Raw genomic sequence first — 144,179 nt, forward strand, 5'->3', positions numbered from 1 at the left:
ACAGATGGTTAAATCTGTTTACCTAACTTTTTTTTTTACATCAGAAAATAAAAAACATTGTTTAAAATACCTTTTTGTTAATATAAAAAATAAAAATTGCAGCAGCAATCAAATGGTCTTAAATGAAAGCTCTATATGTGACAGTGAAAGTGTGTTAATCTGATTGCTCATATTATATGGTATATCTGCACAATAAAAGGGATGTAACACTGCAGATGTCAAGTGGTTAGTAAATGCTCTCCTCCCTTGCATTTAGGCTTCAGCTCCAGGCAGCATTTGCTCCATAAGAGGCACAGGCATTTCCCCCCCATCTTTTGGGAGGTGGGAGTGCCTCCTATGGTACAAAAAAAAACAACAAACAAACAGTATATATTATTGTTTTCTGATCCCTCTGAAAATAAGTTGTAGGCATCATGAGATGTTATCGCCAATTAATTCTACATATGCCTACTGAAAATAGCAAGAATCCAGGAAAGAAAATTAGGTTGATTCCCTAGAGGAGCAAAACACCCTAGACTGTGTTACCTAAATAAGTAATGTTTCACAGAGAGGCACTGTGGACTGAGTGTACTGAGCCCTTTCACCAGAGACAAGCACAGAGATAAAGGGAAATATCCCAGTGTGAAGTGTTCTACCTTTGCTCAGGGTAAAGATAATTAAGGTGATGACTGAAATCATTTTGTTGAATTACTCTGTTTCTCCTATGTCGATGGTCTAAATACTATTATTAAACTTCTTTTGGGTGCCTCTCCCATCTTTCTGTTTGATCTTTGATTCATTATTTATCAGACTAAATAACTCATAGGGGTACAGGAATATTTTCCCTTGCCCTTGTGATTTAGATCCAATCTTACTATTCCTATTCAGTTAAATGTGGTGAAGGGATCAGAATGCACAAAGTCAGCTTTGGGGATCCATCTCTCAGTGTGAGGATGGGCGAGTCTCAGAAAAGAATGTGATACACTTAGTGGTACACTAAGTGATCTATTAACTTCGATTACTTAATATCTCTTAAATAAGTGTTAGATATATGTATACATACTAGTAGTTTAGAGTACATATACTATATATGTGTATATGCATATGATAATATTATCCAGTGTGCCCACTCTCTACAAAAGGTTATTTTATTATTTATAGGCAAAATTTAAATTGCTTTTATGTTTTTAATTGTTTTAAAGGATCCACATCTTGGATTGTCATTGAGATCGTATAAAAATAATTGAAACAATAAAACTAAAATAAGGAGCCAGGGGCATCCTTACAGGTACAGCATGCAGTGTGTATGTATACCTTGCAGTGTGAGGCCATGCATTTACATTTCAAAATCACCTCCACATTATCCAGTATGATCACTGGCATAGTGTTGGAATTCGCAGGCCACAAGTGTGTCAGCCATAATCCACCCCAACTGCACCAAAATCGAGTATGCAAAACTCAAGTATTACAAGAATAACAACAACAAAAAAATGACTAAAGGGGCAAACTAGCAAAGCTTTAAAATTAAAAGTATATTAAAACATCATGTCATATCAAAAATGTCAAATGTCAGGGCTGGAGAGATGGCACAGAGGTAGGGCATTTGCCTTGCATCCAGAGGGACGGTGGTTTGAATCTCGGCATCCCATATGGTCCCCCGAGCCTGCCAGGAGCGATTTCTGAGCTTGGAGCCAGGAGTAACCCCTGAGCGCTGCCAGGTGTGACCCAAAACCAAAAAAAAAAAAAGTCAAATGTTTACCATATTTTACAAAGGGCTCAAACCCACCTCTGCTAAATTTCATAAAACTTTCTGTTGTTGACTACTTCCAGAGAAGGATTCTCATATTAGAAGGTTCAGAAGGAAATAATCATGTGCAAGTTTCAATACATTAAAAAATTTAAATGGCTAGAAAAAATTAAGTATTCGATCTCTGCTGGGCATTATAATGCTTTAGATGTATTATTTGATTCCATCCTAACAAAAATTGTTTACACTATTATTATTCTTCACATTTTACAGAAGGGATTAGGCAGCTAGTAAATTACACATTTTTAATACACCAGAGGCTATATTACTAACCAATGTCCTGCATTCAGAATCATAATCACTCTTAAATAGCTCAGGATACTATTTCCTTCCTTCACTCACAACCACTAGATATAGAGAAAATTTGAGCCCTTTTTAATAACAAAAGATGGAAATTGTCCAATCCTAAAACCAGACAATTCTATTGCTTTCACTGCAGGAAACTCACTAGAGAACAATGATCAGAGAGTCAGAATTCTTGAGTTATATAGCACTATCTCAGAACAGCCCCAAATACTACAAGTTCAATGAAAAGGTCACATGTTTGATAGAGAGGTTATCCTTTCCTTCAGAAGGTGATTGTACTTGAATAAAATAATCCTTTTCTAATCATAGTTCTGCCTTTGCCAACAACATGTCAATTGGAGTTTTAGAAGTGCCTGGCCAGATGGCATGTGGTGTGCTCCCACACACTGTGCTCTGAGAGGCCTGTCACAAGAACAATCTGGGTACGCAGCATCCATGAGCTATACATCTTGCCTTACTTGTCTTCAACTATATCCACAGCTAATTACCTAGCAGATTCCCTAAATTATTTATTCTTGACATACATTTAATTCACAGACAAGTTGATGATTGCAGAATGTTTCTGTCTCTTAGCTGGACTTGGTTGTAAGATTTGAATATTGCCTACCACTGTGCCCATCAGTATACTCCTCAGCTCACTGTCCAGCTTGGAATTTCTGGGGCTTTGATTCTCAGAAGCTAGCCCCAATAGAAAGACTAAAGAGGAACACTGCTTCTAGACCAATCCAGTCTCAGGACAAAAGGGTAAGTCTCATCATTAGAGATCATCGCCCTCCTCCTTCACTTCCATCTCATAAGCGATGAAATAGTTTCAACATTTTGAGTTTTCCCAATAACACTTTAAAACTCAACCATGCAGATATTTTTAACGCTTTCCATTTCTTTTGTGGAGGTGATATAATAGTTCTCATTGTTCAAAGATTGCTAACAGCAGTACTTGGGGAACCATGCAGAGCTGGAGATCAAACTCAGGGATCCTATAACTTCTGCATGTAAAACATGGTCCTCATCCCTTTGAACTATCTCCCTGGTAGCACTCTTCTTTGGCCTATATATTTTTCCTACTTTTTTGAGGGAGTGAAACATGTTCTGAAATTTTCATTTTGCATTGTAAGCTTAAAATCCCTGTTAGAAAAACAAATATGAAAGAGTGGGGGCCAGGGCCAAGAGGTATCAGGTACATTGGTAGTGTTAAAAAAGAACAGAACTAGGGGCCAGAGAGATAGCACAGCGGCGTTTGCCTTGCAAGCAGCTGATCCAGGACCAAAGGTGGTTGGTTCGAATTCCGGTGTCCCATATGGTCTCCCGTGCCTGCCAGGAGCTATTTCTGAGCACACAGCCAGGAGTAACCCCTGAGCACTGCCGGGTGTGGCCCAAAAACCAAAAAGAAAAAAAAAAAAAGAACAGAACTAAATATCCAAGCCAAAGACAACAACAGTAGAATCAAGAGATCCAAACTAACAATGTAAACTTAAGATGGGTCTCTTATACTGGCAGACTGGGGTAGGGGGTGTGATATAGAATACACTTTAGGAGTATTGGTGGAGAAGAGTAGACACTGGTGGTAGGATTGGCCTTGATTGAATGTATGTCTGAAACTCAACATCACAATGGTTTCAATAAGATTGAAATAATAAAAAGAAACCCAATTTAAACTCTTTAAGTTTCCTTAGCCATTCTCTAGTACAACTATTTTCACTTTATTTGTCGAATCCCTTAGGGAAAAAATGTTTTAGCTGGAATCTTTCAGGTTGCTTGGAACCTGAGAATTTAGATTCTCTTAAGTTATAGGTGTTACCTGTAACAGTGAGATAAACATATTCATTTCAAGAATACACAAGAATGTCATGAGCCAGGAAGTATTTTCTCCACCTTGACAACAGTTATTCAAAACTGAAGAACAGAGTCATCCCAGAGACCAATACTGTTCTCTTTCACATTAAGCTCACATTCACTTTCTCTTGCATGTGTTCCTCATAAGACATTGAAATGACCCAGTTTGATACCATTCCAAATGAATCATTCCCAACTATACCTATTCGTCTTCAGCTCAAGAAGTTCTTTGTTCCATCATTTATAATCACAATAATGGAGAAATGCATAGCACTTAAGTACCATTTATGGAAAAGTGCTGAAGGCATGCAGATACTTGAACCTTTGTTGTATATCTCCTTTATATTTAATAAGTTCATTTAATTAACTCAAGGCTTTCTTAATACTGGAAATACTATGGCCACTGATAAATTATGGAGGTTAAATAACTAGCAAGTGCTATTGTCCTTGAATGTGTAGAAAAGAATTAGCAGAGAATACTTGAGATTGCTATCCTTAAGAGAGCTGAATCGCAGGATTGGTCCATGACTGGTATCAGAAAGCTGGAATTTCAGGAAGGTTTCTACCATTCCCAGTTGGGGAATTTAGGATCCCTCAACTTGCACAAACAGCATGGGATACACTAAATACTTGCTTCCCTTCTGAGAATCTGGAATTCAGCAAATTGCTAGGCAAAGAGTTCCTAACTAGATTGTTCCCATTGAAATCCTGGATACTGATTTTATTTTCTATATAAAAGCATAGGTAAAAGATCTAGTCTGAGTTTGATCCCTGACACCACAAGTTCCTTTAAGCAATGTTAGGAGTGGGCCCACAATGAAACAAAACAAAGTAAAATTCTGGTCAAATAATACCTATTGAACTTTTCTGGGAGATAATTTTTTATGTGTTTCTGGAGGATAAAGGGGTCCCGTATAACTCCACAGAGATGACTCTTGGATTATTCCATCTGGTTTCCTATCATCGCTGTTCTATGCCATTCCCTCTTTGGCTTTTGCTTGTATTTTTGCACTGTACTATATATTAGCTATTAACACAATTGTGTTCCCAGTCCTATGAGCCTTCCTTATGAATCTTTAAACCCCAGGGGTCTTTAAACCCCAGCCAACAAGACCCATAAAATTTTATTCATATTAGAGCAGTATGATATCCTGGCATTGAAAAATTCAAACTATGAATGCCTTTCTTAAAGTGAAATTACATTCATTTCTTCTATCTATTTTTGTTATTTAAGCCAGTAACTTGAAAGTGTCAACTCTCTTTAGAAATAGCTGTGAGCAATTAAAATTTTAAGGAGGACAAAAAAGAAAGACCAAAGGGCAAATTTCAATGGAAGGGATCTGCAAGTAGATCCCTTGACTCATTCTTATAATTGCTCTGCAGACTAATGGCAGCATTTCTATTTACTCTGAAAATAAATGAGTGAAAACAAGCATTTTTCTGCCACATTCACCCATTCTTAATGAGCCAAATCTTTTAGCTGCATGATCTTCCTGTGAAGGTCACTCCCTTTTATCAGCTGCATTTATTCACTGCCAATGTTTAGATTATGCTGGTATATTAAAAAGAATACATAAAGGTTTGAAAGAAACCCTATCTGTACGCAGAGGTGCTTGATTAACTCCCAGTGAGCAGCCCAAGTCCTGAGAGAATCTGGGTCAGGGAATCTCATGGCAAACATCAGTGATTTTGCTGATCATAGAGTGTTCTACCAAAACTAGAGGAAAAAACTAGGGGGAAAAATATAAATTGCATTCTAAAAAGTCCATGCCCGATTTATTAGTATCTTGCTTCCCTACTCAAAGGTGAGTGGTGGAAGAGAAGAGAGCAAAGAGCAGGGAAGAAGAATGTCTGAAGGAGGAAGACCATACATAATTGGCTCCAAGGTAGTGAACAGAAGTTCAGGCTCTCTTTAGCCTGGAACCTTTGGCCATGCAAAATATTGTCCTTGAGGTCTTTCCAAACTGTGCCAACCTATCTATAACCTGATGTTACCAATGAACTTCATGATGCTACTGCTCCCTCTCTCTCACTCAGCTCAAGCCCATCCCATAACCCTAGGCAGAGCAGTACCTGACCAACAGACAAAATTAAAACAAAATCCTTCTGCGTTGGAGAAAGATGCTGCAAAAATACACTCTCTTCTTGCTCCAAAGATAAGAGGAAGCAACTTTGGATATATCAAATCATGCTTGTCATATGCAGAAATTTAAATTAATGAATATATGTCTCAGTATTTGTGTGTATATCAGACATACAGACAAAGATGGAGAAAGAATATTTTCCTTCTGAGCTGCCACACAAAATTTTCACACAGCTAGGGGTCAGGGTTGGGGGGAGGCAAAAAAAAATTTTTTTTTCACACAGCTCTGGTGGCTTATGACAGCATACACTTATTCTGTCCCAGCTGTGGAGGAGTCAAATCCAGTTGTCAACAGAGCATTCCTCCCCTTGAAAGCTCCTGGAGAAGGAAACAGTCTTTTGTCTCTTTCAGCTTCCGGAGGCAGGCTGCCAGCATCCCTTCATTTTTCTTGCCTTGTAACTACATCACTTTAATCTCTGCCTCCATCCTCTATCACCTTCTTAGAAGGCTCTCTTGTCTTCTAATACCCCTCTGTCTTTTTTCTTTAAGGATTCATGTGAATGCATCCAAGCCATCTGCATAATCTAGAATAGTTTCTCTCAAGAACTTTAATGTAATTACATTTGTGCTATATAAAGTTATAATCATTTCTTTGTATAAAAAAGTAACATTTGCACAGATTAGGAAGTGACTATTATCTTGGCAGAGATGGAGGCTTTTGGTTTCTTTTTTTTTTTTTCAGTCAAGAGTAAGTCCCATTCAAGACCTTTATTCCTGCAACTCTTCCTTCTAAACCTTGTATCCTCACTGACCATTAAGTTCCCTCTTGACTTAGGCTAGCATAAACTGAGTTCAGTAATTTGAACCAAAGTTTTCTTAAATAATACACAGTCTTATGTGTGCAATATATTGGGAATTGGAGGAAGCAGATTGGTGCAATGGACAGAACATCTGTTTTACTGCTAATGTTTGCGAGAATTATTTCCTGTGCCCAGCTGTGACATTTCATAAGCTTTACAAATGTAAAGGATGCTTGCATCTGCTTATGTTACCTATGCTATTGTCTTAAATACTCTTCAATTGTACTTATAACATAAAAATAATTTTGATTTGTTGAGTTTTTTTTAATTGTGACCCAAAAACCCCAAGCTATGAGGCAAAGAGGGAAGTAAAACGAATGACTCTAGATCTGGATCAAGTACAGTTCAGTCTGAGGCTCAGATGAAATTATTTGGCTTCATCTCTTGGCTCTGTCTGAGGCAGAAGGTGAACACCATCAGCTTCAGGCTCATACCTAGACCAGAAAATAATTTGGCTTCCCTCACAAATACAATAAAAATCTTGGCATTGGATCTCATTGGCCCTATGTCTTGACTACGACTCTTGCGCCAATCACTGTAGCAAGAAAAATGAAACTGGTTGGCTTTTCCAAGATTGGTTGGTTGGTTGGTTTTTGCCAAACCTAAGAGTGTTTAGGACTTACTCCTGGCTCTATATTCAGGGATAATTCCTTGGTAAATGTTCAAAGGTCTACACTGCAGTGATAGTGATTAAACAAGGCAAATCATGTGTAAGGCAAGCACATGTCTATACTATCTCTTCAGTCCCAAGATCATTGCTTTACCAGGAGCCAAATTGAACACAATCACAATGACAAAGAATGGAGGGGGGAGTTATTTTTCCAAGATGCCAACTATATTTTCCTAGGTCCTCTCAATGGTTAAACAAAATATAAAAATTAAAGTGATTAATAATAATAAATATTATGGTCAACTATAAAAGTAGTATTTTGGTCTAAGGTAGGGATTAGCTATGATCTCTAAATCCTTTTGGGCTAGAAAAATAATAGAGAGGTTAATGTGCCCAGTTTTGATCCTTCATATTGCATGTGGTTACTATAGTAATCCCTGAGCACTGAGCCAGGAGTAAGCACTGAGTATAGTCAGTATGGCCCTAAAATAACAGAACAAACACAAAATTTTAAAGTTAGATGCTTCTACCAATAATAATTGGTTAGTATATTGGCCATAAAACATAAAAAAAACATAAATGAAAATGAGTTTATTGAAGTGCTCTCTAATAGCAAAGATCTGGAAGCAACTGAGATGAAGAAATTATAGTATAAATATACAATGGAAACAATTAGGAGAAAAAGATAATATCTCATATTTTTCTACATAAACTTTAGATAGTCATGTTAAGTAAAGTAAAGAAGGACAAATACCAGATTATCTCACTGATATTTTATAGGTAAGGAACTAAAACTAAAAATATAAGTGTTTGACAAGTGAAAAAAGAAACCTTTACATTCTGGTAAAGGAACTGAGGTTTACCAAAAGTGGTGCTCGTGGGGTGAAGGAGTGAGGTTTATAGAGAGAGAGAATTAGAACAAACCTGGAGACAGTGATGGAGGAATATTTTCACTTTGGTGGCAGTTGTGATGCAGTAACATTGCCAGCTAAAGTGTAAATGTCAACACTGATATTACCATGTGTCACAGTAAATGATAGTGAAGTTTGAATTAAAAATTTAAATCTTCCTTATGCGTTTTGTTTTGTTTCTCAAATACAGTGGTTCTCAAATAGTGGGGTATGACCCCGGGGGGCGGGGGGGGGGGGCGCGAGGCTCCATAAAGGGAGACATGTTTGACCTCGGCAAACACTGTCCTAACAAGCTAAGCCCCGTGTTTACGTCTCTGCATGTCTCTGGAGCAGAGAGTTGCTGTGCCCTGCTTCAAACCCCGCTTCGAAAAGCTATGCATTGCAAAACGTGCTCATTGTAGCCACTAATCCAGACATCACCTCTGATTTAAAAATCAGCTCAAATTACTTGATATATTTTTGTTTTGCAGGTCAAAGCTTTTTTTTTTTTTTAAATAAAGATACTATTTACTGACGTGCGGGCAAAAATGTTTTCTTCTTCCTAGGGGGGGGGGGCATGGCAGAAAATAAATGAGAAGCACTGCTCAAATAGCGTTCATAAGGCTCAGGAATTATTCTCATTTGTACTCTGCCAGGCACTTTAGTGCAAAGGCCCATGCAGTGTTGCTGAGCTAGCCTACAAAAGCCACCTGGGTCACCTACTGGGACAGGGGACAAGGATCTGTGGTAAAGAAGATAAAAACAGGGTCAATCACATGCATCTTATGAGCTCTCTTCCTGACCCCCATTTTATATATTAATGGTCAAAAAACGTTTGATCTTCCTGGAAAAACAACAATAATAAGTTTAACTGGTGGCTTTTTATTTTCTTTTAAAAAAATCTTTTTTTTGGGGGGGGGGGGCCACACCCGGCGGTGCTCAGGGGTTACTCCTGGCTGACTACTCAGAAATAGCTCCTGGCAGGCACGGGGGACCATATGGGACAACAGGATTGGAAACAACCACCGTAGGTCCTGAATCGGCTGCTTGCAAGGCAAATGCTGCTGTGCTATTTCTCCAGGCCCAAATAGTTTTTGGGTCATACCCGGCAGTGCTCAGGGGAAACTTCTGGCTCCATGCTCAGAAATTACTCCTGGGAGGCATAGGGGACCATATGGGAAGCTAGATTCGAACTGATGACCTTCTGCATGAAAGGCAAACGCCTTACCTCCATGCTGTCTCTCCGGCCCCTAAAAAAAAAAAAATCTTGACATGACATTTGCAACAGAATTAAAGGTCTAATTCAATTCATTCTGATATTTGGCTCTATGATGATTAGAGATGAAAAGGATAATTCATTCACTGTTATAGACTAAATTATTGTCCCAATTTTTTTTTTAGGAAGTCACATACAATGGTACCCAGGGGTAACTTCTAGCTCTACAGTCAGGAATTACTCTTGGAGAGGCTCAGGAGACATATAGGATGCTGGGGATAAAACCCAGGTCCTCCATGTTCAAAGCAAGCACCCTACCACTGAACTATCTCTCCAGCCCCCTAAATTTTAAAAGCAAACTCAAAGTCTCAATGAGCATTTGGAGATTAGAACCTTAAGGTTAAGTAACTTAAGTGAAGTCAGTAGGACAGAGCTTTTTAAAACCTATAGAACTATGTTCTGTTCAGAATGCAAGCCCACATGAGGAAGCCCACACTGGGGAAGGTAGCCCCCATCATCAAAGCAAAACCTCTCAGCAGAAACCAACCATGCCTGGTTCATTGCTTTTGGACTTCCAATTTCTAGAGCTAGCAGAACCTAAATTGTTATTGTATGAATAGGATGCTGTTATTGCAGCCCTCACTAATACTAATCACTGCAAATATGCATAAATCTACATAGAAGATATGCTCCATTGGTTCACTCACCAAATCAAAACACTTATTCTTCAGAACTATAAACCTGTCATGAAAAAAATGCTATCTATTTTTGATTGGTTCATTTTCATCTGCCCTGGAAATCATTTGATGTTTAATAAGTTGGAAGGTGTATTTAAAAAGTGATGTTTGCAAATGACTAAATAAATCACTGCAACTCTTTGTTGAAGAATATTAAGTACATCAGAAACTTTTGTTTAAGTATTTTAAATGTGCATATATGAATTTTTATGAGTATCACACTTTTATTGTTTTGTACAGCAATTGCCTTATGCTGAAACATTTCCAAAGCCCAACTAAAAAATATTATCTCCAGGGCCAGAGTGGTGGCGCAGGCAGTATGGTATTTGCCTTGTATGCACTAATCTAGTACCGACCGCGGTTCAACCCACCGGTATCCTATATGGTCCCCCAAGCCAGGGGTGATTTCTGAGTGCTTAACCAGGAGTAACCCCTACACATCACCGGGTGTGGCCCAAAAAACAAAACAAAACAAAAAACACAACAGCAACAAAAATGTTCTCCAGAGGCCAGAGAGGTGGCACAGTAGTAGGGCGCTTGCCTTGCACGCAGCTGACCTCGGATGGACCAGGGTTCGATCCCCTGGTGCTCCATATGGTCCCCATGCCAGGAGCAATTTCTGAGCACAGAGCCAGGAGTAACCCTAAATGTCACCAGGTGTGGCCCCCCCCCAGAATACTGTCTCCAAAGCACAATTTTTTTTCTCATTCAGTATCACATTTTACCTTGGAGTAGTATAGATTGTGTCTGGAATAGGTTTTCTGTAAATGGGATCTATAGCATTATACTTGCTATCATTTGGAAGTTGTTTTTAATTGTCAAAACCGTATGCTTTCGAATTCAGCACTTAAGAGTTCTAGGCCAAAATCATCCTCAGGCTTCAGTGTGTTATACAATATTTTTATGGTAAAGAAGCTTCATAGGAGAATATTAAATGTCCAAAATCAATACAAACAAAGAACAGTACACTGGTCTTTAGAAGAAAGCTTGCCATGAGGGAGGTGACAAGAAGGATAAACTAGGGAAGGGAACACTAGTATAATTATGGAGGGGAAATGTGCCTGCCAAAGAAGTAAGCTGGAGGGCTAAGAGGAAAACTGGGGACATTGGTTGAAGTTAGTTCCAAATGGTATTGGAACATTGTATGCCAGAAACTCAATCATAATTATCTTTGTAAATTTGTAATTAAGAGTGATACAGTGCAGTTCTGGTCTCAGTATCTGAGTAGTAGTTTATCTGTGAACTGTGTAGTGGCCAATTTCTTATGAGGAATTGGGTAAAATAGCTGTGGAGCTTTACCCTGAATCCTTTTTTCACTAAACTCAACACAGTTACCCTTCTATGATCTTACTCCACAGTTCTTCTAGAAAATAAATTATTTCATTATAGAAGTAATTTATTATTAAGAACTTTCAGTGAGGGCCAGAGAGATAGTGCAGCAGTAGGGCGTTTGCCTTACAAGCAGCTCATCCAGAATGAACAGTGATTCGAATCCTAACATCTCATATGGTCCCCTGTGCCTGACAGGAGAGATTTCTGAGAGCATAGCCAGGAGTAACCTGAGTGCCTCCAACCCCCCCCCCCCAAAAAAAACTTCCAGTAAAGTTTTCCATGACTGCTCACAAAAAAAAAAAAACAGCTATTTGTTTATTATTGAAACAAAACCTAATCCAAATAACAGATCAAGAAACGTGGAATATCTAAATTTTTATTCACTGTTGTCAAATATCCCATACCGTATTATTTGGTCTGATATTTTTTCACTAGTCTATATATAGTATGTTATGTATTTTATATATATATATATATATATATATATATATATATATATACATCTAGTTCTAGCGGTGTATGATGACTAGGAAATAAATTTGATCATGTTATTGTCTTGTTTCTTGTGTATTATTTCTACTATTCCTAGAAAGAGCAGGAAGACATTTGTTTGCCCCCAAATGTTTGTCTTCTCAGTGACTTGAACCATGAGGTAATGGGGACTGACTTTCTCCCAAGCAATTTACTTTAACTAGCATTTTGAACTATCTTCCTGACCCTAAAGTATGTTTTCTGCCTTTAAGAAACCTAAAATAAAGACACTAATCATTAACATTAAATTGAATGAAATATCTAAAATACTATATTAAAAAGTTTATATCTTTAAATATCTAAAAAAAGAAAGTCTTCATATATTGACCTTTATGTTCCAGAAACTTGGTGTCTAAAGATCTTGCTAATCCAAAATTGTTGTTTCTATTGATAATGTTGCTTTGGTTTTAGGGCCACATCTAGCAGTACAGGTTTATAGTCAGGTTCTATGCTCAAGGATCACTCTTGGTTGTGCTGAGAACAGAAGTGGAGTAGGATGCGTGCAAGACAAGCACTTTAAGTATTGTGCTAACTTTCCAACCTAAGTATATTTGTCTGATATCAAAACATACTTGGAATGAGGTTATTTCCTGTAATGATGAATATTTATCCATATTAAAAATAGCCATATTGTTACTTCAATTTTTTTAACTGATTATTTTCAGATCTGATGAAGTCATTGTTTCCACTTTTTTAATATAAGAGACAGGAGATTCTTTTCAGGAATAGAAAATAATCCAATCTGCCTTTTTCTTATTAAGAAGAACAAATTTTATCTTCAATATATGGTTTCATCGCTGAAATGTTTTTATATAGTTTAGTTAAAATGAAATAATATAACATGCAAATCCATTTAAGCAGACACACAGCAATATATCACAGCACTTAAAAGGAAGTGGGGTGCTTCAGTGACTTTCTGGAAGTAAATGCCCACTCCTTTCCTGCTGGTGCTTGGCACTGGGGGTGTATGTAACTCACAATTGATGAAGGAATCAAATATGGGCATCAAGGAAAAATGACAACATTGCAAAGCCATTTTAATTTTAAGGTGAAAAATAAGTGGAAAAATGCTTGGTATTTTTCCAAGCTCTTTGGCAATATTGTATTCACTTTGGAGAGCACTGAATGTGTGATGTAGATTAATGGTGGATTCTTGCTGCAATGGACATTGTGTGATAGGTCCTGGCACTCATCTCCTGCTTTTATCACCCACATGACCTGTATTCTTTTGAGTGGTGGGTCTTAATTTTTGTCCTAGCAGTGGTAGGATGGAGATATACACTTAATTTAGAATTAAAAATAATATTAAAAACCCTAAGACTTATTTTTGAAGAAGCTTTATAACAAGAATTTCTCCTTCAGTCAGGATAGGACTGGCTTTACATCTAGTTCCCACTAGAGAACATTGACTGAAATTGGCAGAAGGAAGGAAGGAAGGAAGGAAGGAAGGAAGGAAGGAAGGAAGGAAGGAAGGAAGGAAGGAAGGAAGGAAGGAAGGAAGGAAGGAAGGGGAGGGAGGGGGAGGGAGGGAGGGAGGGAGGGAGGGAGGGAGGGAGGGAGGGAGGGAGGGAGGGAGGGAAAAATGAGATAACAAAATAGACTTGATATCTTAGGGTAGTTAGTAATATCAGTGGCTTTGGCTTTGAGCATCTTGTATGACATTTAGTATTCTGGGTTTTTGTTGTTAGTAATTGCTTGTTCATAATAGTTATCTACTTTTCTACCGGGTTTCTTGTCTTCTAATAGATATACAAAGATCACATATGTATTGTAATTCTGAGTTTTATCTTGGCTTTAGAGTCTACCTATCTCCCTTAGGTCTATCATTTCGCTAATGGTGTCTTAGCTTGACAGAGATATTTAATTTAGATATAAGCATATATATATATAGTATCCCAAATGCAGAGTTCATAAAAATAAAAAGCATTTTCATGATCTAAAAGCTTCAAATATAGCTAAAGAATCAAGAACTACTAAATGAACAAGTATCAAACATTACATAACAATATACAATACTAAGCTTGAAAAAGTATTTAGATATGATACCTAATTAAATACTTCTGTCACACTAGGACACCATTAGCAAAATGATACACCTAAAAGAGATAGGTAGTATCTAAAGCTGAGATGGAAGCCAGAATTACAATACATATGTGACCTTTGGTATCTATTAGAAGAGAAGAAACTCAGTAGAAAAGTAGATAAAGCTTATGAGCTTCAATTCCCTTATTTGGAAAGTGGAAACAATAAAAATCTTTTCATTTATTGTGATAATTAAGTTAAACATATTAAACAGTTCAATAGTACATGGAACATACACTATCAATGGCATTCAAATAAAAAGCAAATAAATGAAATAATAATGGCTGCCATTGGTAAAATTCTTTTACTTTTTTTTTTGGGGGGGGGTCACACCCGGCAGGGCTCAGGGGTTACTCCTGGCTCTATGCTCAGAAATCACTCCTGGCAGGCTCAGGGAATCATATGGGATGCCGGGATTTGAACCACCAACCTTCTTCATGCAAGGCAAACACCTTACCTCCATGCTATCTCTCGAGCCCAAATTCTTTTACTTTCTATAAGAAGCCATATTGAAAGTTCACAACTTCCTGCAAGACATTATCACTGCTATTTTTCAGATGCAGAGGCCTAAATTAAAAGACAAAGGTCACACTGCTAGTTAATGATAGTGACAAGCTTGAAAGCCATGTTCATTTGACATCAGCCATATGTGCTTTCCACTATGCCAAGTTATTGTCAGAAAGCATGTCAGAGGAACAATGAAATTTCTTTAGATTTTTAAGGGAAAAAGAATTTGAATAGATAGAAGAGAGAAAAAGAGATGAAGTCAGAGTCTCAGAAGATTTAAGGCATGACAAGTATTCTGAGTTATCATAGGACAGAATCTTGTCCCTCATAGTTCATCTTAGCTCTAGCACAATCTGGGACTAGCTGGCAGGTAGACCCAATCCTTCTCTCTTTGTCCTTAGTACAAGGAAGCAGGTTTGGCTTAGCTCATTGGTGAGCTTGAGAAAGGAACTAAGTGTTTGTTTCTTTGACTCCTCAAGTGTCCTCAAAAAGCAATGCATTTTCTGCTTTTTCAGAAACTGTAAAACTACAATTTTACTCAAGCCAGCTTTCCAGCTCTCTTTATGCTTGAGGGATATGTTTAATTCTGGGGTGAAAAAGAAGCAGGTCCACAGTCTGTAGATCTAAAGCTATGGCTATGACTACTTGTTTCACTTTTCCAGAGAATGATGCTAACGTTTTGCTCCCTGTCAGTCAGGTTCTGCCGCTATCTCAATGACTTCTAAAGTTGCATGGTTAAGGTAAGTGTTTTTTGAAGCCCCCTAAAAACCACAACAGGAGGCACTCATAAAAAATAAATAGGTGCCGGAGAGATGGCATGGAAGTTGGGCATTTGCCTTGCATGCAGAAGGACGGTGGTTCGAATCCCAGCATCCTATATGGTGCCCCGAACCTGCCAAGAGTGATTTCTGAGCATAGAGCCAAAAGTAACCCCAGAGCGCTGCCGGGTGTGACCCAAAAACCAAAAAGAAAAAAAAAGATAAATAAAACAACTATGGTAGAAGAGTAAATATGTTAAGTTCAGAGGATAAAGAGAGTAGAGGGCTTATTTGTGCAAGATGGGTAGACTGAATGACTAAAGTCTAGAGGATTTAGCTTTTATTGTTGGTTCCAACAATGGAAGACTGATGGAGAGGCAGTGTGTTTAAAGTTAATATTGAAAGAAGATACCTGGAAGTTTCTTAACTGGGGAAGAGAAAGGACAGACAGTTTAGTCTGAAGATGTCAGGAGATTACAGGAAGACCAGGGATGAGTCTGTTCTGAAGAATGACTGGAGGTGATTTCTAGAATTCCAGAGTGAGGCCAGAAGCCAGATGAAGACGTGGCCTAGGGGAAAGGACATGCGAGTAAGAATGGCACATGCCAGGGTGCAGGATGGGGAGTGGAGTGGAAACTGTCAGGATACTATGGTGAGAGTTGTCTAGTCAGAAGATGCAAAATTTCAAAGCTCTTAAAAAGCAAGATGAGGAGGCCTGAGAAGTAGAGCCCGGCCCTTTTCATCTTGTTAAAAATGGGGTGTTAAGTGTATTTGTTTTGGGGAACTAATTTGTCCACAATTGGGAGCAGTTTTGGAATCCCACACCATCAGAAGGGATGCACATTTGTCGTTGGGGATGGGAAGCAAGAACTTGAGAGAACCTGAGATGACAAGAATGGGCACAGGGACACAGGAATGAGACTGAGTGGGGACACATCTCCAGGGCCTGAGGACACGTCAAGATGCAGCAGGCGACCGCTGGAGACAGAACTGCAAGCAGAGCAGCAGCAGCCTTCCCACAAGAAATCCATAGTTGAATTCAGAGCACTCCCCCCCAGCCAACCTCCCACTCCATCCCAGGCCTTGAACCCACTTCTTAGAACTCAAGCCACAGCGACACCCTGGACCCTGGGCCTTAGCAAATTCCCTACACTTCCACACCTCTCCAACAGCTTGATCGTGGCAGGGAAACTTCCTTCCCCAGTGACCGCTCCAAAGGGGACTGACTGCAGCACCCCCCCCCCCCCAACCTGGCCACTGCCGCAGCCCGCCAGAACTGCCGCAACCCGGCCGCCCCATCCTGGGGGTGGAGTTTCCAGCCCCCCTTCCAATCGTCAGCCTGGGCGGCCACCCTGGAGGAACACCCCACGTCCTCCCGGGAGCCTCCTCCCCGTCCAGGGGGTCGAGCGGGGAGAGGGGCGCGGGCGGCGCCAGGACGCACCCGGGAGCCGGGACCGCGCACGGGGCGGGGAGCCGCGGTGGCTGCGGCAGCGGGAGTGGGAGGAGACGGGGGAGGAGCTGGGGGGGCCGGCGGCCGGGAAGGAGGGGTCTGCAGGGGCGTCGAGTCCAGGTCGGATTTCCTCCGAGGCCGGCGAGCCACTCGCTTCCCACCTTCCCTCCTTCCCAGCTCGCTGCGTTGCGTGCGCCCTGCCTGCCCCGCGCGCCCTCGGACCCCGGGAAGGGACCATGGTGAGAAGTGGGTGCGCAGCGCGCAACCGAGTTTTGTCCTAGCGGGTGGAGGGGGGACCAGCCTGCGGGACCCCAAGAAGTTTGGGGAGGGGTCTGCGCAAGGCCTGGTACCTTCTTCATCTCTCTTTCTGTCTCCTTTCTCCTTTCTCCTCTCTTCTCTCTCTCTCTCTCTCTCTCTCTCTCTCTCTCTCTCTCTCTCTCTCTCTCTCTCTCTCTCTCTTCATCTTTCTCTTTCATATCTCTCTCCATCTCGCTTCTTTTTCTTTCATTTTTCTCTACATCTTTCTTCATCTCTTTCTCTTTCATCTCTCTTCCTCTCCTCTCTCTCCTCTCCTCTCCTCTCTCCTCTTTCCTCTCTTCTCTCTCTTCATCTCTTTCATCTCTTTCTCTTTCATATCTCTTTCTCTCCATCTCGCTTCTTTTTCTTTCGTTTTTCTCTACATCTTTCTTCATCTCTTTCTCTTTCATCTCTCTCTTTCATCTCTCTTCCTCTCCTCTCTCCACTCCTCTCCTCTCTCCTCTCTTCTTCTCTCCCCTCTCTCTGTCTCTCTGTCTCTGTCTCTGTCTCTGTCTCTCTCTCTCTCTCTCTATCGCAGATGTGGACACGTTGGCTCACTCTCGCGCTGGTGGCGGTCGCCTGGGTCCACGCCGAGGTATGTGAACGGTTGGGGGGCGTCCCAACTCGGGCCCCCGGCCCCTGGGGGTCCGCAGAGCGCGCGGGCCAGGGCGCGCGTCCTGGGTTGGGATGGGGATTGCTTTCCCGGGCTGGCACCCGGAGTTTGCAGCCAGCCAGGGGGAGTCGGGCACCGGTCACTGCAACACGCCTCCAGAAACTTGCCACGCTCAATTCGGGAAAAGGAGGTTTTGGGAGCCCCGGCGCTGCTAATATGGAGGGAGAGTGGGCAGAGGGGGAGAGGCGACCACGAGAGCTGCTGCCCGAGTTTGAAAAAGGCATCTTGAATTCTCTCCTTCACTTAGGTGGAAATTAGGACACTGGAGGTAGGTTTGGGAGTCTGTCTCTTTTGGAGGTTTGGAGGTGGGTGGTCGGGGAGACTTCCATAAATTATTCTTTAGATTTAGGAATTTAATGTTTTGTTTTTGCAAAGAAAAATTATGTTCTGGTTTGGTTTGGTTTGTGAACTTTGTTTGTTTTCCTTTTTCTGCAATTACCCTCGGATTTTGTGCTATTCCCCAAATGCTGGAAAAGCCTCTGAAAATCTCATTTCCCTCCCTACACTAGGATTAAGCAAGTGTGAGGGCTGCAGTGCTCTGCTCTTTGGGACTCCTCGTTTCCAGGCAAAGTAGTTTGGTGCTTTGGAGGCAATGTTTTCTTTTCCACTCTGGTGACCTTCCCTGAGACACTCCAAACCGATCCCAACAAGCCATTCCTTCTGAAGCCCCTGCCATCAACTCAGATGGTTGGGGGGCAGAAAATAAACATTTTAAATTCCCTGGGCTCTAGTCTCTAGAAAAGTGATGTCAGAAACCAAACATTTGATAATTATGGCAGGAAATGTGGAAGGAATTAAAAAGCATGAGGGAGAAGAAATGGAATGTGCGTTACAAAAGAAATAGCTCCCTGGTGCACGGTTATTCTCCCTCTTTAAATTTTTTTCTTTATATTGCAGTCAGGCCCCACCCTGAGCATAACAGCCTGACTTAGCCCAGAAAAAAAAAGTCATGAAAGCATGCAAAAAAGCTTTCCAGTGGAAAAAGAATTGTGTTATACTGAATTTTTCTTTTCTTTTCTTTTCTTTCTTTCTTTCTTTCTTTCTTTCTTTTTCTTTTTCTTTTTCTGCTGCGTTGTTGTGGGAGAATAATGACTTCTTTTTATTCAGGATGAAATGAAACATATTGTGTTTTGTGATGATCAATTTGGTATTAAAACTTCAATTTAATACTGGCAAAACTGAATCCAGGATGAAAGAGTTTCCATTATTTAGTCAGTGGCATAGATGATTAAGTGCTAAGGAATGTGGGGACAAAAAATAGCATAGCAGGTAGGGCAAACATGCAGCCAACCCCAGTTCAGTTCCCTGTACCATATACGTTCCCCTGAGCATTGCCAGGAGTAAGCCCTTAGCCCCACAGTGCTCAAACAAAGCAAAAAGCAAAAAAAAAAAAAAAAAAAAAAAGGTTAGGTATATGATTTGAACCTAATTAAACCCCAACTTCTTAAACACTACATGTAGGGAGGTAACAAATCAAGTACATTTGTGTAACAGATAGGAGATGGAGCACATCACTTACATTATAAAATCAAAGCTTCCCTATTAAAGTAGGCTTGTGGCTACCCTCAATTCTCTGAGAAGAAACTAGGAGATGGGGACTTTGCCCAAGGTCACACAGCCTCTTTGTTCTGAGGAAGGATCTGAATCCTGCCTGTTCATCCTTTTGGAGTCTTCTTACACTCCAGCTCTGCTTCTTTGTATTTTGTTTTCCAGAGGTTGAATGGGAGGGAGGCTTGTTCTCCACTTACTGATGTCATCTGGTAAAGGAGGTCATCCCTTCAGTGGCCCTGAAAAGGCAGCAGCAGCCCAGTGATGGATGAAGTGAATTCTTGGTTGGTTTCATAGCAGGCTTAAGAATTACCAGTTAGGGTGTGAAGACACTCTGGTAACTGAAGTGCAGATGACGGAGTGAGGAACCCTGTAAGTTCCTTCACCAATAAGCTCTGTGAGGCCCAGGTCTCCGATCTAGTTAGGCTGTGGGCACTACACTGCTCCAAAGGCCTTGTAAGGAAAGGCATAGCTCTCATTTCCTGCTGGAGCTGGAAGAGCAAATGAGTCTTCTCACAGAATTTTCAGGCAAAATCCATGGGGAAGGAGGCAAAGTCAAGAAGTGCTGAGGCGTGAAAACTGAAGGAGTTGGTGCAGAAAGGAGGCTGAGCAGTAGATTGCATTTCAGGAGTCCAAGTTACTTGGGATTAGCTTTAAATCTATCTAATTTGTGGTGTCTGACCCTACTAATATTTGATATGTTTTTAGCCCAGTTTTATACCTTTAATTATTGATGAAAAGGTAAATGAAGACTAGCAATTTGTATAGTTTCTTTGTTTTTAAAATATGTATAGTTCCTTAAGCATTTTATCATGTAGTTGATGATGTTCACGGGGCTTTTTTTCTTTGTTAGCTATAACAAAATCAGATAATGATGTCTGTCTGCAGTCTTTAGGGTATGAATCCCCTGCAGTGGTCTTATGGCTAAATTTACATAAATATTTGTTGAAGTTTCAAAAAGTTAATTTTTTTTTCAGTACTTATTGGCTTGTTTTAAGCATAAGGATTCTATTCCGTGTGTTTTTAAAAATAAGTTTGCCTGACAGATCATGTCAATATTTGAAGAAATCAAGCATTTGGTTCTTATTTTGTTCTTTAGTTTCTGGGAAATATCTGGTTGTGCTCAAAGCTTCTGGCTCTGTACTTAGGTCACTCCTGACAGGGCCAGGGAGCCATACAGATTGGTTTTCAGGGTTCAAACCCAGGTTGATTACGTGCAAAGCAAATACCCTTTTACCATCTCTTCATTCCTCTCCCTTGAGGCATATTGATAGAGGGTTGGAAGAAAGGAGGTGGAGAGCCGTGGCATTGGGTTGTGTTCCCCTGAATCTCAATAGGTGGGGCTAAATCTGGGCTAACAGGTGGACGTCAGGGGACTCCATGGTCTACCTGCTTAAAGACAGATCAGCTATTGCTGAAGTGCAGCCCCACTCGTCCTTGATAGTTGTCTCTGCTGGTACTCTGATTCTAAGCATTCCAGATGTATACATTCGTCATTATAAATCACATTCCAGGGAACTGGTTCACAAATCAGAACACTCATTCCAGTGAAGGAATATTTGAGTTACCAGTCATGAGTGCATCACTTAGATAATGGTAACAACAATATAAGAATAACACATATCGGCAAGAAGATTTTAGGGCATTGTCTTTCTAAAGTCTTTCTAAATTCCAGTTTGTTTTAGAAGGGAGCCACATCCAGAGGTTCTCAGGGCTTACTGCTGGCTTTCCTAGCAGTGCTCAGGAGATCATATGTGGTGATAGGGATCAAACCCAGGTTAGCTGCTCTGGTCAGGTTGCAAGTACCTTACACTCCCTTATAGCTCCAGTCCCTAATTTCAGATTCCTTAAGTTAATTTTCTCATGATTTAATCTACTACAGGGGTTTATATTGGCTAGAGGATCTTCTGTATATTGCTTAGAATTATTCTAATGGTCTATTCAGACTGACCCAGAGCCTGAAATACATCCTCTGGCTACTTCTTGGAGCTGCCCAAACTATGATTTTAGTATTCAACTTGTACTTAGTTCACTAAAATAATTTATTATTTGTTTATTCTTTGGAATCACTCTTTCTGTGATTCTATTATTATTTTTTTTTGATTTTGTGGTCATACCTGGCAGTGCTCAGGGGTCACTCCTGGCTCTGCGCTCAGAAATTGCTCCTGTCAGGCTGGGGGACCTTATGAGATAACAGGAATTGAACCAGAGGCCTTTCTGGGTTGTCCGTGTGCAAGGCAAATGCCCTACTGCTGTGCTATCACTCCGGCCACTTTTTCTGTGACTCTAAATTAGACATCACTCTTAAAACTAAAACAGCAAGATGCAAAGAGCCAGGACAGATAGGCAAGCACTCTTCAAAATGAAATCCTGGTCACTGAAAGTTTTTAGGAAGGAGATAGGTCTTCAGAAAGGGAACTTAGGTGGATTTCTCTAGAAGCCTCTCAATTGCATGATAGAAAGCAAATAGGATCTGAGAAACGGAGTGGAGAAGAGTTGTGAACTATGAGGCAGGGATCCTGCTACAGTGAACAGGATGGAAAGTCCCAAGGGAAAAAATAAAGTCTTCAAACTCAGTGAGGGAGAACAAACATTACCACAAGGAGGAAGGAAATAAAGGATGAACTGTAAATATCAGTGGTTACACTTGGAAAACTGAAAATGTCAGTGTTTTGTTTCCTACTTCTTTTCAAATAACTGAACATCTAGTCAGAAAATTCCTAGCAGACATGCAACTATCATTAGCTTCATGATACTTGCTATTATCAGATTGAAAAAAAAAATGTAATCATGGGTGGATTCGTTTTGTAAATGATGTGATTAATGTCCTCCAAATCTTAAAACATCTGTGGCGTATACTTGCTCAGGAAGTAATTCGCAGTGCTCCTCAGACATGATTCCCATCAGCAGGCTGAATATAGGGCAACCTTATGAATGAGTACAGGATACATTTTTACCCTCACATTGATTATTAGCAATGTGGGACAAATGCTTAAAACCAGTAGCTACCATATATACTTTGTAACTAAGTCATAATTATTATAACTAAATAAGTATCTTTTTGCAGCATTATTACTGCTTTATTGAAATCAGGTTTCCTGGATTACTATCCAGGCTATCGCTCCAGCTCCAATGCACAAGTTTTTTATGTACAACTTGGAGATATATATATATATATATATATATAAAACATATATATATATAAAACATATATATGTTTTTGGGACATATATATATATATGGATATATATATATAAAACATATATATATATAAAACATATATATATGTTTTTGGGACATACCCGGCAGCACTCAGGGGTTACTTCTGGCTCTACGCTCAGAAATTGCTCCTGGCAGGCTCGGGGGACCATATGGGATGCCGGGATTCAAACCACCATCCTTCTGCATGCAAGGCAAATGTCTTATCTCCATGCTATCTCTCCAGCCTCGAGATATCTTTTTTTAAACTTGTGGATACACCCATGTAACTATAACCCAATGGAAATTGAAAGTGTTTGTAGCTGGGGCCGGAGTGGTAGCACAGTGGGTGTTTGACCCAGGACAGCCATGAATTCGATCCCCAGCATCCCATATGGCCCCCCAAGTCAGGAGCGATTTCTGAGCACAGAGCCAAGAGTAACCCCTGATAGCTGCCAAGTGTGGTCCCCCAAATTAAAATAAAACCAACAACAACACAAAAAAAGAGAGTATTTGTAGAAAAGAGGCTATAGATTTTATGTACGAAAACTGTTAGAAAGAGAAAGTGATGAACAGAGTTAATTAAAGTTACATTTTATTACTCCTTACCTAAGGATTATTTAATCAGGTCAGCCTCTGCTGTCTGGCACTTGTTGTGGCAAACTTTTACTTCTTATTTAAGTAATAACAAATTTTAGACAATTAAGAAGAAATAAATTATCCATCTCTGAATGATACTTGTATGGGGTATTATTTTAAGTATTTAATGTGTAGTTAATGATGCCTACAGTAGAAAGTTGTTTTCCTTAACAACAATGATATGGAGCAAACATAATTAAATAGTTTATGTTGACCTGAATCCACTCTAGTACATTTTAGATAAACTTTAGAAGTTCTTACTTCACTCTTAATGCAGGTAGATAATCCACAGAGAGAATTTACACCCAGGAGTTAAACACACACCATCCTTTTTAACCACACTGCCTGGTCATTATTAATTTTAAGGGATCATACTGAAGGTGCTATTTATGACATCTACAGAAGATTGCTATTTATAATTTAAAAAGTAAAGCCTATAATGCCATAGCAATAGCATAGCAGGTAGGGCATTTGTTTTGCACGCAGCTGACCCAGGTTCAATCTGGCATCTTATTAGAGTCCCCTGAGCCTGCCGGGAATGATTTCTGAGCATAGAGCCAGGAGTAACCCCTGAATGCCACTGGGTGTGGCTCAAAAACCAGAAACAATGAAAAGAGTAAAACCTATAATTATCAATAAAAGTTAACAACAGTTAGTGTGTACCACTAATACTGAGGTTTACAGGGGCAAGAGTGATAGCACAGCGGCAAGCCATTTGCCTTGCATGGGTTAGACCCAGGACAGATGGTTCCCACAAGCCACGAGCGATTTCTGAGCATTTAGTCAGGAGTAACCCCTGAGCACCACCAGGTATGCTCCAAAAGCCAAAATAAAATAAAACATGATATAAAATGTGCTCATAAATAGCTTTAGAGATGGTATAAGAAACTAGAGCAAAGAATAAAATTGCATAATCCCACTACTTAAAAATAACCCTACCTTGCCTTCCCCCTTTTGGAGAAATTATCAAAATTAATCATATGCATATCAATATCAACATATCTACTGGGCTCTAGCATTAAAAATAAGTATCTCCCAATATTTGAGATAGTGGCTGATAGAGATGGCACTAAATAATGATCTGTTTCTCAGCACTGTCTATCTTTTTTGATGCTGATGTTTTGGGATTTTTGGGGGGAACATCTGATGATGCTTCAAGGCTTATTTCTGGCTCTGCACTCAGGAATTACTCCTGGCAGGGCTCAGAATATATGATGCTGGGAATCTAATCCGAGTCAGCCATGTGCCAGGCAAGTTTCCTACCCACTGTGCAGCCCACTATCTATCCATCTTCTTACCCTGACTGATATTACTAATCAGTAATAGAATTCTTTCCTACTGAGCTTGAAGGAGTTTTGAAAATCTTTATCAGCAATGTTCTAGGTAGCCACTTGCAATTTTTCATCTCCATGCAGAGTAAAAGCCTGTCCAATTTGGCAAACATTGGAATATCTTTGGCCAAAATTCAGGTGATTTGAAGGCAACTTGGGACTGGGTGAGACAAAGAATATATGAGCTGGTAGGTGGCACAGCTAGAATAGCAATGGTGAAAATGACCAGGAGACACACTGTGTTCTTGGCCCAAGCTTTTAAGTTCTTTAGTGGAATACATAACATATTATGCCAAATCCTCTAATATTGACCATCAACAAATTTCCTTGGCTGTTCTGCTGGAGTAAACAGTTCTTCTTACTAAGGTTTTAGGAGCTGCTGCTGTCACAGATAACAGCTTCTGCATTAGCAGGCTGGCTGGTAATAACTCTCTAATAGAAAGCTTTTTGGGTAGTTGAAGCATGGAACATGTCCTATAAATCTGTATTTTCTGCTGTGGTTGGAATATTTCCAAGTAATTTCTACTTAGACACTTTATATTCTCATTTGAAAGCCATCACCAATAAACTTATTCCTAGAATTAAGCCTGAATTCATGGCCTTTAAAATGCTATTGCAACCAACTAATTTGTTGCCACAGAAAATCATCAATACATAGCAAAAAGCATCGTATCTTGTTAGTCCATATGTATATGTGTATGCATGCATGCGTGTGCATGCATGATTGTACTTGTGCATGTGTGGGATGGATAACAGCTTGATTTAGTGTAGTGTCTTGGTCTTTATTTTTCACTGTGTATCTGAATCACAATTTGGTTGTCCTCAACATCTTAACTAGTTTCCTTCAATTACAGTAAGTGGATTTAGTTTTCTTCTAGAAATACCTGGCAGTTATAAGTCACAGCGTGTATGCTGCTCTTTAGAACAGTGTGAAACTAAAAGGCAGGACCTTCGAGACTTTGCTGTCACCACCTCAATGGACCTGGCCATTAGGATCCAACTCTCTGACTTCTTCACAAATGACCACCTCATCTCTTGCCACTGGTTCAGAAAACCCTGAAACTGTGACAATGAGCTTGAGGCCTTCTTGGAATTTGAGAGGTTTCATTTGCACTTCCTGGGTCATTTTCAGTCTGTCCATCACATCCACTTAATCAATCTGCCCTGTAGGTGGCTGTTTTTTTTTGTGTGTGAAATCCATGTAACATTGTGTCTGGTTTTGAACTGTTTGAGGTTTTTTTTTTTCTCCTATTTCCCCATTTTGTGTTATTCAAGCCTTTCATTGAGCTCCTTTCCCCTTTCTTCTCTTGCTCCAATATCTGGATGTAATGCTGTGATGTGTGATAAGAAATATTTATTTGGACTGCATCCATAGTTTCATAGTTTCCCCACCCCTTGGAATTTCCTGAGTAAGAGCAATTAGGACCATCTTTGCCATAATATTTGGTCTCTTATCCTCAGTTCCCAAAACCACTTTAGAACCATAAAAGCAAAATGAGTGTCTTGCTATTCTTTATAAGATTTTTTCACAGCTGGGTTTATGTTTAGGGCCTGTTTGCTAGGGGAACCAGCCTTGATGAGAGCATTAAAAGTTTAAATACCATCCCTTACTCACAAGGAAGAGACATTTACTTAATCACCCCTGGAAAATGGTCTACCAATCATGCCTTTGTAATGGAACCCCTAAAAAATATAAACCCAAAACACCAAAAGGAAACAGCTCTGAGAATTCTGGAGTGGGTAAACTTGGAAATGTGGAAGGAGCAGCAGGTCAGGGCTAGAAGTTCCTCTCTTTCCTATAGCTTGTCCTTTTCATCTCTTTCTCAGACTCTTCCTAAGTTAGATTCTTTTACAATAAATTTGTCCAACTAGTAAATAAAATGTTTCTTTGCATTCTGTAAATTTTTGTAGCAAATTGATCAAGCTGGAGAAGGCAGGGGAAACGTGTGTGTGTGTGTGTGTGTGTGTGTGTGTGTGTGTGTGTGTCCGTGTCCGTGTCCCAACCCACTAGTATAGAGGAATTGCATGGTAGTGTATGGAAGTCCTCAGGCCCCAACAATAGAGTTGGCTTCAGAGTTCCTTTAGTGGGCATGTTCAAGTCTGTTGGTTGTTTTTATCTCTTGTGGGGGCAACTCACAGTGGTCCTGGGACCCACACAGACTCTCAAGCACAGTCTGCTATGCCCCCCCAAAAAACCAAACAACAACAACAAATAATTAAATAAAATGGACTTCATATTTATTATTTATCCCTGATTGTGGGGATTAAGTTAGTTTTTATATGTAAAGCAATTATAAGTATGTTTTGACATCTAGAGTGCAGTATTAGTTTTTATTATCTTTGTAGCTTCTCTTTATTGAAAGAGCTCCAAAAATTTTGTGTGTGTGTGTGTGTGTGTGTGTGTGTGTGTGTGTGTGTGTTGAGCTCCCTGTGCCTCTTTTAAACTCTGTAATATGAAGGGCTACTTATTTTGTATAAGAGACTGCAGTGTTTATTTCAATAGATGCTGCGACACCCAGAATTCATGCTTTGCTTCTGCTGAGCCAATCTTGCTTTCACGCTTCTCAAGATCATTTTTCCATGAAAGTACAGTGCTTTCACCTACAGGAAGAGTGTACACAGAGCAACTCTTGTGGTTAGTTAATCAGGGGCTGTGCAAACTAGCACATATCCTCCCAAGAGATAGTCAATAAAAGGAAAGAATTAGAAAGGAAAGTGAAAAAAAAATTAAAAGACTAAGGTAATTATATTCTTGGAATTTTTATACATTTGTTTTCTTTCTTCTGTGTCCCTTCTTCCTACATTTATGGTAGATACTATATACCTTGGGTGTTTATCTTCTTATATATATATTTTTTAATGAGTCTCCCAATGCTCAAGATCCAGGGCCTCTCCCTGCAGCACTTGGCCTAACTGTGCAGGCTAGTTAGTTCACTGTTTCAGCCCTGCAGTGTTCCACAATCAGGCCTGTGCCTATCGGTGACCAGTGGATTGTGCCATACTCAGGATGAACCCAGGGGCCTCTGCATGCATTCACTCAACCCCTTGAGCTATTTGCCCAGCCCATCCTTATATGTTCTTACTGTGGTTCCCCAAGCACCAGCTAGCACTAGGTTATTATTCTAAATTGGCTTTGGAAAATAAGATCTGATAATAAATAGAATCCCATGCTTTTGTTGTTTGAAATATATACCTAATCTCAAAGGCGGGTAGGAGTGCTCCTTTGGCAGGCTGAGGACCTTTCAGGTGTTTTGTTTGTTTGTTTTTGTTTTGTTTTGGGGTCACACCCGGGAGCGCTCAAGGGTCACTCCTGGCTCTTCGCTCAGAAATCACCTCTGGCAGGCTCGGGGACTATATGGGATGCCTGGATTCGAACCACTGTCCTGCATCAAGGCAAACGCCCTACCTCCATGCTATCTCTCCAGCCCCCCTTTCAGGTGTTTTTATGAAAAATACTTAAGTCTCTCTGAGACTCCACAGTGTCTGGCAGCCAGTCCTAACTCTTGTGGCCCATTTCTAGATCAGAACCATATTCCATAGCTCCCTGGGCTATTCCATAGCTCCCTTTATTATAATCATCAGCATCTTCATCTCCTCCTCCTCCTCCTCCTCAGCTGCTGTGTTCTCCCTTTATTAGAATCATCATCATCATCTCTTTTTTCTCCTCCTCCTTTCTTCTCCTTCTCTTATTTCTCCTCTTCCTCCTCCTTCTCCTCCTCCTCCTCCTCTGCTGCTCTGTGTTCCCCTCTCTTTATTATAATCATCATCATCATCATCTTTTCTTCTTCCTCTCCTCTTCCTTTTTCTTCTACTATTTCTTCTCCTCATTTTCCTCCTCCTCCTCCTTCTCGACTACTCTGTGTTCTCCCTTTATTAAAATCATCATCTTTTCTTCTCCTCCTCCTTCATTTTCTTTTTCGCATTCTTTCTCCTCTTCATCTTCATCACTTGTCTCCTTTTTCTCTTCCTCCTTTCTCCTCCTCTTTCACCTCTTCTTTCTTCTCCTCCTTCATCTTCCTCTTTCTCTTCTTTTATTTTTTAAGTTTTGCTTCCCACCTAGTGATGCTCAAGGCTTTCTCCTGGCTTAGGGCTTTCTCCTGGCTCTGCATTCAGTAATTATACCTGGTGATACTCTAGGAACTTTATGCGATGCTGAGGATCAAACCTGTTTGGCCTTGTGCAAGGCCAGCACCCTACCTAATGATCTGTCTCTCCAGACCCTTTCTGTTTCGTTTAGCCTTTTTTCTTGTCTTTTTCCTCTAATGTTGCAAAACAGGCATCCTGGAGAATCTGGTCTGCTTACATTTTAGGGTTGTTCAACATATTCACACATTAATTTTACTTTGTCGCCTGCAGCAAAGTAAAATTTTTCAAAGTAAAAGAAAGGTAAAATTGACCTGAAACGTGAATGAGCACTTTGTCTTACATGTATGATTCTCCAGGTTCAATCTCTGGCATGGATTCTCTTGTGCACTGGCAAGAATGAACCATAACTGAGGGTAGGTCTTGAATACGGACAGGTGTGGCTCAACTGAAACCAAATTAAAAGAAAAGAAATTGAAATGAAGATCTGGTGGAAATGGATTAGTGGAAATAGCCCCACCCTTATAATTATGAAGCTGCAGATTTGATCCTCTGTTTGAATCCTGTCAACTCTAATTTTCAGGACCCCTCAGTGCCACTATGTTGTATCTGATCTCTGGATACTGTGGCCAGTGTGTTCAGATTGGTGCATGTGGACCACCTGCCCTCACCCTATTCTTTTCATGAGCTCCACAACCAGAATGTGTGCAGCACAGCTAACAGGCATAAGAGTGTGGCCTCTGGCAGCTCCACAAACAAATGTGAGTGCAATTGTATCTTCACAACACTAGCAGAGTCAGAAGCCTATTCTCTCTATCATACTCTTGGTACTGCTAATTAAGACACAGACCCCATCCCTAAGGATCATGCAAACTTGTAAATGAGGAGACAGATAGGGATACACTCACTGATCATGTGGGAAGTGCTAAGAACCTAAGATAGCACGAGGGGCTTGAGAAAAGGCTGCTAGAGCAGTCCTCCCATAGCTGGGTCCTGAAAAACCTATAGGAATGAGCCTGACAACAGGTGGGAAGAAAGATAGTACAGGTGGGGTCTGAAAGATAGTAGAGTAATTTATGCAGTAATTTATAATTTATAATTATATAAATAAAATATATAAATTTATAATTTATACAGAAATTTAGTACAGTAAGATATGTCCCCTCCCAGCACAGCCAGAAGTGATTTCAGAGCACAGAGCTATGAGTAACGCCTAAACAGTGCTAGGTGTGACCCCAAAAGACTAATTTATATAATTTACTTTTTACACAATATTCACACAGTTACTATTATTTTTACATCATGAAGAAACCTTGGCCTAGGGAATTCAATTTAGTTATCCAAGACCAAATAAATAGTAAGATCAAACGCCAACCCAGCAAGCAATTCTGCTCCCAGGTGGACTTTGTGTAGTCAGGTGTGCTCAAGGCCCACTGAATCTGTGTTCTAAAAACGACTTTGTAAATAGCCAGGACTGAAGAGATAGTACAGTGTAAAGGTGCTTGTCTTGCATGTAGCAAACACCAATTTGAATTCTGTCCCCACATACGGTCCCTAGAGCACGTCAAGAATAAGCCTTGAGGGGCTAGAGTGGTGGCGCAAGTGTAGGGTTTTTGCCTTGTGTGCACTAACCTAGGACAGATCAGTTTGATCCCCCAACTTTCCAAGCTGGGAGTGATTTCTGAGCGCATAGGGGATGTTGACACTTTGTTTTTTCTTTGTATGCACAGCTGCTTGACACTGAGTAATACCACATGCAGAGGTAGCAGCCAGCTTGCACTGCCCTAGTGACTGCTGAGGTGGACAAATTACTCCAACCTGCACACTGACCCCTAGTCCCAGTGTCCTGGCAGGCCTCCTGCAGTTCTGGCAGGCTGTAATCTCAGCCTCCAAACCATAGTAAGAGACTTTTTTACCCAAGCTGTTCAGAGTTTTTTCCTCAGAGATGTATGATGCTCACCAAATGCTAGTAGCCATTTTTCCATCTGTGCATTTTATACACCAAGAATTGTTCAGTCTTACTTTCTTTCCAACAGGCCACTAACAAAAGCCAGTTCTGTGTCTTTTGTGACTCTTCTTCCAGAATTAGCTAAGATACTCATGGAAATTTTGAAAATCTATCCTTTTGCACTCACAGAGGTGTTATCTTTGGCTGTGGCCCAAATCAATGTAGTTTGAAAATTATGATTTCCCCCAAAATGAAGAAAAGTCCTCTTAACTCTACTTATTCCTGATGCTGGATTAGAGCAACTTCCTTTCCCCAATAGCTGAATTCCAGCCCCCAAGCAAGAAATGTCTTAGATGGCGCCAACTTCCAGCCTGGGGCCTTTCAGAGATTGTGTCATGTGTTTGCATTAGCTGAACAAAAAACAGGCAAGCTTTCAGGCCTTGCTCTACCTCCCTCTGCTCCCCTCCTGCCCCCCAGCCCCCACAGCTCCCTCTAGAGAGGCCTGTTAAAGTCTAGACACTGTCTGCTTGGCAACAGGCCTTTTCAGCACAATCTGCACCCTTCTGCAGCTCTTACGTTGCCAAAACTCATATCCCCAGTTTTCTTAGTCAGTCTGAAACTGTCTCCAGGGAACTGGCATAAGCCACACACACTCAAGAAGCAGGTAAATGAATTGATGAAACTGAAAGTCAGCAGATTTGAGAGGTTCAGCATTGACAAATGGTTATTAATGCAGGTGGAAGATGTTGCTGACTGAAGGGATCCCTGCTGTTGGTTGACTTCTAAAATTTCCTTTATTGTCCCAAAAAATTGATAGTGGTGGTGCCTAAGAGTCTCAAGTTTTCCATGGGCGGTGAACTCGGCTAAGAGGACTGCTCTTCTGCAAAACTTGGGGTTTAGAATGTGTGAGTTCTAAAACCCAGCTCTGGATTATGTTCATATAAAAAGAGGCAGGCATACTAGGTGGATTTTCAAAATATGCTACAACATGAAAATAGAATAGTTGATAAGCTGTTTGTTTTTTGGGGGTGGGGGTTTGTTTGTTGCAGTTTTTTTTTTTTTAATTTTGGGACCATACCTGTTAAGGGTCACTCCTGACTGTACATCAGAATTACTCCTAGTGTGCTTAGGGGACCATATGAGGTGCCAGGAATTAAACCCAGGTTGGCCACATGTAAGGCAAACACTCTATCTGTTCTATTGCTGTTCAATTGCTCTGGCCCCTGATGAGGATCAATTTGAGAGAAGCTGACCTGGGAACAGAGAAAAAATAAAGGAATTAACACAGGAGCTTATTTATACTCTTTCCTTCCTCCTGTGCATATGTATAGAGCCCAGTAGAAATATTTCAGCATGGGTACAGTGGCTACTCATTTGCCTTACATGCATCTCACCCTTATTTAATTACTGGTTTCCACAGAGTTTCCCAAATCCTGTCTACAGTGATCCCTGAAGCACAGCAAGGTGTGAACCAAAAACAAGCAAAAATTAATTAAAAATTGAGCATGGAAATAAAATTGAGCATGGAGTACTAAACATTTTCATGCCTAGGAAATCCAAAGACTGTTTACAGAAATAAATAACTTGTAATTTTTTTTTCTATTTCAAAAACTGGGTTCTAGAGCTGAGGAATAATTCAGGTAAAGCCCTCACCTTGCAATGAGGTCTCATTGTTCTATCCCAACACTGCATATACTCACCCAGAAACAAGGCCAAGAATAGCCCCTGTGCTCTTTTGAGTATGACCCAAAACCCTCTCCATTCTCCATAAAGTCGCTGTTCAATAGTACAGGTAAAGAATAAAGTACTCTGTACTCCATAGTACAGAATTTTTTTTTAATAGCAGATAACTTCAAATCCAAAGTATACAACTTGAGCTTTTACTGACTTTGACAGGATGATGGTCCAGGAATTAAACTGGGACCAGCCACATGCAAGGCAACTGATTAACCAATCCCTGTGCAATCTTGTCAACTCAGCTGTATTGAAAATTATTTTTAATTTTTATTTAGTTAGCCACAATTTACAAAGTTATTGATGACTGAGTTTTAGGCATATCATATTCCAACATCAATCCCATCACCAGTATTCTCATACTCCCATCATTTCCCAACACCCACCCTTATCTCTTGCCCAGCAGCTTAACTGGCACATTACAAAGCTTGGTGGTTGCAGCTTAAATCTCATGTTTTAGTGTTGTTGGGTTTGCTTCAGACATATAGCCATATCACTCTCCCAAACCACAAATATAATGGAAGCCCCAACTCTTATTCCCTCATTATTTCCCTTTCCCACCTTCTTCCTTCCCACTTTGATTTCTTTCCCTCTCTTCTTTCCTCTCTAAGCTCTGAGGTCAAGGATAAACCTAGATATCCCTTCTTTACTACATTACATTTCCTTATCCAGTTATTCTATATACCATAGGTAGTTGGTTCCTGTATTTGTCTTTCTTTATCTGGCTTACTTCACTCAACATGGTATCATTCCAGTTTTAACCAGGTTGCAACAAATTGCATGATTGCATTATTCCTTGCAGCTGCATAGCATTCCATTCTATATATGTGCCACATCTTCATAATCCATTCTTCTATTGCTGCACATCTAGCTATTATACTAAGTACATCAATGAATAATGACGCATATGTCCTTTTGAACCAAAGTTTTTAAGTCCCGAGGGTAACAACCCAAAAACGGAATTGCGGGGTCATATGGCAGTTAAATTCTACATTTACTGAGAACTCTCCTTACCATTTTCCACAGAGGTTGAACTAGACAACATTCCCACCAGCTGTGGAAGAGAGTTCCTTTTTCACCACATTCCCCACCCCACCCCCAGCACAGATTGTTTCTACTATTTTTTATGTGTTTTATCTTGATTTGGATTCCCTGACAATTAATGATGTTAAACACTTTTTCTTTTCTTTTCTTTACTTTCTTTTTTTAGTTTTTGGGCCACCCTCAGCGGTGCTCAGGGGGTTACTCCTGGCTCTGCACTCAGAAATCTCTCCTGGCAGGCTAGGAGGACCATATGGGATGCCAGGAATTGAACCCGGGTCCGTTTGGGGTTGGCCATATGCAAGGCAAATGCCCTACCACTATTGATGTTAAGCACTTTTTTGCATTTGCCTACTGGAAATCCACTTGTCTTCCTCTGAGAATTATCTATTTATTTCTTTCCCCATTTTTTAATAGGGTTTTTGAATTGTTGTTGTTGATCTTTGGATATCCAGCCTTTATCTGAGGTGTTGAATGCAAATATTTTTCCCATTCAGTTAGCTGTCTTTTAGTTTTAGCCGTATTTCTTTTGCAATGCAGAAAACACTTAAAGCAAGAGTTTCTTCTAAGCTTTGTAAATACTGTTTGTTGTGTTGTTACTGTTTTTAGAATACACCTAGTGGTGCTCAGAGGAATGGTCCTGGCCTTTTAGGACCATGAGGTGCTTAAAGATATTATGCTTTGTTGCAGATCTAACCTGAACCTCCTGCATACCAAAGAGATGCTCCAGCCCTCTGCACCATCTCCATCTTTTCTAGACAGCTACAAAAATATTTATCTACAAATGTTGCAGAGATCCTAATACTATTTTCTAGAAACCTTTTTTGTCTCTCACTATATTGTCTGGTCAATAATCAAGATCCTGAATTTCCTGACAAAGTATTATTGCAGAAGTTTCTGCCCTGGTTCTAATGGTCATCTCTATAAAATTTAATACTTTTATTACTACCCCAGGGTCATTGGTCTTTGTCTTAAATCATTCGAGTTAAGTGATTTGTAAAGGGGTAAGAAAAATGGCCAGTCATATGTTTTAATCTGCTTAAATACTTGGCACATTAATTGTCCTCCTTTCCCAAACCCCACTAGGTAATACTAGATGCTGAATTGTACTACAGAGTGGCCCTAAATGAAAGACTTGCTCATTGTTGCATGTACATTTTCTAATAAGATTGTCAGATTTTTTTATTTTTTTAATTTATATTTATTTATTTATTTATTTTGGTTTTGGGGTTACACCCGGCAGCACTCAGGGGTTACTTTTGGTTCTACACTCAGAAATTGCTCCTGGCAGGCTTGGGGGACCATATGGGATGACCGAGATTTGAACCACTGTCCTTCTGCATGCAAGGCAAATGCCTTACCTCATGCTATCTCTCCAGCCCCAAGACTGTCAGATTTTAAATAAAATTGTTCGCCATATTATAGTCCCTGCACACCTCACCTCCAGACTTGAACTTCACTTTTAGAAGAACAGAACTGTATCAATAGCTTAATATACTTACAAAAATAATTCTTATTACAGTTAATAAAAGAAAACATGTTATTGGTTTCCCATTAGCTGATATTTTTGTTTTATTTTTGTTTAGTATTATTTTGTTTTCTTTACCTTTTTATTTATTTTTGGCTACATTTGGCAGTGCTCAGAGTCTACTCCTGGTTCTGCACTTGGGAATCACTCCTGGCAGGGTTCAGGGTTCTAATTAGATGCCAGGGATTGAGCCCAGGTCAGCCACATTCAAGGCAAGTGTCCTACCCCCCTGTGCTATTGCTCTGGCTCCTGAATGAATGTTTTTGTATCCTGTGGATAAATATTAAGAAGTGAAATAGTTGAGTTATGATAGGTCTAGAATTTTTACTTCTCTGAGAAACCTTGTACTGTTTCCTACAGAGTTTAAACCAGGCAAAATTCCCACCAGCAGTGGATGAAAGTTCCACCATATCCCCACCAACAAATGTTTTGTGAGGGTTGTTTTTGTTTTGTTTTGTTTTGTTTTTTGATGTGTGCACATTTATTTGTTGTGTCACATGATATTTCATTGTCATCTTGATTTGGATTTCCATGACAATAAATGATGATGAGAATTTTTTTCATGTGTCTGTTGACATTCAACTTATTCATAGAAATGTCTATTCATTTCCTCAATGTTTGTGGATTTTTGTTGCTGTTGTTTTGAGCTTTGTGGATACTATATATATCTTGGATATTAATTTTTACCCAGTGTGTTGAATGCAGGTTTTTTTTTCATTGAGTGAGTGTCTTGTATGTAGTTTTGCCCCAGTTAGCTATACAGAAACATTTCAGTTTGATGAAGTTCCATTTATTTATTTTTGTTTCTGTTGTCTTTGTTAAGTGAGCTCTGTCATTTAAAAAACATCTTTAAGGTTTAAATCTTGGATTCTTCTTTTTTTTTGGGGGGGGGGGGGCAGGGGACACACCAGGCAGTGCTCCTGGCTCCATGCTCAGAAATCGCTCCTGGCAGGCTTGGGGGACCATATGGGATGCCAGGATTCGAACCACTGACCTTTTGCATGAAAAGCAAACGCCTTACCTCCATGCTATCTCTCTGGCACCTAAATCTTGGATTCTTCTGCATGATTTTTCCTTAGTATATTTTATGGATTCTAAGATATGGGTATATAGATATAAGATATATAAGATATGGATATGTGATGTGAGATATGGATCCAACTCCGTTTTTTACTTGTGTGTCTCCAGTTTTCCCAGTACCATTTGTTGAAGAGATGAGGCTAACGTTACTTCATGTACTTGAACTCCTTTGGATGAGTGTTATTTCTATGTTTGTGAGGTTTGCTTGTTAATGTACATTGACTTAAGAAATATCTACTATTCATACATTTTTTTATTTTCTACCTCATTCAAAAACAATGGGTATGTTTTCCCTCTTAAATTCCTGGTTAATGCCCTACTAGCTTCTGTCTTGGATTCAGAGCCAAGGTTTGTGGCTTGACATTTGCAACAAAGAAAAAAAGGATGAAGAATTCAAAGACAGACCAGTAATATTGGTTTATCTAAAATTTTTGTCAGAGCAATTAAAAGCTATGAAGAGTTATAGATGTCCACACTGAATGCAAACTCAGAAATATCTGAATCTTCTTCACTGTCAAGATCCCTATGAAGAGGGCCCCTCATACTGGGTGACCCTGCCCAGTTAAAAGCTTTAGGATAAAAGTAGAACCCACAAATGTATGGGTGCTCATTTTCCTTTCTTCAAGGGCATTCACATTGCTGGGGCTTCCCTATGGGATGGACTTGTTACACTGAATGAATAGCAGAATGAGTCACCTGAGAAGCAGGAAATGACCCTGGCTTCTCTCAGTTTAGGAATTTCTCAGAAATTGTTCTCTGGTACTTTGACTCCCCCACCCCCAGTCTTTCATTCTTGGCATATTTTATTTTCTTTGCTTTCTGATCCTGTGTGGTCTTGGCTTTGCCAACAGCCACATGAGGAGAAGCAGATTTCCGGTTATAGCTTTTAAAGGATAAAGGATTTTACTGTCTGCATTAGCTGGAGTTTGCAGAAGACAAATTTTTTGCATCATGCTAAGGACTGGCTAATACTAAAAGAACATCTCAGCACAAGAACACATTTCTGGTGGGAATTCATTTAAATGATTCTTGATTTTTCTTTTGGAGGGATTGGAAGGAATGAGATAGGATTGAGAAAGGTTTTGAGAAGATACAACATTGAAGATTTTGCCAGCTGTTGGGTATAATGAATTCAGTCCTCACTGCAGAATTATCACAGAATAAGTTTTCCTAAGCTATTTGTGTGTGATATTGTTTAAAGGATAGTTACAGAACATTATCTCTGAGAAATTAGTGATAAGAGTTTTTGTATTTTTCTTTACTTTCTGCAAAAGAATCTGTATGTCAATCTGAATATGAATAAGAAACTATGTAAGTTGAATTGTTCTGTGTTTGTTATATGTTGTATAGAGGTAGCCTTTTTAGACAAAATTAAAGAAAAAATGCAAGTGATATGAAACCCTGTAAGAACAACCAGTGCCTGAAGATTATCAACTCCACTGTGTTAGTTTTCATTTTACAGTTCAGATAATTGCGTTTCCTGTCTAAATTCCCTTTATTTTCTTTACACATTTGATTAAATAGAAGACACTTCATTTTCTGTTTAAGTTGCTTCATTAAATTGCTATGAGGATTAGAAAGAATAAACTGAGTTCCTCCCCAGATGCTGTATTTCAATTGATGATTGTATTATTTTTTTAAGTAATGTTGTCTTTATTTTACCCTGTGGTAATTGGCATTGTCATTTAGTGACTATAATTATTCAAGTAACAGTGGCTTGGAATAAAACGATCTCATTCCCCCAGATATCACTTATTTGTTGCTCAACTCCAGACAATAGTCTCCTCACTGCATATGTTGGTGGAGCGTGTTTCTGGGAAAACAAAATTTAGAGATTAGAAGTCCATAAGTGATTAAAGTATGTGAACTGTTCCCAAATGGTTCTCCAAATGGGTAGAGTGAATAGTAATAAGGAAAATAGTGATTAGAAGTACTGCAGGAAATAAAGGCAAGCAGAGAATAGGAAACACTCACTGTTAATTGTAGAAGGGAAGTAAATGAAGTGATAATAAATTTAAATTATTCTGGTCTTCAGGAGAAGAAATATTTTGAGCGAATGTTGCTATTAAACATAAGAGAAATAAGACTTTTTGCTAAATGAAAGAATGGTCTTTAGACAAAAACTTACATGAACAAAAATAATATAAAAGCTGAATTAAAACAGCATCTGTCTGTAGTATACACCTGTCTGCTATATACAGCAAAAGGGGATGAGTTGCACGAAGTTAATAAAAAAAAACTTAATAAATAATAGCTGCTTGCTTTTTGTACTTTTTGCTTGAATTTCAGGAACTATTGAATTGTATGGAGAGGCATACAAATCTAGATGTTTATCTCAAACTTTTTATTAAGGTTAAATAGTTTTCTACTTGCAGGAATTTTCAGGGCCTTCCCATATGTGCATTATTTGTTTTCCTTTCTAGGAGGAAAGTATTATGAATCATGGTTCCTAGACATTTTCCCATAGAATATCATTTTAAAAATTACTACAAATAGTTTGAGTGGTATTCCATGGTACAGTTTGTAAATATTACTCATTTTTTTTCTGCTAGTTGTACGCTAGCAGAGGCTTTTTATCATTTTCCCAACAATGTATACTTGCTGAACTTACTTCCTAAATTAATTCAGGTTCATCAGGAAGACAAGGTCAGAAGGAAGGAAGATATTTCTGGAAAGGACTCCAGATGGACCATGTCTTTACTTTCTAGAACTGACTTTATTTTTATTTTATTTTATATTATTTTATTTTACTTTATTTTGTGTTTGGTTATCAACTAGAAGTACCCAGAAGTCTTTTCAAGTTTCTACTCTTTTTGTCCAAATCCAATCCACCAGCAAGTTCTGTCTGTCAGATCCTGCTGTCAGAATATATCCCTTTTCTTGATTGGTTTTCTCACTACTACTATAGTCCAGGTCACCATCATTCTGTCTATGTCTGGACCATATGCAGTAGTATCCTAACTGCTTCTCCTTTTTTCCTTATTGCCTCTCCATTTTTACACATCTTGGAGGATCTTTGTGAAGCACATATCTGATCCCCATCATCCTTCTATACAAAACTTTCCAGAATCTCCTACTTAGAATGGAAAATTCTTTATTTTTTTTGCAGGGAAGGGATACCTTGTCTACCCCTGGCAGGCACAGGGGACCATATGGAATGCCAGGGATTGAACCCTAGTAGGTCACATGCAAGACTATTGTGCTATCACTCAGGCCTCCAAATGCTAAATTCTTAACAAGTCTGCAAGGTTCTAGATATATCCCCAATCATTACCTGCTTTTCCCAGTTTATCTCAGTGAAACCATACATTAGAGCCCCACTAGCTTTTTTTCTGTACTGGGAACATATCTAATCCCCACTGCTGCAACTTTCTCTCTGTCTGAACTGTTCCTTTCATCCTTCATTTCTGTTAGAAGAACATTTCCTAACCCAATCTAAAGGGTGCCCTTGTCTTCCAGATTTCCTTGTCAGATATACTCTGTTTTTCTACATGCTCATCACAATCTGAAATGACCTTGCTGTTTGTGTTTATTCATTGTTCTCTTTCTACATTATGGACTCATTTAGGACTGAGACATTCTCTATTTCATTCACCAATGAATCTCTGTCACCTAAAACTGAGTTTACTGGATAGTCAGTGCTCTATAAGTATTTATTGAGTTAGTTCATTGGCCAAGTAGATTAATTAGTAAATCCAAATTGTTTGTTTGTAATGTGAAAAGATGCTTAGTTTCCTGACTATAATCTTCTAATGCTAACATTCTCTGTGTCAGAGTAGACACCTGGAAGGAATGTTAGTAACATTCACTGGACACTTTATTGACATTGGACTTGGGTAGAATATTCAATCTTAATTTGTCACTTGGATTCTGATTGTCTCAGCACCAAATGAAGCTGGCATGTAAACAGAGTATCTCATTAACAGGCATTTATGCTCATTCTTTCCATGATGAGCAATTTTGAGTTACCTGAGTATCACTCTTTGAGTATACTTATATCCCAAGGATTATAAAATGAGCATTCAATTTCATAATTTTATTAAGCATTATTCTTGATGATTCTTTGCCCTTATCTTCTGGCATCATTTGTTTTCTGACCACTTTGCCTTCTGATATAATCTTTTGCTGACACCTTTTCTGTCAAAGGATCTTTAGCTGCTCTTGGTCTCCTGTTTCATCAGAATGGTAACTGTAGAACCCCCATATAAGTGAAATAGAGTCGATGGGTTTACATCTAGCTCTCCTATGGAAAAATTCCTTAGTGGCATAGTGAGTGTGTGGATACCTAAGAAACAAGTTATCCACACTTCCCTGTACTTTTTCTTTTGTGTGTGTGGATGGGGAGGGATGTTTCTTGGGCACACCAGCAGTACCCAAGTGCTACTCCTGACTCTGCTGAGTGGTCTCTCTACCATCAGTGCTTCGGGTACCACATATAGTGCCATAGGTTAAACTGGATGGAGTAGGCTACATGCAAGGCAATCACCTTAGCCCCTGTATTATCTTTCTGGCTTGTTCCTGCAGTTTTACAATATACCCTGATTTTGATTACTTGTTTTCACTTTTTTAGTGGCAAGGGTAAGGGTATATCAGTAATACTAGGGGGGCATGTTGTTCTAGGGATCAAATCTGGGGCTCAAAGAATGCACTCATGGGGCCAGAGCAGTGGTGCAAGTGGTAAGGCGTCTGCCTTGCCCACACTAGCCTAGGACAGATCACGGTTTGATCCCTCAGTGTCCCATATGGTCCCTCAAGCCAGGAGCAATTTCTGAGTGCATAGCCAGGAGTAACCCCTGAGCATCAACGGGTGTGGACCAAAAACCAAAAAATAAATTAATAAATAAAGAATGCACTCAGACCTTCAAGCCATCTCCCCAGCACTAGAATTCTTTTTATTATAAAATGTTGTCCCTTTTTTCTATGGAGTTAGGGTAACCAAAAGCAGTTCATCAATATATCTTTATCATTTTTCCAGTTTCTGTTTAGTTAAAAAATGAAGAACAGAACTTTCAGAACTATGCCACTCTTTTTCCCATAAATTAATCTGTCCATACCAACTGAACTAGTGGTATTTTGTATCATTTCTAATAGTTCTTGGGAGGAAATAAATTGAGCAGAAAGGAAGTCTGTGCATTATTGGTGCAGTTTGTAGGTTTTGAAGGATTTTAATATCTGCAAAAGTAGAAAGTTTTGCTACAGTGGAACCAAACATCTGGCAGCCTCTCATTGGTGGACCTCTCAATTGGTTCTTTGTTGGCTCAGAACCATTTGGCAGTAAAAGTAGGTTATACAGCTCTTCCTTGTCTTCTCCTCACCCCTCAGCTGTGACTTCCAAGTGCACCAAGGAAAGAATGCAAGGCAGGAATGTCTCAAGAATAGACTGTGCATATTTTCATTGGCTTTAATCTCAGAGCACTAAAACACAAATGCATCTGTGTGTGATATTACTGAAAGTTGACAGCAACAGAGGGCAGAAGTAAAACAAAAAATGTAAATGTTTTAGAAATAACCATTTTATTGCCAAATTTATCTATGGATTTTAAAAACCAAAAGTGTATTTAAAGAGTTAGCAAAAGACACAAATTTGGAGATTTTAATTAGCCTATTATTATTATTATTATTATTATTATTATTATTATTATTATTATTATTATTATTATTATATACAGGGTCCTAAAGACAGAAGTGGCAAACATTTTATTTTTACTATGAAAGAGACCAAGTGACATGTCCATTATTGAAAGCTGTTAGTGTTGGGTTTTAAGAGACCTTGACTTTTTTTTTTGGGGGGGGCCCACACCCGGTAACACTCAGGGGTTACTCCTGGCTATGTGCTCAGAAGTTGCTCCTGGCTTGGGGGACCATATGGGACACCGGAGGATCGAACCTCGATCCGTCCAAGGCTAGCGCAGGCAAGGCAGGCACCTTACCTTTAGCGCCACCGCCCGGCCCCGAGACCTTGACTTTTGCTCATTTTTTTCTTTTTCTTTTTTGGGGAGTGAGTTCAAACCTGGAGATGCTCAGGGTTTATTCCAGGCTCCATGCTTAGTAGTCACTTCAGCAGTGATTGAGAGATCCTGAGTTGCCATAGTTTTGACCCCAGATTCCCATATATAATCCATGTACTCAACCCATTGAGCTATCTCTACAACCCCACACCTGCCCATTTTCAAATTACAGGCCATCTAATACTTCAGTATCCTGGTCTCTGATGCAGCTCAGCATGCTACCTTTACCCATTTGCACAGTTATTTCTGGTGATTTCAACTGTGTAAACTATTTCCAAGGTGAAGTTTCAATCTTTCTACCTATACTTTCATCTTGATTTTGTCCCTCAGTCATATGTTATAACTCAGACTTGTAGTTCAGTAAGAAAACATTTTTTTTGTATTAAAAAAAAAAAAGAAGGCATGGGAAAGATCCCAATAATTTTGTTACTTGCTTAAATAGTTGGGTTTTTTTTATATTTTGGCTGAAATAAATCATTGTTATCTGTTTCTTTTTATTTTAAAATATGACTTAAAATTTTTAAGTCATCTGTTCACACTGCTGCTATATTGAATAACATTTGCTTTAGAAACACGCTTCTGAAATATCCATATATTTAGCCATGTAATGTGTTATTTATTCGCTTATGTTGTTCTGTTGTTTAAAATTCTGTTATTAATACACGTTTTTTTTGTTTGTTTCTGGGCCACACCCAACTGTGCTCAGGGCTTACTGCTTATGTCTCTGCTCAGAGATCACTCCTGGCAGTGCTAAGTGGACTGTATGTAGTGCCAGGAATAAAACCCTGGTCAGCTGAGTACAAGGCAAGCACTGTAACCTCTGTACTATCTCTCTGGCCCTAACCTATCTTCTTATCTAAACTGTTAGGTTAGGGACATAGACTATGCTTTATTTTTCTGCATGTCCCCTGGATCCAGCAGATTCTTTGGTATTTTATTGCTTTTTGTTATTCTGCGCACTTTTTACTTGCTTGGAAGTGAATGTATCTAATTTCTCTCTGGACATTGATAAGGAAATGCAGATTAATCTGTGCTTGAAGTATTTTTTTCTTGTTTTTTTTTTTTGTTTGTTTTTGTTTTTTTGGGCCACACCTGGCGGTGCTCAGGGGTGACTCCTGGCTATCTGCTCAGAAATAGCTCCTGGCAGGCACGGGGGACCATATGGGACACCCGGATTCGAACCAACCACCTTTGGTCCTGGATCGGCTGCTTGCAAGGCAAACGCTGCTGTGCTATCTCTCCGGGCCCCCGTATTTTTTTTCTTTCAAAGGGTATTGATTTTTGTTGTTATTGTTGTTGTTGTTGTTTGGCTCTTAACTTGTTCCAGAAAATTTAATATTTATGTTATGTCCAAATAGAACACTAAACAATCAAACCAAATTGAAAAAAAAAAATCTAGGGTCCTGCAGAGTATACTGGAATTCCTAATATGAAGACCCAGGAGAGAGCATTACTGTTCAATGCTAATGCTAGCTGCTCATTGTCACCCCCTAAGTCTTAAGTGAAAATCCATACAAGTTCAGAGTTTGTGTTGCACTTTGCCAAGGCTTTCTAACTTTAGGTGTAGGTGAGTAAACCATGATCTAGTAGCTCTTGACCTGGGACCACAATTCATATAAGAATGTAGCCACAGCTCTGAGTTGCCAAGTAACTGCCAGCAATTCCCATCACATGTGCTCCCCAGACTTCCCAAGAAAATAACAATGGATGTACCATATGTGGGCCTTACCCTTGAAATATCCTACAGTTTTCTAAGAGCTTGTGGTTCAACCACATGCTCATATTTCTAGGCTGGTTACATTATACTTAAAATACAGTCATTTCTGCTATTTCTGTGGGAGAAGCTGACCTTTTCCCAGACTTCGTGACCAGAAATTTGGGTTTGGTTGTTAATAACATGTAAGAATGCATCCCTGGTAACCTCCCTTTAGGAGATTGATCAGGTCCCATAGCTGTAAAATTATCTTATTCTGCAGACCACATTATTGCCCACAGTTCATGAAGAACTATCTCCTTTGGCAACAACATAGGAAATGAGATATGAAATGAGTAATTTGCTCTTTAGTAAAGTAGGTGTAAAAATGTGTAATGACCTAGATTTTTTTTGGGGGGGGGCCACACCCAGTGACACTCAGGGGTTACTCCTAGCTACGTGCTCAGAAATCACTACTGGCTTGGGGAACCATATGGGACGCCAGGGATTGAACCCAGGTCCATCCTGGTTAGCCACATGTAAGGCAAATACCCTACCAATGTCTATTGCTCCAGCCCCTCATTCTTAAGTTTTGATGATGCAATAATATATGGTTGTTCAAGTAAGATCTAATAGTCCTCCTCTCAAGCTCACATATTTTTAATCATTCCCCTCACAGAAAAACTAGGTCCCATGGTGATTATAAATGGAGCTGACAGCTTGCCCTTACTGGTCCAGAAAGCCCCTGGGACCAAGGACCAGTAACACCACAAACTCTCCCAACAATTCATTTTCTTTGGCATGCTCTCTGAAGGTGCCCTTCATTTCACTTTGCTAGCACCTGGTGTGTGTTGGATGGTGACAATCATAGAACAGAAAGAAGGAAGAGGGGGCAGGGGTCACTCATGGATCTTGAAGTGGGAAAGCTGAAGAATGAAGTCTTCTTTAGTGCAGTGAACATCATGCCTGGGCCATGTCCTTGGGAAGCTGGATTCCTCAGACCCCATATTTCCCCCCACTTTTCTCCAGGCCAGCAGTTACCATGGCAACAGTGTTTGAGAACTTCTAATTGCATTGGTCTGCTTCTCCTCAAACCAGACCTGACCGAGCCATGCATATGGAGACTTCATTTATCCCCCTGTTCCTTGCTGGGCTTTAACCCCTTCTGCCTCCCCTTGAATGCAGAGTAAATTGCCCAGCTGCTAGGAATCTGACAGCTGTTTTATATGCTGGATAACCCCCAACTAGTACCCTGGCTTTATATTTTTAAGTGGAGACTCATGCTGTTTTGCATTGCTTTGCTGGCCATGCTTCAATATCTCTGCTACATTTTGTTCTGCATTTTGACCTCCCTGCTGTACTCTTCTGCTTCACTCCCTCCTTTTGTCAGATGGTTCCCCGCTCTTGGTTGTACACTGTTTTTTTGTTGTTGTTGTTGTTGTTTTTTTGTTTTTTTTTAGGATGCCACTGTGATCGCAGAAATAAACTACTTGGGCAGAGCAGCTTTGTCCTTCCCTCACAAGGTCTGCTTTAGTGAATTAGTCAGTGGAAAGGGATTGGAAACCCCTCAGAGCATTCAGGGAGTGAGGTGACTCGAGGTAGATGGCAGAAAAAAACACTGATTTTCAGGTCAGCTCTCTGACCATCCTGCCTCCATTCTACCTCCCAGGATAAATATTAAGGCTGCAGTTTTCTTGAGACAGTTCAAACAAAATCATGACCTTGGATAATAAGCCTCATTTTCACAATTCATCTTGACTTCAACTTGCTTCTCTTCTTCCTTGAAGAGGCACCAAGGCATCAGGAAGTTTTCTGAAATCTTGCCCAGTCTGGTCTTCTGAGGGACTGCTTACTCACTCTTACATTTTTATATTACTCTCTATCTCTCTGTCGAACTCTCACTCCCTCAGCATTGCAGCTCGACTGGGCAATCATTGTAAATAAAGGTAATGGCGCGTGCTTTTTCAGTCCTCCATTAGTCTGTTCTCTGCATCACTCACACTCACCCACCCCACCTACCCCACACACATACTCATATGTTTTATTAGTCCAAGACATTCTCTGGTGAAACTCTAGGATAAATATTAATGACCTGATGGAGAAGAGGATCATTACACTATTACACCTCTCCCCCCACCAAAATACAAAGATCTGACCCTAGAAGGAAGCAGCTCCAGGAAAGGAGGAAACCCAGGCTAACTTTCTGCCCTGACTCAGGTCCTCAGGGCTGTGTGATATCTGCCTTTCACAAATGATGACTGGCACAAGGTACTATGCTTGGATCTATAAAGGAACATAACAATGTCATCCTTATCCCTTTGAAACTTTCAGCTCAACTAGGAAGAGGCAAATCTACACAGTGAAATTTTATTCCTGAGGATCCCTGAGGAGTAGTGTAACTTGAGATATGCCTTGAAGAACAGGAAGATTTTGTGCAAGCCAGACAATAAATCAGACTTTCCAGATGGTGACATTATTTTTTTTAGCTACTCTTGTGGGACATTCTCTGCCCACCTGAAGGTTAAAGAAGCATCTAGCGATACCTTGTAGTGTTGACATTTTCAAAGGGTAATGAGTTCTCATCTCAAATATAGAACCTCAGGAGCTTTATACCCATTTCTTTATTTTCATCTGCTTATAACTTAGATCAGCTGTGATTACTTCTGTACACAGACAGCTCCTGAAACTCTCTATAGCCAGAATAGTGAAGAAGTGAGAATTTCTAGAAGTGAGAAGATGAAGGGTCCTGAGTTCAAATAAACAATGAAGTCATTCAAGAGAGAGGATGAAATTGGAGTTGGATACCAAAGGGCTTATTAAATGTGGCCAAGCAAATGACAGCATTGGGCATCTGAAGAGTGCCAGGTCACTTGTACCACCTTGGAGAATAGCTTCATCTTCATTTTTAGGGAAAACCTTGTGCCACATGGGTTAAGGGAAAAGCACAGAGATACAGGGAGGACAGATGTTAGGTTCCAGCTTTCTGTGCCATCTGCCTTCTGCCAGGACAGAGGAGTCAATCCAACATTCCAAAGCATGTGAATCTGATTTGGTTCCCCACTTGGGGAAGTAGAGACTTGGTTGGCTGAGGATGGAGTTTAGGGTGTAGACCCAGATGTGGCAGACACTGCAATGAATGTTTTTTAAAATGACTTAGCAAAACTTTCCATACACCTCCCTCCTGTTAGTTGAGAAGATTGGGACTTAGGTGTGTGTGTAGGTTTTTTTGGTTGCTTTTTTTTTTTCTTTTTAAATTTTCAACAGCCATTTTCCTTGAACTACATGTGGAAATAATTAGAGCATGAATGCTGAGTAAATGGGAACCCTGGCAATCTCAGACATAGTTTAGTGACAGGTTCTTGGCAGCCCAAAAGAATTGTGAATCTCATGTGAATTTTCTTTAGCCATTCTCGCCCTTCTTTTCTTCCCTTTTTTCTTGCAAGGCAAACATAACTAGAATAGAAGTGTTATTAATGGCATTCTAGGAGAGTAGATGGTTTTGATCAGTTAACTAAGAGTGAAGTTAGGCACTCACTTGTGGGTCACATTATTGCTCCCCTGATTTTCTCTGCCATGCTCCAGGAGCAACAACATTCCTCAGGAAAATACTTTGACAGTAAAATCCAACCCAGATTTCTCCACCAAGCAAAAACACTGAAGTAAACTCAAATATCTAGTCTCTAAGTTAGGCATTTAGATTAGCTTCTTTGGTTTGATATTAGGGAACATCTGTAATAGTAAACTCCTAGGTTTTCCAATTAAGGAATTTAAACCATTTAAAGAGTCTTAAATGGTAATACATCTTACCCTTTTATAGAGGAAGAAACTGAAGCCAAGAGCTTATTAACTCAACCTAAGTCATCCAGCATGTTAGAAGTGGAGCATCACTAAGGGCCATACATCAGTCCTTCCATAGGTTTATACTGACTCTGTGTGCTCTGCCCACTAGCTTACAGATTTCTTCAGAGTTTTAAAAATAAGGTGTTGTGTTTTTTCTGTTTCATCCCCCCATGATTTCTCATCTAGTGGCTTTCATTATTAATTTCTTGGAGCTCTCTAGAACTTCTTGGTTTGCTTCCAGTTTTCTGAATGTGCCTACTCTGCTTATCTTCTTTGCCTTCAGAGCTCTCATGTGATTGTGCAAACTGTTCACTGCATGGGGAATAGGTGTGGGTGGAGGATAGCAGGGAAGCTTGAATTACAGTAGCTGGTCTGGTGTGGCATATAGCCTAGGGGAAAAGGAAAGGCACCTTTGTGTCACCTCCAAAGCCCCATATGGCCTGGTGGAAACCTGTTTCCCTTTTTGCCCTCCTCTCTCAGATCAACCCTTCTTTACTCCCCTTGGCTACCCTTAGTGCTCCTTCCCACCTTGGCCTTTTGAGTTTGTTACCTGAGCCCCATTTCTACTACATGGCTATGTCCAGATGTACATCTCTGGTTATTTTCAACTCTCAGATGTTTTACTTCCTTTTAGATTTCATGTCCATAACTGAATCTTCAATGTCTACCCCACCCTCTCCTGGCTCTCCAAACAACATCCCAGGCCTTAAAAGCCAAGAGTTGTGTTGCTTCATATTCTTTTCTCCCTTTCCTCTCTCTCTGATATATAGTCAAATTTTTCTGTTCTCAAGAATTTGCCTTTTCCATCTTTTCTCTGTATCCAGTTCATCACCCCATTTGATCTTTACACTTGACTCTTAGCTGTTTCTTTCTGTGCCCAATTTCTCCTAACACATTTTCTATTTCTTTCCACAAGGCATTCTTTTTATTTTGTTTTGTTCTGTTTTGTTTTGTTGGGCCACACCCATAGTGCTCAGGGCTTCTTTCCAACTTTGTGCTCAGTGACCACTCCTGGCAAACCCAGCTCAGTTTCATGTAAGGCAAACACCCTTTCCACTGAACTATCTCTCTGGTCTGAAATCATTCTTCTTAACACTCTCTTATATACTTATATACTCTCATATACCTCAAGGTTTTCTAACTCAATCCTGCCATTCTTTTGCATTCAGGACTATAAGACATAGATGCCTAAAGTCAGCCTCATCTTCTTCTAAACTGCATTGGTTTATGGGCATTCATTCTACAACACTGGTGAGTTAGAAACACCTGTAAAGACATGATGTATAGATACCATGGAGTTTGTACCATACTCTCACAACTTTCCCTGGCTTTTCTGTGTAGTTATAGGCATCATAAAATAGCTTTCTGATGAGTTTATAATCCATGTTCTAGCCTTGCCTAGAGGACCACTTTCTTGTCCTGGACATTGTCATTTAAAGTGGACCATTTGAAATGGATGAATAAAGTCAACTGGAAGATTATTCATCAACTAGAAGATGAATATCATTTTCATGCCTAAAAGACTGATTCAAGGCAGAAAGTGATCTGGCTTAACATTTCTTTTTCACTAAGGGAGCTGGGTACAGTGTTCAGGTCTGGAGTTGAAGGACAAGACTACACAATTGAAATAAAGCAAAGCTTTATTCCATCTACCAACAAGCTACAAACTGACCAATCAGGCCCACTTCCCCACCGGAAGTGATTCTGCCAGGGGTCACAAACCAGGTTATATAGGGCTAGAAGTAGGAAGTCTTGCCCTTTAAGTAGATTGGCTGTTGTCTAGGGTGTTTCATCATGTCCTTTTATGGCTAGATATCTGGGATGGCTATAATGTGGTCTATAGGGTCTTGCATCATTATTGTTGGAATTGAAACTTAACCTTTAAATGAAAACTCAGCCTTGTTAGCCTTAAATGGAAACAACATTAGATTGACAAAATGGAGTCCCTTCTGTTCCTGGCTTCTTATGCCCAAAAGACTGACTCAGGGCAGAAAGTAGTCTTGCTTAAAAATTTTTCACTTGGTGGGGCCGGAGAGATAGCATGAAGGTAGAGTGTTTGCCTTGCATGCAGAAGGACGGTGGTTCGAATCCCAGCATCCCATATGGTCCCCGCCCCCTCCCGTGCCTGCCCGGGGCGATTTCTGAGCACAGAGTCAGGAGTAACCCCTGAGCGTTGCTGGGTGTGACCCAAAAACCAAAAAAAAAAAATTCTTTTTCACTTGAGAGAAAAAATTTTTTTCACTAAGGGAGCTCACAGTGCAATACAGAGTTTAAGAATTTTGCTTGGCACACAGCCACCCCTGATTCTAATCCCTGGCACCATTATGGTCCCCAAGCACCTCCAGGAGTCACTCCAGAGACAGAGCCAGGAATAGGCCCTGAGCACTCTCATGTGATGCCCTCACACAAAACAAAACAGAATAAAACAGCAAATTTCTAGTATGTGCTAAAAGGAAACTGAAGGATAAAATTCTGACACTAAGAGCTTCACTAAAAGCACTCTAATGCATGGTCGACAGCATCTCTGGGCTCTTTTAAGAAACACTATGAGAGGGGTCAGAGTGATGGGACCGACCGCGGTTCGATCCCCCAGCATCCCATATGGTCCCCCCAAGCCAGGAGCCATTTCTGAGCGCATAGCCAGGAGTAACCCCTGAGCGTCAAACGGGTGTGGCCCAAAAACCAAAACCAAAACCAAAACAAACAAACAAAAAAAACCACTGAGAATTCTAAGAAGTGGGAAACCTGGTGGACCCTTACAGGCAGAATGGAGTCATGTTACTGGGTGTGCCTGAGAGATGGGTGGTGCAGTCCGTTGGAGGCTCCCGGCCTGTGGCTGTGGCCCATAGCTTGCAGGGATAAGAACAGAAATGCCTTCTTTGGGACTCTCACCATTAACCATTTTATAGAAACCAAGCATCTGATTTTGTCCCATTATATCTGGGCCCTCAAGAAAAACTCAAGTCCGTGAAGCTGGGAGGCCTTCCAAAGATAATGAGGCAGCTTCAGAAATGCAAATGGTCTTTTCTCTGAAGCAAGTAGTTCAGATACTTCCATTGAGGCAAACACTAAAGGGACAGAATCTGGAAAATAATGACAGTGGGTAAGGCAATCAACCTTGTTCCATATGGCATTCAAAAGTAGTATGTTCACAAGGCAAACACAGTTACACATTTTGAATAGAAAATTTCAGGAATATGTTAACCCATATGCTATGATAGAAACTGAACATGAACATTAAATCAATGGGAACTTAGATTATTTTTAAATGGTAGGTCCCTCAGAAATTTCTTGGGGTTTTTTTTAACCTAAAACTAATCCTCTTACAGAGATGTATCATTTCTTCCCTAATATTTAAAGTACCATAATGGACTCCTGACAACCTACCTGAATGAAGCCAAATACGAAAAAAACAATCATTGAACATTTTCTCAGGCAGGACATGGGTGGGCCTGAGGGAAGCCAGAACATGCAGGTGCTTAATGTGTCTCTGAGATAAGCTGTTATGTGCATAAAATATTAAGTGGGACTCTGATTAATAGACCAGAAGCATTTCTTGTTTATGAAGAAAATAATAGGATTGGTGGAGAGTCAGATTTACTGTGAGCCTCATTAGGTTTTCATTTCAGACCCTTTTTTTTTCAAGGCTTCTTTCTAGACTCTTGATCTAATTTTGCACTCACCATTGTGTATTATTTTTTTTTAAAGAGTACTCAGATTGTTTTGAATTTAAGCCCCATTAAACCTGGATCTGACCCTGGAGGTGAGGGATTGGTGGTGGGCATATTAAGAACAACAGTGTCTCCACAAATGCCATGACCCCTGCTGGACACTTGAGAGGTACATACAGTGAGAAATTCCACTTTCTTCCTCCTCTCTCCTAGTATGTGGAGGCCACACCCATATATTGCAGTTTAGAGAAAAGGACTTAGAGAGACTTGAACAGGGTCACATCATGTTCCAAATAGATGCCTAGAGCCTGAAATGGTTTGCTCTCTCAGTTTTTTTCTCAGGCCCAGGCTGCTGGGTTCTATTCCAGAACTACTGCCTAGGAGCAGCCAGCATCCTGCTTAGCTAAGCTCCTCCCTCCCCTGCTCGCCTCTCACTCTCCCCAGTTTTGTGTTTTTCTTTGTCCCACCAGGCTCCATGGTGCTCTGCATAGCTGAGGGGCCCTGGTGTTCCTGTGAAGTTTCCATGACTAATTCTGGCAAAGCTAGGGGAGCCGTTCTCACATCAACAAAGCCGCTCTGTCATTGAAGTGGGGAACAGAGCCAAAATTCCACCTTGGCATACACAGGGTTGTTTCTTCAAAAAGAAAGTTGGGAAGAAGGAAATGGATGGAAGGACAGAGTTTCCCCAGTTCATTTTAGTGAAATGATAGTGTATTAAATTGACGGTTTTATGGCTTTTCTCATAAGCTTCCTCTGCCAAAGCACATGGTTCTTTCACAAATTATTTTACTTAGGGCTTTCTTATTAAACATTTTAAGCTTCTTTTGCTTTCAGATTTAATGCTGATCAGCCACAAATCCAGGCATACTATCGCTTCAACGAGTGGTTTCGCAAATATCTTGTTTTCCCTTTGTTAAAGGAACTTTTCCAACTAGAAAACTGTTTTATTATACCTAAAGTCTGATCTTATTTTGTGTTTGTTCATTTGGGATTTATGGGGGAGGGGATGTTTTGGTGGTTGTTGTTGCTGTTAATTTTTATTATAACATAGTGATTTGCCAAGTTTATGTATTTCCCATAATACATGTGTTTTAGGCATTAAATGTTCAAACACCAATCCCGTCACTAGTGTGAACCCTGCACCAGTGTCCCCAGTTTCCTAACCACCACCTAGTCCGCATCCTAGCAGACACAACTAATTTACTTCATATTATTAGCTACAAAAAAAGGCAAATTAATTGTCGAAAGTTAGATCAATAAGGATCAATTTAAGTCTTCTTTGTTACTGTTTATGCTCACTGAGCTTGATCGTCCTCTATTTAACTTTTTCAGCATACTGTGATCTTCTGGACTGACACTACTGTGAAATTTTGAGGAGTCCATAGATAGAGCTGGAACAAATTTGGTGACTTGGCATTTTGATAAGGTTAAACTGTGTACCTTTTCTACTAAAGGTTGTTAAGTGTGGCTGTGGGCTGCTGTGCCTTCAGGCAGAAAGGGGAAACTGCCCACCCCTAGTCTAAGATAGCTCCAGATCCTGACCAGCCTTACCAGACTATCTGGGAAGAATTGACAACCATCATTTTCTTTGGGACCTTAGTATGTGCAGTCATTCACTTGTAACTTTGAGCCTCAGTTTTTTGTCTGAAAAAAAAAAAAGTCAGGTAACCCCGCTCTACCTCTCTGAAAAGCTTTTGCAAATACAAAATCAAAGTAATTTTTTTGTGTGTGTGTGTGGTTTTTGGGTCACACCTGGCAGTGCTCAGGGGTTATTTCTGGCTCCAGGCTCAGAAATTGCTCCTGGCAGGCACAGGGGACCATATGGGGCGCCGGGATTTGAACCGATGACCTCCTGCATAAAAGGCAAACGCCTTACCTCCATGCTATCTCTCCGGCCCCTAAAGTAATTTTTTTTATTTATTCAGATTACTGTACAATATAGAGTATTGTTAGTTTCTCACACTGACATGCTTTGAGAGGCAGTAGCAACCCTCTTAGGTCATTTACCAAAAGTAGTTTGCATTGTGTCATTTATCATGAGGCCAGACCACTAGTGCTTATACCCCACAGGGAAAACAACACAGAAGTACGACTAAGAGATAATGCTGAAGGTTAACACTAGAAAGCTGGAATTTCTCTATGTGTCAGAGTATATGCCTTCCTCTCCTTCAGTCACACTCAAACAGCTACATTCTTGCTTCCATGTTATATTTCTATGGTCTCACACTCCTGAGGAGAACAATTTTGGCCAAATCTCTCATGCACAGCCATGAAATTGTAATCTGGCCTTGGAACTTTATTCCATATTTCATTGGTGGAAACCACCTTGTTCCCTGTAGCAATCTTTGTTGCTGTACCCTCTATTGGCAGCTCATTCCCCTCAGTGGTCCCCAAAAGGAAGTGTTGGGCTAAGGCTGACCTGCATTCCAATCCTGACTCAGCACTAAATAAATCTGAGGCCTGTGAGCATCACACAAAAAAAATTTTTTTGGTTTTTCAGGCCACACCTGTTTGATGCTCAGGGGTTACTCCTGGCTAAGCACTCAGAAATCGCCCCTGGCTTGGGGGGACCATATGGAAGGCCAGGGGATCGAACCTCGGTCCTTTCTTGGCTAGCGCTTGCAAGGCAGATACCTTACCTCTAGCGTCACCTCACCGACCCCAAAAAAATTTTTTTTGTGTGATGCATATGATTGGAAACCTGCATAGACTGGTAAGGACAGAGATCTGAAGAGGCCTGCTCAGCCCTTGTAGATCCTCTTAATTATTGTTTGTTTTGTTGCTGGACCCTTATCATCTCTAGCTAAATAACTACATACAGGTTTCCTTGCTTCCTTCCAGAGAGATGGAGATCCAGGCTGCTTGTACTTGAGTCAGAATCTCCCAGTTGGAAGATGGGCTGGAGAGAAACACAGATGTTAAGGCATTTGGCCTTGCAGTGTAACAGCCCTGGTTCACTGCACTTATATATAGATCTGTAGGCACTACCAAGAGCCACTGCTAAGCACAGAGTCAAGGATCGTCTCTATGCACTGTTGATTGTGGCCCCAACCCCTAGTGACTCTCTCCCCAAATAATCATCACTTGGAGATTATTTCCGAACTGAAAGGAATGAGTCACAAGTGAATACTACAGAAGCGCTTTCTTTATCATATCTGCTTGATCTAAGCTTCCCAAGGTCTTCACAGGTCCATGGAAAACCTTCGTGGATCAGATGAGAAGCCAGTTTTATTTCTCTTTCTGCCTTGGCACCACTCCCTGCATCAGGTAGCCCTCTCCCTGCACACTTAACACTCCTGTTATGTATGTCTCCTCCGAAGATGTTCTCAGCTCACAGTTTCAGCACTCAACCAAAACCACCTCACATTCTTAAGGTGTTGCTTTCTAAACTGTAGATTCTGACCCCCAATGGAGTCGTGTAGCATTTTAAAAACTTTGTTTTAAAATAAAATTCGTGATTCATAATGAGTTAATGTTTTGTTTGTATACCTATTTAAAAAATACATATATACCCAGGATGCCAAAATACTCAGTGACACTAAGAGGCTCCCTCCACCCACAACATTCCACCCTCTTTGCTCTCTTGGGGAAATTTTTCTTCTTTGTTGGTTTAGGCTTGAAAGCTTGCCTATGCACAGGAAGACAGTGGAGGTTTCAGGGAAGGTATTCTTTTTCAAGTGCAAGTCCCAGTATTTGGGTACTTTCTGCCTGCACCCAAGGATCACCCACCTTGTTCTCCCACTCCTGTAGCATCTTTTCCTCAGGGTGGAGAGCTGTAAGCATTGCCGCTCTGGGCTCCCAGAGACAAAGAGGGAGGTTGCCACCTATTGACTAATATGCCACCTGCAAAGAGAGATGCTTGCAGAACTAGCAGCTTCCCACGTCTCTGTGATCTTGAACAAAAGGGTAATCAGATGCTATTTTCTAGCCATTTAGTTCAATCCTCTTGCTCTCAGCATGGCCATTCCAAGAAAAGAAGGACTGGACACATGACTACCAAAGTGCTGGCAGCATCCATGGGAAAATGATCTGAAAATCATTCGCCCACTGTACTGATGAACATTTTCTATTGTGCTGCAGGCACTTGGTTTTGCACAGTAACAGTTAACCCCCTCACAACTTCCACTGGGATTAGAGTTCCCATTTTATACAGGTATAAACTGAGGTTTGAGAGTACTTGCCTGTGACTATGGCCACAGGCCATATGACCTTTGTCTGACATTTGCTGATTGTCTAATTACACATGTTACTGCCCCGTGTTACAGTTCTTTCATCTTCAATCCACTTGATATAAAAATAAATAAGAGATAATGCTTTTCCCTTGGTTATGTAGGGTCTGAGCTCTCCCACTTTCTAATTATTTAACCTGAGATTCAATTCCCTCATCTGTAAAAAGTGTATAATTTTGGTGTCTAATTTAAGATTGTTGTAGAGGTTGAGTGACAATTAATAAATATTTATATATATATTTATATGTATAATGAATATCTCTTAGTAGATACAAGGTATTTATAAATGAGAACTTTCATCTCTAGACTAAAGATCTGAGTTGGAATCTTCTCTCTCATTTTTAGTTTTGGGACCTTTAGTTTTGTTTAGTACCTTCCACAGACTGTTGCAGGAATCCCTATGCCATTCACGTTGATAATATTTTTTACAGGTCGCTTGCATTATAGCTAGTGATGCACTTCATAATATATTTTTTACCCTCATAGGACAGAACAAGTATTTATCCCTATTTTAGAGATTTGAAAACAGACTGAGTATTAAAGAGACTCACTACAGACACATTGATTACTATAAGTGATAAGATATTACACTGTCTGTTTGAAAAGCTGTGTGCTTTTTTTTAATATGGGCATATGCTTTCTGCGTGTCCCCCCTCTAGTTTTTGTTGAATACTGGTCAACAAATACCTTTTCTTCCTGACTTGCTTTTCATTTTTCCAGGGTGTTTTCAAAAGGGCGGTGCCTGGAGAATAGACTTGACTTGTTCTCCACTCATGATTTAGGAAACAACAGCTTTCCCATTCCCCCTTGTCTCGCGGGAATAACTTTCCTTTTCTTCCTTGCCTCCCAGCGTTATTTGAATTCGCCTTAGCAACATCCAGAAATAATGGGTTTAGCAACAGCAAGCAAACCAATGAAATGTGAGCATGGGAAGGGTTTCTAGACCAATGGAAGCCACCCTGCATTGCTGGCAAGATGGCTCTGGAGAGAAAATAATTAGCATGGAGATTGCAGAGCAGCCTGCAGATGGCAGCAGACCTGCTGTGTTGGGTACAGCCTGTATTCAACTCATCTTTTGGTTTTATTTGTTTGCTTTCTCTGACCTATTCCACGGAAAACGTTTGCCAACCATAAGAATTGTAAAGTTAAAAGCTTTAGGGGAGGGATTTCTCCACAGGATATAGTAGGCATGTTCTGAAGTGTTCCATCTTGGTTTCATCTCCATTTTTACTATATCAGTTCCCTGACTTTCCAAGACATTCTTCCATCTTTATTCAGAATAGTTACAAAACCTCAGTGGACAATGACTAGAAATCTGTGGTAACTGCCTGCCCAGCTGGGGAGGTCTCTAGAGGATGGAATCATAGTCTCCTTTTTCAGTTACCATCACTTCTGGTCTGAAGTAATGTGAGGTGGGGCTGACTTTTTTTGCCACAGTTAATATAAGGGAAGAAATGTGTCACCAACAGATTAGTCCCGAGGTGCATCCATATTTGCAGTGACATTCATGGGGACTTGTCTCAGTGTTGTCATTTTCACTGCATTAGGTCTAAGCAGAAATGTCTAATCCCCAGAAACCATCATGTCCGATGGTTTGACCATTTTTATCTTGATGCCTTGAGTAAGATCCTAGTAAACAGATACATATACATAGTAAGCAGATACATATTTCTTATACTTTGACTATCCTATTTAGGGGGCGGTGGGTCCACACCCAGCAGTTCCCAGGGTTTACTTCTTCCTGGCTTTTGCTTAGGAATCACGTCTGGAGTGTTCAGAGGCTCATATGCAGTCCTGGGTTTAAAAATGCCTAAACCCTTGTACTGTCTCTCCAATCCTCTCTCCAATTGATAGTGCAATGTTGGTATAATAATATATGACTTATACAGTGGTACTCAATACATATTTTTAAAGAAAGCAAGTATGCGGGGGAGGAAATTCCTGCTCTTACAGGAACAATCTTATTAAAGACTCAGGAGTAGCTGAACCTGGGGGGCAAGACCACTGGCCAGGCTGCTTCTATCCTTGAAATCACTTGTGGAAGTTTGGGCCTTGGGGCCTTGATCCCAAGATGTTGCCACCCTAGCATCTCCTTGGTATGATGCCAACCATGCCAGCGAAGTGACTTGGTTTCCTTTATGGTTTCAGGAAGAACTAAGAAGCAAATCCAAGATCTGTGCCAATGTATTTTGTGGAGCTGGCCGGGAGTGTACAGTCACAGAAAAAGGGGAACCGACCTGCCTATGCATCGAGGTAAGTCCTGAGGTCAGGAGGTGGAGGACAGTTGTGAGGGCCAGCATGATTATCTCACTGGCACTGCAAATTGGCAGAGTGAAGCCAGTTATTTCACCATTATTATAAAGGCCTGCTGTGTCTATCTGAAAGATGTAATGTTTTCAGCCTAGGAGTTAGAAATTAGGCATGAGGTCAAGATTTTTTTTTCAGAACAAAATTTAGTTTTGTATGATATTTTGTTTGTAATTTGGGGCTATACCCAGCTATGCTTAGGGTTTACTCCTGAATCTGTACTCAAAAATCACTCCTGGGGCCGGAGGGATAGCATGGAGGTAAGGCGTTTGCCTTTCATGCAGAAGGTCATCGGTTCGAATCCCGGCGTCCCATATGGTCCCTCGTGCCTGCCAGGAGCAATTTCTGAGCATGGAGCCAGGAGTAACCCCTGAGCACTGCCGGGTGTGACCCAAAAACCACAAAAAAAAAAAAAATCACTCCTGGCAGTGCTCAGGGATACAAGGGATCAAACCTGGGTTGGCCAAGTGCAAGGCAAATATCCTACCTGCTGTTCCATCTCTCTACCTCCCCTGTATGATTTTATTTTATTGTTTGTTTTTGGTTCACACCCAGCAGTCCTCAAGGCTTATTCCTGGCATAATTTGTATGTGGCCCTGGAAATATTCAAGCATCACTCCTAACAGTGCTTAAAGGACCATATATGGTATTGGGGATCAAGTTGGAATTGTCTAAATACCCGTATATCTCTCTGGTCTCATATGAAAATTAAAAATTAACAATTGGTTTAAAGAAATAGCCCAATGGACTAAACATATGCCTTGCATAACAAAAGGAAGATTCAATCTCAGGCACCACATCTTCCCTCCCCAATACTGCCAAGAGCAGCCCCTAAGCATCAAACCAGGCATATTTCAAAAGACAAAACAAAATAAATAAAAATAAAAACAATTACCTTATAAGCCAAATAATTCAAATATTTATACAAATTAAAAATTAATTATCTTTCTCTTAATCCTCAAAAAATATCATTAGTCTGAAATAACTAGTGTTTATAATTCAGAACATAGTATAGCATCTTTTTTCTGTGCTATTGTAAATTTAAATTAGATTTTTCCCCTAATTTACACATAGTGGAATGTTAATAGAAGCAAACTGCCTTTTGTACTCATTAGTGTATCACAAATTTCCAAGCCAATAATACATAGAATTCTAGCTCAATTTTATTTATTTATTTTTTTTTTTTTTTGTGGTTTTTGGGTCACACCCGGCAGTGCTCAGGGCTTATTTCTGGCTCCAGGCTTAGAAATTGCTCCTGGCAGGCACGGGGGACCATATGGGACGCCAGGATTCGAACCGATGACCTCCTGCATGAAAGGCAAACACCTTACCTCCATGCTATCTCTCCAGCCCCTCAATTTTATTTTTTTAATAATAATATCTATATTTAAGCATCATGATTACAAACATGTTTGTAGTTGGATTTCAGTTATAGCAAAGAACAACCCCCTTCACCAGTGCAACATTCCCACCACCAATGACCCCATTTCCCTCCTCCCCCAACCCCTGCCTGTATTCAAGACAGGCATTCTATTTCTCTCACTCATGACCATTGACATGACAGTTGTTAGTGTAGTTATTTCTCTAACTGCACTCAGCTCTCTTTGTGGTAAGCTCCATATTGTGGGCTGGTCCTTGCAGCTATTGTCTCTATTGTCTCTGGGTCTTATTACAATAATGTCTTTTATTTTTCTTAAATCCAGCTCAAGTTTAAATAACTATGTAATATTTAGTTTATACAGTCTTAAACTAAATGTGATTTTAAAAAATATTAATTTATTTTATCTTTTCCCAATAAAAGTACCTGTAGGTGGTTTCTACAGTTGTTTACCATAACAAACAATACCCTCCTCGTGCCAACTTCCTTACACACCACTGCCTGTTTTTCTGTAATTGATTCTATCAGGCCTTGCTTAGGTCAGAAGACAGAGCAGTGTTTTTCAGGATGACAGAGTGCAGGCTATTCTTTGCTTTTAGTGATATTTAATTAATTTAAATTAATACTTGTTTTTAGGGTATTAGTACATTTTTCTCTTCAGGAGAACATAAATACTTTAGGTATGTGCTCATCTGACTAGACACCCACATCCATCTTCCTTTCAATAAATACATTCCTAGAAGAGGGATCCTGATCTGTGGCCTTGGAAAAGATGTCTTTTAGCTCAGAAATATGAATTCAGGGAGGAGAAATAGTGTGGGTAGGGTGCTAGCCTTTGTACTGAGCTGATCCGGATTCAATCCTGACTTTCAATATAGTTGAACACCTCCAGTAATGAAACCTGAGTGCAAAGCCAGAAGTAAACCTTGAGCACTGCTAATTGTGACCCAAAACCAAAAGTAAAACATTAAAGTATAAAAGAAATCTGAACCCCAGATCTGCTGGGAACCTGGAAGTGCCTCAGTAGAGGTACTTTGCCTCTAGATGGAGACATGAGCCTGGGCTTAGAATCTGTAAAGTTGGCATTAGAGTTTTGAGAAAATTCATTTCCACTGGATACTATGCAGAGATATAGTGGACTTCCCTTTTGTCTAGCACATAGTAAAAGTCCAGTTATGAGTAGTGGTTAAGTCAAATTGAACTCTGGACTTAGTGTTTGTTCTCATCTATGAACTGAAGAAGTTGGGCTGCCATCCAGTTCTAGTGTTCTGTTTCTTTCCAATTCATTTGGTCCTCCTTGCATCAATGCCTTTAATGTCTGAACTGAATTTGTTTCCCCCTTCTCCTTTGAAAAACTACAGAAGTCTAGAGAAACAAAGCTTGTCTGTACCTATGGCACACTTTTTTTTTAGTTTCTTTTTTTTTTAATAAATAATCCCTTTATTTAAACACCATGGTTACAAAATACTTGTAATTTTAAAAACCAAAGTAGAACCAAACTGCCAAGTGAACTTTAGTCCATTTCTTTATCCAAAATGATTCTCTAACCAGGTTCTCCTGTCCCACTAGTCATACAACAGGCACTTCCATTATGACAAGGAAAAGAAATGGTTCAAAAATACAAAACAATGTATATGGGATGGCAGTAATGTGTGTGTTTGTGTGTGTGCGTATGTGTGGGTGTTTGTGCATACATGCATATACATGTCTGTGTGCCTTTCAGTAGCCACACTTAGCTCAACTCTCACTCTGGAAATTTGTGTTATAAAATTTTGGAACTTTATAGATTCTGAAATCATCTACAGACTTCCTACAATGTAACAAAGTAGCAGAGAAACCATAGTCCTCATTTCTTTTTTTTAAATCTTTATTTAAACACCTTGATTACAAACATGATTGTAGTTATATGATTTCAGTCATGTAAAGAACACCCCCCCTTCACCAGTGCAACATTCCCACCACCAATGTCCCAAATCTCCCTCCTCCCCACCCCACCCAAATCTTTACTCAAGACAGGCTTTCTACTTCCCTCATTCATTCACATTGTTAGGATAGTTCTCAGTGTAGTTATTTCTCTAACAGCACTCATCACTCTGTGGTGAGCTCTATGTCGTGAGCTGCATTTTCCAGCCCTCCTCTCTTTTGTCTCTGAAAATTATTGCAATAATGTCTTTCATTTTTCTTAAAACCCATAGATGAGTGAGACCATTCTGTGTCTTTCTCTCTTTCTCTGACTTATTTCACTCAGCTAATAGACTCCATGTACATTCATGTATAGGAAAATTTTATGACTTCATCTCTCCTGATGGCTGCATTATACTCCATTGTGTATATGTACCACAGTTTCTTTAGCCATTCATCTGTTGAAGGGCATCTTGGTTGTTTCCAGAGTCTTGCTATGGTAAAAAGTGCTGCAATGAATATAGGTGTAAGGAAGGGATTTTTGTATTGTATTTTTGTGTTCCTAGGGTATATTCCTAGGAGTGGTATAGCTCATAGTCCTCACTTCTAATTAAATGTCTTACTTAATAGCAACTCTTCCATAATGAATGGAAGAGTTGACCTTGTGCTCAGATCAACCCAAGGACAATGTGCCCCAAGAGGTATTCTGATCCATCCAAGTTCGAAATGGTTTTATTGATGACAGAACTAGGGACTACTATGTTCTGATATCCTGATGGATTGAGGCCCTTCTTCCTCAGCAGGCGTCACTTCATATTAGGACCCTTTCCAGAGCAGATTTTCAAGGGGGTGCACCTTGACCGTACCAACATCATCTATGGATCTCTTTTCAGCAATGCAAGCCTCACAAGAGACCTGTATGTGGCAGCAATGGCAAGACCTACCTCAACCACTGTGAGCTGCATCGAGATGCCTGCCTCACTGGATCCAAAATCCAGGTGGACTATGATGGACACTGCAAAGGTAAGTATGTTATCCCCATACATAACTCCAGCCACAGGATGCCAGGTAACAGCTATGTGGCTGAGCTACCAGCAGTCCCTTTTGCCCTGACCTTGGGGATTAAATCCACGGAGACCTCCCACAGTTGCTTGGAGACACATTCTCTTAGTGCTTCTGAGCCTGTTAAGTATACCTTGGGTAGCTAAAGCCTCTGCCCAAGGTTTCCTACACACACCTACACATGCCTCCCAGCCCCCCACCCCTGTCCAGACAAGCTTCTAGCACTGTCTGCAACTCCGTTGAGGATAAAAGAAACACATCAGTAATAATAAAGAAGAGTTCCAATGAATTTTGTAGGCCAGAGGAATAATAAAGGAGGCAAGGCACTTGCCTTGCACATAACTGCGATGGTTACAATCTTGCACTACATAGTTTTCATAAGCACAGCTAGGGGTTGCTCCTGAGCAGAGTCAGGACTATACACTGAGTACCACCAGATGTGAACCAAAAACAGACCAAAAAGATTACCTTTTTTTTTACAAAACTGGTCATTTTCACCTTTTCCAAGCTGTCTACATTTCAATGGACACTGTCAGCCCTGACAGTATTATATTTTTTCTTTTGGCTCCTGACTACTGCCATTAGAAGGAGGGCTTTCCAGTCTCATTGTTAATTAGATACCAGCTTTCTGCCAATTGACTGCCCTACCCAGATTTTTCTGGTCCTGCCCTTCCCCTTAGAAATAAGAAGTTGTGGGGCCGGAGAGATAGCATGGAGTGAGGTGTTTGCCTTGCATTCAGAAGGACAGTGGTTCGAATCCCAGCATCCCATATGGTCCCCTGAGCTTGCCAGGAACAATTTCTGAGTGTAGAGCCAAGAGTAACCCCTGAGCGCTGCCGGGTGTAACCCAAAAACCAAAAACAAAAACAAAAAATAAGAAATTGTTTCATACCTGGTGGGTACCATTCCCTTTCTATAAATACTCCTGATGAATTCTTAAAGTCCAGACACTCATCTTCTCCTTCATCCTGAGAGGAAAAATGAGACAAATAATCTTAGTTGTGCAAAAATGAATTAAATGAAACAGGAAAAAGAAGATCAACATAAACATTTGGTTTTGACCTTTATGCGTGGTGTTAGATGGAGGTCCTAGTTCGCTTTTTCGCATGTGCTGACTACTTGTCCCAACACGACTTGCTGAAAAGGCTTTCCTTGCTCCATTTTGTGTTTCTTGCCCCTTTATCCAAGATTAATTGTATGTCTGGGAAACATTCTCTGAATACTCAAGTCTATTCCATTGATCTGAGGATCTGTCTTTATTCCAATACTGTGTTGTTTTAACTGTTGCTTTGTAGTACAATTTAAAATTGGGGAAAGTGATATTCTTTTTCCTAAAGGTTGCTTTAGCTATTCGTGGGTGTTTATTGTTCCAAATAAATTTCCATAGTGTTTAGCCCACTTCTTTGAAGAATGTCATGGGTATTCTTAGAGGAATTGCATTAAATTTGTCCAACGCTTTGGAGAGTATTGCCTTTACCTCCCAATCCATGAAAAGAATATGTATCTCCATTTCCTTGTGGCCTCTTTTTTTTTCTTGAAGCAGTGTTTTGTGGTTTTCTTTGTTTTTGTTTTTGTTTTTTATAAAATCTTTATTTAAGCCCCATGATTACAAGCATATTTGTAGTTGGTTTTCAGTTATAAACAGAATACCCCCCTTTGGTCCTATTTAGTTAAGTTGACTCCAAGGTATTTAAGTTTCTATGGCACTGTTGTGAATGGGATTGATTTTTAAAGTCCTTTCCTTCTGTCATTATTTGTGTATAAGGCCATTGATTTTTGTGTGTTAATTTTGTAGCCTGCAAGTTTGTTATATGAATCTATGTTGTTTTTATTTTAGATATATAGACATCTATGCCTATCTATATCTACAGCTGGGGTCTCAAATTCGAGGGCCGTTTGCGGCCCTCCGTACAACATTTTGTGTCCCTGTCCTAGAGGAATCTTTTTTGTTTTGTTTTGTTTTAGTTGTTTGGGTCACACCCCCCAATGTTCAAGGCTTACTACTGACTTTGCACTCAAGAATCACCCCAACTTTGCCTCCTGCGGCCCCCAGGTAAATTGAGTTTGAGACCCCTGATCTACAGATAGGTAGATATAGATTCTATGTCTATTGTTTCTATATGAATATATTGTTTAGTAGAGTTTTTAGGATTTTCTAAATATAGTATCATGTCATCTGCAAACAGTAGAGCTTGACTTCTTTCTTACCTACTGTGTGCCCTTGATATCTTTTTCTTGCCTAATTGCTATGGCAAATACTTTAAGTACTATGTTGAATAGGAGTGGCAAGAGGGGGCAGCTTTGTCTTGTATCAGATTTTAGAGGAAAGGCTTTTACTTTGTCTTCATTGTGTAAATTATCCATGGACTTGTGGCAAATATAATGAGAAAACTTCCTTCCATTACCATCTTGTTGAAAGTTTTAAAGACCTTGATAATAGACCCAGAACCATAGATATATAGGAGAACACATAGGTTAACACTCCATGACACTGAGACAACAAGACTACCATCTTGTTGAAAGTTTTAAAGACCTTGATAATAGACCCAGAACCATAGATATATAGGAGAACACATAGGTTAAACACTCCATGACACTGAGACTAAAGGCATCTTCCAGGAGGAAACACCACTCTCCAAATAAGTAGAAGCAAAGATAAACAAATGATACTACATTAAACTGAGAAACTTCTGCTCCTCAAAGGAAACAGTGACTAGGATACAAAGGTCACTCACAGAATGGGAGAAACTATTTACCCAATACCCATCAGCTAAAAAGCTAACATCTAAGATCGCAAGCTACTGACAGAACTTAACCAGAAAAAAACTTCTAACCTCATCAAAAAATGGGGAGAAGAAATGAACAGACAATTCCTCAAAGAAGAAATACAGATGGCCAAAAGCACATGAAAAAATGCTCCACATTACTAATCATCAGGGAGATACAAATCAGAACAACAATGAGGTACCATCTCATACCACAGAGCTGGCACACATCACAAAGAAGAACAATCAGTGCTGGAGGGAATGTGGAAATAAAGGAATTTTCGTTAACTGTTGGTGGGAATACTGTCTAGTTCAGCCTTTCTGGAAAACAATATGGAGATCCCTCAAAAAAATTGGAAATTGGTGGCCGGGCGGTGGCGCTAGAGGTAAGGTGCCTGCCTTGCCTGCGCTAGCCTTGGACGGACCACGGTTCGATCCCCCGGCGTCCCATATGGTCCCCCAAGCCAGGAGGTACTTCTGAGCGCATAGCCAGGAGTAACCCCTGAGCATCACCAGGTGTGGCCCAAAAACCAAAAAAAAAAAAAAAAAATTTGGAAATTGAGCTTCTGTATAATCCAACAATACCACTCCTAAGGATATGCCCTAGGAATACAAAAACACAATACAAAATGCCCTCTGCATGTCTATGTTCATTGCAGTGCTATTTACAATAGCCAAAATCTGGAAACAACCCAAATGCCCAACAACAGGTCAATGGCTAAATAAATTGTGGTACATCTACATGATGGAATACTATGCAGCTATAAAGAAAACTGAAGTTATGAAATTTTCCTATATATGTATGGACATGGAAACTTATGCTGAGTGAAATGAGTCAGAAGGAGAGAGAAAGACTCAGAATAGTCTCACTCATCTGTAGTATTTAAGAAAAAAAGACAATATTATAATAATACTCAGAGACAATAGAGATGAAGGCTAGAAGGACCAGCCCATGATATGAAGTTTACTTGTAGTAAATCTTTGTAAGATTGATGAGTGTAGTTAGAGAAATAACTATGCTAACAACTATCATGACAATGATAAAGAAATAGAAGGTAGGGAGGTTGGAGATGAAAGGCATTGATGGTGGTAAGTTTGCATTGGTGAAGGGGTGTACTTTTTTTTTTTTTGGTTTTTGTGTCACACCGGCGGTGCTGAGGGGTTACTCCTGGCTGTCTGCTCAGAAATAGCTCCTGGTAGGCACGGGGGACCATATGGGACACCGGGATTCGAACCAACCACCTTTGGTCCTAGATCTGCTGTTTGCAAGGCAAATACCGCTGTGCTATCTCTCTGGGCCTGGGGTGTACTTTTTATAACTGAAACCCAACTACAAACATATTTGTAACCATGGTGCCTAAATAAAGATATTAAAACATGATCATCATATTTAGACTTTGGATGATGGACAGAGACAAATGGATAAAAATTTTATCGGTAGTCCTCCCCTAGTGTATAGTGTTAACTCCGACACCATATAGAAAATTTTCATATTTTTGTTTTTTGTTTTTTTTTTGTTTTGGGGGCCACACCCATTTGATGCTCAGGGGTTACTCCTGGCTAAGTGCTCAGAAATTGCCGCTGGCTTGGGGGGAACAATATGGGATGCCAGGGGATCAAACCGTGGTCTTTCCTTGGCTAGCGCTTGCAAGGCAGACACCTTACCTCTAGCACCACCTCAACAGCCCCAATTTTCATATTTTTAATTTTGTATAATGTGTTTTCTCCTTTTATCTTGCAGAAAAGAAGTCTGTAAGCCCATCTGCCAGCCCAGGTAAGTTTCTGTTTTGTTTTTGTTTTTCACAGTATGCTAAGATGGAAGCAAATTTCTTTCATGGGGGGAATTTTGTGTTCCATAGTTCTTGCCCAAGTTCACAAGATCAGAACCTGTGACCCAGAACTAGTCCCTCAACACAGTTAAAAAAAAAAAAAACTACAAAACTGCACTTTTTTTTAAGCTGACATTTAAAGCAGCTGTTTAGGTCAGCACATTGGTGCTGTTTTCCATTTTTGCTGAGAAGTGATTGAACTGCTAAGACAGGAAAACTACCACACTTAGAACTCCTGAGATGTACGCTTTTTTGAAAAAGAAATTTGAAAATGCCAACATAGTTTATCCAGCCCCATTGTTATTGGATTCTATTGTTATGTTTTTGTTTTGGGGGGAGTTCTGTTTTGTTTTGTCTTTAGGTCAAATCTGGCAGTTCTTAAGAGTTACTTCTGACTCTAAGCTCAGGAATTACTCCTGGCGGGGTGCAAGGGACCATATGGGATGCTGGGGATTCAACATGGATGGGCAACATGCAAGGCAAATGACCTCTCTGCTGTACTATCACTCTGGCCTGATTTTGAATTTGGGGCCACAGCCAATAGAGCTGGAAATTAAACTTGGTAAACTAAATTGTTATCATAGGCTATAGTTATAAACATAATTATAGTTATAGATATCCTTATTGAATACTTTTCCTTAACAATTGCCTAGTAAAGTTGCTGTATACTGTTAGTTGCTCAGAAGTGAGGAAATTGGAAACCCAGAGATATGATGTGAATTTTTCTACTTCTGTTGCCCTTCTCACTGGCCTTTGCACAACCCAGCACATGTTGCCTCCCAGGAATTCCCTTTTGTCAAGGGAATTCTACCCCCATTTTGTCTCCCTGTGTACCTGACTCTCAGCCCCACCTGTTGTCACCATGTGTCCTAAAACAGCTGTTCAGAGCAGGATTTCAACCCAGCTTTCATTGGCCACATTTTTTGCCCTTTGTAACAAAGAATAATGCAAATGGTGTAAAATTTCAAGTGAGTGAAAGCTTTTGATAAACTGTGTAGATAAGAGAAGGAAAAACTAACAAAGAAAATTAAAAAAAATAGTGGCATAAAAAAAAATCCTAATGGTCTCATGAATTCTCTTGTTTTAACTCTTTTTTGAGCCAGGAGAGCTGTTCTATTGATTAATTGTTCAATCAGTAGAACTTTCTAAGGTTAGTGGAAGTTATTTTTCTACTCTACATTTTTATTTTTTGTCTTGGGCCACACCCACCTGTGTTCTGGGCTTACTCCTGACTCTGTACTGAGGAATCACTCAGGAAACCATGTGTTGTGATAGAAATTGAAACCAGGTGGACTGCATGTAAGACAAGTGTCTTAATCACCATATTATCTCTCCAGCCTCTCTTCTCTTTTTCTTACCTAGGTAGCATAGTCTCTATTTCAATGTTTTTAGTATAGACTCTTTTTTTTTTTTTAAAGAAACAGGAGCCTGAATTCTGAGTTAGTTTCCAGTGTGTATCTTTGTAAAATGCACACTTGTAAAATGCACAATCATCTTGTTTCCCTGGAGGTGACACGAGATGACAAGTGCAAAATTCCCAAGCACGTGGCAGGTGGATGCTGGGTGGGAACAGGGCTCTTTCCCCCACTGCCCAGCTCACTGCCTGCTCCTCTTTTGCAGTTGTGTGCTATCAATCCAACCGTGATGAGCTCCGCCATCGCATCATTCAGTGGCTAGAAGCAGAGATCATTCCAGATGGCTGGTTCTCTAAAGGCAGCAACTACAGTGAAATCCTAGACAAATACTTCAAGGTAACCTACAGTTGAGTCAGCACCAGAGCCAGGGAGACTCTTCTTCTGTTGCCTGATCATTATCCCAGATATAAGGAAATAGAAAACTATATAGAATCCCAAAGTGTTTCCTCATCACAAGTGATAAGGAGAGACAGTAGAGCATAGATGCCAAGTGTTGGGGTCTAAGGCATGTATGTCTGCACAATTAAAACTATAAAGGCCTTAAGAAACCTATCCATTTTTTTTTTTATTCTCATGGTTATTGTTTGGTTGTTGTCTTTGATGCTGTGGTGCTTTTTTGTAGTTGCTGATTTGGGTTTTTTGTTTGATTTTGGTTTTTTGTTGTTTGTTTATTTTGTGGGGGTTTTTGTTATGTTTTTCTTCTTTTTTCCCTTTTTCTTTTAAATTGTTATTTATAACCTCTAGATGGATTCCTCCTGGGAATTTTTTGTTTTTTGTTTTATTTTTTTTCAAACAGAACCACATAACTTGAATCATCTTGTTCTGCCTCATAATTGGGGGGGGGGGGGGGAAATGGATGGTACCAGGACCAAACAGTTAGATAAACATTGAGTAGAAATAAAAAATGAACAAACTTAAACACCAAACCCAAAGTGAACGACAACAGAATCAATACCCAACCTACAACAAGCTATGTACAGTGGGACCAGTTATACTAACAGTCCGGTTGGCAAAGCAGAGGAATACTGGGAACAGGGGTGGAGGGAGGAAAACACTGGTGGTGAGAATGCCCCTGATTCAATGTCACTATGTACCTTAAACATTGCTGTGAAAGATTCATCATCATTCACGTTGGTCACAGTAAAAATTATTTTAAAAAATAAAGAATCCTATCCATGAGAAATGTGCTCAAGATATATGTCATGCCTCCTCTAGCACCTGTCAAATTAGCTGCTGATACAGAAGCTAGTTCTGAAGCAGGCTGCTCAGCTTCTTCTCTTGTCCAGTCTGACTTTTCTGAGTTGTTACCTTGAGCAATGAGCCCTTCATTGGTTTTCATTTCATAGGTTTAGTATTTTCTTAAACCGACATATTTGTATTCTCATCTTGTTGCATAGAAGAGTTTGTTTCATTTGGGGACAGAAAAGACACTGCTTTCAAAAGGACAATGGAGGAAAGAATACAGAGTAATTAGTAAAAGAATAATCAGAGATCTTTCATGGCAGGGAGATCTTTAGAATCCTGCAGGTAGTTATTAAAATAACACTTTAGGGCCAGAGAGATAGCATGGAGGTAAAGCATTTGCCTTGCATGCATAAAGTCAGTGGTTTAAATCCCGGCATCCCATATGGTCCCCCGAGCCTGCCAGGAGCAATTTCTGAGTGTAGAGCCAGGAGTAACCCCTGAGCGCTGCCAAGTGTGACCCCTCCCCCCCAAAAAAAATAAAACAACAGTTTATAGTGTTCTTCCTATTCATTGACATGAGCACAGGCATAGAGTGATCTTTTTTTTCTTCATTTTTTTCTTTATTTAAACATCTTGATTACATAAATGATTGTGATTAGGTTTCAGTCATGTAAAGAACACCCCCTTCACCAGTGCAACATTCCCACCACCAATGTCCCAAATCTCCCTCCATCCCACCCCACCCCCACCTGTACTACAGACAGGCTTTCCAGTTCCCTCATTCATTCCATAATTATGGTAGTTCTCTGTGTAGTTATTTCTATAGCTGTACTCAACACTCTTTGTGGTGAGCTTCATGAAGTGAGCTGGTGTTCCAACCCTCCTCTCATTGTCTCTGAGGATTGTTGCAAAAATGACTTTTATTTTTCTTAAAACCCATAGATGAGTGAGACTATTCTGCGTCTCTCTCTCTCCCTCTGACTTATTTCACTCAGCGTGATAGATTCCATGTACATCCATGTATAGGAAAATTTCCTGATTTCATCTCTCCTGACGACTGCATAATATTCCAATGTGTATGTTTACCAGAGTTTCTTTAGCCATTCGTCTGTTGAAGGGCACCTTGGTTGTTTCCAGAGCTGGCTATTGTGAATAGTGCTGCAATAAATATAGGTGTGAGGAAGGGGTTTTTGTATTGTATTCTTGTGTTCTTAGGCTATATCCCTAGGAGTGGAATAGCTGGGTCGAATGGGGAGCTCAATTTCCAGATTTTGGAGGAATCTCCATATCGCTTTCCATAGAGGTTGGACTAGACGACATTCCCACCAGCAGTGGATAAGAGTTCCTTTCTCTCCACATCCCCGCCAGCACTGATTGTTCTCATTCTTTGTGATGTGCACCAATCTCTGCGGTGTGAGGTGGTATCTCATCATTGTTTTGATTTGCATCTCCCTGATGATTAGTGACGAGGAGCATTTTTTCATGTGCCTTTTGGCCATTTGTATTTCTTTTTTATCAACGTATCTGTTCATTTCTTCTCCCCATTTTTTTTATGGGATTAGATGTTTTTTTTCTTGTAAAGTTCTGTCAGTTCCCTGTATATTTTGGATATTAGCCCTTATCTGAAGGGTGTTGGGTGAATAGTTTCTCCCACTCGGTGGGTGACTCTTGTATCCTGGGCACTATTTCTTTTGAGGTGCAGAAGCTTCTCAGTTTAATGTATTCCCATCTGTTGATCTCTGCTTCCACTTGTTTGGAAAGTGCAGTTTCCTCCTTGAAGATGCCTTTAGTCTCAATGTCATGGAACGTTTTACCGATGTATTGTTCTATATACCTTATGGTATCAGGTCTGATATCAAGGTCTTTAATCTATTTGGACTTTACCTTTGTACATGATGTTAACTGGGGGTCTATGTTCACTTTTTTGCAAGTGGCTAACCAGTTTTGCCAGCACCACTTGTTGAAGAGATTTTCCCTGCTCCACTTAGGATTTCTTGCTCCTTTGTCAAAAATTAGGTAATTGTATGTCTGGGGAATGTTCTCTGAGAACTCAAGCCTATTCCACTGATGTGAGGGTCTGTCTTTTCCAATACCATGCTGTTTTGATAACTATTGCTTTGTAGTACAGTTTAAAGTTGGGGAAAGTAATGCCTCCCATTTTCCTTTTCCCTAGGAGTGCTTTAGCTATTTGAGAGTGTTTATTGTTCCAGATGAACTTCATAAGTGTTCGATTCACTTCTTTGAAGAATGTCATGGGTATTCTTAAGGGGATCGCATTAAATCTGTATAATACTTTGGGGAGTATTGCCATTTTAATGATGTTAATCCTGCCAATCCATGAGCATGGTATGTGTTTCCATTTCTGTGTGTCCTCTCTTATTTCTTGGAGCAGGGCTTTATAGTTTTCTTTGTATAGGTACTTCACATCTTTGGTCAAGTTGACTCCAAGATATTTGAGTTTGTGTGGCACTATTGTGAATGGGATTGCCTTCCTGACTTACATCTCTTCCCTATCATTATTGGTGTATAAAAAGGCCATTGATTTCTGTAGGTTGATTTTGTAGCCTGCCACCTTGCTATATGAATCTATTGTTTCTAGAAGATTTTTGGTAGAGTCTTTAGGGTTTTCTAAGTAGAGTATCATGTCGTCTGCAAACAATGAGAGCTTGACTTCTTCCTTTCCTATCTGGATTCCCTTGATATTTTTTTTCTTGCCTGATCGCTATAGCAAGAACTTCCAGTACTATGTTGAAGAGGAGTGGTGAGAGCGGACAGCCTTGTCTTGTACCAGAATTTAGAGGAAAGGCTTTTAGTTTTTCTCCATTGAGGATAATATTTGCCATTGGCTTGTGGTAGATGGCTTCAAATAGATTGAGAAAGGTTCCTTCCATTCCCATCTTGCTGAGAGTTTTGATCAAGAATGGGTGTTGGACCTTATCAAATGCTTTCTCTGTGTCTATTGATATGATCATGTGATCTTTATTTTTCTTCTTGTTGATGTTGTGTATGATGTTGATAGATTTATGGATGTTAAACCATCCTTGTATTCCTGGGATGAAACGTACTTGGCCGTAGTGTATGATCTTCTTGATGATGCATTGGACCCTATTTGCCAGGATTTTGTTGAAGATCTTTGCATCAGCATTCATCAGGGATATTGGTCTGTAATTTTCTTTTTTGGCAGCATCTCTGCCTGGTTTTGGTATCAAGGTGATGTTGGCTTCATAAAAGTTGTTTGGGAGTGTTCCCGTTTTTTCAATTTCATGGAAGAGCTTGGCTAGGATTGGTAGTAGCTCCTCTTGAAAGATTTGAAAAAATTAATTAGGAAATCCATCTGGGCCTGGGATTTTCTTTTGGGGCAGATATTTGATTACAGTTTCAATTTCCTCAGTAGTGATGGGGGTGTTTAGATATGCTACATCCTCCTTACTTAAATGTGGAAGGTTATAAGTGTCCAAGAATTTTTCCATTTCTTCTAGGTTCTCATGTTTAGTAGCATAAAATTTCTCAAAGTAGTCTCTGATTACTCTTTGGATCTCTGCAATATCTATCGTAATCTCCCCCTTTTCTTTTTTTTTTTTTTTTTTTTTTTTTTTTTTGGTTTTTGGGTCACACCCGGCGATGCTTAGGGGTTACTCCTGGCTGTCTGCTCAGAAATAGCTCCTGGCAGGCACAGGGGACCATATGGGACACTGGGATTCGAACCAACCACCTTTGGTGGTGGCTTGCAAGGCAAACGCCACTGTGCTATCTCTCCGCCCCCCCCCCCTTTTCATTTCTTTTTTTTTTTTTTTTTTTTTGGTTTTGGTTTTGGGTCACACCCGGCTGCGCTCAGGGGTTACTCCTGGCTGTCTGCTCAGAAATAGCTCCTGGCAGGCACGGGGGACCATATGGGACACCGGGATTCGAACCAACCACCTTTGGTCCTGGATCGGCTGCTTGCAAGGCAAACATCTCTGTGCTATCTCTCCGGGCCCACCCCTTTTCATTTCTAATGAGGGTTATCAGATCTCTCTTTCTTTGTGTTTTGCCAATGGTCTATCAATCTTGTTTATTTTTTCAAAAAACCAACTTCTGCTTTCATTGATCTTTCAGATTGTTTTTTGGTTTTCCACTTCATTGAGTTCTGCTATCAGCTTTGTTATTTCCTCTGTCTCCCTATTTTTGGTTCCTTTTGTTGGTCATTTTCTAATTTTTTTGAGCTGTGTCATTAAGTTATTCAGGTATGCCCCTTCTTCCTTCCTGATGTGTGCTTGTAGAGCTATAAATTTTCCTCTCAGGACCACTTTTGCTGTGTCCCATAGATTCTGGCAGTTTGTGGATGGTGTTTACCTGCGAGGTTTCCCCATTGTCACGCTTGTAGTGTGGTTTTTCCTGTGTGTTGTGGTGGGGTTCATTGGTTAGAAAGAGTGCGCAGCCGGGAAACGAAGCGGCCGAGCTCTTCTGCTGCCTCTAGTTGACAGTCCTCAGAGTGAACAAAGTCACAGCAGAGCGGAGCCTCCACAGGCCAGAGACCTCAGCTTATTGGACAGCGACCCCCACAGCCAGAATGTACTTACTGGACAGTTTCAAAATGCAGTTTTTTGGGGGTGCGCTCCCTAGGCCTCTGCGGAAATCTTCAGGGATTCAGAAACACAGGCAGATAGGCGCAGAGGAAATTTCCCTTGAAGTCCTCAGAGTGCATAGAGTGATCTTTAAGCACCATAGCCAGGAGTAAGTCCTGAGAGCAGCTGAGTGTGACCCAAATATCGCCCCCAAAAAGAAAAAAAGCCCACATTTGTAAAATATATATGATGGCATCACATGCAGAGATAAAATACCACACATAGAAGCACATGAGCTTGTGTACACGCGTGTGCGCACATGCACACACAAAACCACATATAGAGATATACATGCCCCATATTAGGCAGAGCACTGATAGCACTTTATATTCGGACACATATCCAGGTAGAGTTTCTGTTATGCTCCTTTCCAGGCACAAATGATATCATGTGCCTCCTGATGTTTCTGATCTAAGCATTGCAGACTCAGTGTAACTCTGGATAATGAAGGTGCTCAACACGAACCATTCGACCTGTTATTGAGAATTCCAGAAAGAGCAGGCAAAATACAGTAAAGTGGATTAAAATACAGACGTATTGATCATTTACAACTTCTTGAGTTACTGTCTTTAAATGTGTTTAGTCTCTTTTTTGTTTGTTTCTTTTGGAGATGCATACCTGGCTGTGCTTGTACCTTATTCCTGGCTCTACACTCAGAGATCAGTCTAGGAAGGCTCAAGGGACCATTTTGGTGTACTGAGAATTGAATTTGGGTCAGCCATGTATAAGGCAAATGCCTTCCCCATCTTTCCAGCCCCCAAAAGAGAAGTTTTGCTCTCCATTTGTATTCAAGTAATTTTCATTTATAACATAGCACTTGTTTCAGCCTTATAGTTGTACATCTGTTGTGGAATACATTTATGTTTTTTACTGGTAGTCTAACTATACCCATCATCATTCTGTTGATACCTTTCACAGAATTTATCCACCTCCTTCCCTCTTTTTGTTCTTGGAATCTTAAAATTGGTGTGGTTTGATCTTGTTCACTTATTGGTTTGTTCTTAGCATGGGGGCCACACACCAACAGTGCTCAGGGCTTACTTCTGTATTTGTGCTCATTGATCATTCCTAGTAAGACTTGTATGTGACAGGGATCATATGTAGTGCCAGGGATTGAACTGAGGTAAACCATATGCAAGATAAGTGTCTTAATTACTGTGCTCTCTCTCCAGGCCCTAGTTATTCTTTGTTGTTGTTGTTGTTGTTGTTGTTTGGGGACACACCCAGCAACATTCAGATTTTATTCCTGTCTCTATGCTCAGAAATCGCTCCTGGCAGGCTCTGGGACCATATGGGATACCAAGAATCAAACCCAGGTCAGCTGCATTCAAGACAAACGCTCTACCGTTCTGCTATCACTCCAGCCCCTAGTTTTTCCTTTTGTTCCATTTCCTTTTAAGAACAAAGAGAAGAGTTAGGGGTACACTTAACTGTGCTCAAGGCTAAACTGGCTCTGTGCTCAGGAGTCACTCTTGGCAAGCTCAGGGGACCATATGACATACCAGGAACAAACCCAGGTTGGTTTCTTACCATGCAATCACTCTATCTGCTGTACTAGATGGTCCTTTGTTTTGGTTTTTTGATCTTTCACATTACTATCTACTTTGAGATGATGAGATTCCCATGCAGTGCACTCATTAAAGAGGAGACTCTAGCACAAGCAAATAGCCTCTTGGTGAAAGCCTTATCTCTCAGAGAAACTGTGAACCAGTGACTTAACCTGCCTCTTCAGCCTGCATTCCACTTCACTGAAAAGCAAGTCTAATCAAAATATGAAACATGGAAACAAGTAAGATCAAAATCTGACTCTCAGCTCAACTAATGATTTAGCCATGCTGAAATTATCATAAAGAGAGGAGAAGACCTAGAGAGAATGAGCCAGGTCTTTGTCATACATGACCTGCACTCCTGTGGCAGACTTCTGGCAGCCAGAGCAGAAACTGAAGCAAACCTTCCTCTTTCCTGTGCCTGATATCACTCCCACAGCCCTGGCACCTGTACATGAGGTCACACCTGGCCTTCATCCCTATATTATATCCTATTATGTATTTCATAATACACCTTTGTGCCTTTTTACAATCTGTGGTAATATACGTGAAAAGAGTTGTTATGGTTGTTAGATCTATGAAATACAGGTCTGGGAAATACAAGTATTTTATAGAGTCCCTAATAACTGGCCACAGTTCTACAGCTGACAACAAACAGAGGCCAGGGACTTTCAGAGGTTCATAGTTCATGGTCAAAGGTCATGACAAATATAGACATTCCCCTGGCCACTTGCTCTCGGCTGTCTCTGGAGCATGTACAAAACCCATTTTGCTGTGAATTCACTACAGATATGACTGCAGAGGCCCAGTTGAGCCCTGATCAGCTAAAAGCTCATGTAGCCTGATTGTGCCCTCCCCATAATACAGACCCACAAAGCGTGAAGAGTTTTCACTCTGCACGGTCTTCTGAGAACTTTCTAAGCTATAGTTGCTAGGCTCTAGAGCTTGCTAAGGCTTCCTCCACGGTTCCACTGTCTCTCTCCTGGTACTTTAGCAGTTCTTGATGATGTCAAGTTTGTGAGGGTTTCTCTGATCGGATCTGTCCAGGACTTGCAACATTTGCTCTCAGGAAAATTCTACTCTTTGTGCTCAGGATAACACCTGGCTAACCTTTTTCTTCATTCATTATGAAAGCCTAAAACGGTGATCATTGATCATTAAGGAACTTTTCTCAGGGTAAATCTATAGTTCTAGAAAGCATCTGGATGATTTTAGATAGAACTAGAATGTTAATAACACATTGGTACTAAGCAAAGGCCTACACTGTAGTTTTACATGTACACATCATTCTACATGCTTTGAACAATTGACATAAACATGGGACATTCATGCAAGGAGAGAAAAGGGATGTATCTTTACCTTCTCCCCATAAATCTGGAGAGATTTTTCCCTCAAGAATCCCTCACATCCCTAGAGAACTTCCTTGAAAATAGCACAAGGTTATTGATTCTTTTTTGAGACAGCAGGATGAGACACCTTTAAAATAAGAAATTTGTAAAAGCATATATTATTATTTGGGAAAGTATCTGTATCCAGGGATCACTCCTGAGCTCAAAGGATCATATTTAAGCACTAGTCAGGATAGCCATCTGTAAGGCAAGTGTCTTAAATCCTGTACTATCTCTCTAGCCCTAGGAAAAATATCTGTATCTTGGAATTTTATTAAAACTTTTGAAACCAAACCCACAGGCTTTTTGAATGATTCAAAATGGTTCAGATCTCAATTCAATATCTTGCCCAAGCACTGAACAACCCATGCCCTCTCTTGAACTTTCAAGGCAGAGGGGTGAATGGAGAGTGCTGTGTGCTCCCTCTGTCTGCAGGTTATTCATTGCCTTTGACTTCTCACTAGAGCAATTACTTAGGGTAGTGTTATAACAGTTAAAGGTGATAGCAGGCCAGAAGCTGGGAACAAGCAGTAAGAAAGATTCCTATGATTCCCAGATCTGAGGAAGCTTGCTTAAGTCCTCCTCAGTATCAAATCTCCACATCTGAATCTGATTACAGTGCAAAGACTTCCTGTTCAGTAGAGTTGAAGGCCATGGGCTGGTGATGCTCTAAAACCAAAGGTAAAACCTAAGATGGCAGTCAACATGCCGATGTCAGGAATGGTCATCCCAGCTTCTTACTCAGTACAGTGCAGGGCTGTGTCTCCTTCTGACCATGGTCTGGGTTTGAAAGGCCTGCTGTCCTCCCTTTCATAGACTCATCTTAGGTGCCACCTACCCACTGGCACTCCAGGGCTTTGGTCACTTTTTGAGGTGTCGTCGGAATGTGTCCAAGAACAAAGTAAACTGGAGATGGGCCAAATCTACAGTGCAGCAGTGAAGGTACGAGGGTTTTACAAACTATTCTTGAAAGATGTCTTCATCTTTTTTCTAGAACTTTGATAATGGTGACTCTCGCCTGGACTCTGCTGAATTTCTGAAGTTTGTGGAGCAGAATGAAACTGCCATCAACATCAGCACATATGCAGACCAGGAGAACAACAAGCTGCTGAGGTGAGTGGACTGACTAGTTAGGGTAGTGAGGTACATGAGAAGAAGGCTAGATGGGTGGATGATTGAACTCTTTCTACCTGAAGAGGAGACACCAGTGCCAGAGTAAAGTAGAAAGCAGAAGCAGGGACTCTGGGCTGGGATGTTTGCTTTGCAAGCCTGGGTTTATTCTCTGAACTTTGCTAAGAGTAATCCCTGAGCATGTTGTGTGTGGCCCAGGAACCAAAATAGGAAAAAAGTAGAATAGGAATTCTGTCCCTCTCTAGTCTGTGGACATTATGAGCTTGTATCTTGAGTACCATTGATATCGAATCAAATAGTTATTGTTTTGAGCCAGAAATTTCAAAAATGTTATTTCAAACTAAATTACCAAGGTCATAATTAATGCAAAGGTGTTTCTGAGTTTTGGTCATTTTTAATGGTAATTTGTAATCTAATGTAATTAAAGTATAATTTAACTTTTGATCTGAAATAGCTTAAATTCTTATTTTTAAAATAATAGTGCTCTTTTATTTGGAGAGTTCTAATAATCATAAATATGAAAATCTCTCCTTGTCTCTCAGTATTAGTTCAGAGTAAATATTTAAAAATAAAAACAAACAGCAAAAATTATCCCGGACTGCAGAGAGAGTTCACTGAGCTGGAGCACAGCCATTATCTACAAGAAATTTGATAGTCATGGTCCCTGAAATACTGTCAGTAGTGACCCCTAAGCACAGAATAGAAATACCCCTGCATTGTTGTGCCCCTAAAAACAAAACAAAACAAAAAAAAAAAACTTTCTAAGAGAATTCTACTGTGGTAAAACTTAAAAATAGGCAATTGCACCTTCTTTTGTTCAAAAGAAATACATATAAAGCATGAAACTCAAATTCTAGAAGTCGTCTTAATAGTCCACAGATTTAAAATATAATCTTTCCAAATTCTTCATATTCTGATAGAAACTAGATACTATTTTACAAGTTCAAAGTTTGTGCTTCATTACATTGCCAGGGAACAAGAACATTTTGTCCTTTATTTACAGATGAGAAAACAGACTTAAAAATGTTGAATAACTAACTTCAGGCTATTTCAGTAGAAAATTACTGAGCCAAGGTTGAAATCTAGGCCAAGCAGGAGAGTGAGGTAGCTTACACTGAAACTTTAGGGTAGTTAAGTTTCAGCAATGGTGAAGATGCTGACTTGAGCTCCAGGCTGTTTTCACATCTCATCTTTCATCTGTTTCTCTCTTTCCTATTTTGCTTTTCTATTCGTTTGATTTGACACATACATTAGCAATTGCTAATGCAAAGTGAAAACCTTTGTTAAAGTGCACAACCTCAGCCAGGAATCGTTAGTGCCCCTGAAAGGAACATTTAAACAGCTTGAGTGATTTGACATCTGGTATCACAAGCATAAATTTGTGTTGAGAGTCAGGATTGGTGATGGTTTCAGGAGGCCTGGATAGAAGTTTCTTTTAACCATGAAGAGACCCAAAGTGGATATTGTTTGATTGGTTGGCAGTTATTTCAAGTCTTTATGCTCAGGGAGGCAACTCCTAATTCTGTGCTAAGAGGTCCATCTCGGTGGAATTTGGGGGTGGGGATGGAGATCAAATACAGGTCTTGCTAGTGAAGTTTGTTCTCTCTACAATGTTGTCCCAGGAATTTGTGATGGTAATACTACAGACTTCCTTTGGGAGTGAAGCTATGTTCTTGCTGACTTATTTCTCTTGGGTCTTGTTTTAGAGGACTGTGTGTCGATGCTCTCATTGAATTTTCTGATGAAAATGCTGACTGGAAACTCAGCTTCCAAGAGTTCCTCAAGTGTCTCAACCCAGCCTACAACCCTCCAGAGAAGAGTACGTTTAATTTAAGAAATAAGCAATAGTGCAGCGGTAGGGCGATGGCCTTTCATGTGACTGATCCAGGATAGACCTTGGTTTCATCCCCGGTATCCCATATGGTACCCCAAGCAAGGAGTGATTTCTGAGTGCATAGCCAAGAGTAACCCCTGAGCGTCACCGGGTGTGGTCCAAAAAACAAACAAAAAAAGGAATTATAGGGAATATCGAGAGGACCAGGATAGAGAGGATTTGTCTTCAGGAAAAAGGAGAGGATGCACAGATTATGACTGTTTCCACAAACACAACTAAACTGTTATTCCTTATTTCTAATATCAATAGAATGTGCCCTGGAGGATGAAACATATGCAGATGGTGCCGAGACTGAAGTAGACTGTAACCGCTGCGTCTGTGCCTGTGGAAATTGGGTCTGCACAGCCATGACCTGTGATGGTAAGCTGAGTCTTGGGCATGAGGAAATAGTGGGGAGAAAACATGCTTAGTGAAACCACCAGGAGAGAAGTTTTAGGAGGGAGAAATTAGGGTTAAAAGTTTAGTACCTGGAAGCATCTAACACTTGGATTTCAGTGGCATTCCCAGTGGATAGCATTAAAAGCAAAAAAATTCATCAAAGATGCCTTGTGTTCCAAAGTAACTCAAAAGATTTGGATCAAAATATTCAAGACCTAAGATCAGATGTTACTATATAATTTGAATAGAAATGATAATAATGAATGCAGACATCCAGTAAGAACGATGTGCCATGCATCCTTCTACACCCTTACTCTACTTCCTTCTTTCTACAGTTTAGAAAATTCTATACATAAACAATTCAGCTGTCTATAAGACTAAAGAACTCATTCTTGCCGTCTATACCCAGCAAAAGCAGAACTATCCAGGGGCTAGAAAGACATTTTAGCTGGCAAGATGTTTGCCATGCCACTCACCCAGTTTAATCTCTAGTATAACAGATGATGCCCTGAGTACTACCAGGCATGGCCCAAAAAGCAGGAAATATTTGTAGATTTTCTTTGGATTAATATGTACTAATAGAGTTAAATTAACATTAAAAAAAAAGCTGTGATAATAGAGAATGGGCCAGGGAAAGTGGGGAGGATACATATGTCAGGTGAAGTTTAGGGATGAAGGTTGGAGACAGTGGAAAAATCATAACCATGTTTATTGGAACCTATAAAATTCCATTAGAGCCCAAAACTACAATGTTACCAAAGATCAAGAGACTCTAACACTGGTGGCACTACAGTATTTGGGCCAGACCAGTGGGCCATATCATGGTTAACTTACTCCTTACTCTGTGTTCAGGAATTGATCCTAGAAATGCTTGGGGAACCATATGTAGTGATAGGAATCAACTTGGGGTGGATCACATACAAGGCAAGTATCTTAATATCTGTATTATCTTTCTAGTTCAAGAAGGAATTGAATGAAAACTGAGTACTAGTTACAAGGCATCTTGGAGATGAGACAGGTTTCTTGCTAGGTCTACAGTGGAAGGTGCCCATGAGTTTGGAAGGAAAGTTCTATTGATAGGCTCTAAGACCTGAATTTATACCAAATGGAATGAACAGAATGGTATCTTAAAGTCAGCTGAAACAAGCTAATTTTGAGATGAGAGTCAAGCTCACCTAGGAGTCAGAGATCAGAGACCTAAGAAGAGATTTAAGACAGGAAACCAACAATACAGATAGATTTCAGTGCTACTGAGGGGATCATAGTCTCCCAATGCCCAAGTGTCTTCTTAATGAAGGAAGGCAAGAAGCAAACCTACCTTCAGAGACAAATGGAAGAGAGAAAAAAACCTATTCTGATCAGCAAAAGGTTAAGACTAAACCAGTTAGTAGTTAGTCACAGTTGCCAGGTCAAGTATTCTATAACTACTGAAACCAAAAGAGAACATTGAAAAAACAGAAGCAGAGCCTTCTTCAACAGGGAAGCTCCTCTATTCTTCCTCAACCTCTTACAGTGGTTCTCCAAGCATAATTGATCCATTGAGACTTGGAAAGATAGCTGTTCATTTCTGAGGCTCATCAAGTTGGTTTGTAGAACTGTAGACATGATCATCTGAATGATCAGCCTCATTTTCATAATTTCCATTTCCAGGACATTACAACCTTGTAAAGCTCATTCTCCCTATGTGGATGACCTAGGTTAAAATCCTGTGTGGGTACAAAGAGGAATCTAAATGGTACCATAGGGATCTGATCACATCTCAGGGTATGAACCATAAATCTAAAAGGACATTGTAGAGGTTACATTCCCTTCGAAGGCATTTTCAGATCAGTCTGTTCTTTAAAAATCCCAATTGGAACAAGGCAAGCGCCCTATCCTCTGGACTGTTTCTCTAGCACTGTTTTTTTAATCGCTGCTCAAATTCAAAAGCCATTACTAGATGCAATGGTTATCAACTCTGGCTACATATTAGAATCACCTATAGAGAGCATATTAACCCTGGTGTTAAGCCTCACCTTATGGCACTTAAACCCAAAGCTCTAAAAATGGAGTCTAAGCAATCATGTTTTGAAATTTGCTCTAGGATAGTAGTAAATGGTTGAGAATCACTGTTCCAGGAAAACTTCCTGATCAGGATTTAGATTTGCTCTATAGATTTTTGCTGCAGGGTAAGTTCCTGGCCTGAATGTTCTGGAGCAATTGAAGGAGATAGTAGGATCAATGTCCAGAGGCCTGGAGCAAATAGGAAGGACACTTGCCTTCAGCATGGCCAGCCAGGTTTAATCTCCAGCATCCCAGAAGGTCCCCTGAGCCCTGCTGGAATAAGCTGTGAGCATTGCTGGTGGTGGCCCAACAACTAAAATAAATAGAAAGAGAAAGAGATAGGAAAATTATGGTGTTTGGAATGCGTTGTTGTAGTGATATTTTTTAAAAGCAGGTATTGGTGAAACCTTGACTGGTTTTCTTAAGTCACCACTGTGTTGAACCTTGGTTCTTCTTACAGGAAAGAATCAGAAGGGGGGGCAGATGCTGACAGAGGAGGAGAAGACCAGGTACATCAAGGAATCCCAAAAGCACCAGGTGAGTTGTAGCCTCTGTGCTAGTCCTGATACTGCTCCATCCACCTTCTAAACTTACATTGTTCCTATTGCCCCCAGAGATCCATAGGACTCACTATCCAGTATAATAGGGTCTGCATGATACACTAGTCAATTTAGTATAGTATACCTAATAGTAAAATATACTTTTGATACTGTTTTCCTGGAGTCCTTGGAGGCCAGCATGTACAATTTGGTAAATTCGTAATCATCAGTCAGATCGTAGTTTGCAAATGAGTTAAAAGTGGTTTGCACATGAGTATGAACTAATGAAGTGTTACTCTTCCCTGACTCCATTCTTGCCCACACACAGACTGGTAGATAGTTGGCTATCAGAGAGTGTGCAACTAGTAGTCAAAAGGTTTTAGTTGGGCCAGAGCAATAGCACTGTGGTAGGGCATTTGCCTTGCACTCAGCCAGTCTCGGCTGGACTCAGTTCAATTCTCGGCATCCCATATAGTCCCCAGAGCCTTCCAGGAGCGATTTCTGAGTGCAGAGTCAGGAGTTGTTTGTAGTTAGTTTTCACAGGTAGTCAAGTTGAAGTTTCAGGAGAAATCCAACTTGACTACCTGTGAAATCATTTCTGTGCCATTACCCTGCTACCTATAGACCCGCCGGCCTTAGGGGTTGCAGCCAAGCCAAGAGAGGCCTCAACACAAGGACTTTATAATTAATAATTCATACTACACTCGTGAAGGGGGGTGCTTCTTTTTTTATTTATATAACTGAAAACCAACTACAAACATCTTTGTAATCACAATTCATAAAGATATGAGGGAAAGAAAAGAATTGTCAGGTGGAACTACTAAAATTTTGAGGTGAAGTATTTGACTTGAATATAAAGATTATTAACATGAATTATATCTGCTCAAAATTAATTGATAGTTCTTTATTATATGTATTTGTCATTCATTGCATTTTTTTAAGCAAAAGCAGAATCTCCGCATCTTTTGTTTCTATATGTTTTAGCAGGCTTAAACCTTCAGGTGGGTATAAATCAGGAATGACAACAAGAATAGAGATTCTTTTCATCTAAAATGGAGAAATGATCAGCATAGACAATGGGAGATCAGTTACAATAGTTCATTTTTGGTAAGCATCTCAGGTTTAGCTTCATTTTCGCAGATGCAGACACTCAGGTTTGCTTGCCTGTCGATCTCAGAAATGTCAGAAAGGAAGTTAAGTGGGAAGTGAAGGGGTGCATTGCAGTAAAAAGTGTACACTGATTTCTTAGCAACAAGTGAAGCTTAGTCCTGTGGGGAATATAGGGAACAGACTTTCCATGCAGTTAAGAAAGGGAACTGAGGTATTCTGACCTCGAATTCAAAACATTCATTCACTGAGGGCTGCCACCATGAATCATGAGTTTCCTGCCATCTGTGAACAGAGTGAATTCCAGCACAGAGAAAGCACTTGGGAAACTATAGCTGCTTGCACTAAGGAGCTACGCCAGAGTACCCAGAAATGTTAATGCTAGGGTTTCAGCTGCCATCCATTGGATTGCAGGCACCATTGTTGTTATTGTTTTCCTACTTAATATTATTTTATTAAGAACTAATTCACTTATCTTAAAACTCACTCCTTTAAAATAGCCTCAAGATTTTTAACACTCACCACAAGCTTATTTTAGAATATTTTTATTATTCCAAAAAGAAACCCCATTAGAAAATCTCAAAAGAAGGGCCGGAGAGATAGCATGGAGGTAAAGGCATTTGCCTTGCAAGCAGAAGGATGGCAGTTTGAATCTTGGCATCCCATATGGTCCCTGAGCCTGCCAGGAGCAATTTCTGAGTGTAGAGCCAGGAGTAACCCCTGAGCACTGCCGGGTGTGATCCAAGAACCAAAAAAGAAAACCATTAGAAATCACTCTAAATTCCCTTTTTCCCTAAGTCACTGGCAACCACTAATCTACTTTCTAATTCTATAGGCATCCAACAGCTATAACTATAAACTTTACAGTGTTCCCTGTGTGATTTCTTCTATTTAGTGTTTTCAAATTTTATCCTTGTCTCATAAGTTAGTGCTTCATTTGGGGGAATGGGACAGGGCGATTGGGTCACACCCAGCAGCGCTCAGGGGTTACTTCTGATTCTGTGCTCAGAAATCATTCCTAGCAGGCTCAGGGGACATATGAGATGACAGGAATTGAACCACCTTCTGTCCTTGGTTGGCCATGTGCAAAGCAAATGCCCTACTGCTGTGCTATCTCTCCAGCCCCAGCATCATTACTTTTTAAGGCAGAATCATTCTTTGTTATAACTAGTCATTCATCAGTTGATTAGTTAGGTTCTTTCTTTTTTTACTCAAATAAATAATGCTTCTGTGAACATCATACATATTGTTGTGTGGATATAAGTTCTCAAGTCTCTTGATTCTAATTCTGTCTTTCCCTTTGAGGAACTACCAAGTATTTTTTCCAGGTAGCTGAGCCATTTTATATTTATGCCAGCAGTGTTCCAATTTGCCAAACCCTTGCTAACATTTCTTATTGTCTGTTTTTTTTTTTAATTTTTAATTCTAGATTTTGTAGTGGGTGTGATGTTGCATTTCATGTTAGCTTTAACATGGATTTCTCTAATGACTCATGATTTTAAGTATTCTCTCCTGCTTATTAGCCATAAATGACAAAGTCTTTGGAGAAACATGCCACTTTTATAAGAGAAGGTGCTGGCCACACTTTGTGATTAAAGACATTAAGCACAGAAAGTTTCCTTAATATGACTATGGCCCCCCCTAAAAAACGTAGCACAGCCCTGACTCAAGCTCAGGAAATTGCCTCTTAGCACTCTCTAGACACAGATTCAGCTTCATATAGTAACTTCTCTGTTACTTTGAAAATGGAAGAATAATGTTTTATCTGTTTTCTGGAAGTTCAGATGGGGTCAGCTCTGACAGCAGACATGAACATGAGTAAGATGATTATTGTTCTCATGTTTTTTTACCATCCACAGAGGGAGATAGCTATTAAGCCTAACTAAAATCCACAGGAACATTTAGTGTTTTATAAATCTTTGTGGTTCTCAGGAGGCCTGGGGTTCCCATTTGGGACCAGTAATTCAATTCAAGAGACTGAGGATGCAGTGTTGCTTGGGCCCTGTGGTGCAAGAGATGCTTAGGTCACCCAGTGGAGCTAAGGCTACATTTGACAGTGCTCTGTGGCCTCCAGAGCCTAGTGATGCTTAGAGGTTCAGGTGACACCAGAAATCAAACCCAGGTCAGGAGCATCTAGGCATGTGCCCTTACCATGCTGGCTGCAAAAGTCTTAAGGACTATATAAAAGTTGATGAGATTTTTAATATCTTCATGACTCTTTTTCTTGTTTCTCAAAGGAAACAGCTGAAAAAGCCAAAAGGGTGAACACCAAAGAGATCTAATGAAGAGGCATCTGGGAACTGTCTGATCCTGGTACTTCCTCTTCCCTGCGCTGAGTCCAGTATCTGCAAATGTCTGCTACAATCGCCAAATCACCAGTATTTGCTTATATAGCAACAAGTTTTATTTTGTCTGTTTGTTTTGCAATAAAGGAAATGGGGTGACAGGTTAGGAGGGAGGAAGAATCATAGCCTTCATTTCTAGGACTGCTTTCATAGAGACAGTGAGAATGGTGCTGGAGGCTTTGGAAAGTAAGAAAACTGCATCAGAGTTGGGCAAGAAACAAACAGATCAAGACCTGAATCACTCTGTAGTCTGCCATGGCAATAAAAATGCTGTAGGAGTACAGGTAATGCCAGAGAGATTTTTACCAAGCTATTATTAGAGGAGGGGTTTGGCAAGGTTGACAAAGATGCACTCAGATTCCAGCCCGTTCTGTTGCCCTCAGTATAACAGCCTCAGACACCTGCTCTTCTCATGGCCCTAGCCATAGCCTCTAGATACACAGCCATTCTGCTAGTTACACAGAGCCACTCAAACCTAATGGGGTTTCTGAGAGACTGCACCCAAGTGGTACAGATATTAGTCTACTTGGAGCCCCATGGACACCCTACCAAAATTTTTTTAATACTTTTTACCAAAGGTGCTATTTTTCTGTAAAACATTTTTTGGGGCAGATTGGCTTCACTTTTCAGTTATTATCATTATATTATTGTTGTTATTGTTATTGTTGTTTTTAAAGTTTGGCTCGCTTGACTAGAAACTTATTTTTTAGTAGTCCTATCATTTCAAAGGTGGGAGAGTTTGGAGGTACTTCCTGATAGAGGAACCACTGTACCCTAGATTCCACCCACTCTGTCACACATTAAATGCAGCCAGAGCTTGCCCCCTGGCTCCTAATGGGTAAGTCCTGTCTCAGACAGGAGCCAGGGGAAGAAGCAGATCATACAAAGCTTTCAAGATCCAAAGTCTCCTTTTATTTTTTTTCCCTCATTCTGAGAAGTTCACGCAAATCTGTTTTCCAAAGAATGTAGACAAGTGCAGCAAAGCAAGGTTTTAATAACACAGCCTTAGGAAAATAACATCAGCCCTATCTTCCAGTTTCTGGGTCTGTTTCCTTAATAAGCAAGCAGGTAGGAATGCATTACCCATTGATTTAAAAAGTGATAAATCTGGGGCCAGCAAGATAGCATGGAGATAAGGTGTTTGCCTTTCATGCAGAAGGATGGTGGTTCGAATTCCGGTATCCCATATGGTCCCTGAGCCTGCCAGGAGCGATTTCTGAACATAGAGCTAAGAGTGACCCCTGAGCACTATCGGGTGTGAAAGAAAAACCAAGAAAAAAAAGTGATAAATCTTGTGGTTCTGATCATTAGTCACAAAGAAATTATATCCCTGTCACTTTTCATCTGAAAATAAAGAAGTCTTGTTGTAACAAGAAGATCATCAGAAATAAGATGACAAAATTTGACCTTGAGTGACCCACACTATGATGTAGAGCATTTAGGGTAAAATCTGTTCTGGAAGAATGCAAATAGAGCCACCGATTTGTCTTCATTTTATCATTTCGTGTTTAACCTTCTTTTGCAAATAGAAATGGCGTTCCTTTAGAGAATGAAGACAAATGAGAACTTCACATTTCAAGAAAGGAATATGGAAGTCGAATCATAAAACTGATTTAGGTGAAGTCAGTCATTCCTATTCTTTGACCTTGTGATTTTTAGCCCCACCCAATGTGTAAGTTGCAGATTTAAAACTTGACATAAAGATCTCTTTTTCAGAAAGTAGATTATAGAACACCAAAGGGAAATTTTGCTGAAAATAAAATTCCTTCTAAATTAGTCATTTTGTCTTCCTAAAGAAGAACATTTAGCTTTGTTTAGAATTCTGAGCTTTTATCTATCATCCTACTTAACAATCTGTGTTCAAAGAGAGCCTTTCTTTGAAGTACATTCCATAATGCATCTCTCTGTCCAAGTGCCTTGGAGAACTCCCAACAGCATGGCTTGATCAATTGCCAGCCCTTCCACACTAGGGGAGAGAAGGCAGTAATACAAGTTTGTTTAAAGGGAGAAATCAGTGTCCCTTTATGTGTTCCATGTAGAACAGAGGTTGTCTTCCAAGAGTACCCTACCCTGCATCATTGAATTCCTCCCAGGAACAAAATCTACATTTCTCCTGTAAATAAGGAAACTTGTTCCATCATAAAGTCAGATAATCTGATGGTCAGTCATGAAAAGCTGCTTAATAGTCTTATTTGGGGAATTTTGCTTGAAGCAAACAGGAAACCAAAACCCAGCTCAGTTCCTCTGCTTGTATAAAAGCACAGGCTTAAACTGCAAAGCTTCCCTGGGCTTTTTGTCTGTTTTATAGCATCTGTTAAGATTCAGTATCCATGGAAACTTTACATGTCATGAATGTGGACTCCATCACTATTTTTGAAAAGCAGGTCTCCCTCACAGGCAAATAAGCCCCTTTGGGCCAGACTGAATGTCTTTCCTTTCATTTATGTTTTCAAATAGTGTTATTTTAAGAAACAGTTTGAATAGGTTTCTGTTGATGTTTGTGAAATGTATTTGCATTTAGTAGGCTTCCATATCGCATTTACCTTGTTTTTGTTAACTTCTGGTTTGGGGTCCCCCCACCCTATTTGGATACTATTGATAAATAAAGAAAATGAAAATAATACTTGTATTGGTTTCCTTCACCCTAATCCAGGCTGATTAAAGCTGAGAGTGTTATCTATCCATTTGCTTCATAAAAGTGAATATAGGTTTCAAGACTTTAGAAAAAGATCTAAAAGTATTTTTGAGCAAAAATACTTGGGACTGCAGCTAAAACAGAAATTTTACTCAATAGACCCAAAGAAACATGTTTTGGTATCTTGGGGCTTTAGGGGTTTTTTGTTGTTGTTGTTACTGTTTTGTTCTGGATTTCTGTTTTCTGTGCCTAGCCCAGCAAGTACTCAGGGATCACTTGAGGGAGGGACAGGATCAGCTGTATGCAAGAAATATGTCCTTCCTGCTCTACTATCACTCTAGCCTCAAGAGTTTTGTTGTCTTTTTTTTTTTTAAAGGAATCCTGGGTAATGGGTCTAGAAGTGCTGAGAAGACAGGGAGCATTCCTGTCCTGTACTTTATGATTAATTCTTAAGGCTCCTAGATCTTGTAAAATGAATGGTATGTTTGATATAGTTTTTATAGGCCATGGAGCACACACACACACACACACACACACACACACACACTGCGTGCTGTTGATTCCTAGATTGTTATCTTCAGCCAGATCTCTTCTAGAACCTTTTAATGCAACTGCTCACAAGATTCTCCATTTACTTTATATGGGTGGGGGTGGTGTTTTGGGCTGCACCTGGTGGTACTACTGGCTACTCCTGGTTCTGTCTTCAGAGGTCACTCCTGGCAGTGTTCAAGGGACCAAGATATGTGGTACCAAGACTCATGCAAGCCAAGCACATTAAGTCCTGCACTTGCCCAAATGTCTATAATTAAATATGTTATTTTTTATTAATTTATGTTTTGGGGACACACTCAACTATTCAGGGTTTATCCCTGGTCACTTGTTCATTCAAAAAAACATATGCACATCACTATTTATTGCTGCAATGAGTTTAATAATAACTAAGATACAGAATCAATATAGGTGTCCAATGGCAAGTGAATGGATTATAAAGCTGCAAGGAACAATGAAATCATGCAATTTGGGACCTGAGCGATAGGACAGCGATAGGGCGTTTGCCTTGCACGAGTTCAACTCCAGATAGACCCTGGTTCGATTCCCAGCATCCCATATAGTCCCCAGAGCCTGCCAGGAGCGAATTCTGAGCACAAAGCCAGGAGTAACCCCTGAGTGCCAATAGGTGTGACCCCCCCCAAAAAAAATTGCTGCACTTAATCAGAAATAGAAGATATATTGAATGAAGTAAGAAAAAGAAAGACAAACAGGAGGGTTTCACTTATCTGCAGTATATAAAATAATTATATTAAGAAATGTAATGTAGTTAAGGGGAGATAGCTAGATCACCCTTAGCCCATAGTTCCAGAGCCTAGAAAGGAAAAGAACAGAGAAGATAAGCAATCTAGGCAAGTAGGAAAAAAATGAGAAAGGCAAGTTATGAGGGACAAAGATCTGGGCATTGGTTATATTGGGAAGATAGTAGAGTGGTATAAGTATGCCTCCAAAGCATAGACTCAGCAACACTGACAAAATGAGATCTAAGCTGAAATCACAAAACTTTAATGTGCCTACCTAGTGGCAGGCGGGGGACTGGGGAGTGAGGGATGATGGCGTATGGGAGAATTGGTGATGGAATTTGATACTGGTGATGGGATTGGTGTTGAAATATTATATGCCTAACCCTCAACTATTAATAACTTTGTAAACCACAATCTTTTAATTAAATAAAAATGGAAAAGAAACACTTGAAGTTTCTTTTGCTTCTGCATAGCATAATTCACAAAATCTGTACACATAAAAATGGTGTCTGGGGTTGAATTCAAATAAAAGAACATAGTATGTAGAGAATTTAAGTGAAAAGTGATACTAATTCTATTGGCAGATAAAATAAGGAAAAACCACCAGACTCTGATAGATTGGAATAACACAATTTACAAAGAATCAAGTGAATTTGGGAGAAAAGAACAGGAATACACCCTAATGATCACCTCTGAAATGCATAGGTCTGCCACACTATGGTCAAATAATAAACTGACAGAAATCTAGCTCAGTGATGGTCTGTAAAAAAGAGTGTACTACCAGAAAAAAAATAGCATTGTTATTAAGCAAGAATAGTATACAGTTGTCAAGAGGATGCAATTTGAAAGACAATTTTTGCCTTCTAAAGAATAGGGATTTGATCATTCTAATTCCTAGCTGAGCTTTAAATCATGGAAATTAGAATCTGTTGTTTTCCCAAGAAGCTAGGACAAATGAGTGCTCAAAAAAACCTTAAAGCTAGTAGCCAGTGAAGTGATTTTTAGATCCTTCATATATCTTTTCTTTGGTCAATTACTATTAATTTCAACTTCCTTGAAATTGGCCTATATTATAACATTATTGTGAGAGACATATGATGTATTAATATCCAGGTTTCCTTAGCTCTGCTTCTGTTCTTTTATCTGCTAGAAGTTAGATAACTTCTCCATGTTTGTTTTCTCATTAATATTTTTTTTATTTCCCTTTCCTAGTTGTGATAACAGAGGGAAATTTCAGCATATACTTGGATTGTGGTGCACTGGAGATCACACACTTTGTTGTAGCCCTGGGGAGATGCCAGGGATCAAACTCCAGGACTCAGGTCTGGAAAGAAAATGCCCTGCCATTGACCAATTTCTAACCCTTCAGTTTCTCCTTTAAAGTTGCCTATGGACAGAAAGAGAACAAGGGCTGATCCCCAGGACTGCATAGGGTTGATTAAACACCACCAGTAGTGATTCCTGAGCAGAGAGCGAAGAGTAAACCCTGACTACCAACCAGGATGGCCCAAAACCAAATTAAATAGATAAATAAATAAGTAAATAAAAGAGGCCGGAGAGATAGCATGGAGATAAGGCATTTGCCTTGCATGCTGAAAGACGATGGTTTGAATCCCGGCATCCCATATGGTCCCCGAGCCTGCCAGGAGCGATTTCTGAGCATAGAGTCAGGAGTGACCCCTGAGCGCTTTTTTGGGGGTGTGTGACCCAAAAGCCAAAAAAAAAGTAAATAAAAGTATTCAGTGACATTTGCGATTTTTTTTTCTCTTTTAGAATGAAATAAACTAATGATACAAATTTTTACGAGTACCTGGCACAAAGAAAATGCTATGCAAATGTCAAGCATTTTTATTACCAATTATTTTCTGCTATTATACGTTCTCATAACTTTTGTATTGACCTTGCAGAAAAGATATTTTACATACATAGTTTATTAAAAAAATAAAAATAAAAATCTTGAGAAGCTATCTAGAACCATATTCAGCCAGAGCTGAGTTAAGATTTAAACCTGAATTCTTCTCAGACCTTCTTTGTTTTTTTTTGTTTGTTTTTTTTGTTTTGTTTTGTTTTGGGGGGGGCCCACACCCGGCGGTGCTCAGGGGTTACTCCTGACTGTCTACTCAGAAATAGCTCTTGGCAGGCACGGAGGACCATATGGGACACCGGGATTCGAACCAACCACCTTTGGTCCTGGATCGGCTGATTGCAAAGCAAACACCGCTGTGCTATCTCAGACCTTCTACTTACCACAATCTAATATGGAATTGTGAAGCATGTGTACTGTTCTGGCAGAGGTAGGATTGGGGTGACACCTAATAGTGTTCAGGAGGCTTTTGTGATAGTGCTCAGAGGAACCATGCAGTGTCAGAGATCAAACCAAGAACAGTTTGATTTCTCAGTTTGGTTTCTTTACAGTAATGAATATGTGAATATGGTTCAAGCCGGGTTTCTAAAGTTACCTGAAAAATTATCTCCAGTCCAACTTGGTTTCTCCAAGAGTAATGTCAGCCAGCCAACCAGAGTGAGTTCCCATTGTCCTCTAGCACAAACATCTCAAGGATTTGGCTTGATGAAACCTCTCTTCAGGATACACAGAACTGTAGAACAGCACAAATCCCACTTCACCCAATAATGGTCTGTGTGCAGGTTGTCAAAGCAGACAGATGTCCTTCTTCATTGAAACCATTTCATCATTAAAACCCATCAGTTCAAAAACCTTGAGTTTTGAGCTAATTATAATCTGGTTCCTGGCCATTTTCTATCTTTTTTTTTCTTTGTAGTTTTTGGATCACACTTGGCAATACTAAAAGCTTGCTCCTGGCTTTATGCTCAAGAATCACTCCTGGAGAGGCCCAGGGGACCATATGTTGTTTGGGGAATCAAACCTGAGTTGACTACATGGAAAATAAGTGCCTTATCCATTGTACTATGTCTCCAGAGTCATAGTCTCCCGATCCACCCCCATAAAAAATAAGTAGATTTAGGTTTTATTTATATTTTAGAATTTCTTTAATTTTACAAATTTTACAAAGAACATGTGAGAAGCGTGCCATTAAGGAAAATGAACTGTGTATGTAAAACAGAGAACGTGAGATAAATAAACAAAACTTTAACATGAGGAGAAACAAGTTAGAGGAACACCCACAGGTTTAGTCCCCATCTACCATACTGGACTTGATATCTCCTTCCTTTGTTTTTATGAATGACACATGGATGCATAGGACAAAAATAATTTATTATTAAAAAAAAAAAAAAAGATGCTTATTGGGCCGGAGAGATAGCATGGAGTTAAGGCGTTTGCCTTTCATGCAGGAGGTCATCGGTTCAAATCCCGGCGTCCCATATGGTCCCCCGTGCCTGCCAGGAGCAATTTCTGAGCGTGGAGCCAGGAATAACCCCTGAGCACTGCCGGGTGTGACTCAAAAACCACAAAAAAAAAAAAAAAAAAAAAAGAATTTATTATCCCTGGGAGAAAATCAGTAGGTCTAGTTGCTAAAGGCAAGACAGATTGGACCTTAGATGGATGTGATCCAGATCTCTTAACATTAGTCTTAGGTATGTGGATACTTACTCCCTGAAGAAATAAAAAACATGGTAGGCTTAAATTTGTATCAGAGGCAAACTTTAAATTTAGTTTCTTTTCTACAATGTATTTTTTGTCAATAATGCTATATTATACAATATATGAATCACACAGGAAAGAGTTGTTATCCATGTGGCTTCCTGAGCAATGCCAGGAGTGATTCCTGAGCACAGAGCTAGGAGTAACCCCTAAACACCACAGGTGTGGACCAAAAACAAAACCAAAGAATTTATATAAAGAAAATGAATTTTCTCTCTGTTTCTTCAATAATTCTCACCATTTCCATTTATAGAGAAAATTTATTTTTATTTATAGGGCAAAATACTTAATTGTGTTTTTTATAAATTTACAAAAAATTAAGGAACAATTTGAGAAGGAAAAGAGAAAAAGAAAATGAGGCTGAAGAAACAAGTTCAAGCAAAGTGTCAGAGAAGATAGGGAACAAATGCCAAACAAGCCCAGGAGCTTTAGAACATCATTGCCGCGTAAGTGGGTCTGATGTGATCAAACGCCACCACATTCCAGTATATCAAGGAAGAACTTATCCTCGGCCAAGGAAGGATTACTTATTTACTGGTGAACACATGGGAGAAAGGAGGAGGATATTTCTCAGATGTCCTGACAGAAACAATGAAAAGACTACCCACTTCCATTTCAATGTTCCAAGTTATTTTTCCAACAACTCAGGGGTCATGACACACTAAAACTCAGTTCAGAGCTACTAAGAATCCAAGAGTCTAACATTTGTCAGAATGCTGATAGGAGATATAGCAGAGCAGTTTGTGCTCATGAAGGACTTGCTGTTCTTTTAGATGAACAATAAAAAGTTTTAGCAATGCTCTGTTAACTAATACAAAGTGTTTGAGGTGCTGACAAGTTTGTGATTTTATAGAAAGTATATTTTTTCTCGTGTACTTATACTGGCTTCCTAAATTGTAATCTACACAAGCTGAGTTGTTGTACAGGGCTGCCATACTTTTCTTTCTTTTCTTACTTTTCTCTCTAGTTTACATGCCACCACCCACAACAATGAAAGAGTCTCAGAGTTCCACATGTTCCAGACAAGTTGATTCAGTTCTGGCCTCCATAACTCCATGACAAAGAGTAGAGGGAAACTCAGAACTCTGTGTTCCTTACTACATCTTTTTCTCCCTTCTCCCATAAATTTCCCAGATTTGCAATCATGGTCCTCTTTGCAACATCTGTATCTAATCTCATCGTGTATTTCTTTTTCTACTTATTTTCAATACCACATGAAGGCTAAGGCTCTGTCTTCCCTAAAAACATTTTTTTTGTTTTGTTTTTGGGCCACACCCAGTGACGCTTAGGGGTTACTCCTGGCTATGCACTCAGAAATCGCTCCTGGCTTGGGGGACCATATGGGACTGGGTGAGGGGGATTGAACCATGGTCCATCCTAGGCTAGCTCTTGCAAGGCAGATGCCTTACCTCTAGTGCCACTGCTCCGGCCCCCCTAAAAATATTTTCAAATATTTTCTTGAAAATCTAATTCCCTTCATTGTTCAGTCTTCTTCAGTTTCTTTCTTTATTTGTGTGTGTGTGCACGAGCATGTGTTGGGACCTCACCCAGCAATGCCCAACAAGTGTTCTTTCCACTGTACTGTTATTCTAGCCCCATCCTTAAGTTCCTATGATCAGTCCTCCGTGAATTTTTCTCATCATCTATCAGTGCTTCATTGGTGGATGAGCAAGAACTCGGTCACTAAACCTCTTCTTTTCTTCATCTAGTAACAATGTCATTCTATCTGGTATCATAACTTGAAATTCTATCAATAGACAGGATGACAACTTTGAGGTTTATACTTCCAAGCTAGGACTTTGCTCCTAAACTATAATTTTGTGGCTAACTGCCTATGCATTATTGCCTACAAGTGTTTAAATCAGGCATCTCTAACTTAACACAACTCAAACCAGACTCCAGGATTCTCTACTCAAAGTAAATGGAAATCCACCCTCCCAACTACATGGTGTCACCCTTGATTCCTCCTGCTCCCTCACACCCATCCTCTGTATGTCAACTATATGTCATACCATCAACATAGACATAATTCAATCTCTTCTCATCTTGATCCACTTTATCATCATCTTCTCTTACTTCGATTATTTTAACAACCTCACAATTGGTTACGTTGCTCACATGCTTGCCTCTGCCAGGCAATATTAGTCAGATAAATTGTACTTTTAAAGTACAAATCAGGGACCGGTGAAAGGATTCAAATATCTGGAATGTACACACTATGTAGTAGCTCTGGTTTCTATCCCCTAAACCACATGACTTCCTGAACACTTCTGGGATCAAACTCCAAGTATTGCTAGATGAGGACCCCAAACCCAAAATTAAATAAATGAAATAGAAGTCAGATCTGTGGACAGTTAAAAAATATTTCCACCTCTTTTCATAAATGAGCCACAGCCAAAATCTTAGAAGACCCTGGGCAATCCAGTCTTCTTCTTTCTGATACTATCTCTTACACACTCTTATTTATTTATTTATTTATTATTTATGTTTTGCTCAGTCATTGGCCTCCTTTCTGTTCTTCAAATATGGCAGCCCTTGACTCAAGACCCGACTTCCTTCCTTTGGACAAATCTTGTTAAAATTGTTAAATCTTGTTAAAACTGTAACCTTCTCCCCTACTCTGCCACTGTCTTTTTCTCTCAATCGCTTTCCTCTCTTTTTTATTTTTTATCTACTAAATGGAATGACATTTATTATTTTATTAAAAAGTCAAGCCCTCAGGGCAGCAGCAGAGATGCATCTTTCCATCAATAGCATTGTCCAATGAATGTGGTACTTCCAAATTAATACAAAATGGAAGGATAAATTTAGAAAACAGACTTATCATTCTCTCCATCATCCTTACTTCACCAATATGCTCCTCTTATTTTATAAAATGCCAAAGGTGAATGGACCCTACATTGCTATTTTCATCATTCAGAAAAGAAGTGTCAACATTTATTTGGTACTTCTTAGAGTTCAGAGCATCCTGAGGGCTGTGTGAAAGTGACAAAAGGCGTGTGAGGCCTCGATCCTTTCCATAGAAAGATGCATTTTGGATTAAGGGTGAAAACCATGAGGGTGTCTGTCAGCTTCTAGCACTTCATTACTCAAGTTTCTGAAGCTGTTTTTCAAGTTTTGAGATGTTTACTCCATGCATCATCAGAAACTGGCCATTCAAATGAAAGACAGGAATGTCAAATTTGTACCTTTCAAACCAATCAGAGTTTTCTGGAAGTGTGATGTCTACCGCCTGTAAAATAAACCTATTTTTATAAGGCTCCAGTGCTTTCTTGGCTTCATCATAAAGAGGGCATGGATCCTTTGTGAATAAGGTTATCACAGGTAGAGAAACTTTAGAAGCAGAGATATTTCTCAAGAGGAATCCAAAGGAGTATCTGGCAAGTTGCATGCCATTTCCTTGAAACCAGAGCATCCTAATTCTGAACCTCCCAACGCCTCACTCACCGCTTCGTCTCTCGCCACACTTTCCTCTCTTAACTTTGTTATGACATCATACGCATGCTTGGTGCAATTCCTTGGTTGCTGTGTTCGCAAGAGGTGGTACTGTTCCCATGTGGGAAATTAGTTGAGTTGGAAACTTAGATGGATTTTGGAATTCCTGCATATTTCAATATAAAGTAGATATTTATGTACATATTAAATGGTAGTCTTCTAGAGATAAATAGAACTGGGAAGACTAAATACAGTCATACAACCATCACTTAGAGCAAGAAACAGTATTAGCAGCCAGTGGTACCTCCTATGCTTTTTTTTTTAACGATTGTCCCTGCTTCCACACTCCAAGAATCATAGTCTTTTGTGGTAGGAGGAGGTGAGGGCCATACCTAGCTCTGCTTAGGACTTATTATTGGTTCTATGCTAAAATATCACTTCCTTGTCATGCTCAGGGGATCAACAACTGGTGTTAGGTATCAAACCTGGGACAGCCACTTGCAAGGCAAGCACCTTAACCCTTATACTGTCTCTCAGAATCAGAAACCATTTATCTTGATATTTAATGGTATCTTTGAATTTAGTCTGCTTTTTTCATATATCATACAAATGAACTCATACAGTAACATGCTGCATATTTTTTTATCCACTAACCCCTCTCTTTTTTGTTGTTGCAATGTTCAGCCCTCTCACAAACTTATACTTGTAATTCTCACAGATGTGATGGGGTGACTCCAGAAGTCACAGCCTATTTGCTGTATTAGCACACATGATCACTATAGGGAACTTTTCTCCTTTAGTCATTCTTACATACATTCTGGTGGTGGGGCCCCCCCTTCCTAAAAAATGTGCTTCCTTGTCCTCTTGCTCTATAAAAACTTATTTTGCTCCTTACAACCCTGCAACAAAATATTTGGGGGGAACAAGTCCATCATGTCTCAGTTTGTTAATACCAGTTTGTTAGTACCTGAATAGAACCTGTTTTCCTTGAATCAACTATTAGCTCTTGAAAACTGCCTTAGACAACAAGTGCCTGAACTTAGTTTCACAAGCACTAAGGCTTTGCATATATTTACTTACTGAATCCTGGTGAAAAATATGTTAAAAGTATCATAATGCACATATAATTAGGCTTGTCAGATTTACTGTCAGTACTCAGGACTTACTCCTGCCTCTGTACTCATGTATCATTCCTGATAAGGCTTGGTATGTGGTGTTGGGGAACCAATCTGAATCACCTGCATATAAGATAAACTTTCTACCTACTCTTCTATCACTCTGGACTTATATGTGGGAGGTTGCAGATGGCCATTACAGGGCTTATATACGTGTCACTATCTGCTAGAGATTAGATTCTCTGTTTCAATGTTGAAAGTTCCAAACTACCAGAACTGAATTCAGTACAAGAGGGCAGCACTGGGGATTCATCTCATAGTGTCACATTTGTAAGGCCTCTGAGCTATCCCCAGGGCACCCTATGTATTTTAATGATCTGCTTGTTTCCTATTGCTTTCTCCCTTTCTCCCCACTACTACTTTGCAAGCTCTATGAGAAAAGAGAATTGTTCATAGCTGCACCCCCCAATTCCTTGGAGTCTAACAAATATTTGATGAATTCATGAAATATTGAACAAATGGAAGAGTAAAAGAGAAGAACTTTAAACGTGAACCAAATCTTCAAAGATGAACAAAAGCCATGCAGCAGCCCAAGAAATTTAAGGAATTCTAAGCATAGATGGTCTGCAAATGCTCAACAGAAGAAAAAATACACACTATCTAGAAAACACAAGAAGTTAGTCAGCTGGAAATAATAAGCAATATTAAACTTATGTTTTGTTTTGTTTTAAGCACAAAAGTCTGGGAGAATAAATAATTGCAAGATCTAAAGGTCCCTTATACAAATAAGCCCATGAAAAACGACAAGGAAAAGAGAAATATAGGTTTCTTTCACATAAAGGACTTCTTTTAGGTCTTGAGATTTAGGGGTACTTGAAACAGATTTCCTTGAAATCAATTCATTAATAACATATCCTTCTATCTCAGAAGAAAAGATAAGGATCTGAGACCTCTAACAAATATCTCCTGAATATATAAGAACGTCTCAAAGGTCTGGAAACTGGATTGCCCCTTTTTTTTCTTTACATTAAAGGAAAGGGCGACTCACAATGGGACATTTCAGTCTCCAAGTTAGTTTTGTTCTGTTGAAATTGGACAAGGGGCCAGAACTCTGCATTTCTCACCTGATGCATGACAAGAGAGGGACAAAGAGAAAATAAGAGTGAGACGCAATTTGTCTGCCCTAGAGCAAGGGGAAAGTGGGTGGGTGTAGGGATGGGAGGGAAACAGAAGAGCTTAGTGATGCACTGAAGAAGAATGGTGCATGTTGTATGACTGAAACCCAACAATGAACAATTTTGCAGAGAGATGGGTCATGTTTCTTCCCTAAACAATAATTGAGATTTTGTGCTTACTATCATGCCCATAGTCAAATTATTAATTTTGGTATCTTCATATAGGTGAAAGACAACAATAATGACCCTGTGGACTTAGACATATGCGGAAGACTGGGCAAGTGACAGGCTGTTAAATGGCAACCATGACACTGGGTCTCTCAATCTGAAAGATGTCCTTAGCAGAAGGAAAGAGATGTTATCAGCAGAGAGAACATAGTGATTCAGATAAAAGCTCTCCAACCCCAAATTTGAACACCTTTCAAATGCAGAGATGCCACCTCAACACTTCTTTATGCCCCAGACTACAACTTTATGATGCTTATGTTTAAATCTCCCAAGAGCAGGAATGCCTGATAGGTTTTAGCATTCAGTGAATAATGAACAGATGACTTCTTTGTGATGAGATACACCTTTCTTTCACTTTTTTTCCAGTTTCCACTTACTCAGGAACTTGTGGATGATTCTGAGATACTGGTTGTTTACATGCATTTTGGTTATACGGGCAAAATATTTCTCATTGATCTTGACAGGGTATTTCAGAATGGAGAATACACTGTAGGAGACATTCGTCTGCTCCTACAGGACCTGGTAGGTACTTTTTTTTTTTTGCTTTTTTCAGGGTACTTTGGTTGTTCAAGTCTCTCTCCAATAGGTCCTGCTAAATCACTTCAGGTACAATTTTCAGGACTTGGAAATGAATGTGGATACAGTGATCCTCAAACTTGTTAAGCAGGGGGGCAGTTCACTGTCCCTCAGACTACTAGAGGGCCAGACTATAGTAAAAACAAAAACTATGAACAAATTCCTATGCACACTGCATATATTTTATTTTGAAATGAAGAAACAAAATGGGAACAAATACAATATGTGGTCCGCAGGCTGTAGTTTGAGGACCACTGGCAGCCTCATCATCAATCCTGTCAAACTGAGACAAGACACTTCAGAGTCTGATTGAAAATAGTAATAATAATAATAATAAAAAACAATTGGCTCATTTAAAATTCAGCCCCAGGTAAGAGAGAATCCTGTCCCAAAATTTTATGTTAACGTTCACCATAGTTAAAATTATAATCCAGAATCTGTAGAACAGAATCCAAAACAAATATGTTTTTGCTGTCCATGTCCATTCTACCACTGTCTTTATGATTTGACTCATTCCTTCTTGGGACAGAGTAGTTCACTTCAAATTCTCCTCTGACTCAGATAACATACTGGAATCACAGATGATTATGAATAAGTCTTACTCCACTATCTCATCTCATCTAACTCTCATATTGGAGGATTTCCTCCATGCAAGCCTCTACTGACTTGAGATGTTTGATGGAGAGAAGACTGCTCCATGTAGTCCTAAAAATTCTGAGGTTCCTGGACCAGTACAACTCTTCATTCTAAGAGTAAGGAAATAAAGCCCTGAAAAAAAACAAAAGAAATTATTCAACATTGTTTTAAGACTTGGGACTTGGGCCCTCCTGATTCCTGGTGCAAAGCCATTATTCCTAAGTCATACATCTATTTCTTTTTGTTTGTTTGTTTGTTTTTGTTTTTGGGCCACACCCAGCGTTGCTCAGGGGTTACTCCTGGCTGTCTACTCAGAATAGCTCCTGGCAGGCACAGGGGGACCATATGGGAGACCGGGATTCGAACCAACCACCTTTGGTCCTGGATCAGCTGCTTGCAAGGCAAATGCCGCTGTGCTATCTCTCCGGGCCCACATCTATTTCTGAGTTTTCATGTGATAGTATAGAGTATGTAACATTTTGGTTTTTCAATATTACAACTAGATGCATTTTAGATGAGTATTTGTGTCTACTTTGAATGAAAGAAAACTTGGACTGGTATAAACACAGGACCTTTGAGTACAGTACAATATTTTTATCTAAGATAAGTTGAATTCAAAATACCTAACTCCCATGACAGAAGAATAAATAAGAATCTAAGATTAGAAAAAGTTAAGGGGCCAGAGAGATAGCATGGAGGTAAGGTGTTTGCCTTGCATGCAGAAGGACGGTGATTCGAATCCCAGCATCCCATATGGTCCCTCGAGCCTACCAGGAGCGATTTCTGAGCATAGCGCTGCAGGGTGTGGCCCAAAAAAAAACAAAAAAAGAAAAAGAAAGAAAGAAAGAAAGAAAGAAAGAAAGAAAGAAAGAAAGAAAGAAAAGAAAGAAAGAAAGAAAGAAAGAAAGAAAGAAAGAAAGAAAAGAAAGAAAGAAAGAAAGAAAGAAGAAAGAAAGAAAGAAAGAAAGAAAGAAGAAAGAAAGAAGAAAGAAGAAAGAAAGAAAGGAAAGAAAGAAAGAAAGAAAGAAAGAAAAAGTTGAAACGTTAAAACACTGGAAGAAAAACAGACTTTGTTCTAATGAAGAGATTTGCATCCAAGTAATTCAGCTTCTATTGTTAACTTGTACTTTTCCCTCTTCCTTTGGTGTGACAGTTGAGCACATGTACATTGCTTCATCTAGAAAATCCATACTCAGAAAAAATGATAGTCTCCTCTGAAATTTCAGCCCACTCACAGACACTCCCCCCATTCAAAGAATTTTCATCCTCTAATTGCTTTGTATTATTTCAAAACTAGCAAACCAACTTTAAGAAAATGTCTTTTAAATCATAATATTTAAAAAAGAAGCAATATTTGCTATAATTCTCTATCTTATTTTTAATATCTCTTTCTCAAGCAAACTCAAGATTTTCTTGAGCTTCGTAAAGGACAAATAGCAGGGGAGGGTGACGTCAGTGAAAGGGAAGGTTCATAATTCTTCTAGGAACACTGAGAATGTTTAAAAAAAGTTAGTAAATTATTTATAAAGACTCCCAAAGTACTCATAAATGCTATATCAGCTAGGATTAATAATAGCTGACATAGAATAATAAATTACTATAGCTATTTAATGGAGAAAAGGATTAAGCACAGAGTACTGGATATTTACTGTATCTTTGGGGGCTAAAGAAATTGAGACCAAAACAGTCCATGAAAGGTATAACTTGCAATGTGGTTGCTCTGTGCTTCCCTACATAATGGAAGACTAAGAAGAATACTGCAAAGCTGACCTGTCAACAGAGTTGTTGCCTCTATCACATCAGGAAGCTAATAAAGCAGGATGTCAAGTTAGGTCCACACTAGCTGAAGAAAAGATTTCTCATGCACTATCATAATTCTCCCCACTTAAATTAGTTGCCAATGTAATCCTGTGTAAATATATTTGTCAATTCCCAAAAATATTTTATTGACATTCTCAAAAGCTAATCTGAAAAGAAACCTTACAATGGTGCTTAAATAAATATATATATATATTATATATATACACAAATCTTGGAGCCGGAGCAGTGGCACAAGTGGTAGGGCATTTGCCTTGCATGCTCTAGACTAGTACGGACTGCAGTTCAATCCCCCCAGTATCCGATATGGTCCCCCAAGCCAGGAAGGATTTCTGAAGCATAGCCAGGAGTAACTCTGAAGCATCACGTGGGTATGCCCCCCCACCAAAAAAAAAGCAAAAATAAAAAAAAAAGGAATCTTACAGTTTTTTTTTTTAACTTTAATCTTATAGGTTTGCTAAGGAATTTTAGAAGTTTTTAACTCTTCAGTCTCAGCAATCCAGAAGGGTAGAGCATGGGACCGAGCAATACAACAGCAAGTAGAGAGTTTGCCCTGCATGCAGCTGACCTGGGATCAATCACTCGCCTCCCTGAGCCCACCAAGTGTGATTCCCGAGCACAGAGCCAGGAGTAACCTCTGAGCACTCTCAGGTGTAGCTACCACCCCGCTTCCAAAAAAAAAAACACAACAACAACAACAAAAAAAAACCACCAGAACAGTAGATCAGGCTATTTTACCTGTGACAATTCTTCTAAGTCAGATGAATAAATCAATAATTAATTAAATAAGTGACTCATTATAAAGGAAGACAAGATGAAAAGAAGGTGGTGCCAAGGAGAAACAACTTGCATCAGGAGGATACATTTCAATATGAAAAAAACTAAGGTTTTTCTTGCTGGAATTGTGATTTATTTGATGGCACTATTATCAGGAAGATATATATGTATAGAAATAAATGGTTATTTTTTTAAAAGTTCTAATCGGAAAATCAGTCTAATCACATTCTAATTTTAAGACCTCTTTGATGGTCATTTGCTATCAGGCAAATCACTTAATCTCTCTGAGTTTACAGTTTCCTCATGTAGAGTGAGGATAATAACACCTGCTCAGGGTTATTAGGAAATACCTAGGGGTTTTAGGGACTATTTTTGTATGACCACATCATTTTCCAATGGAACAGAAGCAATGAACCAAATGGACCAGCTGACCATCTTCCCTATCTCTCTCCTGAGACTGCAGCTTACTCATAAGAGGGCCTGATTCCAGCTTCTCAAGTTACATCCACAAGTTTTTCCTGCAGCTGTATTCTTTCTGTCACCAAGGGAAGAGTTTCAAACTCAGAAATACAAAGTCAGGGGCTGGCAAGGTGGTGCTAGAGGTAAGGTGTCTGCCTTGCAAGCGCTAGCCAAGGAAGAACCACGGTTCGATCCCCCGGTGTCCCACATGGTCCCCCCAAGCCAGGGGCAAACTTCTGAGCGCTTAGCAGGAGTAATTCCTGAGCAAAAAAAAAGAAAAAAAGAAAATACAAAGTCAGTGAATCATGAAACATGAGCTACCCATGATGTAATTGCTAATATAAAAGCTAACTTGTCATTAATGTATCAGCAGATGGTCCTGCTTAAACCTAAATAACTCCTTTGTCTATTTTATCTGTATTATATTTAGGCCATTGTTTCTTTGGTTTTAAAATACCTATAAAATGGATTCAAAAACTCAAAAGATTAATAATGTGAGTATGAAGTGAGGGATGTGACTCAAGTGGTATAACTCAAGCTTTATACTTGAGAGCCTATGTTCCACCTCCAGCACTATGTGGCACTGGATGTGGCCCTGGTAGTATATTTTTTCTCTTTATCTCCTATAAATTCACTAATTTTAGTGATTTGTTGTGGGTTATTTTTTTTATAATTACAAGTAGACTAATAGCACCTCCTGAATAGATCTTGAAATCCTTAAGATGTCTTCAAATTGCTGCCACCTTTAAACAATAGGCACAAGTGTGATAGGTACCTGAGCTATGGAATAGCCTGAAGACTATTTGATTACTTTGTAGAAAAATTATATAATGGGTGTGAGACATATGTGTTTTTTTAAAAACAATTTTATGTGCCAGAGAGATAGCACAGTGGGGTAGGGCGTTCGCCTTGCACGCGACTTACCTGCAACAAACCCTGGTTCGATTCCTGGTATCCCATAAGGTCCCCCAAGCCTGCAGGAGCGATTTCTGAGCACAGAGCCAGGAGTAACCCCTGAGCACTGCCAGGTGTGACCCAAAACCCTCCCAAAAATTATGATTTGCATTTTCATTACATGATCAACAATTATGAAGAACAGAGTACACAGAGTTATACAAATGCTATGTTGACTACCACCCAAATTTCCTAGAACAAAGCGTATTTCAAATATTTGGTGAGACTAAGCTCTAAATTGTCATCCTGCCTAACTTGAAATTGGAGGGACACTGTTTATTACCGTAGGTTGGGAATTTAAGAAAATCCAAAATGTAAGAGTACCAAACTTTTGTTATCCATATATGGTCTTAAGTTAGAGGAGAAAGAGAAGAGTTCTCTCAATATTTTTAGTGAAAGAATAAGACTTGGAGGAATAACTCCACTGACAGGAGTGCAATCCCCACCACTATGTGAAACCCAGAACATTGCCAAGAGTGATACCTGAGCACTGCAGGAAGCAGTCCTTGACCTCTGGCAAGAACTCAAGAAAGAAGAACACTTTATCATTTGTGTCCATTTTTCAATTTGTACTTTGCCATTTCCTGAGAATTTGTAATTCCTACCTAACAAATAAAATTAAGTTACTTGCTTTAAAAAATATTTCTAAATCACAATTTTCCTCACTCTAATCTTATAGTCCAGCACCTGCCAGCATGAAAGGCAAATGCTGTACCTCCATGCTATCTCTCTGGCCCCCGCTTTTATCTACTTTTGGCTATATACTTTTACCTCAAATCTGACCTACCCTGGGCCCAAACCCATCTCTCTCTCTCTCTCTCTCTCTCTCTCTCTCTCTCTCTCTCTCTCTCTCTCTCTCTCTCTCTCTCTCTCTTTACCTCTCTCCTGGCCTAGGGGTTTGTCATACATGCCTGGGCTTCTCTAATAAATAAGATTGTTATATTTGTCAGTCTTGCTTGCAAGGCCCTATTGATACCAAAAATGTGGGCCCATCTCTGGCAGCTCGGATCTGACACTCACTATTCCCAAAGTCGTTTTAGAAATAATTACAAAACATCTTTGAAACTTGTCTCATCACATTGGTAGTGGGAATGTTGCACTGGTGAAGAAGGGTGTTCTTTTTATGACAAACTATTACTGATATAGATTTAAGTACTCTTTTTTTGGCTATAATGTCTAGATAGCCCCAGATTAGACTCATACCCAGCAATAACATATTCAAGGGATATGAAAAGGGAGAGACTTCCTGACAATAAGCTGATCACCACTGACTTGGAATTGAAAGAAAAAGTCTTTGTACAAGCAATACAAACCATACATACTCCCAAAAAAAGAGAATAATTTGTTGGTTCTCCTTGTGTCCTCATTGTTCTCTAGATATGTGTGTAGCGACAGACTTCTCTGTCCCTTTCTTAGCTTTTCCAGTTTTAAAGTGCTTATTGCAATAAAAATGCTATAGGTCACTAAAAAATTCAGAGATAGGTTATGAAAACACCTGAAGTCTTACATAATCTCTCCATCCAGATTTAACCATGATTAATATTTTAGGTGCGACCTTGTTTTTTTATATTCCCCACAAAGTTGAAGTCCTACATGCATCTAGATATTACCAAGCTATTTATTTTGTTTTTTACTAAAATTATAGGGAAAAAACATTTTTCATGTTATTCTTCAAAATTGTAACTTAAGTTTAGGATGTTATTCAGTTATGGATTTCAAAATCTATCTGTATGTATGAAGCTTCTGTTTAGATCTCCAGTAGCAATAGTGGGGGTTTGATTATAAAATATGGGGTGTGTGGTCCAGGGAGCTATGTCAAAGGGCTAGTATACATGCCTTACATGCAGAAGACCCAGATTTATATTCCAATATCATCTAGTTTCAATTTCTCTGAGAACAATCCGGAGCAGAGACATGAATAACACTGAGTACTACTGAGTGTGGTCCCCAAACCACCAAAAAAAGCAAAAATATGGACACAAAGATTCCTCATAGCAGACATTGTGGTATTCTCCCATCATAATGCTTTGAAAACCTTTCTTTTTTCTTTTTTAAGCCAACAAATGCACGTATTTGAGATGATAAGTCTCATGATCCTCTTGGCTGTGCTTTTGCTACAACAACTGTCCCTGAGCCTTTTCTCTACAGACAACAGCTCCTTTTAGGACAGGCTGGCTCTACTCACAGGATTTTCCCTTGCCTGTAGTACGGTAATATATTTAAATAATAAGTTTATTTACTTAGCTGAGCTTGTGAATTGGTGGGCCAAGTGACAGATAATGTGATTGAAGGGTTCAGGCACCCATCCCGATGTATCTAGTCCCTCTTCATTAACATCTCAACATCTTCTCACAGGTTTTCTGCAAATGATATATAGAATAGTTTCAAGCTCTGGAGGAATACTCGTGTCTATGACTGAAATGTTCTGTTTCAACAGAGTTAATACTCATCTTTGATGGATGTGCATATTTTCTTCCTTTCTGATTTATCTTTTCCTGCTATGTAAAGAAACTCTGAAAGAATGTAACACCAAATTAAATTTAATCTAGTGGATTCAATAAATACTTAGTGAATGCCTGTGACATACAGAACACCAGGATGGATACAGTATATAAAAGATAAGGAGAGTTTAGCTTTGCCTTGGAACTTGTCTCCAGTAAGAAACTGATAAGTTTACCACTAGATAACAGTAAGACTGAGCAGACCATTCTACAAGACTATAAAATAGTGGAGTACTTACCAAGTCGTGTCATGAGGAAAATTAAAACAGGACACTAAACTGTATATGTAAATTGAGTTTTCTAAAAATGTGTCCTAAAAAAAAGTTAAAGAAAATTCTCTAAACTAATAAGTATTTGTGTGGGTAATAAACTTTAAAGTGATTTGTATGTCCTTCTTTTTCATTTTTTTTCTCAAGTAACTTTTTTCATTGCATATTACTGTTAGAACAATTGAAACTGGACTTTTTCAGTAAGTAAGATTATTATTTAAAGTATGAATAAATTACAATGCAAAGGAGTTAAGATTATATCTAACTGGGATGGGTGAATTGAACAGGCCTTCACATTTGTTTTTCATAGGATTGAAAAATTTCCCATTTTGAAAACAGTGAAATTTTGTTAAAGTGAAAGACATATTTTCTGTAACTGTGACTGCACTCTATAACATGTAACCCTAATTACTACTACTTAATATGTTACTTTATAAATTATAATTGTTTTTGACTTTCTTATTACATAGTTACAGAGAGATTCTTTCTAAATCAGAAGATGTGTTAACCACTGTAAAATCACCCCATGCGCTGTATTTCCAACCCCAGGTGAGTGGATCTACAGCAGAGTCACTGCACAAAATAATCCAAACCAGGCTGAGGATGAAACACGTATAGTGGTGGCAATCTTAAGACAAGCTCAGAGAGTCCCCCAGGACTCCTATATATCAACTTGATCCCATCATTTTTCGCCGATCAGTAGGCGGTCCAGCCCAAAAGGCGGTCCCATCTCCTGCTGCTGCTTTTATAAAAGCCCTTGAAACACTCCATTTTTGGCTTTCTGATCCCTGCGGGAGACAGCTTCAGAGAGTCCCCAGAATCCTATATCAACTGATCCCATCATTTTTCACGCGACCAAGGTTTCTAGGGTATATCTCTAGGAGTGGTATCACTAGCTCATATGGAAGTCAATTTTCAGTTTTAGGAGGGAATCTCCATATTGTTTTTCATAAAGGGCTGGACTTGAACGGCATTCCCATCAGCAGTGAATGAGAGTTCCTTTCTCTTCACATCCCCAACCAGCACTGAGTTGTTCTTGTTCTTTGTGATGTGTGCCAGTCTCTGTGGTGTAGGATGTACCTCATTGTTGTTTTGATTTGCATCTCACTGATTGATTAATGATGGGAGCCTTTTTCATGTTCCTCTTGGAACATGTTTTTTTTTTTTTTTTTTTTTGAGGTAAGTGTTTGTTCTTTGAGGAAGTGTTTTTCATTGCTTTCTCGTTTTTTGATGGATTAGATGTTTTTTCTGGTTAAGTTAAGTCAGGTATCTTATATATCTTAGATATAAGCCCCTTTGTCTGATGGGTACTAGATGAATAGTTTCTCCTATTCTATGGGTGGTCTTATTTTCTAGTCACTATTTCCTTTGAGGTGCAGAAGCTTCTCAGCTTAATATAGTCCCACTTGTATATATCTGCTTCCACTTGTTTGGACAGTGGGTGTTTCCTCCTTGAAGATCCTTTAGTCTCAATGCATGAATTGTTTCTAAAGAAAAGGGCTGTTGCATAGATGCATAAGAATGAGCTCATATAACTGAGTAGATTTTCAACTCATCAAATTTATTTAGAACTAGGGAAAGCAAAACATCTGCACTAAATAGTCTATTTTCAATTACAATAGCAAAATTTACTTAGAAAATTAATATCAAATGTGTAACGTAGTCCTTTTAATGTCATTATGATTGGAGCAATGAATTGCCTCTGATATGGGGGTGGAATGGTTTCTAGCAAATACATTGAACAAAGCAGTATGATTATCCAATTGTTATTTTGATGTCAAGGTATGTGAAAATTAATTGCAATTGTATAGTAAGTAATGGTCCCAAACTAGAATCATACCATTTTACATGTAAGGTTGACTTTTAGCTCCAAATGTTAATATGCCTTGTCCAAATTATAACTTTAATTTACTTGGCATAAACAATTTTATTTATATGCCTACGAAAAATATTTCACGACTTGGAAAAATCATATAAATAACAATTCTTTTCATGGTAATGGAGTTGTCAACTAAAACTAGCTGAGTACCATAAATTTGTAATTATTATATTCATGATTGCTCATTGTATAGATGTAAATATCTGATATTTTCATAGAATTTGGAAGGTTGGTGTCTTTTTTCTTTTACATAGAATTTTTATATTGACTTAGCAAAACTGTACATAGAAGTATATATTAATTTTCATTATATTGTTTGATTAAAATTTTATCAGAATTCTCTCTTAATCTTTACTCAACTTTTTTTTCCCTCCCCACTCGGAACTCAGAAATCACTCCTGGATGGATCACAAGGGAACAAATGGGATGCCAGGGATCGACTCAGGTCAACCATGTGCAAGGCAAACAGCCTAACTGCTGTGCTATCACTCCAGCTCCAAATTTTCAGTCTTTTTGATAGAGGTAATTCTTAAGGTGGAAATGATCCGTCATGGTAGTTTGATCTACATTTTCCTAGAAGTGAAACTGAGCATTGTGTCATATCCTTTGGTCATCTATATGAATTTTTAGAGAATACTTATTAAATTTCCTACCTAATTGTTATATACATGCATATCCATATTATACATATAAGCTTACACTTAACTGTGCAACCATAATTTCAATCAATTTTAGAACATTTTTATTATTCATTATTTCCTATTTCCCCCTCCTTCTTGTCCCTGAACACCACTAATCTATTTTTTCTATAGATTTGCTTGTTTATAATATTTGTATAAATGGAATAATGTAATCTTTTGTAACATAAAGAATGTCTGTTCTCTATGCTTTATCTGTCTCCCCAGTCTCAACAATCTATTCACCTCCCTGATGTCTTTGTGTATATTTGTCTTCTTTGATATAAATTGCGTTGTTTATTTTTATGGGTCTATTCTTTTTTGTTTGTTTTGTTTTTTTTTGGGTTTTTTGTTTGGTTTTTGGGTCACACCCGGCAGCACTCAGGGGTTACTCCTGGCTCTAAGCTTAGAAATTGCACCTGGCAGGCGCAATATGGGATGCTGGGATTCGAACCACTGTCCTTCTGCATGCAAGGCAAATGTCTTACCTCCATACTATCTCTTCGGCCCCATATGGGTCTATTCTTTTTATATATATATATATGGATCTATTCTTTTTTTTTATAATTTTTTTATTTTGAATTATGAGAACAAAAGATGCAAAGAAAGAGGATAAGGTAAAGTTACAGTGGAAGGACAATCACCCATAACATAATTATCAGAAGAAGTCCCCTTGCTGATATCTTAACTTTGAACTTTCACCAAAGAAAGTTAAGATAAATAAAACAGAATCCATGTGCAATTACTTTGTCCCTCAAGTTCCCAGATTGTAGCACATTATAATATTTCTTAACAGCACACAAGGCAATCTAAAGCCATCAAACTTACATAACTCCTTAAACATTAGAGGCATAGTATTTTTTACATTTCCATGTACATGCATATTAGCTTAAGTTAACCTCAAATTTTAAGTGGGTGCGTTTTAAGAATTAGAGTCAAAGGAGCACAGTAAAAACGGTGTTAGAGTGGCAATTTGTTGTTTGCATAGGCCCACCAAAATATGAGAGGCATGGAAAGGAATAACCTTGGCCTAAATACAAAGAGATCCTACCCCTGAAGTTTCCTGGCATAAGACCAGCTCTAGGCCTCAGGCAAGTTATCGTTCGATCCAAGACATTGTCCGTAGCGCCAACACACTTATCACACAGTCTCTGTTGTTGGTCTCATGTTTCTGTATTAAAGATTCTGGAATCTGCATGTCCTACATTGAAGTCATGAAGTGGAGTGCCTTCTCGTTTCACCTCACCATGAAAGTGCAATGCAGGAAGCCCTGTCCTGTAAGCAGGTTGTTGTTGTTAAGTCTTCTCAGTGTTAAGGGAAGTCTCTTTTGAGCAGGACGATGTCTGAGCAATGGTAGGGTCTTCCATGGTAGAGGATTGCTTCCAGGTGATGTTATAGACAAACCTCACCATTAAGGGGCAATACAGCAAGCCCTGTCCAGTAAGCAGGTCATTGTTCTTGTTGTCTTCTCAGTGTTAAGGGGTGTCTCTTTTGAGTAGATCGATGTCAGAGCAGCTGTAGGGTCGTCCCTGGTACAGGAATGCCTCTGGGTGATGTTATATACAACCTTGGATGTTTTGTAAATGTCTTCTGTAGATCAAGGGGTAAATGGAGAATGCCCATTCTTCTGAGGCCTGTGCCAGGTCTTTATGTCAATGTTCAGGGTGTAAGGTCTCATTGCACTACAAGATTTGTGTGTTCCTATTTCTATTAGATAAGAACTTATTGGTATGTATAGTATTTTCCCATGTTAGTGTGCCTAAGCAAACAAGATATAAAGCCACGTGGTGCTATCAGATATATGGGGGGCGTAAGAACATTTCCAACAAGACCCATGACTTGGTTCAAACATAAGTATTAAACTGAGGGATTCTTACACACCAAATTCCATATTGAGCAGTTCACAAAGAGAAGATAAAAAGCATGGGGGGATCATCACTGTATAAGAAAGTATTTAGCAAAAGTTATAGCCGTCAAAGAAAACACCCATAAAATGTTGAAAAGATATGTGTCCTTTTTATGCCTTTTAAAATAGTTGGGTGGGTGTTAACTCTAGGGCACCACTTTGGTCTGTGACTTAGGACTCAACAGTACTTAAGTTAGAAAGGGTAAAAAAGGAGTAATGATGATAGGAGTTAAAGAAGTTAAAGAGAAATATGAACTTATGAAGGGGTATGCAAAAGGGCAGAGTACAAAATGGATATTCTGCATACATAAAAACATAATTCAATGATAGTGAGTACTATTAATGTTTCTTGTGAGAATACTATTAATGTTTCTTGTGAGAGTACTATTAATGTTTCTTGTGAGAGTAATATTAATATTACTTTTGCGCTCGGGGGCTATTGCCCCTGCGCGATTTTGAAAATGTAGACTGGACAGAGATTACCAGTGCCAGCCAAACCTCCTCCTGCTAGACTCCCGGCTCCCAGGAAGGAGAGATCCTTCAAGAAGCTGGGAGACCAGAAGTTCAGAGCCCCACCCAGACCCTCCCCAAGGAGCTGCATGGATAGTGGGGGAAGGCCTAGGGTACCTTCAAGCTCCACCAAGGGACACAACTCACCGGCTTGCCCAGGCGTGTGCCCCAGGGAAGCCCTGGAGATCTGGAGCAAGGCGGTAGAGGGGTGCTGGGGTTACCCAAGTCCCGCACCCCCACTAGGCCTGGTCAAGCAGGCCTCTGGCATGGCGGGGGCCTTCCAAACCTCCTCCTGCTAGACTCCCGGCTCCCAGCAAGGAGAGATCCTTCAAGAAGCTGAAAGACCAGAAGTTCAGAGCCCCACCCAGACCCTCCCTAAGGAGCTGCATGGATAGTGGGCGAAGGCCTAGGGTACCTTCAAGCTCCACCAAGGGACCCAACTCACCGGCTTGCCCAGGCGTGTGGCCCGGGGAAGCCCTGGAGATCTGGAGCAAGGCGGTAGAGGGGTGCTGGGGTTACCCAAGTCCCGCACCCCCACTAGGCCTGGTCAAGCAGGCCTCCGGCATGTTATTAGACCATGTTATTAATCTTGAATTAATATCCTTCATTTTTACCCAGCAAGTCATTATGTGATTTAGAAAATTACATAATTTTCTTACACCTTTTTTTTTTAGGGGGGCAGACCCAGCTTTGCTCAGTGCTTACCCCTGGTTCTGCTCTCAGTGATCATTCTTGGAGGGCTCTGAGGACTGTCTGAGGAGCCAAAGATTGCAAGGCAATCACATTACCAGCTGTACCATCTCTTCAGTTCCTTATACATAAATTTTATTATCTGTAAAATGGGGGGATATAATTTCTTACCTGTAAAAAACTTACATATAGAATGAGAATAAGAAAAAATAATGTGTATAAAGTCCTATTCCATTCTTGGAACTTAGAAAATAATCACTGTTAGTAACTATTTTAGTTATGTCTATATATTGTCAGTGCATAATTTAATTTCTTACACAGAAAAGGTGCTCCATGAATTTAAATGAGGAGCCAACTACTTTAGTTTTTAGCTATTATAAGATTAGTCATATATGAAAGATAAAACAACTCAACTATGGAGCATAGGTTTAAGTGTATGGATAAAGAAAGACAGGCCAGGAGAGATAGCACAGCAGTGTTTGCCTTGCAAGCAGCCGATCCAGGACCAAAGGTGGTTGGTTCGAATCCCGGTGCTCCATATGGTCCCTCATGCCTGCCAGGAGCCATTTCTGAGCAGATAGCCAGGAGTAACCCCTGAGCAACGCCGGGTGTGGCCCAAAAGCAAAAAAAAAAAAAAAAAAAGAAAGACATTCATTTAAAATTCTCAAAACAGTAACCAAGATAAATACCACACCTAATAACAAAAACTTTTACATTGAGTGAATTCAACAGGTAAAGTCTTGAAGATGCTTTTATAATTCTTTTATAGTTCTAACAAATGATTAGACAAAGACACTCAAATCTAAAAACATATTTTAACACTGTAGCATAAAATAAAGAAAGTCGGGCCGGGCGGTGGCGCAAGAGGTAAGGTGCCTGCCTTGCCTGCGCTAGCCTTGGACGGACCACAGTTCGATCCCCCAGTGTCCATATGGTCCACCAAGCCAGAAGCAACTTCTGAGCGCATAGCCAGGAGTAACCCCTGAGCGTCAACGGGTGTGGCCAAAAACAAAAACAAAAAAAAAAAATAAAGAAAGTCTGCAATTCAATAAAAGAGATTGGTTTGGTGATATATATTCAGACAAGCATCTTAAGCTATTAATTCTATGACAGAATAAACTGAGGTAGAGGAAAAGAAATGCTATAATGATTGGGATTAGAGAGGATAGCCTGTAAGACTCTTGCCTTGAATGCAATACGTCTGGTTTCTATCCCCAACATCTCAGATGGTAGCCTAAGCTCAAACCAAACTGAAACAAATAAATGCTAATGATAACCAAACTGTAGGCCTTAACTGACAAAACAGAGTGCAGATTCATTGTACGTCCCTGTAAGTATAAAGGTCAACTCTGGCTCATGATGGATTGAAAGATAATAGCTCCTCTGCCTTCAAGAGTACAGTAATCAGACATTTGAACTACAATTGGTAGGAAAATAGCAGAAACTATAAACCACTTCAGAGCACACTGGATAAGCCAAACTGAAATGGATTTAAAATAGTTCAGATCTATGTATGCCTAACTAAGTCGTAACTTTCACTGAAAGTTATGTTATGGGAAACATGCTCAACTAGCAACTAACAGCTTTTGTATACCTTCACACAATAGTTAATGACCTCTGTAAGATGAGTTTCCACAAATTTTCTTTTATTCAAGTTATTTTTTAAATTACTCCAATACCATTTAGTTATAACAAGAAATATAAAATTAATTCTTTTGTGTTTGCCATGGTAGGGTGAGTGGGAAACTAGGTACAATGATGGAGAAATATTACACTGGTTGTAGGATTGGTGTTGAAACATTGCATGTCAAAACTAACTTTATCATGAACAACGTTGTAAGCTGTACTGCTTAAATATAAATTTTGAAAAGTTTTAGTGGAGATTCATTAAAAAAACACTAAACTTTCTACTGTATATTTATTTTCATTCCCTTTAATGTCAACAATTTATAGGTGTGTGTGTGTGTGTGTGTGTGTGTGTGTGTGTGTGTGTGTGGCATGCTCCAAAGCAGTATGCAAGAAAAATTACCCTAACCCCTCTAACCTCTCCAATTCTCAGCAATTCCAAAGATTCCTTCAAAACAGGTTTCAAGGGAGGGACACATTTTTCTTTTTAACATCCCATCTCTGGTTTTCAGTGATAAGGCATATCTTTCCACAACCATACCTCAAGAAGAATTTAAGCATTGGTAGTTGTTAAGAAAGTTATAAAAATGTCTAACAAGGGGCCGGGAAGGTGGCGCTAGAGGTAAGGTGTCTGCCTTGCAAGCGCTAGCGTAGGACGGACCTCGGTTCGATCCCCCGGCGTCCCATATGGTCCCCCCAAGCCAGGGGCGATTTCTGAGCGCATAGCCAGAAGTAACCCCTGAGCGTCAAACGGGTGTGGCCCAAAAACCAAAAAAAAAAAAAAATGTCTAACAAATGACTGACTAAAAAATATGATTTTGGGGGGGGGGGGATCACGCCCGACAGTGCTCAGGGATTACTCCTGGTTCTATGCTCAGAAATCACTCCTGGCAGGCTCGGGGACCATATGGGATGCCGGGATTCAAACCACCGTCCTTCTGCATGCCAGGCAAATGCCCTACCTCCATGCTATCTCTTTGACCCCAAAATATCATTCTTTTTAAGAAGAAAGCAATTCAGTAGTATTATATACAATTGCTTGACATTTTTAGGCAAACTATAAAAAGTGCTAAATTTGAGGGTGTCTACACCCCATGTTGTTCAGGGAGTGCTTCTGGCTCTGCACTCAGAAATCACTCCTGGTGGGCTAGAAGTGGGTGGGGTAAGAGAATATATGGGATGCTAGAGAGTAAACTTGGTTCAGCCACTTGCAAGGCAAAACACCCCATTTGCTTTACTTTCTTTCAGACTCCAATATTTTATTTGACTTTTCACAAATAAGTAACTTTTTCTAAAATATAACTTCAGAAAAGTGTGTGTCTAGGAAAGGGGAAAAATATTTGTTATTTCTAAGTTCCAAAATCTGTGTTAGGATTTCCCCCACATTATTTAGCTTGGAGTAAAACTCTCATTGCTGAGCTTTTTTACACTGATCGACTAAATCTGAGCTATCTCTAATGAACTGCCTTTATAGCTTTCAAATTAACTTCTCCCCGCGATTACTCAACTCAAAAGCTCAGGTGTACTTTTATGTCCTCACTTCGTGTGCTTAGGGAAGCAGGGGCGTGTAAGATCTGTTTTTATGGATGGAGAAACTAAGAGATGCCAAAGTTAGGAAAAAGGGTGGAGAGTTCGACTTTTATTTTATTATTATTATTATTATTATTTTTTAACTGTAAACTTAAAGGAGTATGGGTACAAGGTTTATTTTGCTTTGTAATACAGTTGTTACTGAAATAAAAAAAAGAACATTAAAAAAAGCTACTTTCTGAATTTCATCTTTCATTTTGATTATACTTATGTTACCCAAATAGTGGGTATGCTTTTATTTCTCCTATTAAAGATGAAGACATATGAAATAATTGAATAGAAATTTTTGAACCAGAAGAACTTTTGTTCAGATGTTGGATTTTTGGTGTTGGTTTTTTCTACCTCACGACTTTAGTCACACAATACAGAAACCCCTCAATTGAAGTTCAGAGTCTGTTATTTCAGACTTCAGAGGTACGGAATGCGCAAAGGCCAGCGAGTAAGGTCATTCATATATGTGTACATAATATATATATATTATATGTTATATATTGTGTATATGTATATATTATTGTCATTCATGAAGTTTCCTTAGAGCTTAAAATGCATTCAATAGCAAACTTTTATAAGGATTTTAGGGCCCGTAGAGATAGCACAGCGGTGTTTGCCTTGCAAGCATGCCGATCCAGGACCAAAGGTGGGTTGGTTCAAATCCCGGTGTCCCATATGGTCCCCCGTGCCTGCCAGGAGCTGTTTCTGAGCAGACAGCCAGGAGTAAACCCCTGAGCACCACCAGGTGTGGCCCAAAAACCAAAAAAAAAAAAGAATTTACCATTTATTTTTGCATTCCAGGTTAGTGCATTCTTTTATTTTTTAATATCTTTATTTCAAACACCCTGATTACCATATGATTGTAGCTGGTTTCATGGGTTCGACTTTGAGGGTGGCTGCCTTGGAAGTGAAAGGTTTGTTTTACAAAAGTCCACCACTTGCAAGTTAAATTCTTGGAGCTTGCATTCCCTTTTTCACACAACCCTGCGGCAGGGCCTCACTCCCAGAGAGGAAACCAGGCGGGCGGGGACACGTGATGCGCAAATTTTCAAGGGCAAAAAATAACAAGTCGTCGAGAAGGAGGAGAAGGAGGAGGTGACGGCCCAGGCCGAATTCCAGGGGAGCGAATGCGCAGCCGCCCCAAGCCGGGGTCAAAGGGCAACGGGACGCGTCTCGAGTCTCCGCGCACGCGCGCGCCACGTGGGGGGGCGGGGAGACCCGGATGGTCGTAGTCGCGTGACTCGGCGGCGACGCCGGCGGCCGGCGCAGCGCTCCCTTAAGCCCGGGTCCACTTCCGAGGCGGAGCTCACTCCGCGCGGGTTCCGGGGCGCGGCGGAGCTGCGGGGCCTGCGTCGCCCTCCGACGCCGCCGCGCTCCAAGCCATGGAGGACGCCGGGGCGCCGGCCGGCCCGCTCGGGGAGGCCGAGCTGAACTTATCCCGCTTCAGCGCGTCCCCGGAGACGCTGGAGTCGGAGCTGCGGGCGCGGGGCGAGGAGCGGCGCGGCGGGCGCGAAGCCCTGCTGCGCCTGCTGCTGCCGCACAACCGGCTGGTGTCGCTGCCGCGGGCGCTGGGCGGCGGCTTCCCGCACCTGCAGCTGCTGGACGTGAGCGGCAACGCGCTCACCGCGCTGGGGCCCGAGCTGCTGACGCTGCGCGGCCTGCGCACGCTGCTGGCCAAGAACAACCGGCTGGGCGGGCCCGGCGCGCTGCCCAAGGACCTGGCGCGCTCGCCGCTCAGCCGCAGCCTGCGGGTGCTCAACCTCAGCGGCAACTGCTTCCAGGAGCTGCCCGCCTCGCTGCTCGAGCTGCGCGCCCTGCACACGCTCAGCCTGGGCGGCAACCAGCTGCAGACCATCCCGGCCGAGATCGAGAACCTGCGCAGGTAGGTCAGAGGAAGAAGCTAGCCAGCGGGTCGGCGTGTGCCTGCGAACCTTCCGAGTCCCGTCTCTCCTCCTTTCGTGCAAGAAATGCAAGACGTACCTCCGGCGTTGAAGAAGCGACGAAGGCCCACGACAGCGTTGTTCAGTGCACCGTAGTGGTCTCGGCCAGTGTTTCCTCTCTTGCCCCTTCCCAACCGAGTGAGCCAGCTCCAAAGAAGCAGCGCCCCGTTGCACAGCAACAGGGTCATGCATGCATGTCCTTGCTAGGAAAGGCTTCGCTCGCTGGGATGCACTCCCCACTTGCAGGGAGCCACGTTTCTTCTCTTGCAGCGTGGCATCAGAGGCCTCTCTGGTTTTGATCTCTGTTCTCTCCGCTCTTCTCCCTCTTCTGTAGCCGCACCGCCACTCCTGCTGCTTTTTTGCAGCATTTTTGTAGGCTTGCAAGGAAATGGTTCAGTGTTGCATGCATGCACCCGCTCTGTTCCAACGCCGGTCCCTCTTATCTACCTGGAATGGTTAATCGACACCTGCAAATCGTCTCCTCCTTCCTAACACCAGCTCCATGGTCATTTTTATCGTCTTTCCTTGGGGCTTGCTTGGAAGTTAATTATTACCTAAATTCTGCGTTTTCAAATCTCACCATTGCATTTCCCCCCCCCCCTTTTTTTTTTTTTTGATTATATTCCATGTTTACAGGTCCTTTGCTCCACCAACCTGCTTTGAGTATTTTCTCAGTGATTGTATGTTGAATTACATGGAGTAAGGAAGTAGAGAAACTAGTAGAACTTTCCGAAGGTGACTTGCAGGCGAATATGAAAGCAAGAGCAAGTGTATGGTCTAAAAAAAAATCTTAAATCTGTAAACCGTTTTTACCACCTTTGTTGAGATTTTTCTGAAATAATATTAGTAGCAACCTGAGAATGAAGTATAGTGAAAAGAATATTGGCCTGAAAATAACTCTTATTAGTTGGTCCGAGGGGTTGTGTATTCTTGTTAAGCTGTTTAACTTAGTCTCCAGCTCACACCCAAATTTGTGTGAAAACTGAAAGAAAAAAAAAAAAAAAGTAACTAACTCTTAGTGTTCCTAGTCCTTAGGCAGGTCACTTAATATATAGCCTAACAGCAACCTTCTAATGTGCAGGGGAGGCATTTTGGATAATATGTTCCCTTAAACCCACCAACAGGTATTTATTGAGCACTTATGTTCTTTCTTTGCAAAGTGGGTGAGGATACACATAATGAACACAAGGACTGTTTCTTTTGGAGCTAACATACTAAGAAAAGGAGATAGTGAACACCTAACAAAATCTTGATATTTAATTACAGTTGCTCCTAACTTCTGTGAAGACTTGTGCTTGAAGTTGCCAATTCCTGAGGTTAATCTTGTTATTTGAACAAGTAACATCTGAGTTGGAGCTTTCTAGAGAGTGTGGAGTTGAGATCTGTCACATGGCTCCCTGAGTACTTCTAGGAGTGATCCCCATGCACAGAGCTGGTAGTCCTGGAGGCACCTCCAGGTACTTAAATTTAATAATTAAACGTCAGTGCTCACATATACTAAAATTGGAACGATACAGAGAAGATTAGCAAGGGTGATACACAAATTTATGAAGCGTTCCCGTTATTTGACTGAAAACCCAACTACAATCATTTCTGTAACCACAGTGCTTAAATAAAAAAAAATATCTAAAAATAAAAAATATTAAAACATCAAGAAATGCAGTAAAAGGTCAGTTCACTTAAATCAGCATTTCGCAACTGTGAGATCACAGGTGAAAAGTGAGTAATATAGGGAGCCACAACATGAAGCAAGGAGCCCATAGGAAGGAAAAAAGATCAGAAAAAGATTAAGAAACACTGGTTAGGTGTCCCTCAAGCACTGCCAGGAATAGTAAAACCTGAGCATAGGTGGGTGCCCCCCAAAACCAAAAAAAGTGAATAATGAAATGAGGCCAGTATGAATAGCTCATATTGCTAGAGCATGTTCTTTGCCTATAGGAGGTCTGGGATTGCTCCTCAGTACATTGTGGTCCTTTTAAGTGTCAACAAGAGTGAACCCCAGATACTGACCCAGAAGAGTAGATTTGAATATCACTAGATGTTACTCCCCCCAAAAAAAAATTAATTATAAGGTAAACTAAAAACTGTTTTTTTTTAAATCTATGTACATTCGCTCCTAGATCTCTTGTATATTATTTACCAACCCCTTATTTCCTTTATAAATAGGTCCATGTTTCTAGGTACTAATATTTGTCTTTTACAAGTTTTTATTTGTTCGATGGCCACACTTGGCAGTTCTCAATTCTTACTCCTGGCTTTGATGATTATTTCTAGCAACGCTCACAGGACCATATGTGCTGCCAGGGATAGAATCCATGTCAGTCACATGCAACGCAAGCACCTTATATATGTATTATCTCTGGCATATCTATATTTAAAAATAGTCCAGTATATATATCCATATAAGAGGATTATTCCTACCTTCCATCATTCTAAGAAGCAATAACATAAATGCATAGTTTAATTGGTATAATTGACTTCACCATATTTAACAGGGTGTCTTTGTTTATATTTTCTATAACTTGTCTGAAGTATTAATTAAATTAATATTAGTCCTTGATGGTGGATGGATTGTGAGGACTTTCTCAGCTTGCCCAGCGCCTGCAGCTTCTTTGGCCTGGCAGCTCTGAGGTTCCAGGTAACCTGGAGGAAATGACCCACAGCAGCCATGAAGTTTTAGGAGACACGGTTTTATTACTAAATGCAGCTTCTAAGCTAAGCAGCCTCTTTCCTTCCTGCTCCTGCATCTATCCTGTATCTTCTCTCCATTCTACTTCCTTCCCCTGAGGCTTCTCTTTCCACATCCCCCCAGGCCCCTCTAATTAACAACCATAAACCACTCCCAGGAGTGGGTGGGCCTGGCTATCAGGTAAGATTAGCATTTGGCCTGGGGAGGGGTAACACTTGTTAATGGTTTTCCTTTTGTTGTTTTGTTTTTGGGCCACACTTGGAGGTGCTCAGGGGTTACTTTTGGCTCTGTGCTTAGGAATCACTCCTGGTAATGCTCTGGAGACAACATGGGATATCTGGGATCAAACCCAGGTCGCCTGTATTCAAGGCAAACACTGTTAGAGTTTGGTTTTCATTTTAATTGTGATAATTCTTTGCAAGCGCTTGTCCCACCTGGCAGGAAGGAACCTCTGGACTGGCCCCCTATCCCTACTTGTTTTCCACCCTTGGGGATGTCATTTCAACTCTTCTCAATATAGACCTCCCGGTCAGATAGACTTCCTGCGGTTTTTGGTTCCACATCTAGTCTGTCTGCCTGTTGGTTCCCTTTTGCTGTTTGCATATAGCTTGGGGGTGGAATTTACTGAACCTGTTTTATCTCCATAACCGGATGTGGATTATTTTCTTTGTCTGCATTTGCTTCCAGACCCATGTTCCCCAAATTCACTTCTATTGGAGTAGAATGACTCCCTCTACACACTATGCATCTCTATGCCCCCTTGTTAATCTTTTTCTTTTGTGACAAAATCCTCTACTTTTATTTAAGTATTAATTTTAGTTTTAAAACATCTGGCAGAGATTAGGGGACTCTGTTGCATAGAAAGTGCATTTTATGATTCATGTCCCCAGTTCATGGCAGCAGAATCTTTTAGTTTGTTTTTATTGTTGTTTTAGTTTGGGGGCCATAGCAGACTGTCTCCAGGGCATACTCCTGGCTTTGTACTCAGGGATTACTTTTGGCAGGACTTGGGACCCTATGGGTTGCCAGGGATGGATCCTGGGTCTGCCCCGTACCAGGGCAGTGCCTCAGCCATTGTGCTATTGATCCAGGTCTATAAAAGAATCTTTTTTCAAATAGTTTCTGAGGGAACAGCGAGATAGTTCTAATGATGGAGCAAATGCATAATCTATTAGTAATACTTTTAGGGGGCTGGAGAGATAATGTAGCAGTTATGGCACTTGCCTTACTCAGCAGTGACCCGGGTTCAATCCCTATCATTCCATATGATCCCCCAGTCCCCTGCCCACCTGAGCTCAGAGCCAGTAGGTAAGACCTGAAACACATCTGAGTGTGACCCAAAAACAAACAAAAAAAGAAAGAGGGGCCAGAGCGGTGGTGCAAGTGGTAGGGGGTTAGCCTTGCAAATGCTGACTTAGGATGGACTGTGGTTCAATTCCCTGGCGTCCCATATGGTCCCCAAGCCAGGAGCAATTTCTGAGCGCAGAGCCAGGAGTAACCCCCTGAGCATCATCGGTATGGCCCTCAAAACCAAAAGGGAAAAAAAAAGAAGAAGAAAAGAAAGAATAAAGCTAACCAATAATAATTAGTTTCAAAAGTACAGTTTTCTACCTCCAAGCCCACTACTGTTGTCAGCATCACTCCACCAGTGTCTCAGGTTCCCCTTTTACCCCCACTCCCACCTTCAAATTTTTTCTAGTCTTTATAGTGTCTAAGACCTTCTATCAATGCTCTTGTGTTACCTCAGTTCTCTCCTCATCATCTACCCCCTCCTTTTCCTCCTTGGCATTTTTAGTACTTGCTATAATCAAGTGCCAAAAGTTTGCCATATTTGACACCTTCCATTCCCTTCTCTAGTTTGCTACCACAGATAAGTGATAACCTTCCAGTTGCCACCCACACTGATTTCATCTTTTCTTAGACCTGCATATATTGCATTGTGTCTACATACTATAGCTTCTTTTTCTTTTTGTTTTTTTGGGTCCTATACTCGGGAATCACTCCTGGCTGATGCTTAGGATATTTGCAGACTGAGAATTGAACCTAGGTTGACCACATGTAAGGCAAGCGACCTGCCCACTATACTGTCACTCTGGCCCTATACATACCACAACTTCTTAATCTCCTTACCTGATATTGGAACATTTGGGTTTCTAGTTCTAGCTACTGTACTCACCACTACAGTGAATATAGGTGTTCACATATCTTTGAATAAGTCTTTTTGTATTTTGAGCTAAATACCAAGAGAGATCACTGGTATGTATTATGATTCATTTTATTAACCTAAGGTAAATTAGGCTGTTCTTTTGAGATGGTGGATGTGAATTCTTTCATTCAAAAATAAAAGTATACTTTAATACTTGGTTAAGACTTATATGCATTTATGTTTGTTTTCATAATGTTGAATAAGTAAGTATAATTTGTTTAGGTATACAAGGCATCTACTTATTGGTATAAAGAGTGGGAATAATTTTTACCTATTCTTCTGAACTTTTACCTGTATTGCTCTCATTTAGGTCAAACAACATTACTTGAGGAATAGTTTAGTAATGTATTACCCAATTGAGTAATAGACTAAGAAAATGAAAATGGTGCCAGAGTAAAAATACTGTAGGAAGAGCACTTTCCTTGCACATGGCCCACCCAAGATTGTTCCCTAGCACCCCATGTGGTCCCATGAGCACTTTGAGGTGTAACCCAAAAATAAAACAAAAAAAGGAAATTAAAACTCCACAGCATTGATACCCAAGATGCCAGATCTGAGTGTAAATGAGTTTCAATGGAGACATTGCCCACCATCTTTTCTTCTTTTGGTGGTGCCTCTCTGATTGATGGGCTTTGAGAAATGAAGATACAAGAAATATGAGAAACAAAAGCTAAAAATGAATGCCATGGAATATTTGAAACTATTGTACAATAGGTTGGTGTCTTACAACAGAGGGGACTGATTCCTGCTAAACAGAATGAGACAAAGTTTCAGTAAAGAAAATTGTTGGTGGGCCTGGAGAGATAGCACAGCGGTGTTTGCCTTGCAAGCAGCCAATCCAGGACCAAAGGTGGTTGGTTCGAATCCCGGTGTCCCATATCCCCTCCCTCTCCCCCCCCCCCCCTGTGCCTGCCAGGAGCTATTTCTGAGCAGATAGCCAGGAGTAACCCCTGAGCACCGCCGGGTATGGCCCAAAAACCCAAAAAAAAAAAAAAAAAGAAAGAAAATTGTTGGATCTGAAAATAAGTGTTTAAAATTTCTTGTGCTTATCAGCAATGCATTATGTTAGAACAAATGAGGTCAATTCCAGGTCCCTGCAATTTGATCCAAAATATCCCCACTCCCCAAAAAGAGTCTTGCTCAATAAGCACTACAAAGATAGAATTGAAGGGGAACAGCTGATGAGTTATATCATAGGAAACACAGTTCTTAAGCATCAGCGAGTTTATCAGTTACACTTATAATCAAAATGTCCAGGTATAAGTTATAAAAAAGGGGGATAGGAAAAAGATTAAACCAATAGATCTCTCCTTACAGATTTGTGATAATCTTACTTTATCCCTTTTAGTCTTACCTTCCTGCTTCCATTCTTGCCCATTACATCCTTTCTCCAACTGATATCCACACAAATGCCAAAGAGCTGCTTTTAAAGTATAACTGATGTTATACAACTACCCATTGATTGGGGAAAAAAAAACTTTATCAAAAGGCCTTTTATGATTTGGCACTGCTGGGAAACCTTTCTGACTCTTTGACTACTATTTTCTTGCCTCTGTCACTGATTTACCTAGGCTCTTTCACAACACCAAGCGTTTTTCCACCTCATGGATTTGTACTCAGTCATTTCATTAGTCTTTTCATTCAAGTGTCATCTAAGAGAAACTTTTCTTGCAACCCTATTTAGAAAATCATTACTGTCACCATCTGATTACCACCCCTTTTCTTTAGAGTGCCAGATGATATTTGTAATATATGTTCACTGAATTGTCTGATACTCTAGCTTCTTAAGGTCAAGAGCTTGAATTTATACTATGTTTGCTAAAATGCTTCCTGATACCTGGTAGGTGTGTACTTCATACCTGTAGACTCTCTGCCACCTTAAACGATATATACTATCCCATTGTTATACATTCAGATATAAAGCCATTTTTAAGAAGAAAAACTGGAACAAAACAAGATGTAAATAAATTGCCCAAGTTCTTAACACTAATAAGTAATCGAGCTGGGATTAAATTAAGTAAACCCAAACAAAGTAAAATTTGTAGTCAGTATTTATGATCAAGAGTTCAAAGCAGAATAGATAAAAAAAGCTCTAAGATGGCCAGGAAAATGCATAAATGGATAAAACCATGATTTGCAAGTTGGTGGCTTGATTTTAGTACTGGGCACCTACTTCACCCAAACACCACTCTGAAAATAACCTAAAGCACCAGCCAGATATGGCCTAAGGGGGAAAGAAAGAAGAGCAAAAAGAAATATTTAATGTGAGTTAAGGATCATTTTAACAAGTTTATTTATTTATTTTATTTTATTTTTGGTTTTTGGGCCACACCCGGCGGTGCACAGGGGTTACTCCTGGCTGTCTGCTCAGAAATAGCTCCTGGCAGGCACTGGAGACCATATGGGACATCGGGATTTGAACCAACCACCTTTGGTCCTGGATCGGCTGCTTGCAAGGCAAACGCCGTTGTGCTGACTCTCCGGGCCCTCAACAAGAAGTTTAAATTGACTTGATTGTATCTGCTATTTAGCCTTTTTACTGAAGGGGAAAAAGCAAAAATTAATAGAACCATTAAGAAAAGAAGGAAAACTGATTATAGTTAGAAACCGCTAAAGCAAGTGCAAATAATGAGACTAAACTGGCTCTGCTCTCAGGAATCACTCTTGGAGGTTTCAGGCCCCCCCTTTTTGGTTTTTGGGTCACACTCTGCAGCGCTCAGAGGTTACTCCTGGCTCTATGCTCAGAAATCTCTCCTGGCAGGCTTGGGGGACCATATGGGACACCAGGATTTGAACCACCATCCTTCTGAATGCAAGGCAAATGCCCTACCTCCATGCTATCTCTGGCCCCCTTCATGGGATCCTTTGAGATATTGAACTCAGGTTAGCAGTGTTAGCTGTTTGCAAGACAATCATCAATCCTCTTCGCTAAAACTGGCTCCAAATCTAAAAGTTTTTGAATTAACAATAGTAACAAGTTTAATTCTAATAGCTGCACTGATTTTTTAAACACATTTTTATATTATGTTAAAATGGTTAAAAGTAAGGTGATGATTCTGCATTTTGGCAATATGATCTCTTGAAGTTTGGCAAGGAGTACTCTTGAGGGCTATTATGGACTGTACAGTGACTCAGCAGCTGAGTCATGCCTGCCGTGTGTGAGGCCCAGGGTTTGATCTCTGACACCAGAGTGCAATGTGGCATTTTACAAAAAAAAAGGGGGGGGGCTGGAACAAGATAGTGCAGCAGGTATGGTTGTTTGTCTTGCATGCAGCTAACTTGGATCTGAACCACAGCACCCCACATTGCCTACAAGCTCAACCAAGAGTGATTCTTGAGTGCAAAGCCAAGAGTAAATCCTGAGCATTACTGAGTCTGGCCTAAAAACAAAAAAATAAGAGAAATGCTAATTGTGGGCTTGTAATTAGCTATAAGCCATATAAACCTCAGAGTTACTTTTGTTTAGAGGCCACACACAACAGTGCTCAGAGATCACTTCTGATAGAGTTCAGAGTACCGTGTTTTTCTCTCTCTAAGACGCACCTCACCATAACACAGTTCTTAAATGCTCTCCTCCCCTGCACTCAGGCTTTTTCATCTCCAGGCGACATTCACTTTAAGACACACTGGGGTGGGCGAGGTAAGGATGGGACTAATGGTACGAAAAATACAGTTATGAGATGTTGGAGAATAAACCCAAGTTTGCCAGATGCCAATCAAATGCCCTGCTATCTTTTTTCTATCACTATGGCTCTACCCCTTTTATTTCTCCCCCTTTTTTTTTTTTAACATTATTCCTTATACCCTAAAATATAACACGTCTCACGCCTTTTCTTAGGAACTTTGATTTAGCAACTGGTTGAAATTTGGATGAATTTGTAATTTTAAAAATATTGTAGATGAGGGGCATGAGTTATATATATAGTACAGCACTTTCCTTGCATGCGGCCATCCAGGCTTGTTCCCCAGCATCCCATATTTCTGAGAACATCAGAAGTGATTCCTGAGCACAGAACTAGGAATAATCTCTGAGCACTGCTGGGCATGACCCCAAAACAAAAATTATAGATGATTCTTAACTAAAAGTTTATTATGTTTTTATTATGGTAGTGGTGGTATATTGCATTGTTTTGTTTCTGCAGTTCTTAGAATCATACCCGGGACCTCACAGGCCAAGCATATTCTGCTGTTGAGCTACTTTCCCTATCTTAGTCCTAGTCCGACTGCTAAGGTTTTAAAGGAACAATATAGATTACTGAGCAGATTTTATCAGGAGACAAATGTTACTTATAAGAGAAAAAAAAATCTATGCAGGTTTTATTGGCATGTTTACTGGTTTTATTTAAATGTATATATTTTGTATATACATTTAGTGGTATATATGTAGATATATAAAGAACTAATTCGATTGTCCACAAAAAAAGAATTTGAATGAACCTTCTTCAATTTTCTCCAAAGAATAGCAATACATGTGGTAAAATTAGTGTCTAAAATGTTAGTTTGCTCACTCATAGAAAAAAAAGATTATTATCTAGAACTTAAATTTGATGATAACAGGCTTTTTTTAGATAACTTACATATAAGTTATATAAGTTCATTTGTTACTTTCAAAGCAAAGAAACAGCAGTGTTTAGCTATGTTTATTCACTCATCCCAAAAGGCAAGTTGACTTTTCCATTGCTGTCAAATTCAAATTTTCTAGCACAGAATTCGCCATTCTTATAATCCGACCTTTATATACTGTCTTATTTCTGGGTTTCTCAACTTGAATCCTTTATCTTTGTTAAAACATCAATTCACTGTACCATTGAAAAGGTTAAATTCTTAATCAAACTAAAGTCATAAACTCTGGGGAAAGCATTTCCTCTTTCCTCAGAAATTTAGACAAATGTGTCCTTGTCTTCTGCACTTTAAAAATTAAAATTTATTTATAGATCATTTAAGATTATTTAAGATCCTGCTTATATTTTCATCACATTACTTTTTTTTTTTGCTGTGTTTTATGTTTATAATATTTATTAACACTTGAGTGTGTTTTGTCTACTTATAAGTTTCCTAAACATTGTATGGTTTGAATTCAAAGTGTAGCTCAGTGATGAAGCACTTTCTTGCCTTCCAAAATTGTTGATCTGAATTTGATTTCTGGTACTGGGGTTGCGGGCAATAGAGGAGAGTGTATGGTTTTTAAAAAAGATTGTTTAGTGCACAGCAGGTCCTAAGTAATACATTTGCTGAATTAATAGTTGATACATGTTTGTTGTAATAAAGACAAAGGGATACCCTATACAAATTTTGTTTACATTTTTTTTATTTATTTATATTTGCAGCTTAGAGTGTTTATACCTTGGAGGAAATTTCATTAAAGAAATCCCACCAGAATTGGCAAATCTACCTTCATTAAATTACTTGGTATTATGCGACAACAAAATCCAAAGTGTGCCTCCTCAACTTTCACAGTGAGTAATTTTCTCCGGTTTATATATATAGAGAGAGAGGGGCATCTGCTCACAAGAATTACTGTCCCACCTCCATATACATATTTTTATGTAAAGAAAGAAGATATTCTCAAAGTAAAGACATGAGAATTACAATTTTGAAGTTTACTGTGAATTGGTTAGTTGGGGACTGTTCCCAGCCAGAGCTCAGGGAGGTTGGGATCACTTACTGCAATACTTGGCCAGTGTGGCCAGATGTTTCCCTCTTAGGGTCTGAATCTGTGAGGCTATTAGGAAAGGCAGGCATACTGGAAGCATGCAGTGCCAAAGATCAAACTCCGGGTCTAGCATATATCCATGGTATTTCAGGGTCCCGAGTTGCTTGTTTTCACCGTGACTTAAATATTCTGTTTATTTCTCAACTATCTGCTTAATGTCTTTTATTAATCAAAAATAGTTTGGAATTGGAGAAAGAGTACAAAAGATAAGGCACCTAACTTGCATGTAGCTGCAATCACAATCCTAATTCAAATCTACTGTACCTCACATGTTTTCCTGAGTACTATCAGGTCTCTCCTGAGCACAGAGTCCAGAATAGTCCCTAAGCAACAATAACAATGGGTGAGGCCAGAAATTAAAGAAAAAAATTAACCCAACATAATTTTCCCAGGATTTTTGAGATATGTTGATTATAGTTGATATTAAGCATTTTTGATGAATCTTGATTCCTATTGCATTTAAAAGCTTGACTCTTGAGGCTGGAGCGTTGGCGCAAGCATTAAGGCATTTGCCTTGCACGTGCTAGCCTAGGACGGACCGCAGTTTCTTCCTCCAGCATCCTATATGGTCCCCCCAGCCAGGAGTGATTTAGTCAGGAGTAACCCCTGAACGTCACCGGGTATGGCCCAAAAACCAAAAGAAAAAAAAATCTATCATTTATATCAGACCACACATAGGAGTACTCTTAACTGTTCAATTTTTAGATACCATCTAGTCTTACCACTTTTTATTTTATGTTTTTGGCCTATTTGTTCATTCATGGAAATGGGTTTTTTTTGTTTGTTTGTTTTTTTGTCTAACTTTTTGGGCAGTTTCCTTGCTTGCTATCATTAACTTTTGTATTACATTCATTCATTCTAGGTTGCATTCCCTTCGTTCTCTCAGTCTTCACAATAACTTGCTGACGTACCTGCCTCGAGAGATCCTCAACCTTATTCATTTGGAGGAATTGAGTTTGCGAGGAAATCCTTTGGTTGTTCGTTTTGTTAGAGATTTAACCTATGACCCTCCAACTCTCCTGGAATTAGCTGCACGAACCATTAAAATTCGAAATATTTCCTACACTCCCTATGATCTTCCTGGGAATCTTCTTAGGTACTTGAGTTTAGCCAGCAATTGCCCAAATCCCAAATGTGGAGGTATGTTATTTTAGTCTTTTTTTTCCCCCATCATTTAAATTGATACTTGTTTAAATTAGTTGTCTTTTTTTCCAAAGGAAGTTTCTGTTTATGTACCTTCTCTTTTCATCCTGTACTGGAAGGGTATTTTATTCTATAGTAAGTAGATTCTCTCTATATAATCTGAGTATCATCTACCTTTATGGGTCTGTAGTTAGAATGAGCTAAATATGCCTCAATTTGAGAACACAAACTAGAATTTTTTGTTACTATAAAGCCTTGGTTCAAAATTTCTTGTTTAGAACATTTAGAGAAAATTACTATAAATAAGTCAGAATAGAGTGAGAATCCAAAGTACTATTGAAAATCAAAGGAGAAAATTGCATTTTTTTTAGATCTGGAAATACAGGACAAATTTTAATTTTTTGAAATTTTGTTCACACAGTGCTCAGGGAATACTCCAGCTCTGTGCTTAGGTGTGATCCCTGGTGGTATTCAAGATACCTGTGCATGCCAAGGATCAGTCCTAGATTGGCTACATGCAAAGCAGTATCTATATATAGTATAGTATACTATCTATCTGGCCCAAGAAAGGAAACATTTAAGAAAGAAGTATAATTGTAGGTAAACTAATATGGGATGGAATGTTGGATAAAACAAAATTCGATTGGGGGACCATATGGGATGCAACCAAGGTCTGCTATGTGCAAGGTAGTGTCTTATCCAGCCCCTGCATGCAAAGCAAGTACCTTCTCCATTCCCTGATTTTCCCTTTTTAAATCATAAATATTACTCAATATAGTCAGAAAATTGATGGGTAGTTATCAAGGAAAAAAAAAGACAGGAAATCATATTTCTCCTTTGCTTGTATCACATCTCTTTATTTTGGTCCTTTGTGTGATAGATACAGAGTAGTTCGTACCATAGGAAACTGATTGTAGAAATTGAGGTTTCTCTTCAGATAGGTGATAGGACTCAGAATTCTAAATATTCAAGTTTTATGATAACTGTTGAAACAGTCTTCATAGATTAGAGGTATGCACTGTCTTTTTAAGAAGCCGCTTAGAACCCAAGTCACAGTGACCTCTGTTTTTTTCTGTTATAGCTATGTTTTTACTTTACAAAATGCCACAGAAGTTCAGGAGGAATCTCAAAGAGCTGAATACTGCTTTTAATTATTTATAGTTCTGTAAAACTAAAATTAAGATCATTAATAAAATAGATTTGAAGCCTTTGAAAGTAGATGATTTGTTGCTTTTAATTTTATCTTCCTGGTTTACATAAAAACAAAGGTTACCAGGAGTTGTCTCCTTTTTTCAACTTGTTTGTACAGCAGCAGCTGATTCTTTGAGAACCTTGTTAAAAAAATTTAACCTGGCAGTGCTAGGACTCAGGGCATGCTCAGTAGTAGTATTTTTTTATTTTGTCTAGCTTAGGTGAAGTAGGTTAATACCATAGAGTGACTTGTGAAGGTAGAGGGAAGGGCATTTTGAATATCTTTTAATTGCCATCAACTGCTGTCACCAAGTAATCACAAAACAAGCCAAGAAAAAGTCATTTTTGTAACAATCCTCAGAGACAATTAGAGGAGGGCTGGAACACCAGCTCACTCCATGAAGCTCACCACAAAGAGTGGTGAGTACAGCTATAGAAATAACTACACAGAGAACTACCATAATCATGTGAATGAATGAGGGAACTGGAAAGCTTGTCTGGAGTACAGGTGGGGGTGGGGTGGGATGGAGGGAGATTGGGGACATTGGTGGTGGGAATGTTGCACTGGTGAAGGGGGTGTTCTTTACATGACTGAAACCTAATCACAATCATTTATGTAATCAAAATGTTCAAATAAAGAAGAAGAAGAAAAAAAGAAACTCAGGTAACTTAAAAAAAAGAAATAGTGTCTGTTAATGTCCTTTAAAATAAGCTCTCCTAGCCTTCACTTTCCAGCCAAACTGCCATCTGCCGTATTTTCCAATAGTTCTATATACATATACATTTATAGAAACAGCTATTAATCCTACTTAATATTCACAAGAGAGAAGAGTGTATGGCATTTCTTCAGTCTGTTGGGGAAAGGGCAGAAAAAGAAACTCTTCAATACTTTCTGAATGAGCTTTGTGCTTTTTCCTTTTTTCCAGGAGTGTACTTTGACTGCTGTGTCAGACAGATTAAGTTTGTGGACTTCTGTGGGAAGTACCGCCTTCCCCTAATGCACTACTTGTGTTCTCCAGAATGTTCTTCCCCTTGCAGTTCTGCCTCTCACAGCTCTACATCCCAGAGTGAATCTGATTCAGAGGACGAAGCTAGTGTTGCAGCACACCGAATGCAGAAAGTTCTTCTTGGTTGAATGAGTTGAAACACTTAGGACAGGGGGGATAAGGTGACAGACCAGCAAAGGCGGTCAGAAAAAATAGACTTTGTTGTTCGCTCCTAGAAATTTATCTTCCATTTTGAATGTTAATGAAAGAAATTGAGAGATGGCATGAAAGATTTTGTATTTGATCCATTCTGTAGGCATGACTCCATTTCCATGTTTGGGTTCTATGATTATAGTTCACTCTAAAATCACTTTGAAATTTTAATAGTTTCCAGTTTCCATTCAGCTTTGCATAAAATCAGGCAGAGAATGGAATGTTCTAAAGAGCAGTGCTATAATTCATGAGTGGTGTAGCATCAGATGAAGAAAGAAATAATCAAAACACATTGTTATTAAATAAAATGATTGTCAGTGTTGTCCTTAGGGTTAGATTGTCACCTATATTATAGATTAGCTATGTTATATTGCCCTTAATTTTTATGTGATTTTAAAACTCTTCCATTCTGCTCCTTTTTTCTGTTTGATTGCTGTTACCCTTATTTATCCAGCAAAGACTATTTAGTGCCTTCATCCTAGCAAGGATTTAGAATTTATTTCAGAAACTATGCAGAACACTAAAATGTGTGTTAAGAGAACGGAGTAACAACTGTGTCTAGCTTATGAGTTTAGAATCTTTGGTTTATGGATAAAATAAGAATCTAATCATTTTTAATAGAAAAATATATTTCTTTTGACAGAAAAGATTATAAGCTAGAAAAAACTTCTTTGTATCTTGATTAAAAGAATGGGAAATTATTTTGTTACATTTTAACAATGGACTGAGACTCCTTTTGCTCAGTATTTGACTATAACTTATATTTAAAAGAAAAAACTAGAAAAACATGACAGGTTAAATTGGAGACAGGGATTATAGTATTTGTATATAGTTGAACAATGCCCAAATCTAGTTTAACAAAACAATATATTTTTTAAAGTATTGGTAAAAATTGGGGTGTGAAAGTTGATGGGCCACACTTAGCAGTGCAGGGGGAGGGGGAGCACACAATACTCAATACTGGAGTATAAACCAAGATCACAGAATGCAAGGCGACCACCTTACCTATTATATATGCTATCTGGCCCTGATTTTTTTTTAAAAAGTGGGGTTTTATGGGGGGAGGGGTGTTGGGGCCCACACCTGGTGATTCTTAGAGGTTACTCCTGATGGTGCTCCAGAGACCATATGGGATTCCAGGGATTGAACCCAGGTCAGCAGCATGCAAGGCAAGCACTTACCCACTGTACCATCTTCTCTCCCTGATAAAATACTTTTTTTAAGTGTTAAATATCTCCTCATTTTGTTAACCATTTTTCTGCTATACTTTTCATTGCTATTAGAAAAGACCAATTTTTTTTATTACTTGGCACTAAAAAAATAATATAACTAAGTTGATATATACTAGTGTATATGAAATCATGTGTAATGATTTTTTGATAAATGTTACTTACACAGTTATCCCCATGTCAGAAAGGCCTTATAACCTCACATGTTCTGTCTTCCCCTTCCCTGGCATTTATGACCAGACACACCATTTTTTAAAAACAGGTTGTTGTAAAGTAATGGTTTGTATCTGTTAGTTTTTTCATATGTAGTATTTTTTATTTTAGAAGAAAATATACTGTAGGATAGCTTGTTTGTGTCTTATTTGTTCATGAAACTTGAGTTTCATGACTGCAGTCGTGAAACGCTGCTATGATGTAAATACCTTGTTATAATGTAACAAGACTCCTTTTTTGATTCAGAGTATTTTTGTATATATACATAAATAATGTATGTTTTTGTTGCCTTGAAAAGTATTAGATAGGTGAATATGTCATTAAATAGAAGTAATAGAAAGCTTTGTTTCCCATTTAAGTCCCAGCAAGTTGCACACTGTAAAAATAGGATAGTTGGCTTAAGATAAACTTGGGCAGAATCTAAGTGGCAAGCCAAAATGATTTCTAAAGTACATGATTTGATGGAAAATATTTTCATGGAATGTAAGTAATGTATTCACTGTGAAGTACATAGTTAATAGGACCAAATTTTTCTGATTTAGATTCCAAAATTTACTTTCTGATTCATTATTAGCCTGACCTAAGTTACAGTTTGGCTAGTCTCCTAGAAGTTATTAATCTTCATGAAATAAATGGCAGACATGTAAATATATTTAACTTACCTTTTTCAGCTTTTTCAAAAGAAGATACAATGACCGATCTTTCACATATGTGAATAGGTCCAACTAGATATAGCTCTTAGCTTCTGTTATATAATAGATGTATACATATATAACCAAACATCTTTGGACAAATTGTAGTTCTCTGTATATACACTTGAAGATCTCAAATCAGTATTCAAGCTGTCTTTAGTCTACTTTTAACTCTTAGTGTTGACTTTTTTAAATTTTTGATCAAATCTTTTTAAATATCGGGCCGGGCGGTGGCGCTCGAGGTAAGGTGCCTGCCTTACCTGCGCTAGCCTAGGAGACGGACCGCGGTTCGATCCCCCGGCATCCCATATGGTCCCCCAAGCCAGGAGCGACTTCTGAGCGCATAGCCAGGAGTAACCCCTGAGCGTTACCGGGTGTGGCCCAAAAACCAAAAAAAAAAAAAAAAAAAAAAATCTTTTTAAATATCTGCTAATTCTGAGAACTTTTTGGTTCCCCCTTTAAAAATAATTAGTGATTCTAGAAATTAACCATTTGGTAAGATGATCTAGAGAACTTGAATTAGTGTAAGAGTCATATAACTGACTTACAGAAAAAGAAGCTAGGGGAGCTCGGGTCCACACCCTGTGTTGTACAGAGACAATTCCTGGCTCCTGCTCAGGAATGACCCCTGGCGATGTCAAGGTACCATATCTTTTTATGTCAGGGTACTTTATATCTTTAATTGCTAGTTAACATATTTGTATTTAAACTATATTTAATGAATTTAATATTGTTCTACTTAGACAATTCTAGTCTCCAAAACTTTAGTGGATAAAACTACTTAACCAGAGTAGTACATGTTTATAATGGAATTCTTCAGTAAAAACTTTTAAATTAAAATAGTTAACATTGACTTTTTTTTTTTTTTTTTTTTTGTAATTTTTACTCCTAGAGTCTATTTCTCAGTGCCACCAAGCACTAGAGATTATAAAACAGTTCTAACGTATTAGGAAATAGGATTGGGGCCGGAGAGAGAGCACATCTGTAAGGCGTTTGCCTTGCATCTGGCTGACCCGACCCAGGTTTGATTCCCGGCATCCCATTTGGTCCCCCAAGCCTGCCAGGAATAAACCCTGAGCACTGTTGCCACCGGGTCAGACCCAAAACCAAAAATAAAAAAATTTAAACAAAGGGAAATAGGATTGACTAAGCTAATATTTTGCTTTTATGCTGCCTGGCATTGGCTGGTCTAAGTGCTGATTTCACTGTGTACTAAGTAAGTCTCTTTTACAACTCTTATTTGGAACTGTAAGTTACCAGATTTAAAAGAGACTTTCTCATTATAAATTTTGTCTCAAGTTTAAAAGTTTTTTGTGTTAATGTAAATAAAAGTTAAAAATAATCCACTCTAGTGCAGTGTAATACAGAATACAAGACATTGAAATAGCAGTTTTTTTAAGAAGAAAAAGTTGCTGGTATTTTAAAGAAATATTTAAAGCAACAGAGGGCAAAAAAAAAAGGAAAGTTACCAGACACTCTGGGATATCTCTGAGCCAACAACATCCTTTAATTGTTTTAAAAGTAAATGGCCCACTGACTGCCACCAGAATTCATTCAATTTTTCCTATGGGAAAATTGACAAGATCCTTCCATAAAGATAGGCCAATAAGTAATTAATTTTTTTTAACAGTCATCTAACTTTTTATTAAGGAAAACTCACCTCAAATTTGGACTCTGGTTTAATGCTTATCTTCTTGTGAAAAAAGAGACAACACTAAGCAAATAGTTTGAAATTTAAAGCATTTTAATGGTAGCTTTTTATTGAAAAAAATAGTCTAAATAGTATGACCCTTTGTGGGCAACAGTATTAGGCACAGCATAACATAAAGATAGTTAATTTGCATTTATTTATAGATGGTACTTTTGTGATCCCTTTGGCAGCACTTATACTGAAAGGCCAATTTTTTACTTAAGTAGCTGTCTTGTTAAGTCAATGTAAACACATTATATCACTTTTTTATATTATAGTCATATGTTTTGAGGCCATAGCCAGCAGTACTTAGGGCCTACTCGGCTATACTCAAGGATCACTCTTGGTGGTACTTGGATTGAATGAGGTTCCATTCCAAGCATCCTTGTACTCTCTCAACTTCCATAATCATGTTTTTAAAGGTAGCAGTTGACCCAGTTGTGCTCAGAATGTATGTGCCTTAAAATCCTCCAAGTACCAAAATTTGAGGAGCTGTTACTTAGTTAATAAGTTATTTGTGAAAGCCTCACCTCACAATCATTTATTAGCATTAGATAAGGGAGAAAGATTGGGATCTTGAGGAATTCCTCCAGAATGATCTCATGTTTGTGTAGGACTTTTGGAAGGAGAGGGAGCCCAATTATATGTGCTGTCATAAAAGGTCAAAGCCATAAGGATCAAGGTTTCCTGAAATTATCAAAGTATTTTTCCTTTTTTGTTTCATTTTCTTAATATTTTATAAAGATGAAAATTTATTTCCACTAAAGAATGACAAAACTTCTTTAGCAAGTTCACATTAATATATCATATAAGATATTGCTGTGCTAGCATAGTTTTACATATATCTTCTTTAATTTTTTTCATGTAAATATTTTATTTTTCTGTCTCCACAAATTTTACTAAGGATTGATACACAAAATAGCAGTTCAGTAACAAATACAGGGTAATACTAAATTGGGTGCTATTAGACTTTTACCTAGCAATGGTTAGTCTCAGTTTATCAGAAGGGACAGTATTTAATCTAGTAAATATTAAAGTAATTTCATTTAAATAAGGTTATTTATATACCATCATACTAGATACCCATAATGGAGGGTCTCTGTTCACCAGATATTTCCTTTGGCTCAGAATAAATTGAATAAAATGTTTTGTTCTAAATTCTAGTTAGGGCAAGATTGATATTGCTGTTGCTGCTACTAAACATTAAATTGGCAACTTTTGGTGCTTAAGGGATCCTTGCACTATTTTAAATGATATTGATAATGTTATTGAGAAGGATTATTGACTCAATAATCACTTAATAGCAGCACAGAGATTTGTGTGCTTGTATCTCAGATATGTTGCATGAACAAGCCCACTTTATATTCCTGAAAATAAACTGAGAGGAATATTCTGAATAGCCAGTATTTTAACTTTGGGATTTTAGGATAACAAAAACTATTGAAAATATGCTTTTACTTTGGTCAAATTACTTTTTTTTTCTTTTTCTTTCATATTACTTTTTATTACCTAATTCATTTCCTCTTTTTGAAATGAATGAGTTAGGAATATCTGTAAGTATGTAGTTAATACTAATAACTAATTCTGCAATTAAATTATGTTTCAGCAATTAAATTTAGTTTTAGGAAAAACTGGTTATTGCATCATGTGTACATATTGTAGTGGTAAATGGTCTAAAAAATTAATCTGCCTCAATTCTAGTGCCTCCTCACTGGTCATCCTACGCCAGACAAAAAAATGGGGGACAGAATATACTGTTATATTAACTCATCTGTTTGAATTTTGCCTTATCAAACATTGTGCCTTGTTTTATTGGTGGAGTCTGAGTTAATATTCCAGAAAAGTTGTTACTTTTGTTGTTGTACTTTGTTTTAATTGACAAGGTTGACCAAAAAGTAAAGTTTGTATAACATTAGTATTTGCCTTATTGCTTTATATACCTTTGCTCATTTGTTGATTGCATATTATCAATGCATGAATGAATATATATATATATGTACACATTATGTGTGTATTAGCATTTACATTCTGCTGTATACAGGGGATTAAAAAATTAATTAGGGGGCCCGGAGAGATAGCACAGCGGCGTTTGCCTTGCAAGCAGCCGATCCAGGACCAAAGGTGGTTGGTTCGAATCCCGGTGTCCCATATGGTCCCCCGTGCCTGCCAGGAGCTATTTCTGAGCAGACAGCCAGAAGTAACCCCTGAGCACCGCCGGGTGTGGCCCAAAAACCAAAAAAAAAAAAAAAAAAAATTAGAGTTTTTCTCTGCTTTCACAAACTAAACAGACATGATGGGTGTTAATGAAGTATTGCTGAGGTCATTTTGCTTATTAAAATTAATTGCTTTTTGCACTTAGTCCAGTATAAAATATCTTTACATAACCTCGAGTAGTATTGGTAATATAGTACTTTATTATTTTCTGTAGTGTCTTTATTTTTGTTAATCCTACACCATTTGACATCTTTCAATATTCCAGAATTTGAAAGAATGTTGGGTATAAGTTGATGTAAGGTGGATAGAGAAGACCCATTTACAAATGTGTTGTTGCTGAGATAGAAAAAATAAAGCTTGTGATTCTTATGAAGAAGTATTATGATTTTTGTATACTATATATGACTTGCAGTAAATGCTATATAATTAGTGCATAGAGAAACTCCTTAGTGAAAAACTCTGAAATTTGAGAATACCAGAGAAGAAATCTTGGTTGTAATGGTTGTCCTGAGAGTCACTGTTGCTATCTTGTTGGATATTCTTTTTAGAAAAAGTACAAAATTTTCTTCATTAATGGCTTTTATTTAGGAAGTCAGAGAACTTTGGAGGATACATGAAACTTGGACTGATCTCATCTATCACAAATGTAACTGCCAACTTCATGAGTAGTTCTGCAGATTTTCCTAGAAAACTGAGAAAGTTTTAGAGATCTGAAACTGACTTTCTTGTTTGAGGGGTGGTATAATTTGTGTCAAGAGACTTGTCCCAGACTTCACATGGCCAGATCTTGAACCCAAATCTCTGGATTCCCACATAATGATGTTTTCATTAATATGTTGCTATATTTAATATTCTTAACAGGAAATCAAATACCGTGACATAACAGCCAAGGAGTATCAAATGTGTTTGTTTTCAGAAATGTATATATGCTGAAAAACTTGAAAGTGAGCATCTTCGGCCAGAGAAATAGCTCAAAAGGCTAAGGGCTTACCTTGTATGCGAGATTCCCTAGCACTGCATGGTTCCCTGAGTATACTAGAAATGACTTCCATTCCAGGAGTAGCCTCCAAACAAGTAAGCATACAAAAATTAAGCATTTTTGTATGCTTACTACTGTTTACAAAGCCCAATCAAGAACCTACCTTATTTAATACTCAAAAGAGACTGTGAATTAGTACTAGATATGGTGAAACTTGTTTGGTCTATTACTCATTTTATTTCCAGCCCTCAGCCTCTGCCCCCATAGACAGTCTACCTCTAGATAACATTCTGAAACAATGACCAGAACCCATCACAGACCCAAGAAGTCAGATCAAATCTAAAAACTTTGTGGTCTCCTAAAGAGAAATCTAGGACCATTACAAGACTGGTTATATAAACAGGCAGATGACTTTCTCCCACAAGGAAGACAGTTGTTCTCAACCTTGGTTACCCATTGAATCACCCTCAGGGCTTTACTATTTTGTGGACCCCATTCCTGTACCAATTGAAACCTGATCTCGAGGTAGTGTTTGCAATCAGTTCTAGAAGCTCCCTATGTGTCTCAGTTGTCACAAAAGGGCGAAATAGTATATTGGTGAAAATCCTATTATAGGTAAGTTCAGTGAGTTAGGTTTTAAATGAAAAGAAATGAGCAAGTGAAAGCCCAAGTTCTTAGTGTCATCACTGGGACTTATGTTTCTTTGGGTGTTTTTGTTTTTTACATGAATACTTGCTTTAGACCTGGCACTGATTGATAGTCGAGTTTCCTCAGTTGTCACTGCCTAAACTGAAACTGTTTTGGGGGGAAATTTGAGGCCAATTCAGCTGAACAATATCTGCTGAGTTGTGGAAAACAAAAGTAGCAAACATCACTTTGACCAAAAACATTTGCAAAATGATTTAGATTATAGCTACAAAGCAGAATAGAGCTTTTCTTGTCAAGTTTAGAATTGGTTATTTAGATGACAAATATGGCTAATATCCTAAGTGACCATGATGAAAAGATTGAACTATGCAGAAAAGAAATGAAAATATCCGCCTCAAAGAAAACACCCATAAACATGGTTCCTGTAATAGGAAACAGTTAAACTCAACTACACATTTTTATAGTATTATGCATAATTTTTATCAATTCTTTATAATCTAGCTATGAAATCATGTAATTATTTTACTGCTTTAGTACCACTTCTAATACTTCTGTACGTGAAAAGTTTAAGTATAAAATATGCTTTTTTTGTAATGTCATGAATACTCATAAAATATTTTTAAAGTATTACTATGGGTATTTTCCTACAAATAAAGATTGGATTTTAATTGGTGCTTGTGGAATTTCTTAAGCCGAAGTAAGTTGATTCTTGAAACAAGCTTGACTTCTTGAAAATTAAGTTTATCTCAATGAAGACATACCTACCATTTTAGAATTGTTTTTGTTTTGGGGCCACATCCAGCTGTACTCGGGGCCCTATTTCTGACTGCACTCAGAAATCACTCCTGGGGCCAGAGTGATAGCACAGCGGTTGGGTGTTTGCCTTGCATGCAGCCAACCTGGGATGGATCCAGGTTCGATACCCAGCATCCATATGGTCCCTGAGCCAGCCAGGATTGATTTCTGAACGAAGAGCCAGGAGTAACCCTTGAGAGCTGCTGAGTGTGGCCAAAAAAAAAAAAAAAAAAAAACCACCTCAGGCAGGCTCAGGGAATCATGTGGTGTGCTGAGGATTAAACCCAAGTAGGATTTATTTGAGGCAAGTACCTTCATACCTGCTGTATTCTCTCTCTGGAATGATTGATCACTTTTAACCTTTGTCACCTTAACAGTGACCACCAGAGTTTTTCCTAACTTCTTCAGGGTATACAGTTATCTGTGCTCAAAATGATTTTTTTTCTAGTTTTCAAGTATTTGTAAGTTCATCACACCTTTTTTTAGTCATCTCTAGATCTTTCACTCTTTCCTCATATGCCAATATGGCACATGCAACCAAATGAAGAATTTGAGGAGTAATGAAAACTTTACTCTTGAATCTGCACTTAAGTTTACGCTATCATTTTTAAGGGTTTGCTATCATAGATGGTAGATGCAGCAGACAAATAATCAGGTTATTTTAAAATATATGATGAGAGCAGTATAACCAAGACATGTAATTGACTAGCAGATAAGAAAATAGGGCTGGAGAGAGTACAGCATGTAGTGCACTTACATGTTCCTGATCTAGGTTCAATACCTGGCACCCCATATGATCTCTTGAGTATAGAGGCAGGAGTAAGCCCTGAGCACTAGGTGTGGCCCCAAGTCGGGCGATTAGCCTGTGACTTAAAATGTGGCATACTTTGGGCCGGAGCAATAGTACAGCTGGTAGGACATTTGTCTGGCATGAGGGCATCCTGGGTTTGATCTCTACCATACCATGTGTTTGCCAGGAGTAATTCCTGAGTGCAGTCAAGAGTAACCTCTGAGCACTGCTGGGTGTGGCAAAAAAAAAAAAAAAGTGGCTTACTTGGGGTCAAAGCGATAGCACAGCAGTAGGGTGTTTGCCTGGCATGCTGATGGATGCAGGCGATTTCTGAGCACATAGCCAGAAGTAATCCCTGTGTGTCCCTGGGTGTAGCCCAACCCCCCCAAAAAAGTGGCATACTTGTATACTTTTTTTTTGTGTGTGGGGTCACACCCAGCAGCTCTCAGGGGTTACTCCTGGCTTCTACACTCAGAAATCACTCCTGGCAGGCTTGGTGGACTATATGGGATGACAGGATTCGAACCACCGTCCTTCGGCATGCAAGGCTAATGCCCTATCTCCATGCCATCTCTCCGGCCCACTACTTATATACATTTTTTGTATACATTTTTAATCCTGGCCTGCTATGAAATTTTTTTCTTTAGTTCTCAGTGAACACAATTTCAAAGATTTATCAGCACTAATGAAGTTTGAAAATTCACCATACTATTTTATGCAAGAGAACTATCAAAGGGAAAACCTAACTAATAACTTGGAGATGTTTACAATTACCGAAGTTTAACAATAATCATGAAAATATTATGTGTTGTGATTTATGTTAACCAGATGAAATATACATACATTTAAATTAGCGGAGAGGTATGATGACTAGTAAGATAAAATACTTAGTATTAAATGCATGTGCAAGTACACTAGCCATTGTTTTGTACCTTTGGTTCTAAAAATGTTGCTTTTTCCTTCCTTCCTTGCAATATTTCCATCTTTTCTGCCAATCCTACCACTATAAAAGTACATTGCACATAGGAGTCACACTTCTAATCATTCCCACTATGTCAGCATCCACATAAATTTGTTAGAGAAAATGAAAAAAAAATATTAAAGACATTTGGTATAAAGACTATATCAAGTTGTGATGCGAGAAGATTTTGGTCAAACAAAGGTCAAACCTAAGATTGGCTACATGGAAAGCAAACCTTACCTCTATACTATTCAGCTCAGGAGAAAGTTAACAGTAAGTGTTCACTTTTGACACTAAGTAGCTGCTAGACTAATGTGATTCAGGATTTGGTGTGTCAAGGAGGAAAGGATAAATGTTTCCTCTGCCACTATGGCTATCCCAGAGAGGAAAGTAGTGGTGATATCTGAGCCACAGTGGAGATATACTTATGTGTATGTGTGTGCAATATCTATATCGCCACCTAATACTTCATGTGTTAACACCCAAAAACAAAATTCACTATTTGTTAATTTAATGAATTCTCAGGTACTCTTAAGGAAAGAAACAGGAATTGGGTCAAATCAGTATTTACATTCAGATTCGTCAAATACGTATTGTGTATTCCCACATTCACACACAGGTCTCTTGTGCAAATATGCACTGGAAGAACGAGGTTTTATTGCAGAGAACAGAATGTGCCCCAACCTTTCATGTGATTACATGGCCCACTGGAGTAATCAAGTACTCAAAAAGCCATCTCAGAGATCAGTAGTTGATCTGACATAAAGCAGAAGTCTCTTCACAAAGCAAAATTGAAGGGATCTGCTTACCATTAATGAGCCTATTACCTTAATGAGGATGATTTTCCCATATGTGCCCTTCAGTTTAGATAGCCATCTCTTAATGCAACCATGAGCACCAAGACAAGATTAGGCAGCCATTTCTATACTAACATCCAGAAATACAAGCCCCAGGGGTACACTACCACATAAAATTAGGAAAGTGATGACATAGATTCAGACTTGAGGAAGTTCTTCAGTACAGCAGGTCTTTAGATAATGATCTCTTATTCGAACAATGTTCTGATTTAAAGTTGATGAAGGAAATAAAGAGAATCCTGGAGACTGGAAAGAGTACAGCTCTTGCCTTGCATATGGCTGATGGGTTCAGTCAGAGCCAAGAGTAAACCCTGAGAACCACTAGAAG

The 144,179-nt window shown here is 39.5% G+C and overlaps 3 protein-coding genes and 1 pseudogene across 3 annotated transcripts; 3 read left to right on the forward strand and 1 right to left on the reverse strand.

Moving 5' to 3' along the window:
* The first annotated feature begins 17,073 nt into the window (after positions 1–17,073).
* On the forward strand, positions 17,074–86,737 carry FSTL1 (follistatin like 1). Its single transcript, XM_049785928.1, has 11 exons — positions 17,074–17,220; positions 17,817–17,873; positions 57,671–57,775; positions 62,003–62,132; positions 66,678–66,710; positions 68,386–68,516; positions 77,899–78,017; positions 79,742–79,854; positions 80,179–80,289; positions 82,811–82,887; positions 86,234–86,737. The coding sequence occupies exons 1-11, from the start codon at positions 17,218–17,220 to the stop codon at positions 86,276–86,278; spliced, it is 924 nt and encodes a 307-aa protein (XP_049641885.1). The 5' UTR covers positions 17,074–17,217; the 3' UTR covers positions 86,279–86,737.
* Positions 86,738–96,652: 9,915 nt separating this feature from the next.
* LOC126026234 (glutaredoxin-like protein C5orf63 homolog) lies at positions 96,653–97,335 on the reverse strand. Its single transcript, XM_049785940.1, has one exon. It carries the CDS (start codon positions 97,303–97,305, stop codon positions 96,976–96,978), a length of 330 nt encoding a protein of 109 aa, XP_049641897.1. The 5' UTR covers positions 97,306–97,335; the 3' UTR covers positions 96,653–96,975.
* A 20,738-nt stretch (positions 97,336–118,073) lies between these two features.
* Positions 118,074–133,416, forward strand: LRRC58 (leucine rich repeat containing 58). Its single transcript, XM_049785923.1, has 4 exons — positions 118,074–118,584; positions 128,865–128,993; positions 130,113–130,390; positions 132,511–133,416. Exons 1-4 carry the CDS (start codon positions 118,085–118,087, stop codon positions 132,717–132,719), a joined length of 1,116 nt encoding a protein of 371 aa, XP_049641880.1. The 5' UTR covers positions 118,074–118,084; the 3' UTR covers positions 132,720–133,416.
* LOC126026912 (uncharacterized) lies at positions 120,123–120,209 on the forward strand (annotated as a pseudogene).
* Positions 133,417–144,179: the final 10,763 nt, after the last annotated feature.

Source organism: Suncus etruscus, chromosome 13 (assembly GCF_024139225.1).
Source record: "Suncus etruscus isolate mSunEtr1 chromosome 13, mSunEtr1.pri.cur, whole genome shotgun sequence".
Classification (NCBI taxonomy): domain Eukaryota; kingdom Metazoa; phylum Chordata; class Mammalia; order Eulipotyphla; family Soricidae; genus Suncus; species Suncus etruscus.

Excerpts from the sequence above, each read along its gene's own strand:
- FSTL1 (XM_049785928.1), top strand. Across the intron at positions 62,133-66,677 it reads CTATGATGGACACTGCAAAG|AAAAGAAGTCTGTAAGCCCA; the intron begins GTAAGTATGTTA and ends TTTATCTTGCAG. Across the intron at positions 68,517-77,898 it reads TCCTAGACAAATACTTCAAG|AACTTTGATAATGGTGACTC; the intron begins GTAACCTACAGT and ends TCTTTTTTCTAG.
- LRRC58 (XM_049785923.1), top strand. The coding sequence starts at position 118,085 with ATGGAGGACGCCGGGGCGCCGGCCGGCCCGCTCGGGGAGGCCGAGCTG. Across the intron at positions 128,994-130,112 it reads GTGCCTCCTCAACTTTCACA|GTTGCATTCCCTTCGTTCTC; the intron begins GTGAGTAATTTT and ends CATTCATTCTAG. Across the intron at positions 130,391-132,510 it reads CCCAAATCCCAAATGTGGAG|GAGTGTACTTTGACTGCTGT; the intron begins GTATGTTATTTT and ends CCTTTTTTCCAG.
- LOC126026234 (XM_049785940.1), bottom strand. The coding sequence starts at position 97,305 with ATGCTCTGGTTTCAAGGAAATGGCATGCAACTTGCCAGATACTCCTTT.